The sequence below is a fragment of the Culex quinquefasciatus genome, chromosome 2, assembly GCF_015732765.1.
Source record: "Culex quinquefasciatus strain JHB chromosome 2, VPISU_Cqui_1.0_pri_paternal, whole genome shotgun sequence".
In the NCBI taxonomy this organism is placed as follows: Eukaryota; Metazoa; Arthropoda; class Insecta; order Diptera; family Culicidae; genus Culex; species Culex quinquefasciatus.
The window spans coordinates 184,566,073-184,710,251 of NC_051862.1; the positions used below are offsets into that span (position 1 = coordinate 184,566,073).

At 35.8% G+C, this 144,179-nt stretch overlaps 1 protein-coding gene across 4 annotated transcripts; it reads right to left on the reverse strand.

Annotated features, from left to right (window-relative positions):
* Nucleotides 1-8,404: 8,404 nt before the first annotated feature.
* Nucleotides 8,405-99,811, reverse strand: LOC6031277 (T-box protein H15). Of its 4 annotated transcripts, none has more exons than XM_038256559.1 (7): nucleotides 98,874-99,806; nucleotides 72,227-72,414; nucleotides 72,026-72,156; nucleotides 40,067-40,358; nucleotides 13,375-13,619; nucleotides 9,642-9,653; nucleotides 8,405-9,511 (listed from the first exon to the last, which is right to left on the reverse strand). In XM_038256559.1, the coding sequence occupies exons 1-7, from the start codon at nucleotides 99,166-99,168 to the stop codon at nucleotides 8,932-8,934; spliced, it is 1,743 nt and encodes a 580-aa protein (XP_038112487.1). In that variant the 5' UTR covers nucleotides 99,169-99,806; the 3' UTR covers nucleotides 8,405-8,931. The 4 variants fall into 4 exon arrangements, with proteins under 4 accessions (XP_038112487.1, XP_038112489.1, XP_038112490.1 ...); XM_038256561.1 differs by having other exon boundaries at nucleotides 40,073-40,358; nucleotides 98,874-99,805; XM_038256562.1 differs by lacking the exon at nucleotides 9,642-9,653 and having other exon boundaries at nucleotides 98,874-99,811.
* Between the last annotated feature and the right edge of the window lie 44,368 nt (nucleotides 99,812-144,179).

Genomic DNA, 144,179 nt, shown 5'->3' on the forward strand with positions numbered 1-144,179 from the left:
GTGCTACATTTTGAGCAACGACTCACTCATTTTTTTCAATTTTTCACACCTCATTACTTCTCGTTAGTTAATTATGCTTTGGGCAACAGCTCGCTACGGATTTGCCTCTGCTGACTTTATTGCGTACTCAACCCAATGACATAGAATATTATTTTAATTATGGCAAGAAATTTTATACATGCACGCTTCATTGTTTCCAGCATTTTACATTTTTTGGAGAGAAAAAACATGATAAATTCAATGTAAAAAAAAAAACTTAAAACTAAATCTTAACAAAATAGGCACGAAAAGTGAATTACTCTTTCCACTCACTTCTGTCCCAACAGCCATCAGGCCCCGTCCAATTGTTACGCCACATTTGCCCGTTACGTTGCTTGTTCGAAATTTCGTCGCGCCTTCGTCGTCTGAAATTTAAAACGTTCGCGTGCTGTGTCCTGCTGCTGCAAAGCATGTCACTCTCAGATGTTTGACTGCTGACTTTGCCTTGGCCGAGCTCCTTTCAAAATTTGAAATCCCTTTTTTCTCACCTCCGGAACCGTGAAATGAGCTTCACCAGCCACTCACTTGGATTGTCCACAGCGAAACCGCTCAGATATTTACCTTATTCAGTTTAAAACCAATATCAAATTTGAATTTATCTACAAAAATAAAGTCACCTCTCCCGTAGGGCAGCGAATGACCAAGAAGGTTAAAGCTGCCAGAAATAAATAAATTAACAACAACAACAACCTCTCCCGTACTCAACTGAATTTATTACAAAAAAAAAATAATTTAATTACACTGCAAGATACACCCAAAGGAAAAATATATCTCAAAATCTGCAACATTGGATTTGCTGCAGAAAATATCATATTTTATAACATTTTTTGCAGCAAGCCCGTAGATCATTTTTGCCCGCGTGTAAAAATTTCAGCGATCTGCAGTTCTCACCAACACATATAAAGCTGGCCCGTCCCCGAGCAACACTCCAAAGAGAAGCATATGTTGGTGCTCTTTCACTCACTTTTCATCAAGCGTCCATGGCGCGGTGGTAGCGTGTCGGATCAATAACCAAGAAGTTGGTGGTTCAATCCTCGTTCTGCTAAGTGTTTTTTGTGAAATACAACCAAAAGCCGTCGGTAATGTCGATAATTGTCGGTAACGGGCAAAAATGTCATACTCCTATATCGCAAAAAATGCATGAGGACAGATTTCATGCAGATTCTGATATACTTTCATGCCGCCATGCATCACAATCATGCGACTGCCAGTTGGGTGTACAGGCAACTTTGATTTTAAATCGTAAAATTAAGTCAAAACTTTTTTTTACAATTTTTTCACGTTTTTCAAAGATGCTGATTACTTGATAGATTGGCAATTTGCCAAATGTAATTTTTCCAACTTGTGCTATTTTTTGTCATCTGAAACATATTCATTTGCGTGGCTCACGGATATATGAAAAGGACAAAAGTGTTCAATTTTGAACGCCTCGACCGGAATTTTGTAGCAATACATAGCCCGATATTTTGAGCGCGGGAGCGGCCGTGGCTGACTGGTTACGGTGTTCGCTTTGTAAGCGAATGGTTCTGGGTTCGATACCCATCTGCTACCAACGAGAAAGTTAAGAACACATAAATTTGAAATGATGAATATGAACGAAAAATCAAAGTCGCTCGAGGCGGGGTTCAATCCCCTGTCCTTTGGATTGGTAAGCAAAAATGCTAACCACGAGGCCATGACGACTTGGTGAGCGTGGACTGGAATTAGTAATACTGTTACAGAGAGCGAGTTGTGGCGCTATAACCACGGCAAATAGTGTCCAGGGCATTCGTGGAAATACAATGTCCCATCCCAGAGGGTCCCGGAGTACCAAACCTTCTTAGCATGGTGCTCCCAACGAATACAACCAAAATATCGGAGCGTATGGTGGTGTGTCCCCACGCTTCTTCCTCCCCTGTCGATTCAGAATTGTGTTGTTGTTCGAACACTCAGTGCTCAAACTCAACCCAATTACGAGTCATCTCTGCGATACGGCTTTACGCAGTAGGCCTGGTCGGTTTGACGCTTGTGATGTTTCAATGCATTCTAATGCAATGGCGCACTACAAATGTTAATAAATGACAAGAAGAGTGCTAGGCGTCATCTAACCTAAGGCACTCTCCAGGATCCCTTCGAAAGATTGGCTGCGCTAGGGTAATTGTAATTGATTGTTTATTTGTGACGAGAGCCTGTTAGTTTACAACTTTTTATCAGGTTAAGGAGGTGTCTGATTAGATTAGATTAGATTAGATTAGAATACATAGCCCGATATTTTGAGCGCATTTGGTTAAGGTTAAGTACTTCGACCATTGACCTGAAGTTAGTATGGAACTTCTAAAAATTGTCTATGGGAAATTTTCACTTTTAACCTCTCCTTTGAGAAAGTTTCCCAAAATCCAATCAAATTTTCCTATTCTCAGGGTTCTTATAGTTTTTGATTCGGGGAACAACTTTGTAGAATATCGCAAAGCACTGGGAATTGATGCCGGAAAGATACAGGATATTTTTTGGAGTATGAAAATAAAAATATCACGTGCTCTAAAACTTTGCCTGTATATTTCCGGAAATTAATTCCTATCGCTTTGTGATGTTCTACAAAACTGTTCCACAAATAAAAACCTATAAGAATCTTATATTTTGAGAAAAAATCATAGGGAATAGGAAAATTTTCTCAAAAAAGAGTTGAAAAGTTGAAAATAAATAAATTAAATTTACTGAAATTTCTTTATAAATTAAGGACAAGAGTGGAAAAACTAAACATTAACCAAAAGTGCTCAGAATTTCAGGCTAGCTTCTGGGGCTATAATGCTACAAAATTCCGGTCGAGGCGTTTGAAATTGAACACTTTTGTCTTTCCAAAATGCTGCGCAATTCAATATTTTGCGTGAAATGCTGGATTTAAAAATAAAATCTAGAGTGTAGCATTTCCATTCTGTGAAGTACTAAGCAATATCTGCAACTTTGTAGCTTTGCCGAAGACACCAATCACAGTGGTTCAGATCGCAAAATTAGTGGTTAATAGATTTTCCAGAAAATCGTGATGCTTTGAAGCTTTGGTGTCTTCGGGAGAGTTGATGCAAATGGAAAGGAGCAGCTTTTGATTTGGTTGAAATTAGGGTGGTTCTCGATTAGGGTGATTTTCAAAATCTATCTTTTCAGGAATATTTTTGGGACTTTTTTTTGGTCTTCTGAGCAATTCTCTGAGAAACTTGTTTGGTGCCTTTAGTATGCCCAAAGAAGCCAATATTGAATGTTAAGTCATTTTGAAATGTTAGACTTCATAAAAAAATGAAAATATTGTTTTTGAAAAGGTCGGATCAATAGTTGCTGAGACATCGCAATTAGAAAATGGTGGGTTGTTTGGGTGAGACTTAGAAAACATCAATTTTCCTGTTTTGAAATCTTTGCACGGAATATCTCAGCAATTAAAGGTCGTATCAACAAAGTTCAAAAAAGCAAACTACAGCGAATTTTCTCAGCCTTTCAAAATATTTTTTTTGAAAAGTGGGCAAACATATGCACTTATTTAAAAAAAACTAAAAATTGCGACTATTTAAAAAAAAGTCACCTGAAACAGGCTATAACTTGAAAACGGTGAAATTTCACTGAAGTATTTTTTGATTGCAAATTCGATTTTACATCGAATAACGCAGTTTAAAAATTTTTTGCGACCAATATTTCGATTTTTTTAATCATTATTGATTCAAAAAATCATAACTCGGTCAAAGATTTTTTGCACATTCTGGAAAATTGTGAACAGATGGCATTTAATGTCCCCTTAAACTTATCAGAAAATAAAAAAAAACAGAGACAAAAAGTTAGATTATATTTTTCCACAAAAAATTACCTTTTATCATATTTTTTTTTCAGTGTAATCTATATTCATACCTACAACTTCGACGAAGACACCAAATCTATCGAAAAATTTCTTCTAAAGATACAGGTTTTTGAATTTTCATATATCATTTTTATATGGACAGCTGCCAAATTTGTATGGAAAATTATATGGACAAACTAATGATGCAAAATGGCTTCTTTGGCCTTACCAAAGCCACCAAAATAGTTTTAGCCGGATTAAAACATACAAAAAATTAAATTAAATAGACCAATTTCGTAGATAATTGCTCTAAAAGTTGTTGAACTTTTCAATCCAAGCAACTTTGTCGAAGACACCAACATTTTATCTCGCAATCTACGCCTTCTACGACCAAATTTAGAAAAAGCATGTGAGCGAACCTTCAAGAATCAGCAAAATTAGGGCAGATTCAGATTCAGCGGGCAAAATTACATAAAAAAACATATGTTGGACAATTTTAGAATTTCGTTAGGTTGGTCACAAACACTTTTCCCTTGAAAATTAAATATTTTCAAATCAAGATATCTCGAGGTTAAAGAAAAATCTCCCTGCGATTTCCAGCGTTTGTAATGCTAAATCTCTCCCTTCGAATGCATTTTTTCGAAATTTAAGTTTCAAAATTGCATAGTTTTACCTTAAAGTGACTGTATCTTTTAACAGTTAAGTTTAAATTGACTTGTCAAAAAATTAAAAATGTTTGTTTTTAGAGCTCTCAACATCACATTTTCTCTAAAACTTTACCCTGAGTTGCTACGTTGAAAAAAACTGATTTTTTAAAGGTTCTCTCAGATGCTTTCTCTAAATTTGGTCGTAGAAGGCGAAGATTGCGATTGCGATTTTGGTGTCTGGGAAAAAATACCTCCTTTCAACTAAAGTATTGTCATAAATCTATGGATAGTATTAATTTGTGAGGCTTATAAGATAGATTTAACGAAAGCAGAACATTGGTTAAAAACTGCTGAAATGTTCGTAATTTATATTAAATTATTAGAGTGTAATTTAAAAACATAATCAAATAGAAACAAATCTAACAATAATGGACAACCAACAACTCTCAGCACAACAACACATTTTCTCGCTCAACTTGTCATATAATTTTCTTTTTCTGCCGCTCAATCTTGTTAAAAGGGTGAATCCATAAACCACCCACCAATAACTGTTTTCTCACTTCGCATTGCCTGCGTTCTTGTGTGCATGATTTATGCTCCAGAGCTTTCAAACTTTTGCTCCTCAGAGGAGGTTTCCTTCCTTCGTTGAGCAACTTTCAGCACCCACCTGATATCTATTTCGTTTCTCTGGAGCTTTCAAGTATGATGAACAGCAAGCAAACTTGCCACCTTTGATTAGCAGATGCACTCAGCCTGATGGAACCACAAAATCAGAACCCTTGTGTGAGTCATCCTCACACCTTTCTCGACGAACTTTTTTTTCCAGATCCGTCGGCGAGATTTTCCACCCAGCAGAAATGGTGATTTATTGCCCCAAAAAAACACATCTAGACGAGCCTCGTGGAAATCAATCAGCAAATTGACCAGCTACTTTCGCCCGCCGGCCCGCCCGGTTGCATCTTTCATGAGGACGATCCTGTCAGTCAGTCAGTTGGGGCGTAGTCACGCCGTGCGGAATCAAAACTTAATTCCGGAGTTGATTCTAATGTGCTTGAAATGTGATTATCTGCCGTCGACGATAACGCAACGTAGTTTCGACCTTCGTCGGTTGGGCAAGTTAAATGACGCAAATCATTTCCGCCACGCGACCAATCTCTCAGCTAGTTAGTACCACCGACTGCAGAGAGGTGCGGCTAATTTTCACCGAGCTGAAAAATAGCATCGCCTGCTGCGAAGGCTGATCCGAGCCTATAAATTTCAATTCGATGGGCTTCATTCTCAACGGAGGCTTTGCGCTCGAGGAGGGAAATTGAATTTCCCAACAACTCTGTGCTCGGCTTGCTACGATCTGTTGGGAAATCCCTCGAGAGAGAGCGGAGTTGAATTGGCGCGGTGTCATCCTCGTTTAATTTGACAGTGAAATAGAGATCAAGCGTCGGTTGGCACACGCTGCAAATTGACCCTCAACCCGGGGTGGTGGTGGCGTGGCAGGTTCGAGGTGAGGATGCCACGTGGCGCACGGGGTGGATGATTTGAGGGTGCGTTTTGGAAGAAATAAATTCACTTTAAATTCACTCTTTTTGTATAATTGAACATATTACATATGTAGAAAGAAATTCCTAACTCAGCTATCTAGCAGAAAAAAAGATTGTTTTTGTTTATTTATATGTTGGACAAACTTGGCTGTTGCTGTTTTCTTATGAGTAATTCTCTACGAAATAGTTTTTTTTTTATTTTTGTTTTTTTCTAATTCAGCTGAAGCTGCCCAAGTAACATTTTTTTCCAGGAGTTCTACAAGAGCTCTTCAGTTTGGACCGCGGTAGGATAAAACTCTCTTCAAGTACTTTTCCAAACTCCTGAAGAAGTTTTGAAGAGAATTTTATCCTACCGCGGTCCGAACTGCTATGCTGTAGCTATCTTGAAGAGCTCTTGTAGAACTCCTGGAAAAAATGTTACTTGGGTGTTTTGGTACCTTCGATGCCCAAAGAAGCCATTTTGCATCATTAGTTTGTCCATATACTTTTCTATACAAATTTGGCAGCTGTCCATACAAAAATGATGTATAAAAATTAAAAAATCTGTATCTTTTGAAGGATTTTTTGATCAATTTAGTGTCTTCGGCAAAGTTGTAGGTATGGATACACTGAAAATAAAATGATACACGCTATAAAAATTGACGAGTCTTCATTTCACTTTTTGTCACTAAAACTTGATTTGCAAAAAAAAACACTATTTTTATTTTTTTTTAGGCTGGTACACATATTTTTAAAAGTTTTTGTCACCCCCACCCTTCAAAATTGGCCCGAAAAATCAGGGGGCAAAAAAATATTTTTACAATAAACTTCAAAATTTCAATGAAAATTCAAGTGCAACCAGCTGAAATCAAATTAAAATACATTCTTCTGCGTTTAAAATTATTTTTAGCATGTTTGGGTTTATTAAAAAATCTTTAAAAAAATTGAAAATTTTCGATGCAAATTTTTTTTTTTCGATACAATTTTTGTTTTTGTCAGATCTTAGATTTTTTGAAAACTAATGATTGCAAAACAACTGAACTAGTGTAAAATGCATTTTAAAACACTTTTTTGCAATTCCGTCGTGAAACTACTCACTTTTTCTGTCATTCTTGAACGACGAAATAGCCTACTTTTCTACACCAAAAAAAACAGAATCGAATAGCAACACTTTTCAGCACTTGTTTCGAAAAGTAACACTTTTCAACATTTTTTTTTTTTGATTTAGACGATTTATTGACAAAATACATGAAAATTTGACTTAAAATTTCACTCAGTGTGTGTTTTTTGGAATTGCAAAAAATGTTGTATGGAACTCGTTGCAAAACTTGATTTTTTTCAGCACTCTTCGTATTTATCCAACTCGGTGAACCTCGTTGTACGACTCGTGCTGAAAAAATCCTCTTTTAGCAACTTGTTGCATAAACTACTATTTTCATTTAAAAGTGAAGACTGTGGCTTGTTATTTGAATTTTTATAGTTTTTTTATTTTTTTGCCCCCTTTGACCTCGGCCAGGGCCGAGGACAAAATTTTTTTTAAATATTTGCATCGGCCTTATTTTCTGATATGTTTTAGGGGACATCAATGCCATCTTTTCAGAAATTTCCAGAATGGGCAAAAAATCTATGACCGAGTTATAATTTTTTTTAATCAATACAGGTTTTTTTCAAAAAAACCAAATATTGATCGCAAAAAAAATGTTCATTGTTCGAAATTTAATTTGCAATCAAAAAGTACTTTAGTAAAATTTTGATTAAGTTCACCGTTTTCAAGTTAAAGGCATTTTTGGGTAACTTTTTTGAAAATAGTTGCAGTTTTTAATTTTTTTAAATTAATACGCATGTTTGCCCACTATTAAAAAATATTTTAGGAAAGCTGAGTAAATTCTCTATATTTTTCTTTTTTGAGCTTTGTTGATACGACCCTTAGTTGGTGAAATATTGCCATGCAAAGGTTTAAACAGGAAAATTGATGTTTTCAAAGTCTCACCCAAACAACCCACAATTTTCTAATGTCGATGTCTCAGCAACTAATGGTCCGATTTTCAATTTAAAAATATGAATCATTTTTTTTTTTATTTGCATGGACATTTTTTTACGAGGGGGGGGGGGAGGAGGGGGTCTATAAATCCATTTTTTTGCGTTACTTAATAAAAGAACGCTCTCATTATCAAAATTTCACTAGAGTACTATCTGATTGCAAATTCGGTTTTATTTTGAAAAATGAAGTTGAATGCAAAATGGCTTCTTTGGGCATACCGAAGGCCAAAAAAAAAGTTTCAGCCGGATTGAAAAATACAAAAAAAAACTCGAATGCTCAAAATCTCAGAGAATTGCTCTTATGGGACATTAATGATTAATTTCAAGGAAGTTTCTTTCAAATTTAAATAAATACAAACACAACAAGCTTTCTTGGAACTCAATTCGTGTACGTGTATTTTATGTCATATTGTTTTATTTACAGATAAAAATTCGCTCAGTTTCACTTTCCACTTTTATAGCAACAATGGTCAAGAGATATTAATTTCAAATGTTCACTTACAATTTTGATCTTCTTTCTTATTGCTAATTAAGTAGCTGCAATATTTTGTTTTATTGCTTCCATCACGATATTTAGCTAACTTCTAGTTTAATGAAGTGTGTATGATTTTTTATCTTCTTTTTTCTGTGCTCGTGCACGTGTACGTGTGTGATTGTGTGATAAAAAATAAATTATACTTTGCAAGAACCTAGTAACAATGAACGCGCTTCGCTTCCAGCTTAGAAATGCACCAACGAACTAATTCAATTAATTAGTAATGATAAAAAGGAAGAAGAGAATAAATAACAGTGACGATTGAACTATTTACAGCGACGTTTAAAAGCATATTTTGATGTTTCTTTTTTACTCCTTCGAAGGATTCGGTGGATTTCCGCTTGACAACCCAACTTGGTCCTAGTTGGAAGGACTCCGCGGCGAGGGTGGCTGATGATGCTGCTGCTGGGGCGGTGGAATCTGGTACGGACTGAACCGGCTCATGTGTTTGGCCCGCAGCTCCGACGGTGACGGCGAGCCCGACCCGGAACTGGTGCCGGAACCGGGTGGGGTTGAAACCGTAGCAGCCCCCGGGGGAAGATGGACCGACGAGGCACCGGAAGTCGGTGGTGGGGTCGCCGATGATGAAGACGAAGCCGCCGACGAGGCAGCGGCCGCAGCCTGGAGGAACGCCGCCGACGGGATCTGCGGTGGCCACTGGGATTGCCAGAGGCCGGCCAGGTTCATCTGGTGGGCGTGCGGGTGCTGGGGAGGGGGTCGTTGGTGGGGGTGACCGTACATTTGGGACATCATAAGATCGCCGTATGGAGTGCCGCGGCCCCACATTTGCAGCTGCTGGCGGGCTTTCTCCAGAATGGCCAGCTGGGCCCCGTCCAGTTCCTGTCCGCCCATGGCGAACTGTGCGGCCAGAAGCGGGTCCGGGAAGAGACGCAGAGGGGCGCGCAGGTGCTGCTCGAACAGAAGGGCGTCCATGGGGTCTCTGAAAATGAAGTTTAATCGAAACAAAACAATAAACTTGCGATTTAAAGCCATATTTTTGAGCCACGGTCATCAAACTAGAATTAAGGTTAGAAAGGAACAAAAATAACTCAAAAATAAATTTTACTCACATGCTTGGGAAACTGAAAATAAAGAAACGAAAGAAAACTATCAGTATGAAAAAAAAAAAAATGTTTTGAATCATAATGATGAAACGCTAAATGTCAAAAAAAGTTTCAATTCAACTTTATTAAATCATAATAACTTAATAAACATGAATATTTATAAAAATATCAGTTTTGGTTAATAGTTTTATATATTAGTGCTTTGTTTATAACGTGTTATGGTTAATGCGTTGAAACAGTATTTTTATAAAATGTAACAAAATATAACTTGGTGTTAACTAACATTCACCATTTTTTTCCTTGTTTTGAGTAGTATACATTTAAATGAACATTAGTTTACCAATCATTGAAATCACAGTATTTTTCTAGATTCTATGCAATCAATGCTTTAGTTTATAATTTTTGATGCAGAATTTTTATTGTTATTTCAATAGTTTTTACACTAAATTATTCAACCCTTTACTTACACTTGCAAACAAATATTTAATTTAAATCTTTTTATTTTATTTGTTTATTTTTTAAATAAAATTTGTTTCAGTCTCTTTCAATGCACAATTATGAACAAAAATGTAGAAAAACGAAATTTAATCCGGAAAGAAAGGCTTGAAATCATGGCATTATATTGGTAGAAAATGTCCCAAGTAGATAAATTCATCAACTGTTAAATGAAAAAATTCAAAAGTTTGTAACATTTTATTTCGAAAATTCAGCAAAAAGAGTAATTTTAAAACAATAACATTCTTTTTACAAATAAGTTCAAATCTTTAATCAGTCTGTACTTCGGATTCTTAAAAAAATCCACTAAGATAAAAAAAACTTTTGTAATGAGAAGTTGATTAGAATGGACATCATTTTTATTGATAAGGGACATTTTGAATTTAAAAATTTGTTTTAGTTGCCAAAGAGCGATATATATTTCCAATACATACATCCAATTTAAACCTTTATTCAATTTCCTTTTTTTAATTGCATTACATAACATTTTTTTTAAATTTTTATAAGGTATTAATCTAAATATTCTAAAAACAAAATAAAAAGGTTTATTTTCAATTTGAAGTTGCATATTCAAATGTGGAAACAAATAATATTAATTAAAAAACAAATATTTCTCTTGGTTATCATGCCGATGCACACAATTTCATTGGCAAAACTGTAGTAAAATGCATTATTCACTAGTACAGTTTTTGAACAATCATTGGTATTCAGAAATTAAATTTTATTGATAAAAATAAATAACAGTTTTTTGCGAAAATTTTAAAATGATACTATTTGCGATGTTGTGCAACGAAATTTCACTAAAAAACTCAAAATATGTTTAAACAAATACGATCATGTTTAAGACGATTACCAACGCAGGAAAATGCATTTGTTTGCCCTCTCATTGGTATAAAACAAATTTTTCGTAATCATCAAATGAAATTGAGACAAAATTATGATGTTGTTCAATATTGGATTAAGTGCAATGTTATGTTTGATTTACATTTTCATTATTGAAAACGTGTCCTTCCAAATATTTAAAAAAAATTGTTGAATCCAATCAAGTAATCTCCAAAGTTGAGATCACACCAACAGGTCCAGATGAATCCCACAAATATCAAATCCAAAAAAGAAACACAAAATCCAACAATTAGAAAACCATTAATCACCGAGTCAACACCCGTTAATTAGAAGCCACGACGCCGGCACACCTTCACAGATTCAATCCGTGAAAGTGTTGATGATGATGGTGGTGGGGCGTGGAATCGTCGTCGTCACCACCGCCGCCGCCGCCGAACCACGTTCTCAAGCTCTATCGAACCAAATTAACTCTTCGATGAAAGCTGTGCCCAGCGATCATTCCCCGTCCGGAAAGGGTGAGTGTGTGTGAATCCCTTCTGGACTCACAACTAAGAGAAGGAAAAAAAGGCTAAATCGCTTTGTCGGCGCCGCTTTTGTTCCCAATCTTTTTTTTTTTGTTTCAACGCGGCAAAACTCCGAGAAAAAGGCATTATAAATTGCTAGTTTTAATGTAATTAAGTTAACATCTCAACGTGTCATAAATCATGTTTTGTTTTTACGTTTCGAGTTCGAGAAAGATGGTTTTATGCTCAACAAAAATTTCCATTTGTCCACATGATAAATATTCTCAAGGTGTTATTCCTTTTTGCTGATAGTCATGTCATCAAACGATAAAATTATTATTTTATTTTGTGAAATTGCAGTTATTCCTCTTGCAGTTGTATAGGATGACCATTACGGTGAAATGGATGTTTCGGTGAAATGACTATTTAAATGAAATGCTGGATACATTTCGATTAAATGATCATTTCGATAAAATGAGCATTTCGATGAAATGATCATTTCGATAAAATGACCATTTAGATGAAATGACCATTTCAATGAAACGCCCATATAGATGAAATGTCCATTTCGATGAAATGACCATCTCGATGAAATAACCATTTCGATAAAATGACGATTTTGATGCAATTACTATCGATTAAATGACCATTTCGATGAAATGACCATTTTGATGCAATTATAATCGACAAAATGACCATTTCGATGAAATGACCATCCCGATGAAATAACCATTTCGTTTAAATGACTTTTTCGATGAAGTTATCATTTCGATGAAGTTATTATCATTTCGATAAAATGACCATTTCGATGAAATAATCATTTCAAAGGAATTACCATTTCGATGAAATGACCATTTCGATGAAATGACCATTTCGATGAAATGACCATTTCGATAAAATGACAATTTCGATAAAATGACCATTTCGTTAAAATGTCCATTTCGATGAAATGACCATTTCGATGAAACGGCCATTTCAATTAAATGACAATTTCGATAAAATGATCATTACGATGAAATGACCATTTCGTTTAAATGACCTTTTTGATGAAATTATCATTTCGATAAAATGACCATTTCAACGAATTGACCATTTCGATGAAATGACCATTTCGATGAAATGACCATTTCGATGAAATTATCATTTCGGTGAAATAACCATTTCAATTAAATGACCATTGCGATGAAATGACTATTTCGATTAAATGACCATTTCGATGAAATTACCATTTCGATGAAATTACCATTTCGATGAAAAGACCATTTCGATGAAATGCCCATTTCGTTGAAATGACCATTTCGATGAAATTACCATTTCGATGAAATGACAATTTCGGTGAAATGACAATTTCGATGAAATGACCATTTCGATGAAATGACCATTTCGATAAAATGACCATTTAGATGAAATGACCATTACGATGAAATGACTATTTCGATGAAATGACCATTTCGATGAAATGACCATTTCATTTAAATGACCTTTTCGTTTAAATTACCTTTTCAATGAAGTTATCATTTCGATTAAATGACCATTTCAACGAATTGACCATTTCGACGAAGTGATCATTTCGATTAGATGACCATTTCGATGAAATAGTCATTTTGCTGAAATGACCATTTTGATGCAATTAATATCGATAAAATGACCATTTCGATTGAATGACCATTTCGATGAAATTACCATTTCAATGAAATGACAATTTCAATGAAATGACCATTTAAATGAAATGACCATCTCGATGAAATAACTATTTTGATTAAATCAGAATTTCGATGAAAAATTTAAAAAAATAAACATTTCGATGAAATGACCTTTATCTATGAAATAACCATTCCTAGCTGCTTCAATCATTTGACCCAATTTTTGTGACGATAATAAAATTCCCAAAAACTCACCTATCAAAATCGGTCAGCCGGGACGAATCCCGAAATCCCTTCGCGAACGGGTTCGAGTCGATCTTGAGCTTCGTGATGAGCTGGTTCTGGTAGGCCGTGACCGCCGTGAAGACCGTCTCCGGGAAGACGTACGTCTTGTGGTCGAACTCGGGCAGGTCCCGCGGGTTGGTGGGAGCGTGCTGGCCGGGACCCAGCCGCACCAGGTGGATCCGGGGCTGGTAGCGGTGCATCGAGTTCAGGACGATCTGGAATAAAATCAGAAGAAGGAGAGAGGATGAAATGGAGTTGATGATTTTGTGTTGAATTTTTTGAAACGTTAAATGGACTCATCAACACTTGGGTTTGAAATGAGCCGCTAATGGTCGCATAAAACGCACTTGTTGGCGCCTTTAGAAAAGCTTTTGGAAAGCAGAGATGGAATGTGATGAAATTATCGTTACAGATAATTAATCAAAGTCAGGAAGTTTAAGGTCATCCCCTTTTTAAAATAACTTTAAAACATATAAGCTCAAATTCACCAATCTAACGAGTCCAATCCCAAGGTCCATTCCACCAACCAAGGAGTAAACTTCTTCATCATCCCACATCTTCAAGTAAACAACTCAACTCTGCCCGTTGACGGCCAGCATATAAACCAACACCAACACCAGGCTGGGAAGCTCAGCAAATAGCAATAGATCCCGGTGAGCAGTTATGTACAGTGTTGCCAGCAGCATGACGTTGCCAAAAGGGACTCATCGTATTCTTCGTCGTTGTCGTCAGCGCGCCGCCGTTGGTGGTTGTAGTCGTTGACCAAAGACTAATAAATAATGCTTTTCCCCCCGTCCCACCCACTTCAACCTGAGCTTGAACCTGAGGGGTGTTAAGGTGGGTGGGAACCCGGGGGTGATGGCAATCTATAAATTATGATTTGATGAAATTGATACAATCGCGAGGACACACAAACACACACCCACAACCAGGAGCAGCCACTTTGTAGAAAGCCAATGTCGTCGTCTTGGTCGTCGACATGTTCTGGTGCTTTTGGCCAGGGGACGCAATCGAGGAGGTGTAACGAAATAACAAATATCAATAATAAAGATATAAATATCACGGCTGAGTGCAGGCAAAAAATCGATACGAGACGTTCTTCCCCGGGATGGCGGGGAGGTTTAGGTTCTTATGGCGGTGTACTCTTCGTTCTCTGGAAGTGGTATGTCATCGTTCTAGGGAGAAGTCTGAACGGGTTTGGTTCTCTGCTAGATGAGTTGTATGTAATTAGATGATGATTTAGAAATAGTTGAGTTAAGAACGCCATTTTTGCAGCTCTTAATGCCTCACTTTTCGACCTCAAAATTCGATTCCAATCCTAAGATATTCAATAAAGACCGAAAAAACTCCGTGCATCGTCGTCTTTCTTCACATGAAATAAATTTCAATTTTGTCGTGCTATCTTTGACACACCCAGAAAGTTGCTGTGCGACAACTGGTCAAAGGGATTTAAGGTCAGAACGCGTTTGACACACGTACTTGCCCAACTACTGTGAACATTTTCAATTGTAACTCGGGACTCCAGCAACCATATTCAAACAAAATTCGGGGCAATGCGCAAAACGGTCAGTCAACCAAAACGTGTTTGTAATCATTTAAATTGCGTGCTCTTTTTTTATTTAAGGCCAAACATTAACGCGTTTTTCTCGGAACGTCAAAAAGCGACAAGATCTGAGGAAAAATCCTTTTTTTTATTTTTGGAGAAATAAAATAAGCCCTAAATTTTTACATACACATTAACCATAAGTTTTATAATAGATTTGTCGATTTGCCAAGGATATCGTTTGAAATTAGAATTCGTGAATAAAATGTTTATATAAATCCTGACATGGTCAGAACGTCATTTGAAAGTTTTTCACTATCTTTTTGAAAACAAAGCTGAATATTTAAAGCTTCAATTTTTTCTCAAATCTAAAGGCAAATAAAGATACCCTAATACAGTCCAGACTCGATTATCTAAGCTTTGATTATCCGATGTTCAATTATATGGAGATTTGAATGGGACTTTGGATAATTGGATCATGAAATAAAACATTTTTTGTTTAGGTAATTTTCTTTCTTTTTACATCAAAGTTGAGTACTGTGAACTAGTTTTAGTATGTGTTGGTGATTGCCTCTTTAATTACAAAATATTTTTTATAAATGTTTCATCGTCGCGTTTTTTGCCACTATCTTGTATTTGAAAATTTTTATTCACTTAAGAGCAGTTTAGGGGACATACATAAACTCAAAAATAAAAATAAAATGCCAGATTGTTTTTTTTGTGATTCGATTATCTGGAAAATCGAGTCAGAACTGTTTATTTAACCAATAGTACGTACCATTTTTTCCCCAATTTTCGATTTTTGAAATGAGTATTTTAGTATTTTCTATACACTTATGGCCAAATATAAAAATAAGTGTCCAATTATTTGAGCCAAGGAACTTCCTGACAAATTTCGAGCCAGCTGTTTTTGTGATTTAAATTTCACATGGAATTGCTACAAATATTTTTTTTGTTTGATATTTAGTTTCGTTATCTTACAGATTTCTTTTAATTTCCAAAAATATAATAACTTTGCCTTTTAAAAATTACTTTCTTATAACAATTTTATCGAATAAAAACTGTTCAAAAATTTTCAATGGCATCTAGAGCGAAAATTTTAGTACATTTTAAATATTTTTAGAAAGTATATATTATTTTAACTCAAAAAATCTCATAAAAAATCTCCTAAAATCAGGGGGTTAAAAAATTATTATTGCTGAAATTAAAATTTTCAATAAAAAAACTTAAAATTTATTGTGATTTAATAAAAAGTGGCATTTCAAGACTTTATATTATTGCAAATTTTGATAATCGGGACCACAGATCGGTAAATGACATAACACTAGGAGAAAAATAATATTTTCATGAACATATTGATATTTTCAGTGTTAGATCAGTCTTTAAAGCATTTAGTAAACCTAAAGTATCAAAATGTTAAAAGTTTGGCTTGAAGTTTTTTGTCACACTCACGACCTTGACCAGAGCCAAGAGGAAAAAAAATACGTTAAAAATATTTATAATATTTGACAATTTCTGAATATGTTTTTTTTTTCGTTTGCATTATAACAACTTTTAATATGATAGATTTTTGTTGAAAACATGTTTTTTAAGACAAACGGTTTATTAACTTTAATAAAAAAAGTGGTACCGATTCATAAGCTTTACGAAGCATGTTTTATGCATTTTCATTAAATTTGGAAACTTTGTTAAATGTCTTGTATTTTCGAAAAATCTTTCTCCGGCTCATAGAATTAGAAAAAAAAATGGATAAATGTATAGATTTTTTCAAGAAGAGCTTCTCCAACATTCATTTTCGTTGAAGATTATGAGTACACTTTGGCTATTTCCACCAAAAGTGAGCGAAAATAATCGTAAGGTTTAGTCTGAGTTTGAAGTCTAATTCTTAAATTCAAAATAAATCCTGTTGGGGTAATTCTCTACCAACTCACACGAAATCGGGAAAAGTTGCCCCGAACCCTCTTCGATTTGCGTGAAACTTTGTCCTAAGGGGTAACTTTTATCTCTGATCACGAATCTGAGGTCCATTTTTTGATATCTCGTGACGGAGGGGCGGTACGACCCCTTCCATTTTTGAACATGCGAAAAAAGAGGTGTTTTTCAACAATTTGCAGCCTGAAACGGTGATGAGATAGAAATTTGGTGTCAAGGGGACTTTTATGTAAAATTAGACGCCCAATTTGATGGCGTACTCAGAATTCCGAATAAACGTATTTTTCATCGAAAAAAACACTAAAAAAGTTTTAAAAATTCTCCCATTTTCCGTTAAAATTTTGGAACATGTCATTTTATGGGAAATTTAATGTACTTTTCGAATCTACATTGTCCCAGAAGGGTCATTTTTTCTTTTAGAACAAAATTTTTCATTTTTAAATTTCGTGTTTTTTCTAACTTTGCAGGGTTATCTTTTAGAGTGTAACAATGTTCTACAAAGTTGTAGAGCAGACAATTACAAAAATTTTGATATACAGACATAAGGGGTTTGCTAACAAACATCACGAGTTATCGCGATTTTACGAAAAAAAGTTTTGAAAAAGTTACTTTTTGCGTTTCTCTTTGTTTGGTCGTCCGGGTCTGTCGCGGGTGACCATGAATGGCCATGATCGATGACGACCAACTTTTTCAAAACTTTTTTTCGTAAAATCGCGATAACTCGTGATGTTTATAAGCAAACCCCTTATGTCTATATATCAAAATTTTTGTTATTGTCTGTTCTACAACTTTGTAGAACATTGTTACACTCTAAAAAATAACCCTGCAAAGTTAGAAAAAACACGAAATTTAAAAATGAAAAATTTTGTTCTAAATGAAAAAATGACCCTTCTGGGTCAATGTAGATTCGAAAAGAAAATTAAATTTCCCATAAAATGACATGTTCCATTTTTTTTTACAGTCGAGTAACGGAAAATGGGAGAATTTTTAAAACTTTTTTAGTGTTTTTTTCGATGAATGAAAAAAAAATCAGGCGTCTAATTTTACATAAAAGTCCCTTTGACACCAAATTTCTATCTCATCACCGTTTCAGGCTGCAAATTATTGAAAAACACCTCTTTTTTCGCATGTTCAAAAATGGAAGGGGTCGTACCGCCCCTCCGTCACGAGATATCAAAAAATGGACCTCGGATTCGTGATCAGGGACAAAAGTCACCCCTTAGGACAAAGTTTCACGCACATCGAAGAGGGGTCGGGGCAACTGCTGTGTGAGTTGGCGGAGAATTACCCGTTGAAAAAATGCAGATTTCGATTATTTTTTTTTATATGGCCCTTCAAATGTTTGATTAAATGTCATTAATTGAATTTTGATACATTTAAACGATACATATTTTAAAGAGAAATATCTTTATTCAACTTAAATTTTTATTTAAGCCCTATTTAAATGATATTATATACTATTAAGTGTAACTTGGCCTCTTATACATAAACTTGTGGTCAAAGAAGGTTGGTTAAAATAATCTTTATATAAGAATTGAATATTCGTCTTTTTATTTTATCCATTACTTAAACAGGCAAAAAAGATGTCAACATTTTTTTTAAGTCAAATTAAGAACTTAAATTCCAAGGCTAAATTGTGTCCAGTTTGCTTTTTCCGCGACTCTGACTCGTCTTTGACTCACATATACACTTTTTAAAACAAGCTTCCGACTTTGCTAATTCCATTCGAATGAATATGACAATTTTCCCAATTACGTTCCACTTGAACCCCCCAAAAACCGCCAGCCAGTCCATTCAAGCTCAACCAAGTGTCAAAAAGTCTTTCTCTCTTCATTTTCAAAAGAGAAAAAAAAGTCTCCTCCAACAACGATTGCTTCATCAGCCACTTTCCAGCCACTCAACCTTTTCGTCGTCGTCGTCGTCGACGTCCGCCCCAAAAACTTGTGCCGTTGCTGTAATTAAAGAGGATGTTGAAAATGAACCGTTCTATATGCTGTCAATGTGTTGCTCTGCCCCAACCCCTTTTCAGCTGCAGCAGCATCCAAGGAGGATCTTCGCCCGTGAATGGCCGTGCCAACAGCAAAGAAAATGGGCTGCGAAAAAGTGCCACTTTGGCGAGAAAAGCTCTCCTGTGCTGGGTGGAGTTGCGGGGGGAGAGGAAGAATCGATTTGTCGTCAGCTATGCCAACCGAACGGGAGGACCAAGAAGTGTGTCCAGGGGCCCTTTTGGAGAGCAGCTTTAATCCTTGCCCGCGAAACGGAATATGGTGTGCAAACTGTGGGGAAGCTGCCGAGAAGGCGGCTGCCATGGTAACCGTGAGGGAGAGTACACGGGAAGAAATGATTCTTTTGTTGACTTGAAGTTACATATTTTTTGTTTTTTTTTTTTCATTGCTCTTCTGGTATTGATTAACCACTGACGATTTAGCGAGTTATTAAATTCTGTAACTATTACAGTCCAGAAATGGTTATCCAAAGTAAACGAAATTTCAAATAACTTAGGGTTCGAAAATCGAACATAAACAAAATTATAAACAAATTTATTCTTGGGTTTTTTCAGTTGGCATCCTCAACCATATTTATTTTTCAAAGCATTTTTTTACAGTTTTATCACATTAACATTTCCGTCTTTGGAGAAGTTTACCCTTTTCCGTGCAAATCTTTCCAGTTTTCTTCTTCCACTTTTTCAACACTCTGCTCCAAGCAGCAAGTTTTGCATTTTCCTCCTACTTTCAATGTGTTGGTGGAAAACTGCTCACCCTTTCCCTTCCCCCTATTGTGAAAGAGGATAAGAAAGGACTTCCAACCAACCCCCCCTTCCACCCCATTGGCAGTCGTTAGTCAGTGGCTGGCGGTGAAGCGCATGTCTTCACCAAGTTTACCAACCTTCTCCCCCCTGTACCCGTCTGTTCCCCCCTGCTAGGACGTGGTCTTTGTGAGTCCGCGTTTTAATTGGGTGGCGTGAGGTGGGTTTTGATAATGGCGTCACACTTGAGTGGGAGTTCTCGGCATGGTCTTGAGGAGGTTTTCCCGAACAAAGAAACCACCTTAAAACTTGAAAAGTCCTGTTCTTTCGAAAGGACTTACACAACGACACTCAAAGCGGGGGTTGACGACGAAGACGATAAAGTTTTCCTTTCCGCTTGTGGATGTGTTTGTGTGCTGGCAAAAGCCAGACATCTCCAGAGCAGAACCGTTTGTTATAGTGCCGATTTTTAGCATACAAATGGCTCCCAGCAAAGTGAGGTGTTAGGTTGATAAATTGGGTACGAAACATCAACCCAGGGCTCACACGTACAACTAGGCAGCAGCCTCCTTGGCTGGCACACATACAATACAGACACTAACACTCTTCAGCACAGGTAAACCTGCTTATGTACAGTACATCTTATGTAGCACTAAACGTCTAACTTAACCTATATTCTCGTGCGATGTGCGATGTAACACGGTTGTATGTGCTGTGCCAAAACGAACGAGCTGGTTGATGGCCGTGATGAGTTGGTGAATATAACTTGATCTCAGCAGCTGTTTCCAGACGGATTCACACTGTTGATTTTGTCAATTAGACGAGGCTGAACTTGAAAGAACTGATTGAAGACTTCATACTTTTTTTGTTGCCTAATTTATCATCAAATTAAAACAAACTAATGAAATCTTAACCACCAAAGGCCATGGGATAATCGAGTCTGGACTCTATGGGAAGCCTACTTTACCGATATGTCAAACTAATAGTTGGTAGGTACTCCAACGGATTCCGGAATAGGGACGTGGCGTTACATCGTGCTGCCATCTGGTTTTATTAAGCGCAAGAGTGGAAAAGTGCTGAGTCATCGTCTAAAAATAGACGGCGTCCTATCTCGCCCAGCAAAATGAAGTCGATAAAGTAGTCGGTTTCGATGAGAAAAAGTGGAAAACGTGGAAAAGTGGAAAACGTTTGGGTTGATCTTAAGATCAATTTCAAGTGTTTTCCTCATCACTTTGAATAGTTCAAGGCAGTGGGGAAAATGCATGAGCCAAACACTTGAAAAGTTTGAGCCACCCGAATGACAATAACGTGTCAAAAAAAAAACCAAAAAGTCAATCGCCCAAACACTTGCATTTGATAGTCGTTTGGATTGATGTTGAAACAAAATATGTATTTTATGATTTTCGAGATTTTTTGATATGTTTTAGGGGACAAAAACCCGCAAATTTTGAGCCATAGAGAAACATGGTCAAAAAATCTGCCGCCGAGTTATGAATTTTTGAAAGAATAGTGATTTTTGGAGACAAAAAAATCATGCAAAAACATTAAAGGGCTATGTTTTCAAGATATAGCCTCCAAAAGTTTAATTTTGGCGAAATATTTGCAGTTTTTTTTTTTATTTTTAAAAATAGTGGCCATGAATGACATACTTCTAATTTTGTTTTTAAAAGTTTTAATCAAGACTAACATTTTAAAAGGGCTAAACATTAAAGATTACGCCTATTTAAAATGCTAGTCTCTTCAAAATATTTTTTTCGAAGCGATCGGAAAATTTTACGAATGTAAACATTGAACACCGGACCATTAGTTGCTGAGATATCGACATTAGAAAATGGTGGGTTGTTTGGGTGAGACTTAGAAAACTTGAATTTTCCTGTTTCTTTTTCTTAAAGCCGCTGTATCTCAGCCACCAGAGGTCCAATCTTCAATGTTTCTTAGACAGTTTTATAGCAAATTTTCTGAACTTTACAAAAAATATTTATAGAAATGGTCATTTATGGTCACTATTTTTAAAAATCAAAAAAACTGCAAAGATTTCGCTATAATCAAACTTTCGCCCTTTATCAAAAGAGTTCTTTTCGATTGCAACATTCAATTTTAACATTAAAAAATAACGTCAAATTTGTTTATGCATGAAATTACATTTTTTCCAAAAATCACTATTTATTCAAAATTTCATAACTCGGCGGCAGATTTTTTGACCATCTATAGCTCAAAAGTTGCGGGTTTTTGTCCTCTAAAACAAATCAAAATGTCGCGAAAATAAAAAAATACGTGTTTTGGGGAGTTGAGTTTTTGTGAAAAAAAGTTTATTGAAAAATCAGCAAAAAAAAATCCGTGTGTCTATTTTATTCTCAAACCTAAAACATTGCCCAAGACACCAAATTGATCAGAAAATTCACTCAAAAGTTACAGCTGTTTGAATATTTACGTTCCATTTTTGTAAGGACAGCAGCCAAAATTGTATGGAGACTTGTATGGGTGAACCAATGACACAAAATAGCTTCTTTGGTCATAGGGAAGGCCCCAAAAAGTAAAAATAAAATCCATTTTCGGTTTTGGTAGAGAATTGCTCATTTCTAAAAATAAATCGACTATTTTGTTCAAACGCGAATCATTTCAATACGAAAAAATCAATCAAACAACCAACAAACGAAAAAATGACAAGACGAGTTTTTCGGGTTTTGCTTGAAATATTTTAAAAATTTGTGATAAATCAATGCCATAAAAATCATCCAACGTGTATTAAGATTTTAATAAATGTGATCTATTCTCAAATGGTTAACAAATAGTGATAGAAACATAATATTTATAAGATGAAAATAAAAATCTTTAGGATCTATAGAATTTTTTTTAAAAACCATCATTAAGACCTAAACAATGGCTCTAAAAAAACTTTTAAACCCGAAATATGAACGATTAGTAAGCAAATGTGAATTTTAAAATATTGTACATCCCAAGTAACCGCGAAGCACTAAATAGCAGCATTAAAACAGCATTATATTGGCATTTAATACCAGCAAATGATGCTTCAAAACATTTAATCAGCACTTTTCCCTTGAGAAATATTTCAAGTGGCGCACAGTGATGCCGATTTAATGCTTCGCCGAAAGCTCGAACAAAAACAAACTGCTTTATCGACGTCAAGGCTGGGGAAAAAAACAGCTGCTCCACTCACACACTTAGTGGTGGGCCTTCTTTGTTTTTTTTTTCTCCTGTTGCGTTTCATGTGTGAGTGTGACACTTTGATGTTATTCTTACATTTTTCTCGTCGATCTCCAGGATGCGCGCCAGCCAACTGATGTAGGGGAAATATGCCCTTTTTAATCACTCTAAGCCGTTCGACCAATTCTCATCACTTTTGCTGTTTTCCGCTATCAAATCAACATTTTCAGATGTATCAACAATTGAGAGTTGCTTGCTCACTTTTGTTTGAGCTATTTATAACTTTGAAACATTCAAAAACACTCTATGAAAGCTGTAATTCATGATCAAAATGCTGATAGGCCGATAATAGAAATAGGCTGAGAAAGGGTATAGTTCCCCTATTCGGAATTGAGTGCTTGTTTTGAAATTTTTAATCGATGTGGTTGATGCATCGAACATTAATTAAGACTTTCTTTCTGCTGTTTCGAGTTTCCGTTGTGATTTCGTTGGACGGAAATCATCGATTATCACTCAGCAAATTGCGGCCAGCCAGGCAAGTGCAGTACAATTAATTACGGTTTAAAAGGGACAAGCACTGGCTAACGGCTAACGGGAACTGCTTTTCCGAGGAGTGCTTGGTCCACGGTTGGCAAAATTTCACAAAGTGTATCAGACTTCCGGAAAGCAGCTTTTTGCTTGTGAGAAAAGTCATTCAATTTACCAGAGAACTTTTGATAATGTCCTTTGTGCTATGGGAATATATTTTGAAAAATTTGACTTAGTTACAGGCTGCGGTTTTGTACAAAAAAAAAACAAAAAAACACTTCAATCAGCGGGAATTGAACCCAGTTCACGCAAAAATGAAACTGATGCACACTGGGGGAACTTCGCCTTAGCCCGCACGCTTACTAGAACGGTATGACGGGAGAAGGATTAAAGTCAATAAGAGCGTGCCTGATTGAAATGTTTCCCGTATCGATGGGTTACTTTGTTGATAAACATCAAATGCTTTGAAGCACATTTTCATGGTCGTAAATGGTGATTTAATGCCAGTTGTAATGCTGCAAAGTTTTGGTACTTTAAAACATTCGCAAAGCTTATTTACTACTTCAAAACATTCCAGTGCTGATTTAGTACTGAATTAATACTTCAATTTAGTGCTTGTGGTTACTTGGGATGCTACTTCAATGGCAATGCAATTTTTTATCATCTCCAACCCAATTCGTTCTCCTATGCATAAAAAAACTCTTACTCCGTTTGAACTAGTAAGCTCTTGAAAGGAACCCGTCATCTTAGCTTAGGTCAATTACTGAACTGATGTTTTTTTCCAAAAAAAAAACTCAATAAATAAAATGAAATACAAATATTTTTACAAATTTTCAATTTTTTGACCACGGAATAGGAAAATTATCATTTTTCTACAATTTTCAAATCAATCATCCCCTCCAAATTTTTGATGTGTAGTATCGCAGAGAGTTTTTTTTTTTGCTAAAAGTTTTGTTTCCACAAATCATATATTTTTTCAAACCAATGATTGCAAAACAACTGAACTAGTGTAAAATGCATTCAAAAAACTTTTTGTATTCAAACTTTGAGACTATGGCTTGTTATCACAACCTTTTTTGCCCTCCGGCCAGAACCGAGGGACAAATAGTTGCATCGGACTTAAGTCGGTTTAACTGATGATTTAACCTTATTTTAATTTGTATGGATCTTTGAGCACATTTGTGACATGTATTACATTTTTCACTTTCACGACGCTCTTGTGACAAGTGCTTTTTATTTACATCATTACATCATCGATTAACACTCTACTGCCCATTTTTTTAAATTTTTAACGTGTTCAGGAGGTTATTTTGAGCAACTTTTGTTCTAAAAAAAACTTTTCTTCTATTGTTTTATGTTTTTCTTGTGTCATTTTTAGTATTTTAATTTGCATTTATCTTATTTAGTTTATGTTTGTTTTTTTTGTAGTATTTGGCCTATTTTATCACCTCCAAAAATCATGAAAATTTTAATTTGAAATTATATTTTTTTGCGTGTTTTTCACATTTTCTGCTTGAAAAAGGCTCCATTTTCATTTTAAATTGTATCAAAAAATGCGTAGAGGCATAGTCTGGGACAATAGCAAAAATTATTGCACACTTCTTTTTACTTAAAATATAGGAAATGATTGTAAAAAAAAACGTTTCTTAATCCACCTTTAGGTGGTTGGTGCCTTCCTCTCATATGTATAGTATTTTTTAAACAAATAACAGCTGGACAACTAACACAACACAGAAGAACACAACAGAAGCCAAAACAGCACACCCCCTTCTCATTTCATCTTGTCACTTAACATAATATTCCCACCCCTACCAACTCCGAGCAAGCCGCGTGTAGTCGGCTCCTCATGAGCTTTATCATTTTGAGCAATAATATCAGCCATTTAAACTTATTTTAGGACCCTATTCAAGTTTAATTTTAGGACCCAATTAACGGATTTTCATAAACTTTGATCCCTTCAGAAAATCTCACACGCATTGGAAACGAACCCTTCTCACCAAAGCCGGTTTGACAGCTTTGCTGTCACGCAAAAAGTCGGCTTGATTTCAAAATTTGTGGCTGCTCGAGCAGTTTTTGCTTTTTTCTACAATGTATTTCTTATGAAACGAACTGTCAAAAACTGCTCGAATGCGGGTACTCCATTCAAATAAAAACCTCCCAAAATGGTCAACAAAACCGACTCCAACGACCACGAGCCCACGGACAAGAAGCGCAAGAATTCGACCTCAGTGACGGAACCGTACTGACGAAGCTCCAAGGAGGAAATCTATACACGGTGAGTTTCAAACACATTTTGAAGAAGTTTATTTACATTCATGTCTTCCGGCAGAACACGGTCGCTTTCGAGGAGCAGGAAGCGGCCAAACGCAGTCCGGAGGCCGACTCGGAACTGTTTTACGCGACCTGCGATGAGCTGCGCAAAGTTTGACGAAATTGTGACGCAGAAGAAGGAGGAAGCGGCGTCGGAGGAGGTTCAGGGAAGATTGCGGAGAAGCGAATCGAGGGTTCGTTGGCGAGGAACCAACGGCGGCTGTGTTGAAAATGGCCCAGTGTGTGCACTTTTTGTACGAGAATTATAGGAGAAACCGGAAAAGGACATTTGTAACTGTAGGAAGTGAAAATTATGAATCAAAAATAAGATGCTGAGAAAAAAAATCAATTTAAAATAAAAATTGAAAAATGGGAAATTGGAAAAACTGTTTTACTGTATGGCCTATCGGCGTATATCTATTAATAGGGTTATCAGATCATCAATATAACAGCCTCATTTGAATGGTCTTTAAATTATCAGACTAATGCTTGTTCGGACGATGGATCCGGACATCATTTCATCAAAATATCAGAGATCCGGCCTCCAAAAAGTGTATACACAAAACTCAATGTTTTGGGCTCATTAGAAAGGTCTTTCAATTATCCAACTAACGACGGGTCGCATTATGGACCCGGCCAACAATTTCATCAAAATATTTGAGATGGCACTTAAATGCTCATAACTTTTGATAGGGTTATCAGATCTTCAATCTTTTGGGCTTGTTGGAAAGGTCTTTTGATTACGATGGGTCGCATGATAAATCCGGACAACTTTTTCATCAAAATATTTGAGATCCGGCCTCCGAAATGCGTACAAATGACACTTAAGTGCTCATAACTTTTGATAGGGCTATCAGATCTTCAATGTATTGGGCTCATTAGAAAGGTCTTTCAAATACCTTTCTAAAAATGTATGATCAAACGGGTTTTCTTTCAAAACCACCATTTTTACAATCTTTCAAACTTTAGCCGGAATCGTTTTTTTAGCATAACTTTTGAAGTACTTTACTAAACGTTATGATATTAACTAGGGTCTTATGGGACCCCAAGACGAATCGAATGTGACCAAAACGGTCCAAATCGGTTCAGCCAGTCCGGAGATAATCGAGTGCATATTTTTCGGTGCACGGACTCACATCCAGACACACGCACAGACATTTGTTCAGAATTTGATTCTGAGTCGATAGGTATACATGAAGGTGGGTCTACGCGGTCGAATTAAGAAGTTCATTTTTCGAGTGATTTTAAAGCCTTTCCTCAGTAAGGTGAGGAAGGCAAAAATCGGTATGTTAGAAGTTACATATTTTTTTCTGCATCCCGTTCTACAAATCCCCTCCAACCTGATTAACATCTCCGTCAGGTACATTTCAACCAAGTGTGTTAAGGTGTCAAAACAGCACCGCAACCGCGTGATCTTCCTCAAACCTCCTCCTTCTACTTCCCCTTCAGGTCATCCCAAACTCCGTGTCGTCATCCCACAACACCCCCACCTTCTAACCCGTGCAACACACATAATCCTTTAATGGAAGCCCAATCGGAACGAGTGGCAACACTTCTTTTTTTTTTCCTTCCACTTTGCCATTCCCGACACACCATAAATATTAATATATATGAGCAGCCCAACTCGGGAGAGACCAAAGGCAAATGGCCCTGGTTGTATGTATATGGCGCATTACCGGTACGTGTATTTGTGTGTGGGTGTGCAAGTTGCGCAGTAAAATTTGTTTCTTCGCACCCACTTTTGGGATTACCCGAATCGGGAAAATCCAAGAAAAAAAAAAAACGGCCAAACGCCACAGCATAAAAGTGCGACCACCAAGGTGCGAATGTGTTAGTTTGGTGAAATAAACATAAAATTAGGATTATGCTCGGCAGGTTCGGCCGGTATATGCAAATGTTTGACCAGGTGGCAACCGCGAGGAAAGAAGCAGCAGCGGAGCCATACATGACGAAAGGTGTCAAAGTGGCGAAAGTGGTCTCGCCGGAGATGATGATGATGTGGGTTGATGTGTGCGATATTGATATCACTTGTTCACATTTTCAAGTCTATGTCCTTACTGCAGAAGCAGCAAGTCAGTAGTCGGGCCTGCACGTGTGGCAAAACAGCCTCGACTAAAATTCCCTTGGGCAAAATATCGCACTTACAGGGTGGGTTAAAATAGCAGAGTTTCCACGAACACATGTTAACCCTTCACTGTCCCACCAAAGTTGGTAGTCTCTGTGCTACTTTTTCAACTAGTTTCACCACGGTCACATTTCGAGTGTGTGCGGTTTTCTTCGGTTACTCAGCCCCACGTGTTGAAACACTGTCCTCCACTCAAAAAAATGTTATTCGAGCATCGACGCACCATGTTGTGGTCACACTACCGCGACTTTCTGGACCGTGGTGGCCATGGCGCCACAGGCGGTCTCCGTTGGACACGAGGCACAAGATCTGTTTTTTTTTTCGAAATATGACTTTTTGGAGCATGCGATGGTTATCGGGAACGAAACTTATTCTTTTAGAAGCAGCTAAACTCCAATAACTTTTCCTCGGGTGACAGTGGCCGCCAGTCACTGTGTGTGGAAAATATCGGATGTCACCTGGCCACCACCGGCCGCCACACGTTTTGTGGTTTGGCCGTGTGGTCTCTGCTCCCGGGAAGAGTTCATAATTTCTGCTGTTTTACTGGACGATCATTTAATTGAGTGGATATTTTATTCGGAGTCGTGGCACACGACACAAGGGAAGGTGTCTTCTTCGATTTCTTCGTTTTTTGTGTGACAACTTTTACGGCGATGATGATGAAGACTTGGAAGCATCAATTAAACCTGTCGATAATGGTCGCTGCAAATTATGAGCCCGGTTCAGCTTGGACCAGTGGAGTTGAGTCAATTAAGACGGGGCCGGCGACGTAATTAATCTCTGTGCGCTCCCCCATCGTGGACCACCAGACAAGCCGTGCAAGTACTTCTAGGTCTAACGATGTCGTAATTTTTCCGCACAGGGCAGCTTTCGACAGGTCGAAGCGTTGACGTAATGGGTTTCGATGTGAGCGCTGCGTTGACTGACGTTTGTTGGAAGAAATAAGTTCATCTGGGTCTTCAACCATTTTAACAAAGCTTCAAGGAATTGTTGGGGCAATAACAGGCTTCATGGTTTAATGTTTGCTGCAGGAGTCTCAAAACGCACTTTTAGAGTGCTGTTCTAAGGCCCAAATCCATCGGCTATCTGAAGGCAAACACTCTGGAAATTATTTGGTCTGCAGTGATGAACCATGTAGTCTTCTCATATCAAATACGCTCCAATCACAGATCTGGACTTCAGCGACCATGCTATTGTTAGCAGCGCAAGGGCTACCACCATCAAATACCTGGAACTTAGATAAGTCTGATACAAAATTATACTTGCCCATAATGTCGCTGCCGGCCAGAAAGAACATTTCACAGGGATCGAAATTCCAAAGCAGCCAATATTAACATTCGATTAGAGTCTTCAATAAAATTTGAATTATCTCTTCCACTTTTCACCTTGATACTAACAGACAATCTTTTCATTTGTTTTGCTTTTTAAGACAAATAAAAATGTAGAAATGTTCAATAATTTTATTTAAAAAAAATATTTTTAAATAAACAATGATCAGTAAACAGTGTTTTTCATATTGCAATGCGTGCACAATTAATGTTGAATAAGAATAATAATTATTGCAATCTGAATAAAACAAAATAATGAACATGCAAATGCTTATTTTTATGCTTTTTTATTAAAAAATCCATTCATAAAGCTTATTTTTTCATAAGCAAGTGCCTCATTTTTTCATTCGTATGAGAACCATTCAGAAAAAGAGATTTTTCTGGTTTTTACATTTAGGCTTTTCCAAACATTTTGAAAATGCCATGTTTCTCGAAAAAATACTTAAAATTATTGTTGTGTAATATGGGTAACGAATGCTCCAGATTTTTCAAACATTTTGAAAGTAATAGCACACATTTTTGATAATGCTCAAAATTTTCACAAAAATACTCAATTTTATTTTTCAAATGATTGGGAATTTTACATGGGTAATTCTCCGCTAACTCACACAGCAGTTACCCCGACCCCTCTTCGATTTGCGTGAAACTTTGTCCTAAGGGCTTTTGTCCCTGATCACGAATCCGAGGTCCGTTTTTTGATATCTCGTGACAGAGGGGCGGTTCGACCCCTTCCATTTTTGAACATGCGAAAAAAGAGGTGTTTTTCAATAATTTGCAGCCTGAAACGGTGATGAGATAGAAATTTGGTGTCAAAGAGACTTTTATGTAAAATTAGACGCCCGATTTGATGGCGTACTCAGAATTCCGAAAAAACGTATTTTTCATCGAAAAAAACACTTAAAAAGTTTTAAAATTCTCTCGTTTTCCGTTACTCGACTGTAAAAAATTTTGGAACATGTCATTTTATGGGAAATTTAATGTACTTTTCGAATCTACATTGACCCAGAAGGTCATTTTTTCATTTAGAACAAAATTTTCATTTTAAAATTTCGTGTTTTTTCTAACTTTGCAGGGTTATTTTTTAGAGTGTAATAATGTTCTACAAAGTTATAGAGCAGACATTTACAAAAATTTTGATATAGAGACATAAGGGGTTTGCTTATAAACAACACGAGTAATCGATATCGAAAGTTGTTTTTTGAAAATAATTTTCACAAAGCTACGTATTTTGCAAAAAAAAAATCAAAATTTTTGTTTTTACACTTCAGGTCTCAAATGATCAAGGATTATTTTACAAAAAAAAAGTTTTGAAAAAGTTAGTCGTCATCGATCATGGCCGTTCATGGTTACCCGCGACAGACACGGACGACGAAACAAAGAGAAACGCAAAAAGTAACTTTTTCAAAACTTTTTTTCGTAAAATCGCGATAACTCTTGATGTTTATAAGCAAACCCCTTATGTCTATATATCAAAATGTTTGTAATTGTCTGTTCTACAACTTTGTACAACATTGTTACACTCTAAAAAATAACCCTGCAAAGTTAGAAAAAACACGAAATTTTAAAATGAAAATTTTGTTCTAAATGAAAAAATGACCCTTCTGTAGATTCGAAAAGTACATTAAATTTCCCATAAAATGACATGTTCCAAAATTTTTTACAGTCAAATAACGGAAAATGGGAGAATTTTTAAAAACTTTTAAGTGTTTTTTTCGATGAAAAATACGTTTTTTCGGAATTCTGAGTACGCCATAAAATCGGGCGTCTAATTTTACATAAAAGTCCCTTTGACGCCAAATTTCTATCTCATCATCGTTTCAGGCTGCAAATTATTGAAAAAAACAACTCTTTTTCGCATCTTCAAAAATGGAAGGGGTCGTACCGCCCCTCCGTCACGAGATAAAAAACGGACCTCGGATTCGTGATCAGCGACAAAAGTTACCCCGTAGGACAAAGTTTCACGCAAATCGAAGAGGGGTCGGGGCAGCTTTTCCCGATTTCGTGTGAGTTGGTAGAGAATTACCCACATACATTTCTATTTCAAAAAATCACAAAACTTAATATTATCGCAAAAAAAAAAACACTAAAAATTACAGTTATTTACAGCATGGGTATCGAACGAACGGGATGTTTTGTCAAAATTAATTAATTTCAAAAAAGTATCAAAGTCTTGAATATTTTTAAAAAATCCGATCGATTGATATTCATATTGCAATAACCCAAAAAAAATATTTTCGATACTACGTAGTTTTGCAAAGACTTCAAGAGCTCTCTAAAAAGTATTATAACTTTCAAAAGTTGTGCAAAATTTCCGATCATTTGATTCCCATACTGTAAAAACTTAAATTTAGAGTTTTTTTTTCAATGTTTTGAAATCTATGTATTTTTTTAAATTTTGTTGAATATTTTAATCAAAATTTTATTATTTATTGTAACTTACAAAGTAATGCTTAATCCTTGATCATTTGAGACCTGAAGTGTAAAAATAAAAATTTTGATTTTTTTTTCTTGCAAAATACGTAGCTTTGTGAAAATTATTTTCAAAAAACAACTTTCTGTCAAATGTTTGAGAAAATTCTCCAGAATTCAAAAACCTTATTGCAAAAACCAAAATTTCAGATATTTTTAATAAAAAAATATGCAGTTTTGTGAAAATTTGGAGTAATACAAAATAAATGAAATTATTATTTAAATGAATGCAAAATCACAATCATTTGATTCTCATATTGCGAAAAAAAAAAATTAAATTTTCAAAAGTAAGGCCAAATTCTCGACCATTTGATACCAACATTGAAAAAACTTAAAATTTGAGTTTTTTTTCTCATAAAAACATAGTTTGTGATTTTTTTGAGAATCAAAAAATCCCATCGAAATGTTTGAATAATTCTCGATCGTATTAAATTGTTTCAACCAAATTTGAAGTTTTTCCAAAAAAAAATCAGTAGTTTAATGAAAACTTTAGTTATTTTACAAAATATATTTTCAATATCGAAATGTATGATTAAATTCCAATCACTTTTATGATATAAATTAATTAATATATTTTTTTTTCTAACATTCGTAGTTTTGTGATTTTTTTTAAGCATTGTGCCTAAACTTTTGAAATGCATGTAAAATTTCCGACATTGAACTATCTTAAATTTTGAGTTCTTTTTCGAGGATTATTGCATTTTGAAAATACGCATTTTGTTAAATTTTAATTACTATGGATGGATAAATACTAAGTAAGATGATTTTTAATAGGATTATAGCAAATGTCTCCCACATAGCTCATATAAGCTTTGTGATTTAGTTATGCATTGGGCCGTGCTAAACCGCGGCATGACTGTACTGGAAAATATAAATAAAACATATTTCCAAGTTGTTTCCATATGTTCGGGCTAACAATTTTCGGGTTTGTTTACAAAAGGGCGTAAGAGCCATTGGTTAACAAAGCCTTTTTTTGCATCGGTATTCGACCAACTTACGAAAAAACAATTTCAAACATGCTTCAGATAGTTCATCTTCACGTCCTTCAAGGGCAATAAATTTGAATCAAATGAAATATTGTTTCAATTTAGAGAAAACCGAAAATTAGTGCTGAAGGTCACGGTGGCTCTTACGGTTTTTTGATAATTCACCCAAGAATTAGTCATTTAGAAAAACCTAAATTTAACTGATTGTCACGAAAAGTACCAAATTTCACGGTGTTGTCGCGTTCGCGTTTCGTGTTACTACAAATACATACACAACAGTAGTGCAATCCAAACCACATAAGACAAGTTTTATATTGATCACTAGAAATGGGTAAGGCTTGTACCTTGTTACAATATCTTGTTGTTTGAAGAAAATTCGGATTTCAAAAACATGTATACAAACAGCACTCAACATTGAGATAGTTTTTTGCAACCGTCTTTATGTTTTCATATTAAATCAATTATTTTCTTGTACGTCCATCAACCATCTTCCTAGTTTTATCACAATCCAGATGAAACCAATCGTTCCAACAATTGCAATTGAAAATAAAATAACGCGTTTGATTGAGCTACTCGATTTGGATCGATTCCGATATTTCATGGTTCCCATCACAGTCACCCGCATACTATGATCTCCCATATCAAAACCGGCATTTAGGTACTTCAGGACACAATTTTGATTTGAATTTGTGACGTCATCATCACTGCTGAGCAGACAATTTGAGCTGCCACTTTTTTCGCTAGGCAGTTTTACAGAAGGATCTAGCACCGAGAGCAGTTCAAGTCGCGTGTGGAATTGGGTCTCGTTGTTGGAAATGTGAAAAGTGTTTGGTTTTGCGTCCAGTTTTATGGTGTATTCCGGTGATCGGTTCAAATCATCTTTGGTTAAAATATTTCGCCACGCTCGAAGACATCCGGATCTGTCCTTCCAAATCCGGTAGACATCACAGTGCGTTCCATTTGGTTTATAACAAGAGAAAAGTATGGTGCCACTCGTGAAATTTTCATAGAAACTGATGACCGCAATTGAACCTCGATAGGTCGTTTCGGTAGTTTGTTCATCTATGATAAAGTACGCATCAGTTTTGCTGAAAGCACTGACGAATTTTTGAAATTTCAACGCATCACAAATAAAATCAACCTCTTCAGTAAACCAGTCAGATGTTTTCATTGAAAGCCAAAGTGCTATGCTTACAATCCCCAGTACGATTACTGTAACAAAACTGGCTTTAAGAAACTTCATGTCGATTCAACAAACAGTGTAAGACTGGAGTAAAACATACATAGTTTACTTGGTTTTATCGCTTTACTTAATCATTACATTTATATGATGGATGTTGCAAGAGAAACGTGACAATGCTAAATAAATGGTATAACTTTAAATGTCGACACTTTTGTTTTGACTAGACTCAAACACCACAGACTTCTTCTAAAACTATTAGAATTTCAAGTAAACTGGAACATTTTTTAAAACTTTTTTTATTGTTATTTCTGCTAGGAATATTTATTTCAAAGTTTGAAACTTTTTTAAATGGCGTGAATTGTCATAAACATTAAAATCAGAACATTTCAACGTGACCGTGCCATTTTGTAACACTTGTTTAAATGTTTGACCAAGAATTAACTAAAATAAGAGCACGCAATGTAAACAATAACAATGACAAATATACACATTGTGCCAACATTCTGATGAGCTACAACCATAAATGTATACAGTAGTCGGGTATAATCAAGTGACAAAAAGTACTTTGACTAAATTCCCTTTGGCCAGTTGTCGCAACTGCAGGGTGTGACAAGATACAGTATGTAAAAAAAGTATTTACACCCCTTGGGCACTATGCACATTTTGTGATGAAACATGTAAACAATTCAATGTTGACATAAACCTAGTACTACGTTTTGTTCAGAAACTCATGACGAACATTTTGCTACAAAAAGCTCATGAAAATATGTTTTCTATAAAAAGTTATATAACAAATACTATTACAAAAATAAAAAAGGTGCAAAAAAAGTTTGTACACCTTTCGAAAAATTAACATAATTAAAGTTATTTGTTGACAAATCACCATAAATCCAGTCTCCCAACTCCAAATATGCATCCTTGACTGATTTAAAAAATAATTTGGATTGAATATAAAGTTTACTAATTACTTAGTATAAAAGTTTATATAACTCTGGAAATTCTATATAAAACTTATCTAAACTTAATTTTGCAAACTTTTAATTTAACTAAATGTCAATATATTACCATAGAATTGCTAAATAAACATTTTGGAGTGGGTATAACACCGTTTTGGGGGTCTTTGTATCGCTAGAATAGATTTTTCGTTGGAATTTCGTACCAACCCAGAATTACGTCGTCGAAAAATCCGCCGGCATCCAAACCGGTCCACAATTCACAAGTCAACCTATATGGCATCGGAAAGGGCATAAAATTTCCGATCTTTTGATACCCATACATCTAGGTTTTCTATAAAACCTACGTTTTTAAATACCTGGGCAAAAAGTAAGTTTGATCCACGAGAACAAAAATTACGAAATTCCATACATTTTTGGCAGATTGCTCACGTACGGACGTACAGATCGCATCTACTTTTTTTATGAAGGGTGAAAACATTGGCCGGGATTTTTTGATCAAATTTTGGGGTTCTGTGAAGGTCAAAATGCACAAAATAGCATTCCTAACTCAATTTGGCCCACAATGCACGTGTGACAAAATAGCACTAGCGCACATTACTTTTAAGTTAATATTAAGTACAAGTAATCAAAATAAAAATTTCGTCAACTCTACCTGTAGACCCGGCACAGATTTCGGACTGTTTTATTAAAATAGTGCATCTGTTGATAACTCTGAGTAGAATAATTTTATAATTTATTGCGATTCCGGCGTCCTGTTGATCCATTTAGCGAGCTTTTTTGTGATTATAGCGAATCCAACTACCGCTGCTAGTACTCCGGGCAAAAGTAGCAATCGTTTCGTCGAGTGTTTGGACTCGTGCAACTGAAATGGTTTGATATCTTCCAAACGAACTCCATTGAATGTTATTGCTCGTAATCTCGTTTCTAGAACATCATATCTTTCCTTAATGTACATTGAGCTGCAATCATTTAATGGGGTGACAAAGTAATCACCGTACAGCGCAGAGCAAAACATACCCTCCCGTAAATGTACTTCTGATTGCTGGACTTCAGCAAACGGTAACAACGAACCATTGTTGCATATGAACAACTTCTTATCTTTTTCGTTGATGCTTATTTTGCCCTTATACGAACTTTTGTACTCTTTATGTCTTGAAACTAGAATTTTTAGCCCTTCAGTCGTATCATTTTCCATTTTGTACTCAACACAAGGTGACGGTTTGAATTTTGGTGTGCACTTGAAAAACAAATAGCCTCTTTGGGTATGGTTCGAGAAAAACCTTACAACTGAATTCTGAAATGCTGATCGTTGTGTGTGCTTAAACTTAGTTGCAACTGTATCGTTAATTGTACGAGTGAAATTTTCGTACTCTTTTGCACTACACTCTTGTAATATCTTGGAACTATTTGAAGTCACGCAGAATGCCCCGGAGACTAGACATTCCACCAGAAAAATGATTCCAGAAATTTTCATGGCTATTTCCACCGAGCGTTGTCTATTGGCCAAAACATTCATACTGGAAGAGTAGTCAGCAAACTGCTGCCCATTTCCAGACGATACTAATCAGGACCACTTATGACTTCAGAGACTGTATTCGCAGCCAAAAGTCTGCTCGTGCTTGGAAAGTTTTTCGATGTTGTCATCATTGTTCAATAAAAGGTGCCGTAACTTAGTTTTCAGTCACCGTCTACACACTAAAAAATCAGAGAAAAATACAAATCTCCAAATACAAGAATCAGACATGGCAAAATCTTGTTAAATAATAATGTTTCGTTCAAATCAGCATAATCATTGTTTTTATATACATTATAATTAAATGAAAAGAATAGTGAATTTTAATCAAATTACTAATAATATTTTTCTCTACACGTTTTCATACAATCTTGAGGCTCAAATAAGTATACAAGTTCATCATCCCGGTACGAGAATCGAACTCACGACCTCTGAATTGGAAACCCAGCACGCCGCTAGTCGAAACCCATCCCCTACCGGCTCTTTTGAACGGCTCTTTCGCTCTTTTTCAAAATATGAATGAAAATGATATTTTGTAAGAAGATTGTGATTTTTGAAGCTATTTCACATTTGAATTACATAAATTATTTGGAAAAAATAACTAAAAACCAGAAGATGCCCTTGAAAACCATTCGTCTTAGCGGTCTCTATGTCAACATTTCTGCTCGAACTTAAACGTTCGAACAATTGAATGTCATCATGGCAATAACTCTGCCAAAATTGAACTTTTGCTGATATTTAAATATTTATTTTTACTAGAACTTAGCAGTTCTGTTCCAGGATGTTACAATTTCAATCCACAGATTTGGAGAACCTTTCAACTGAGATGCATTGATAAGCTTGTGCAGGGAGGGTACAGATTTCTATAATGCTGATATTTTATTTAGATAAAATATACTGTTAACTCTTTCCTGCATTCTGATTCGATCGATTAAGTCAATAAACGCTGAAGTTTGTTCAGGCAAGAGGATTTAATTTATTTCCAAAATCTCTAAGCTGTTTAGTACAGTGAGAGTCTTCAAATATTTATTGATGATAAAGTTGCTATAGACACCCCTATAAAATATGACGATTTAGCTCTAAAAATGTAGGGAAATAGACCCTCTTTAACCTGCCGTTTTTTCTCTCAAAGTACTCGAAAAAGTACAACTAGGGACAATGTTGGAATAATTTTTTTTATTAGCATTACAATATTTAAACCGGATTTTCAAATTCAATCAATTCTATTAACAACAAAATTTAAATTATTCTATCTTGGATCGGTTATTTCACAAGACCGGTGTTTAAAAAAGAATCACGGTTAATTTTTTGTGAGCCATGGTTTGTTCGCTCTTTAAATGAACCGGCTCTTTGAGCGGATCGCTTTTTTTGCACATCTCTTAAATGAATTGATTTATGTTTAGGAAAAAGAAAATAAATAATTGGCGCTAGAGTACTGTGCAAAATTTGTTAGAGTTGAAAGTCCTCGGATTTTATTTGAATTCGGATTTTATTTAATTAAAATATAAAAAATCAAATTTTCAAATCAAATTTTCAAATCAAATTTTCAAATCATCAAATCAATAAGATTTTTTATTGGCTCATTTTGGGAAATCAATGCTTCTGATGATCGCGTCCGAACTGTACACCGAAAACATAGTCACATTAAAGTTAAAACTCAATTTTCAATCAACATGACTTCACTTCAGTTTTGAGCACATTTAGGTCAAAGCTTTCGTACAATGTTTAATTTGAAAATATCATCAACATTATTTTCAAAAGCGGATGATATATCTTGCCTATAAAAAATAATTTCAAAAATTGAAAATAAAGCTAAATTTCAAAAGTACAGAAACAATTACATAATTCAGAAATCTAATGTGATATAATGTAGGATTTTCAAATAGTTTATAGAAAACTAAAAAAAAACCAAAATAGTTTCATTTTTATGCATTAAAAATTGAACCAATCGTTAAAAAAATCCAATGGTAACAATTGTAAAAAAAGTAATTTAAAAAATTAGGAACTAGAAAATCTAACTTTTCACAAAATTAATTAAAAGAGGCTAAGCTCTGTTCTGTCCGATAAACAAAGTTTAAAAAATCAAGTGCCTAAATTTCATGTTTATTAAACAAACTCAAAAAAAGTTTCATTTTTTTATCAAACTGAGTTTGTATTACCTGAACTGTTCTCATCATCATATTTTTTTGGATTTTAATGTTTTTTTATAAATCTGTAGCTCAAACCGTAGAACTTTTAAAGATCTCGAATATTTTTTTTTTAATTTTGCAAAGAAGACAAAGATTTTTAATTGTCGTAGAATTATATGTTTAGCTCTTTTGAAATATTATTCTCGATTAATATTTTTAAATTGTGAAATACAAAACTCAAAAAAAACATGGATATTTTTTTTCGGTGAGTTTTTTTTTATGAATTGAGCTTATCTTTATTTTTTATGTTTTTCACGATTTTATTTTTATTTGCAGCTCTTCACTGTAAAAAACTTGAAGCTTGTTATGGATTTTTTCGAAATAAATATTCTAAAAATTTTAGAACCAAGACTGAAATTTCAAATTGGAGTTATTTTGAATTTAAGCCCTTTAAAAATATTTGTCTTCATTCCAAAAATTTCAAAATATATATTTTTTTTTTCAAAATACCATATAATTTAATGAATGTTTCATTCATCAACATTGCAAATTGGATCATAAGTTGCTGAGAAATTGGCATTAGAAAATGTGGAAATATTTGGATGAGACTTGAAAAACTTCAACTTTCCAGTTTCTTCTTTTAGCTTAGTTTCAGCTACCAGAGGTTCAAAAAAGTGACATTTTCTGAACTTAAAGAAATTTTTTTTTTCGGGAATCGGGAATTTTATAGTTAAAATTAAACTGTATCTTGAAAATGGTGCACTTTATCAAAAAATCGGTTAAGTACTTTTCGTTTGCAAATTCGATTTAATTAAAATTTCAATTTTTCCAAAAACCGCCCTTTTTCAAATCACAAATCAGCGGCAAAACTTTTGTCCATACTTGACTCAACCAGTTGCGGTTTTTTGTCCATAAAACATATAAAAAATCAAAAGTTAAAAAATACGGAATTTGCAAAATAAAGTAAAGTCAAAAATTGGCAAAAACCGAGTACCTACGTTTTCGGAATAGTCCTCATCAATGCCTACATTTTTGCACAAGACACCAAATCGATCAGAAAATTCCTTCAAAATTTACACATTTTCTACCTATTAAAGTACCATTTTTGTATGGACAGCTTCCAAAATTGTATGAAGGCTTGTATGGGTGAACCAATGACACAACATAGCTTTTTTGGTCATGAGAAAGGCACCCACAAAGTTTAAACTAATTAAAATGAAGAGATTTCTCAAATCCGCCAAAAAATATATTTTTCGGAAAGCTCATCAAATTTAGCATAAGAATGATCAAATGTCACAATTTTCCATCTTCTGGTAAAAAATCCTAAAACTGTGAACATCGAGTGGCGATATAAAGCTCTATGTTCACGTGATTGATGGCCGTCCGCCTCCGAATCGACCACCCTAGGCGCCGCAAGTTACGATTATTGCGACATTATGGAAATCGGTTCCTGCGCTAGCGAAGGAATGAGTTATTAAAATATTGTTTTCCTTGATTAGCATCCAAATGGAGAAAAGTGTCGCACTTCATTTGAGAGGGGGGGGGGGGGGGTGAGGGATGATTGACCACCTTTGAGTTTATTTATTGTTTTTTTTGTTGTCTTGGGAATGGAAAGCAACATTTGGTCACGGAATGTTCTACGACAGTTGGTCAACAGGTGCAAACACAGTTGTTTGTGCTGGACTGAATATTTTTTTCAAAAGAACTGAATTATTGAATATTAAAGAAACCAACTTCTTCAATACGTACACTTACTTGGCCGTTCTTGTCCATCTCGTTGTTGGTGAGTTTGACCTTCTCGAACGAGATGACCTGTTTGCGGAGGGCGTCCGCCCCGAGCGGCGTGTCCGGGTGGGCGTACAGCCGGCCCGGTGGGGGTGGGTCCGCCTTGCCGGCGACCAGCCACGAGGACCGGTGGTACGCGTACCGGTAGCGCCGGTTATCCATGGGCACGACGTCCAGCAGGACCACGTACCGGTCGGCGGCCGTTACGGGACGGATTGGCCCCGAGAAAGAGACCCGGACCGTGGGGAACATCCGGCTGGAATGGGAAGGAAAGAAGGTTGATTAAATAATTATCAAAAAAATAAACTCATTTTGTAACTTTTGTTTAATTAGTTGTGTAAAAATTATCTCAATTGAAAATGTTCACAGAATACAAATCTTCTGCATATTCCGCATAGCGTCTGCGTCTACCAGCGAAAACAATCATAATTTTCCAAATTAATGATGCTTGAAAACATCGTCGGAGGCCACTCGTTTTTTTCATTAGCCCTAGCAGTTGCTGTTGTACAACTGTTTAACGATGAACAAATCGGCGACAGGCCACCACTGCCGTTCGAATTGCCCTTAAACCAACGAATATATGTAAAGAGCGAACAACATATTACGCGACTCGAATCGCTCTCCAGTGTTCAATTTCAATTTCAACGCGTCATTATGGAAACGCCAATGATGAGGATGGAAAAAAAGTGTGGAAAATTTGAACGAGGGCACAGTTTGAAATGGTGTCAGAACAGCAGGTTGAGCTACTATGAGTTAAGAAATTAACATTTTTCACCGTGTAAAAACTTCAGTTACAGTCAGTTACTGGTAATTGGGCAGCTTGGGCGAGTCACACCGGAACTGCCGATCGTTCGTCACTTTTTGAACGACTCTGATTGAAACAAAGTACATCCGCCGTGGCGTGTTTTTTTGTTCAGGTCTTTGAGTAATAAATTTCCCGTTCCGAGAAGTGGGTTATTGGGAACATGGCGTAATGAAGCGTTCAGCTTCCTAATAACTGCTTGATTAGCGGAACCAACGCGCAGAAGTGGCAGTTGCTTGGCGACTGTCTGAAACTCAGTTGAGTTCAAAATTGGTTCCTGAATAACCTCCCACGTTTAGCAGCCACCCTCAACCCTAGTCGAGCCCAGATCCAGATCTTCAATCAATTCCGATGCAAATTACTAGTGCTAACTATGTGCTGAATAGGGTCCGATTCACCTCAGCAGGTCCTACCTACCTGGGAGCGGTTGTTTGGTTCGAGGAAATTCACAATTTCAGCACCTATTCAACGGAATCGTGTGCGGAGAACGAAAAAAAAACTGCGAAGAAGAAGAGGGTTCCACTAAAACCTCGGACTAAAGTTATGCCCATTGAAGAAACGGATCAGAAAAAAGAGGCAAAACCAACCTTTCAAGGTGCAGAGCTACAAGGGATGGAATTAGCTTATCTTATCCCTTGGTTGGCCGTTTACTCGAATCGTTTCGAATTTACACGGGTAAAACACGCTCCGGAACCAGTTTTTTTCCTTCCAATATTGCTGCCGCCGGGTAGTGCTGTCCAACATGTTTTGTAAGTTTGCGATCAATTATGTTGCTTTGCGGTTGTAAACAAAGCATATTTTGAAGGGTTTCGAATGTGTTTTACTTCTTTTTAAACAAATTGTTCAATTACAAGGAGGTAAGCGGAGTGATGGATCCTCAAAGATAAGCAAGTTTTCAATCATTAAGAATTTTTTTATGTTTGGTATTACATATTTTCATAGGTTTTAGGTGCATCGGCATTAGAGGATAATGAGCATGGTTCGGTAGTAAAATGGTACTGTGAACGGACGGAGAGGATAAATCTCAAAATTACTCGTGGGTTCATTTTCCAAAATGTCCAAAAGAGTGTCGATACCGAAACTCGAATCCAAGACCTTCGACACATTGAACCGCGCCTTTGCCGTATCGGCCACCATGGCCATATAAGCCACTCAATGGGATGAACTGTTTTAATGAACGAATAAACACGAGTTGTTGTTGATGTAAGCGTGTGAGGTCTATACTCTTTAAGTTTGGATGTAGAAAAAATACTTATCTAATGTTGTACAAAAAAAAATCCTTCCTGGTCATCAGAACTTAAAAAAAACTACAATATTGAAAAAAAAATTTGTTTAAGTTAATTTTTCATATTCAATATTTTCAATTTGTTTAATATTTTTTAAGAACAAATAGTGCAACAATAATATTTAAAAAAAAGCTTACTCAAAAAATATGAAAAAAATATTCATTTGAAAAACAATGTTCTCCACAATTTATTTATAAAATGCATCGCATTCGTGATAAATCCACAAAAAAAGTTTGGAGTAAACTAGATTAAAACATAATATTTAAGTTCGTTCGATAACCATGACTTATTCTTAAATAAACAAATCATATGATTTAAAAAAATAAGACATTATAATAACGACTATCTTTTCAAAATGCCATACTCACAAAATGGACAGATGCATAATCGAAAATCTGTACTTACAAAAGGAATTTTCTGATCGATTTGGTGTCTTGGTCAAAGTTATGATTAGGACTTTTCATAGAAAGTAATTACAAAACCTTTATATTTGATTGACTTTCTTCGACTATGAGTTTCTTAAATACATACTTTTTATCCTTGATTTCTTTTTAAAATAATTTACAAGGACTTAAAACAGCATTTTTTTGCGCTAGACAGAAAAAGGCGCGAAATATCCTGGACGCTAGACCTTGGAATGTTGCTGCGAAAAAATGATTCTTTTCAAAAATCTTAATCTTTTTCAAACAAAATTAAGAAATTTTCGAGAATTTCGCAAAACGACTTTTCTTTGTATTTTTTATTTGTAAGAAACTTTGTCCATCGATTCCTTTTGCCCAAATAAGCCTGCAGACAAATATGGGGGCTATCCATAAAAAAATCCAATTAACATATTCGAAAATCTGAAACTCGGGAAGGTTTTGATTGGGAATAAAATAGTAATATTTTTTCAAATACAAATTTTCTAAATGTTTTTAAACAGAAAAACTCGATTCTGAAAAGCCTCGATTTTTTTTTTCATTTTTTGATATGTTTCAGCAGACTAAAAGTAGCAACCTTTGCGTTATAGGGTATGAAGAACGTTTTGTTTTCGGCTATGTTATGTTCTTATTAAAACAAAAAAAATTGAAAGTATAAAAAAATTACAAAAAAAAAACAATGCAAAAAAATGTATTATTGACTTTTAACATTGAGAAACTCGGTCAAAAACTAAACATAACATTATTTAAAAAAAAGACCCTAAACCAAGTCGAATGCAACAGGTTCGGGCCAAATCGGTTCAGCCAGTGCCGAGAAACATTAGCTAGTTTGTTGGTCACATACATACATACACACACACATACACACAGACATTTGTTCAGTTTTCGATTCTGAGTCGATATGTATACATGAAGGTGGGTCTACGACATTTTTATACAAAGTTCATTTTTAGAGCAGGATTATAGCCTCAAATGTAAATGTGTAATTGTGACTCGGAACTCTAGCAACCAACTTTAACCAAACTTCAGGACACATCGCGTGCTTTCGGTTTTGTTTATTCAAGGTCAAACATTAAAACGCGTTTTTTCTAGGAACGTCGAAATAGCGGGTGCGACAAGATAGCACGACGACGTCGATTAGTTAAAAAAAAACGTGAGCTTTTCCGAACACTCTGAGAAAACTATTTTTTCACAAAAATTAAACTTTATGAGGCTGTATTTTAGAAACTAGTCAACTAGTTTCAATAATTTTTATACAAAGATTTTTATCATTTTTATTTACATTGATTGAACATTGATAAAGCTTATTTATTTTTGAAATTGCAGTTTAAAAATAAAACAATTTTTGAACCAATTAAATTGCTATCAAACATATTTTTGAAGGATGGCGATTACAATCTTACCTCTTTTCAACTTGTTTTTACCTTATTTTAATAAGACTTGATAAAAAGTATTAAAAACAGCTTCTACAGTCCTAACATTTCTGGCCACATTTCAATCATCCTACAATCATTCTTTCTACGAGTCGATCAAACATTCAACAGTTTTGACAAACCTACCCCAGCCCATAATGGCTCAATTCAGAATGTCACTAAAAGTGGGCAACAAGAAGTGAGGCAACAGTTATCCTAATCCTCGTCAATCGCCCAAGGGAACTTCCCCGTAGTACATCGCGTACCATTAAAGAAAACCACACTTCCTGCACTTGAAGCACAGTCCAAGTGCTTCTTTTTCTTTCTTTTTCTCTTGACAGGAATAAAACCCTGGAAAAAGAAAATAAATTGGACCCAATTACACTCCGATTGAAATGTTTCACAATGTCCGGAGCTCCCAGCCCCCTTCATTTGTGATGACTGCTCGTCCAGTTAGTCAGTCATTCGATGGTAGTTGGACACTCCTAAAGAGCGGTGATTTGAGGGTGGTACCATTCATTCATAAATTTCAATCGGTAGCCCGCCGGGAAGTACACGATTGGACAAAGAAGTAGCCCGAGCAACAAAAAAAGTGTTCAAGTGTTGTAACAAAAAAACATGAAATCATCGCACAACAAGACTGACTCTGAAACGAGATCAATAATTTATTGTAATAACTGTCATTAAACTATTCATTTAAGTAGATGACTGTTTGCATAAAGATGTATGTGTGTGTGTGTGCCGGTTTTTACCTCGCCATTTGCGATTGATGGCCCCGGAGGGTGATTACGGTGCAAAACGATGAGAACAAGACATTAGCTGGACTTGTAGCATGGTCTCTGAGGAAGAAAAACTGGAAATGGGAAATTGCTACCGACTTGGAGCCATCTGGTCACCTTGAAATTAACCTCTCACGCGAACAGGGTACCGTTTTCCACCACGCCGGAAATGAAGTGCGATTGGGGTGAGCGGGAAGTTGGTGGACTCATTTCTATGTCATTTTAGAAAATAATTTCCGAATTCAAAAATCAACTAACTTTTAATCCAAACGACATGAGCGATAACTGGCAAAATTGCCCTACAATTTTTAAAAGAACTTATTTAAGCCCAATAACATTAAAGATGTGTAAAAATATTTATGCATATAAAATACTGATCAGATCTGATCATTCGACTGTGCGCACTCAACACTACCCATTATTTGGCTTAATTCATATTCAACCCCGTGAAGGCAAGATGAGCTGGCTGCTTTTTTATGACCTTTTATCCTATGGAGCACTGGCCACTTTGGCTGTTGGTGAAACTATGTAATTTTTGAATTTAAATTAACAAAACGGTCAAATAGTTGTCGACTCACTTTGCGCTCAGCGCCTTTTCCAGGTGTGTGGTGCCATTAGCGGAGTGGAAGTAGTTTTTCAATGAGTGGAAAATAATTTATACAATTTTGTATAGTTGGCTATAAATGAAAATAATTGAACTTTTATAACCTGGAAAAAAAAAACAAATTTACTTTATACAGGCAATGAATTGAAAAAAAAAAATATTCGCATAATTGCACATTTGAACTAAGCTAAAATTCAAAATATACCAGCATAAACTATATCAAAGCAACTTGAAGAAAATTATGTTAAACCTTGGTTCAAAATAATCGTATTTATCAGAAAATATTATGTTAATTGGCACTGTCAAAGGTCTACTACTTCTCAAATTTTTTGGTGAAGACTATTTAAAAAGGGCCCGTGAACATGACGAAAGCCGAATTTCAAAGAAAAATATTTAAAAACAAGAGAGATTTTTTAAATGTTTATCATAACAAAATCATAAGTCTTGACTTCAGTAGGTTTGAGATTTTTCCGCAAAAACTTAGAAGAAGTTTCATAAAATTTTGAAAAGTTTAAAAAGTGAGTTAACTATAATTAAGAAAATGTTGATAAATAGCATTATTTTAATATTCTGAAAGTGTCATGATTTTCTCAATGAACAATCGGAAAATGGAATGCATTTCCGGATTTTTTGGACAATTTTCCACTAGGAGAAAATAAATTAAGTTTGTAAGTAATCGATATTATGTGTTTTTGAAATATAATATAAAAAATCTCCAAATTTAAAGACATTTTCAGATGAACAAATGTCATTTAAAATGTGATTTTTTTTTATTCTTGCTTAGATTTTGGTTTAGAGTTGAACATGATTCGATAATTTTAAAATCAAAACGAATTTTAAACAAATTTTTATTTTTTTTTAACTTTTTAGCAATTTTACCTAAAATTTATATGTATTTTGCTAAAAAGCTTAGAAAATTAGTTTACTATTTATAAACATTGATTTTTTTCTTAAAAGCTGTATCAGACACTTTAGCGATGGTAAATTTAACTAATTTTTACAAGAATAACTATTACTTTCAAAGTCACCCCGGGAATCAAAATAAGAATTTTCAATGCAACTATTTTTTAACCACTATTGAAAAAAAAATATCAAAAATAGTGCATGCACCTTGCGTGGCCTACCCTAGCACGTGTTTTAAAAATAGTTATCTGAAGACAAACCTTACCAGTTGGAAAATATTTCATAAATAAATTGAAATTCTAGCAATATCACCCCGGTTTACGGTAACTGAATTTTGATTTTCTTTTTCAACATACTTTGGACTTCGTACTTAAATCAGTACGGTGTGTCGAGAAAAACTGCGATTAGCAACATTTCATGCTTAAATCATTTGTGAGTATAACGAAAAAATATAACCTTTGTGAAAAAAAAAACTTTCAGCGGTACAGCACGTTGAAATTTCATTTAAATTTCAAATATGTATGTATATAATTATAATTGAACTGGTTCAGTCATGCTCAAAATAATAATCAACAAAGAAAAATGCATTTTAAATTGTTAACAGTTAGTTGTATGACTATTTCCATTCAAATGTTGAAGTATTAGAAATAGATTTCGAACAAAATAAACGGAGACAGCCACTGATTTTCCTCGGTCCTAACCTGATCGTAGCACCTAAAAACACCTAATAAAAATAAATTATGAATTTAAAAAAACACTGATTCTACGGGCCGATTTGAAGAGATAAGGTGACATTATCAAGAAAAAATTAATTTTATTGCTTAAGAGTTAGTGGCTATTTATATATTGAAATTACAAAAAAAAATCGTTAAAAAACTTAAGTGTATTTTTGATATTTGATTTTTTACGATGCAGAATGATTTCAATCCTTGGACATCAATTTGAAAAGGGTCAGGAGTACATTGAAAACCGAACATTTTTTGACAATTTATTGAGAAAAAAAATGTTTAAGGTTGATCATGTCAAAAGTTTACATCAATTTCTTCATATTTTAGAAGACAGCTTTGTACGCAAATTTTAACATATTAGAATATTACCATTTTTATTTTGAAGCTAACGTCATGATTCGAAATCCGGACACTTAGTAGCATATCATTTTTGTTATAGCTTGCAAAAAATCATGTAATATGTTAGAAATGTAGAAATATCATCAGGTTGTAGTATAAACAGTCAATTTAAAGAGAATGCATGCAAAATATGTCTTTTCTAACCATTTTTCCTCAGAATTTCCAAATCAAAACGACTTGTTGTGCTTCGAATCCCGGACACTGATAAAAGTTGATTCGAAATCCGGACACTTTTGATTCGAATTCCGGACACTCGATTTTACTTATGAATCGGACAAATTTGGGCCGAAATATAAGTGAGTGTCATTCTTTAGGTCTCAAATAAGATGTTAAGACCAGGGGTGCCCAACCTTTTGGCCCTGCGGGCCAGATCTTATTTTTCTAAAGCATGGGCGGGCCGGAACTAATGTTGGTATAAGTTAAAGAAAGTAAACATTTTCCTCATGTTTTTTTTAAAAGATTAATTCAAGTAATCAAATTTATAAACTAGTGTCTCGAATAAGATTCAAATATCTTGATTTTAAGAAAGAAAAACAAAGACTACTTTAGAAATTGTGTTTATTAGATTTATTTTTATTTTATTTTGGACAAAACAATATTGTTATTGTTTTTGTCAATTTAAATTGAATTCCCTAATATCATTAACTTTAAAAACATTAAAATTTCGTCGCTGCAAGTTTTTTTCAAGTCTGAACGAGGCAAGATAAAATTGATTGAAACGAAATTTGGATTCAAATCTTCTCTACGAAAAAAACAATTTCAAAATAATTTTCAAGACACGAAATAAAAAAAAGTGTATAAAAAAATATCAGATAGTTTTTAATTCGTTATTCTTCAAATTTCTTAGAATTATTGAAGATTATGAAAAAAAGCTTACTGATTTGTTGACTCATTTAAAAATATTTTTTATTTTTTTAATATTAGCAGCGATCTTTATTTTCAATATGATTCATTTGCTTTTTAAAGCTTTTTTCTAGCAAAACTTTATCATTGAAAAATTGCTCTCTTGCTATTTTTGCTTACTCATTTATGAAAAATCAATTAAAATCAAAATCCTCAAAAAAAAAAACAATTCAATTAGAAGTAAAGCAGCCAGAACTTTGAGTAATTTGAATTCAGTGTCTTTTGCAATCTTTTTTGCACATTTTTTAAGTTTAAGAATTGATTCTAATAACATCAATAAAGCAAAAATAAAAAATAAATTCAAACATAAAGAATGTTTCTAATTAAGCGTTGAATTAGCAACATTTTATGTCAAAAGCAAAAAAAAACACAAATAAATATTTTGTTATAATATCATAAAAATATGTTCTCAAGATTTTTTTTATTTTGACGCTAAATTAATTTATTGAGTATTTTATGAACAGCCTTTAGGGCTGGTCATAAAATTATTTTGAAAAGCCGTCGCGGGCCGGATGAGATGGCTTCACGGGCCAGATCCGGCCCGCGGGCCGGACGTTGGGCAGGCCTGTGTTAAGATCAAAACAATCGATATTTTGTATAAAAAATTGCTAAAATTTAAGAAAATCAGAACCAAAAATTTTTGCTTTGCCTTCCCGGTGCTTCGGACGCCTATGAAATATTTCAGCAGAAATGTTTCACAGTTTTGGTAATCACATAATTTAATTTAATTTAATTGTTTTAGCATTGGCCACAGCGTCCAAACATATTTGAAATGAAAGTTGATGTTAGAATTCATCAATTAACACAGTTTAGACAGTAATTATGCGAACTTATATCCAAATAATTGATAAAACAAGATGAAGTGTTCGGGTTTCGGAGCGTCCGGGAATTCGAATCATGACGTTATTGAGCGCTTTTAAAATTTATCTTTGGTTGGTGCAAATGTTCACCTTTATTAGAAACTTCATTTTATGTAGTTTTTAATATACTGTAAAACGGTGGGACCTTGATAGACTGACGGTTTTTTCTTGCATATTAAAGTTTTTAATTAAATAAAAAAATGGTTAAGAGGTAGTATTTGTAGATTCTGCTCGGTTTTTTCTAGAGGTCGTATCGAGGTGCTCCGATTTGGATGAAACTTGCAGCGTTTGCTTGTCTATGCATGAGATGAACTCATGTCAAATATGAGCCCTCTACGACAAAGGGAAGTGGGGTAAAACGGGCATTGAAGTTTGAGGTCCAAAACACATGAAATTTTTTAAAATTGCTCGCATTTCCGTAAAACTTCATCAATTCCAACTCTCTTAGATGCATTCGAAAGGTCTTTTAAAGCCCTTCAAAATGTGCTATAGACATCCAGGATTGGTTAAACTTTTTCTCATAGCTTTTGCAAATTACTGTTAAAAATTGATTTTTTTAAAACCTTAATAACTTTTTGCAACAGCCTCCAACACCCATACTCCCATAGGTCAAAAGTTAGGGAATTTCATGGACTATAAGCCTACAGTATTAACTTTTGGCCAATCGCAGTTTTTCTCATAGTTTTACGATTTTTCTAGAACAAACATTTTACAACGTTAGTTTTTGCCCTGTAGGCCTCCATAGCGGCACTTTTTGGTCTAAATTTTGTCATATTCGGAATCCTCGGTCAATTGCACGTAAGTTAGAAGTATTGGAGTTGTAATTTTGATTTAAAAAATAATTAAATAAAACATTTTTGAAAAAAGAAATAGATCTTATTTACCCTAAGATCAATACGTCAAATGCTGTATCAAGTAGGCGAAAACTTGTTTTACCCTTAATCCGACAAAATTCTAAATAATATTTTAATTAATTCTAAATGGCATTTTTTCCAATCAAATTCAAAACTCCAACACCTCAATCTAATGTAAAATTTTCTGAGGATTCCGAATATGACAAAATTGAGACCAAAAAGTGCCGCTATGGCGGCCTACAGGGCAAAAACTAACGTTGTAAAATGTTTGTTCTAGAAAAATCGTAAAACTATGAGAAAAAATGCGATTGGCCAAAAAGCTAATACCGTAGGCTTATAGTCCATGAAATTCCCTAACTTTTGACCCATGGGAGTATGGGTGTTGAAGACTGTTGCCAAAAGTTATTAAGGTTTTAAAAAAATCAATTTTTAACAGTAATTTGCAAAAGCTATGAGAAAAAGTCAAACCAATCCTGGATGTCTATAGCACATTTTGAAGGGCTTCAAAAGACCTTTCGAATGCAGTTTCATCCAAATCGGAGCACCTCGATACGACCTGTTTCACATCGGTGAAAAACTCGCTCTTAACAATTATAATGAATTTAATAAAGAAATGATTAAAGTATCTCGGCGGAATTATTTTTCAGTGAAATGAACAAAATGATGATGAAGTTGATAATAATGACGATAAATTTTGCAAACTACTTTCACAATACTTTTTGATTGTCTTTATTTTCTCAAACAGAATCAAATTGAATCAGAAAATGGATTTTCTCAGACTATTTGGAAATTTTCCACCAGTTTGTCGCCGTCGTGCTAATTTGTCGTAGGTACATTTTTGGCCAAATTCAGTTAAGAACGCCATTTTGTGCACCTCACAATGCCACACCTTTTGACCTTCACAGATCCTCAAAATACGATTTCAATCCTGAGATATTCAACGTAATCCGAAAAAAAACTCCGCGCATTTTTTCACTTTACATATATGAAAGTTGTTTCAATCTTGTCGTATTATCTTGGTACTCCCTGAAAATTGATGTAAGTGCGACAAATGGCAAAAGGGATTTCAGGTCAGAACGCGTTTGACGCACGTACAAGTTAGACTACCGTAAACATTTGTAATTATAAATCGGGACTCCAGCAACCAAATTCAACCAAACTTCGGGACAATGCACAGAATGGTCAGCCAAACAAAACGTGTTTGTTTTTGTTTACATTGCGTGCTATTGGTCACGGTGTTTGATTTTTTTCTGAGATGAATTTGGAACAAGATTCCTTTTTTCATTCACTTCACCTGCAATTTATTAACATTAAATTAACTTTACTTTTCTCATACTATTTCAAAGGTTATTTTGTATTTTTCATTTGGTTGATTTACTCAATTTTTTAGGCAACCGCTGTTCCCAACTCAAATTAATCAGCTGTTGAAAGATTACCTTATCTGAGCTTAGGTCAATTACTGCACTGGTGGTTTTTTTCCAAAACACTTGAATAAATGAAATAAATTGACAATGGAATCAACTTTAGTTTATTTATTTTCAAATTGAACAATGAAAGGCGATCTCGGTTAAAGTTTATTTGACGCAAATAATTCATTTTGAAAACTTTTAGTCTAAAAGTTTTAAGTCAACCCGGAATATAAAAAAAACTCTTCAATAAACTTAAAAAAGAATCGTGCAGTCTATCCCAGAAAAGGTTATGAAAATATAAATCAAGCGAAATAACTTACCATTGAAAACTGAAATCCTATCAATGTCACCCCATTCTATAGTAAGTGATTTAAAACATCGTTTTTAGTATAATATCATACCATTTTGCCTTCCTCACTGAGGTAAGGCTATAATCCTGCTCTAAAAATGAACTTTCTATTAAAAGCTCCTAGACCCACCTTCATGTATACATATCTACTCAGAATCGAAAACTGAACAAATGTCTGTGTGTGTGTATGTGTGTGTGTATGTGTGTGTGTATGTGTGTGTGTATGTGTGTGTGTATGTATGTATGTGACCAAAATTCTCACTGAGTTTTCTCAGCACTGGCTGAACCGATTTTGATCGAACCAGTTGCATTCGACTTGGTTTAGGGTCCCATACATCGCTATTGAATTGTTTGAAGTTTCGATAAGTAGTTCAAAAGTTATGTATAAAAATGTGTTTTCACAAATACCCGGATCTCAATTATATGCATGTAAACGATGTCCGGATCCATCATCCGACCCATCGTTGATTAGGTAATTGAAAGGCCTTTCCAATGAGTCCAAGACATGGAAGATCTGGCAACCCTGTCTCGAGTTATGACCACTTAAGTGATATTTATGTACATTTTTGAAGCCGGATCTCACTTAAATGTATGTAAACTGTGTCCGGATCCATCATCCGACCCATCGTTGGTTAGGTAATTGAAAGGCCTTTCCAATGAGTCCAAAACATTGAAGATCTGGCATCCCTGTCTCGAGTTATGACCACTTAAGTGATATTTATGTACTTTTTTGAAGCCGGATCTCACTTAAATGTATGTAAACTATGTCTGGATCCATCATCCGACCCATCGTTGGTTAGGTAATTGAAAGGCCTTTCCAATGAGTACAAAACATTGAAGATCTGGCAACCCTGTCTCGAGTTATGACCACTTAAGTGATATTTATGTACTTTTTTGAAGCCGGATCTCACTTAAATGTAAAACTATGTCCGGATCCATCAACCGACCCATCGTTGGTTAGGTAATTGAAAGGCCTTTCCAATGAGTCCAAAACATTGAAGATCTGGCAACCCTGTCTCGAGTTATGACCACTTGAGTGATATTTATGTACTTTTTTGAAGCCGGATCTCACTTAAATGTATGTAAACTATGTCTGGATCCATTATCCGACCCATCGTTGGTTAGGTAATTGAAAGGCCTTTCCAAAGAGTACAAAACATTGAAGATCTGGCAACCCTGTCTCGAGTTATGACCACTTAAGTGATATTTATGTACTTTTTTGAAGCCGGATCTCACTTAAATGTATGTAAACTGTGTCCGGATCCATCATCCGACCCATCGTTGGTTAGGTAATTGAAAGGCCTTTCCAATGAGTACAAAACATTGAAGATCTGGCAACCCTGTCTCGAGTTATGACCACTTAAGTGATATTTATGTACTTTTTTGAAGCCGGATCTCACTTAAATGTATGTAAACTATGTCCGGATCCATCATCCGACCCATCGTTGGTTAGGTAATTGAAAGGCCTTTCCAATGAGTCCAAAACATTGAAGATCTGGCAACCCTGTCTCGAGTTATGACCACTTGAGTGATATTTATGTACTTTTTTGAAGCCGGATCTCACTTAAATGTATGTAAACTATGTCTGGATCCATTATCCGACCCATCGTTGGTTAGGTAATTGAAAGGCCTTTCCAATGAGTACAAAACATTGAAGATCTGGCAACCCTGTCTCGAGTTATGACCACTTAAGTGATATTTATGTACATTTTTGAAGCCGGATCTCACTTAAATGTATGTAAACTGTGTCCGGATCCATCATCCGACCCATCGTTGGTTAGGTAATTGAAAGGCCTTTCCAATGAGTCCAAAACATTGAAGATCTGGCATCCCTGTCTCGAGTTATGACCACTTAAGTGATATTTATGTACTTTTTTGAAGCCGGATCTCACTTAAATGTATGTAAACTATGTCTGGATCCATCATCCGACCCATCGTTGGTTAGGTAATTGAAAGGCCTTTCCAATGAGTACAAAACATTGAAGATCTGGCAACCCTGTCTCGAGTTATGACCACTTAAGTGATATTTATGTACTTTTTTGAAGCCGGATCTCACTTAAATGTAAAACTATGTCCGGATCCATCAACCGACCCATCGTTGGTTAGGTAATTGAAAGGCCTTTCCAATGAGTCCAAAACATTGAAGATCTGGCAACCCTGTCTCGAGTTATGACCACTTGAGTGATATTTATGTACTTTTTTGAAGCCGGATCTCACTTAAATGTATGTAAACTATGTCTGGATCCATTATCCGACCCATCGTTGGTTAGGTAATTGAAAGGCCTTTCCAATGAGTACAAAACATTGAAGATCTGGCAACCCTGTCTCGAGTTATGACCACTTAAGTGATATTTATGTACTTTTTTGAAGCCGGATCTCACTTAAATGTATGTAAACTGTGTCCGGATCCATCATCCGACCCATCGTTGGTTAGGTAATTGAAAGGCCTTTCCAATGAGTCCAAAACATTGAAGATCTGGCAACCCTGTCTCGAGTTATGACCACATATGTTATACATTGTGTTCTTTTTTTCTGGATCTAAAAAAGATGATGAAACCACTCATATACCCATTTTTGGTAAAAAGTGAGGAAGGCATCAACCATATAGGTGGATTAAGTTAGTTTTTTGTATTTATCTTGATGAAGCACAAGTGGCGTTATTCGGCATGTTGTCTCAAAAGTGTAAAGTTTTGACACTTCCAACAGTGTCAGCGCAGCTGATCGCGTGACATCACCCCTTGATGAACCCCAAAATTATCAGATATCACCCGAAATCCGTACACCATTATTGAATTAATGATTTCCGAAGGCGATTTTCGATCTCTGCCGCCTTCCAATTATTTCGCCGCAACCGTCAATTTATCCAAACGCCCCGAAAAATCAACGCGCCGATCTGCGCGGCGTTGAAGTCGCCTGTCCGGATGCGTGACCAAGCCGTCGAGAAGTTTCCCGTTGTGTGGTCCGAATGACTGACGCGTCGTGGATGCTGACAAAAGTGTGTAATTGCCGAGATTCGTTTCTCGAATTGACACCAAAAATTAAGTGGCACATCTAAAAAGGAAGCTGGATTTCCCACCGTGACGAACCAACCAACAAAAAAAAAACTTGGTGTCAGATCTTCCCAATTAAGGCGTCAGTTGACAGTCGGTGCCCGCGCGGAAACATTAGAGAGGTGGGAAAATTCGCACCCCTCATGAATAATTTCGCACCCGTCACGGAAAATGTGCGGAAGTTTTGTTGCTGTTGTTGTTGTTGGTTTTCCCCCACCCCAAAACCCGCAGTGCCATTCATCTCGTCGCTCCCTGCGTTTAATCCGACGTCGGAAAGTGATACAATCGTTGGAAGTCATCCCAACAGCAACCGGGAAAAAAAAGCGAAAAGAAGAAAAAATCCAAACTGACATGACAGCATCCGTAAAACAAGCCCAAACACAATCGGGAGCGCAAGAAGAGAGCTCGCAGCATGTCACCGGGCCGGGGACCGAACCCAGGTCGAGCGCAACCGCTAATCTGTCAATCAAAATCTACTCACGGCGCGTTGGGGACCAGAACCAAATGAATATCCAGCTCTCATCTGCGTCAATTAAATTCCAATCAAAAACCATGAAATTTGTCTCTATTTTCCACCGGGATACCGGTTTCGGATTTTGTTTCCTTTTTTTTTTCGGATAAAGGGTGCGCTTTTTGGTTTTTTTTTAACTGGTGATGTTGAGAGCTGAGAAGTGATAAAGTTTGGCTACTCGTATCGAGTTCGGTTGTAAATTAAGGGCTCTATTCAGCAATGTATCAACAATATTTGAAACAGATAGCAGAAAATCTGATATTGCTTATAAAATAATACCAAATTTGGATTATTGTTTTATAGAGTGACTTCATAAGAATTTCAAAAAAACTGCTGTTTAGTCCCAAAGTCCCGGCTCAATCAAAAATCAACAATTTCAGATTTTGCTCTCAATTCGCCTCAAACATCCAGTAGAATCGGTTCTTCCAGGTCACCTCCTCACACAGCACAAGATCCGTATCGACCACCCTTTTTTACGACCCAAAACACGACACGCTCAGAAGACACCCAACTATCATCATCACCATCAGCGGGCGCATCTTCTGGGCCCGACCCCGATAATGCTGCGCCGAACATAACACTCACACAACCCATAAAACATTCAAAACTCCAAAAGCTGTTGGTGCTGCACTTCGGTTGGCGGTCGTCCATCGACAACAAATCGAATTGGGTCTCCCCCTCAGAAATGGTTCGAGCTCACTGGTGGTGATTTATCGACCCCATTTGGGCAGTTTTATCTTGTTTTAATTAATTGAGATTATTTCCAGCCCGCCCTTCCGTTTGCCACCACCCCGAAACAAAAACCGGTGTGTTAACCGACGATTGGCTTTTGCGCCATTTGTACGTACCAACATAACGGAATTCCGTGGGACGCGAGTCTGGCGCATAGCTGTGTGCGTGTGTGATAGTGATAGTGTGTCGTGTTTGGAGCCAGCCAGTCTTTTGTGTGCGTCGATGATGGTGTGGTGATGGATTTGATAAATTCGCTGAGTTTTGGAAGTGTGAGTCCCTCCCCACTTCTGTCTGGGAAGTGAGGTTCGAGAAGGGAAGGGGAGGGGTATTGGTTTTCAATTTCATCGGGAAATAAAAATTATGTTAATTGAATTGTTTTTGGAAAGATTTATGCTCCACGCGGAAGAATATCTCAGCCCATGATGCTGCAACAGCAGTGACGAGAAGTGGGAAAGATTGATTTCAAAGTTTGTCAAACTATAGGGTAATGTGATTTGACGGCTAACAGCGAAGGAATGGCCATAAAGTTGGATGTCGTGAGCCTCAACGTATGCAAACAAAAAAAAACACGAAAATAAGTCAAAAGTGTAAAGAAAACACAATGAAAAATTATTTAAAAAAGCATCTGGTTGGCATTCAAAAGAATTAGAAAAAAGTGTTTCAACGTTACTAAATATTTCTTAGCCATGCATCGAAGACCCATATTCACTTATACCTTTCGACTAATATTATTAGAATCTTTATTTTAAAGGACTTTCTCGAAAAAAAACCTGGACCTCGGCCAAATATGAAGTTTTTCGATAGATATCTGATACACTTTTCTAATTAGTAAAAATATATTGTATGTAACAACCCTGTTCAGGACACTTAACTGGCATTTTTCAAAAAAAAAATCAATGCAAAGTGTTTTATTGCCTTAAATATAAATTTTCATAAAAAAAAAACTTTTATATTTTATTGTAAGCAATTCCAAAAAACATGGCATTACATTTATATAAATATATATGAATATAAAAAACAAATATAAATATATTTGTATTTTCTATAATCAAATAGTGCAATTTTATACTTTTTCCAAACTTAATTTTGGACCAAAGATCGGAAAAAAAGCTTGAAACTTTCAAGTTGAAGGGCCTGAAGTTTTTTTTTATGTTTGCCATGGCCTAATGTCAATACGGAACTTTTAAATGTTTTTTACAGGTATAATTATTTCAAAATAAACATTATTGTTTGATTATTTAAAAAAAAAAAAACAATCCAATGCTTTTAAAAACTGAACTAGAGTGTCAAAACAGCAAATGACTTTCTTACCGAGACAAAAGTTGGACCAAAATTTGAAAATTTCAAACCATTCTGAACCAGAACCAGGATTTGATTTTTGTAATTTTTTTTAAAGTGAATTAATTTTAAAATCGTTGGATTGGTATTTTAAAGACAAATATCCAGAAATAGAAAATGCTAAAATTATAGACTTTTGGTATCAAATTATATTTTCGCCAATTAGAATCTGTCATTCCTATTTTTTTATATCGTCTGTGAAAAGTTTGTTCAAATAGTCTCTTATAGTTTCAATTTTGTGAAATGTGAGTTTTTCTAATGTCACCAATTTTCAATTTTTTATTGAATTGCATTCAAATTATATCTTTAAACAAAACAATTTCAAATTCAAAATGACATATTTAAAATTTAAATTTAACTATGTTTAGCCCTTTGAAAATACTGGACATGATAAACAAATTATATTTGTTTGATACAAAAGACAAGTTCGCTAAAGTTTCTCATTCAATAGAACCAATAGTTTCAGAGATAAAGTCAGTTGAAAAATGTGAACATGTTTGGTAACACTGGGAAAAAATCAATTTCACAAAATTTATTTTTTTTAAGCTACGGCTCTGCCATCAGCAATCCACTAATCAAAGTCTGAAAAGGAAAATTTTACGAAATTTTCTAAGGAATGCAAAATTCCATATCATTAGCATATTACGGAAATTTCTACCTTAATTTTTATATAACTTAAAAACAGTGAACTTTATCAAAAAAAAATATTTTTGATTGTTAGTTAATTTTCCATTTAAAATTTGTAAAATATAAAAAAAATCCAAAAATGTCAAGGAGTACATTTTTATTTTATTCTTAAAAAAAATCTTGATTTTATAAAAAAAAATCACCGAAATAATCATTTAAAAAAAATTAATTGATATAACGTTTAATATTACTTGTGTATTAAAAAAAGATTTTCATGATTATTGTAACTTTTCACGTTCCGTGAAATTTCTGTAAAATTTAATGGTATCAAATTATAGTTCCGTGAAAAATATTTTTTTTAGTGTGAAAAATCAGTAGGTCTTTTATATTAATTCCAAAAATAACTTTTTTAATTTTTTAAATGTGTTTTTTAAAGTCTCTTCAAAACATACAAAAAATAATATAATATATATGTATGCAGCAATTCCCCACGAAAACAGCACGATTTAAAAAAAAAGCTGTCCGATTCCTAACGTCATGATTCGAAATCCGGACACTTAGTAGCATATCATTTTTGTTATAACTGGCAAAAAATCATGTAATAAGTTGGAATTGAAGAAGTATCATCAGGACGTAGTATAAACAGTCAGTTTCAAGAAAATGCAAGCAAATTATGTCTTTTCTAACAATCATTTGTTGTGCTTCGACTCTGATAAAAGTTGATTTGAAATTCGGACACTTTTGCTTCGAATTCCGGACACTCGATTTTACTTATGAATCACACAAATTTGGACTGAAATGTTAGTGAATGGCATTCTTTAGGTCTCAGATAAGCTGTTAACATTAAAACAATCGATAGTTTATATAAAAATTTACTAGAATTTAAGGAAATCGAAACCATAAATTTCTGCTTTGCCTTCCCGGTGCATAGAACGCATATGAAATATTTCAAGTGAAATGTTTCACATTTTTGGTAAACTTATAATTTTATTGTATTTAATTGTTTTGGCATTAACTACAGCGTTTAAATAAATTTTAAATGAATGTTAATGTTAGAATTCATCAAATAAAACAGTTTTGACATGCATAATGCAAACTTATATCCAAATAATTGATAAAACAACATTAAGTGTCCGGGTTTCGAAGCGTCCGGGAATTCAAATCATGACGTTATAACACATTTAAAATTTTCGAGTTACGGCTCTGCTACCAGCAATCCGCTAATCAAATTCTAAAAGGAAAATTGTACGAAATTTTCTAAGGTGTTTAAAATTCCAAATTATGAACATTTTTCGAAAATTTCAACCATAATTATCAAATAACTTGAAATCAGTGAACATTATTAAAAAGTGTTAATTCATTTTTGATTGCAGGTTAAATTAACCATTTAAAATTTGTGATACTGATATAACCATGCATTAACATAAAACAAAATCTAACAATGTCAAGAAATAAATTAAAATTTATTTCTTGAAAACCCTGATTTTATACAATAATCATCATATTCATCAATTTAAAAAAAAATCTATTGAAATCATGGTTAACATTACTTGTTGTATTTTTTAAATAAGATTTTCAAGATAATTGAAAAAAAAAATCACGTTCAGTGAAATTTCTGTGAAATATGGTGATATAAAATTATGATCCTCGTGAAAAATACATTTTTAGTAAGAAAAACAAAGTAAATCTAAAATGCATTACGTCTAAATTAAAATACCTTTTTTTTAAGTCTAATTAAAACACATTAGAAATTTAATATAGTATATATGTCTGCAGCAATTCCCCACGAAAACAGCAAAATTTAAAAAAGCTAACCGATTGCTTGGCCATATTAATTCGACCCATATGCTTATTTTGTTTGTCCATTTTGGTGCCCAAAAAACTTTAAAAGAGGACTTAAAAATTGTAATTTTTGTCGATTTTCGTAAAAAATCACATTTTTCATAACTCAACGCCATTTCAACCGGTTTATTTATGCTTTTAAGGAAATATAGTTAAAAGTTTCAAAAATGTAGCCTAACATTTGAAAAGCACGTTCGACTTTTACATGACAAACCAAAAAATTGTGGAGTATCATTAACAGGATTCCGATGATTTTTAGAAAATCAAAAATGGGTTTTAGACGCTCCATGCGCATTAACGAAAAATGGTGAAAATGGAAAAAAAACAATTGAAATACACAACTGAAAACCTGCATGTATGTGTTTTTTTGGTTAATTAGTTTAGTTTATTAGTTTATTTATGATTTTTTATAGACATTTTATTAGAAAAAATAGTAATAAACTTCAAAAACGGTAAAGTTAAAAAAACTGTTTTATTTTTTTTCTTTTTCAAGTAGAAACATTTAAATAGAAAGTAAGTAAACAACACCTCCCTTAACTCTGTTCTATTCAGACGTTGTTTGAAGATTTTCGCAATTTGTGTTTGAAAAATTATGCTACACATAAGACAACTTTTAATCCGGTATTATTATTTTTTAAATTGTTTTTTTTTTTTTTGTTTAATAGGGGAAAAACATTGATTAATCAAACGAAGAAAATGGCTAATCTAAAAGAAAAGACAATCTAGTCATGGATTAACCACCCCAACTCATGAAAACATCTAACGGCATCTAATCACTGATCGCTTCCTCAACCCAGTTTCCACGCTCGGCACCTTAACGAATTGCGTCAAACCTTCTGCGCGAAAGAAAAATCAATTTTCCACTTCATTACCCGCGTGCAATTTATTTCAGTTAAGAGATCATTACCGCTTGATGGTGGCGGCCCAAGAGTGATCGATTTATCGATCACCGATCATAGTTGAAGGCGATCCGCTGTGTTTTTTTTTTGTGATGTAAGGAAGCCCACGATTATTAAGTGAAAAACGGCTCCGGCTGCCGATCACACGCGGAAATTTGTAAATTTCCATAAAATGTTTATCCCATCGGAAAGGCATTAAAAAAAAACGCTGAGCTGGCTTTATTACAATGTAGTGACAGATGGTATTAATTTGTGTTCTCACTTTATTGACCGGGTTTTCGAGGAATTGTACGGATGGCCGAGTTTCTTGCCCCCGCCTTGGCGGCGTGTAACGGCGAGGCACTCCGAAAGGGCACTTAAATATTATGATATTGCTCAATTTCCTTCCGCGGCAGAAGCGTTTACAGAACTGCACTTGTTGCAACGACTTGTCGCTTTGTGAAGACTCGCCGAGAAGAGTCGAGACTGAGCAGTGAACATCGCAACATAGGGGTGAGTACCGTGAGTAGCAATCTGTGAGAAGCGAACAGTGAGTAGCGATCAGTGAATAGCGAACAGTTAGTAGCGAACCGTGAATAGCGAACAGTGAGTAGGGAACAGAGAGTAGCGAGCAGTGAGTAGTGAACAGTAAAAGTGAACATTGAGTAGCGAACAGTGAGTAGCGAACAGTGAGTAGCGAACAGTGAGTAGAGAACAGTGAGTAGTGAACAGTGAGTAGCGAACAATGAGTTGAGTAATGAGTCATAACTAGTGAAAATGAAAAATATTCTGTTTGAATTTGCCTTTAGCAATAAATAACAATCAAGCTATCAAACTTCATTTTTCATTTATTAACTACCTGAAACCAAAAACCGCTGACAAAATCTGGCAACATTTTCACCAGTGCAAAGACTGCTAATTAACATAGCCCACCAGTGGCGCTCGGATCGAGGTGTTTAACAATTTGTCCCATTCCAGAAAGCCAGTTGATCAGGGTATCACGATAACAAGTCACTCCGATAGAGGAAAAAAAAACTCCAAAAGATCGTTTTTGTGTAACTTTCCTTCCCTCACCCCGAGCTCTCTCACACCTGGGCACAGGTGGCGAAGCCCCGAGAAAAATTAAACCCATCGTAAAATTAACAAGAAACAACGACTAAAGCTGTCAACGCACTGATTACCGAAGAGGAGGTCTCTTCACGGCTCGGGCTCTTCCTTATTGCTCGCTCTCACCCCACGAGAGCTTGTCGAAGATCAGGAGATGAAAAAAAAGGTAAAAAAAAGTGGAGAAGCTCAGCTTTTATTATCTTGTTTTGTCACATTTAAGAGCGCTTCATGTCCATCCAGGGAGATTCCACACCAGCGATAATCTGCCGTGTTTTATAGTAATTTGATACATAAATTTAATTTTAATTGCATTGAACGGCCTCGTTCAGCCGATGAGCAGCAGCCCGGCACTGATCAAGATCGGTCCAATTTGAACGGGCGCGCACGCTCGCGAGGCGATCGCCGGATCGATTCCAGCTTGGGACTGAGCACCACCACCGTTTGTCAAGATTAGAGGCTCGGCGAGAAATGTCCGGAATTTTCGGACACACGATCGCAGCTCGTAAAACGCGTGGAATTAGTGTGTTCGTTTGAGGCTGATTGTGCTGAGGACCCTTTGGTAATTTTATAGATTTATTGGTGACGTTGAAGCCAAGTTTCAGATTGAAAAATTGAAGAATTTTTACAACACCCAAAACTTCCACCGATTAACCAACATGCTTCGTTACCGGTTTCGGGACAAACAAAAAACTTCTGAATTTCCAACCAACCGCACTGTGATTGTAAAATTTTAATCACTTTATTGCACCCCGAAACCAGCCCTGGAGCAATCTAAATTTTAACACATTTTCACACCCGTGACGATCTCCGACAAGTTGATGGGGCGGGTTTCGGGCTTGAGCAAACAATCGAAAACCGTTGCGATCGTCAAACCGGGTGAGGCCAAAGCTTCTCAGTAATGTGCAATAAAACGGTAAAAAGTTGTCGAAAATCGTGTCAAAGTCATCGGGAGTTTTTGAATCGGTGACGATTGGTGGTCCCTGGTTAAAATTGTTTTTAAACCTTTCAGACCTTAATCCTGAAAAAAAACATATTGTTTAGGTTTAAGAAAATTTAGAAGTTTGGGGGACCTTAAAGGGTTAAGATCAATTCTAGTTTTTTGAATGAAATAATCAAATTTTTACAAAATACCGTTTTTCTATAAAATACTCAAATTTTTATGATTCGCAATATGATTATCAAACGATTTGAAATTTTGCATAAGGGTAATTCTCCACCAACTCACACGAAATCGGAAAAAGTTGCCCTGACCCTCTTCGCTTTGCGTGAAACTTTGCTCTAAGGGGTTATTTTGGTCCCTGATCATGAATCCAAGGTCCATTTTTCGAAATCTCGTGACGGTGGGGCGGTACGACCCCTTTCATTTTTCTGGTTTTTTACTAAGACACGTTTTTTAGTGATTTGTAGCTCGCAACCGTGAAGAGATAGAAATTTGGTGTTAAAATGACTTTTGTGAAAATTAGACGCCCGATTTGATGGCGTACTCAAAATTCCAAAAAAAAAACGTATTTTTCATCAAAAAAAAAATAGTTTTAAAATCGCTGCCATTTCCCGTTACTTAACTGTCAAAAATCGTGAAACGTGTCATTTTATGGGAAATTTAATGTACTTTTTGAATCTGAAATAACCCAGAAGGGTATTTTTTTTTTCATTTAGAACAAAATTTTTAATGTTAAAATTACGTGTTTTTTCTAACTTTGCAGGGTTACATTTAAGCGTGTAACAATGTTAAATAAATATAGACATGAGAGGTTTGCATGTACTCTCCACGAGTTATCAGAATTTTACATAAAAGTTTTTTGAAAAAAGTTATGATTTTGACCATTTTTGACCAGTTTTTTTTTTAATTTTTAACCTCGAAACTCAATCGTGTGCTTTTGAAAGTTTTTTTTTAGAATATTCAGCTAATTTTGCATAATAATGACCCCTTGGACGATTGTTGTGGCTTGTGCACTGCTTGTATGTGGGGATTTTTCGAAAATAAAAAAAAACAAACCGGATACACTCACTCATCACACAAATATTTTTTTTGAAAAAAAAATCTGATTCTCGCAATGCACGAGTCACAACAATCGTCCAAGTGGTCATTATAATGCAAAATTAGCTGAACATTCCGAAAAAAAAACTTTCAAAGGCACACCATTGAGGGTTTAACCCTTAAGGGTTAAAAATTCGGAAAACTGGTCAAAAATGGTCAAAATCATAACTTTTACAACAAACATTTTTGTAAAATTCTGATAACTTGTGAAGAATACTTGCAAAACCCGTATGTCAATATATCAAAATTTTTGTTTTTGTCTGCTCTACAACTTTGAACAACATTGTTACATTCTAAAATGCAACCCTGCAAAGTTAGAAAAAACACGTAATTTTAAAATGAAAAATTTTGTTCTAAATGAAAAAATGACCATTTAGGGTTATTTCAGATTCAAAAAGTACACTAAATTTCCCATAAAATGACATGTCTCACGATTTTTGACAGTTGAGTAACGGAAAATGGCAGTACCGCCCCACCGTCACGAAATATCGAAAAATGGAAGAGGAGTCGGGGTAACTGCTGGGTGAGTTTTTTTTTATGAACTGTTCTAGAGTTTTTTAAATGAAAAAGCAAATAAAATTTCACTTCATTTGATATATATTGCAAATCATGAAAATTTGAGTACTTTCAAAAAACGGTATTTTGAGAAAATTGAAGTATTTGATTCAATAAGCTATAAAACATTAAAAATGCGTGCCAAATTTCGAATCGTTTGATATTCATAATTCGAATTATAATTTTTTTAGTATTTTCGAGTAAATACGATATTTTGTGAATATTTTATTCATTAAAAAATACTCTTAAATAGCTAAAATACATAGCAAATTATAAACAAAATAGTTTTTTCGAGAAAATACGGTATTTTGTCAAAATTTGACTGAAAAAAAATGAGTACTTTCAAAAAATACGGTATTTTGTGAAAATTTTAGTATAATAAGTAATAAGTATAATAAAGCTTTAAAACATTCTACATTATCAAAAAAATTTAATATGATTGATGATTGATGTATTAAGTCAATTTAAGAAAGATTTTAAAAATGAGTTTTCGTCCGTTATCGGCGATAAGATTATTGCCGATAGAATTATCGAAATAACGATAACGATAGATTATCGTTATCGTCCCGAGGATAATATTATCGACGATAATTTTATCGATAAACAACCTTGATAAAAATGTCTCAAAAAAATTTGCGATGTTTTCAGATAAATTATGTAATTCATAAAGTAGATATCAACAATCTTTTGCTAACAAATATCGTTAAAAACTCGATCACGAAACGACCAGTCAACAGCTCATACAAAGTATCTTAACGATCGCTTTGCATGTTTTCCAACTTTTGAAACTTATTGTTCTTATTTTGCCAAAAAAAAATACCCGTTTTAGTGGCCTTCTGTCTGTTTATTGCCCCTTGTGCCCATTATTGCCCTCTGCTCTGGTCTGCTCAGCCTCGAATTGACTCATTATGAGCCACACTTTGTCACACTTTTATTTACAACCCTGGCCTCGACCAAAGTCCTGCCTGCCCCGATCATCGTCGTGTGTCATCCGGAGACCTCCCGCGTGACTCGTTCTCTCTATGACCCTGGCCATTAACGAGGTTCTAATTTGCAAAAAAAAGCGAGGCGAAAAACCTTGAGCTTCTATTAATTTCGCTTCCTCCAAAATATCGTCGAAAAAAAACCGAAAAACGTGTGACCTTTCGACAACAGCAGGTGCCTGCCTGCTTCCACGTGTTTTATTTATGAATTCTGATATTGTTACTCGAGAAGTTGAGAAGAGCCGGGTAGCAGGCAGGAAACGGCCAGGACCATAAATTCCCGAAACGCACATGCCATCACTCTCAGCACGTGGTAGAAAAAGTGCTTAATTAGCAGCAGCACACCTCGACGGAACACACGGAATCTTGGATTGGCCTTAAGGAGGTTCTCCGGCAAACCCTTGACTTCCTAAACAACTTTTCAAATAACATTTTACTAAGATAAGAAAATAAAATGATTTGCCAAGGGATATCTCGCTCGCAAAGCCTCTCCAGCTAGCCCCCGAAGACTTTGGGTGTCCCAGCGGGCGTCAACGGATTTTTTCGGGTCCTCGCCGGAGTTGCTTGCCCCGATCACGTCATGCTGCCGGTTTTGGAGCTGCTGCTGCTGCTGCCACCAACACCACTCATAATCGCGTTATTTATGGCCGATCAAAACATAAATCGCTCTTCGCGGCCGATCGGCAGAACTCGAACAAGAACGTACAGTCTCTGCGGAGAAGGAAGCTGTGAAGAGAGAGAGGCTGGACCACAAAGCAGAAGAGTAATGTGACGTTCCAACATAAATATCAACACTTTAAAGTGGTGTAAAACAAAAGATTTAGGACCCGATCGTTTACGAGTCGTCGCTTTATGCTGTGCTCGTTTTGAGCTGGATTCTTGTGGTTCTGAGTTCGAACTAGTTGATCTTATTGGAGTGGCCGAACGAGCTCATTCGTCATTTGTTGAAGAATTGCTCTTTTGGGTAGTTTAGTTGATCAGTATCAGTAGATTTAAAAGCTATGAGTCAACTTCGGTTGTGATTCGAAACATCATCTGATAGAAAATAATCTCAAATGATTGGCTTTAATTTTTTCCAGATTATTAATTTTCCGGGTGAAATTTATTTTTATAATATCGGGAATTACCAGAAAACTGAGATATTTTTGAAAAGGTCATAAAAACGATTTGTCTAAACATTTCTTAAGTTTTTAAAGCTTGATACTGAGCAATTTCAGCCCAAAACAGATTTTTTTAAAGGTATTTTTTACTCGACCCTCTCCGATTTCAATGAAACTTTGTAGACATGTTATGCTACGCTATGCAAGCCAATTTTATGATTGAGGAGCCAGTTTCACTCGATAACGACATTTGGGAAGGGCGTGAATTTTTAAATATTTTTGTTTTTCGTAATTTAAATATAACTGTATCTCAAAGCCGTTTCATCATATCAAAAAGTTGTTAAAAACAAATCCGATAAAAATAGACTGCAAGAAAAAAACACGTGTCTTTTATGGGATTTCTTGATGTTTATGTTCAAATGACAAATTTGAAGATAAGCCCACGATTTTTTTTCGTTCAAAATTTTTGTGAAAGTAGCCTAAGATGTTACAAAAAGACTCACTTTAAAAAAAATCTAAAATACTGAAACTGTTTTTGTGGAAAGGTGCACTAAACGTCAAAATTTTGATAAACCGAATAAGGCAATACCGAATACGCCAATTTTACATAAAAGTCTTTATATTGACCACTATCCTTAGTTCAATTCTTTTGAAGTTACAGTGGTTTTAAAAATAAAAATGTTAGAAAAAATTTTATTTTTCAGTCCCGTGATTATTTTTACCGGAAAGCTTGTCCAATTTCCCATAAGATTGTCTTTGACCACTTTGACCAAAATAACTCGTTTTTTTTACGATTTAATCTAATCTAATCTAATCTAATCGAACACAAGCGCAGCCAGTCCGAAGAAAGCATCCTGGAAGAACTTGTGGTAAGATTACGCCTCAAGTCCTTTCTTGTCAATATTAATGATTACAGTACATCCGAGTTACCCCAAAAATGTATAGCAAAAATTAAAGCGGCCAGGCCTACTGCGTTGCATTAACCGCAGAGACAGATTCTGTGAACGGATCACATTTCATAGAATCATCAGGGAGGAAGGATGCGTGGACATACCGTACCAAACGCTCCGAAACAGTTGTGGTGTGGTGTGTAAGTGTAAATTTGGCAGATAATAATATTTAGGGGCATGGGGGGGGGGGAGGGGAGGGGGAGGAAATGTGGATAGGAGAAAAGGAAGGTGGGAATGGGATAATATGGATATGATCAATAGAATATTATATAAAACAAGGGAATAAAATCATCTATCAAATAGTGATAGATAAAATGGATAGATCTCACCAAGTCATTCAACAGCTCCAGGCAGCTGGCAACCGTTTCCGTATTTTTATATTCTCCGTCACATCCAGATGGGCGAAAAACTCTTCCACGATGACGATGGTCATCGAAATCATGTGCGCCACTAAACCAACCTTGGGCTTGTTCCTTGTTCAGCTTCTGGTCGCGGGTCCACCGTCCGGATCTTTGGCCACGAGCAGCAGCTTGCAACGCGCACCCTTGAAGCAATCTCTTGCACCGGTTTGTAGTTCGGACAATTCCGGTACATAACCCATCGTAGCCTTCATGGCGTTCATCGTGCCAGTGCTTCTTCCAGGATCCAAAATCGAGCTTCTTATAAATCCACAGGAACCACCGTCGCAACTGCCGAAACCACTGGCTTAATCCAAAAATCCGTGTGATTTAAATACTTCTGAAAACTTTTTTCTAAAAACTGATCGTAGAGAAAAAAAAAACGACAGCAGAAAAAAAACACGTCTGCCTGCACGCCCGGCTTACTGCGATCTCTCCACTCGTTTTTTTAACGATTTAAGCTTACTTACTATCCAGGTTACTACCATCCACTGAACTACATTGAAATTGTTTTCCGTTTTTTCAGTTATGAGCAATGTAATAAGTTTATATCTGTAAGCCAATACTCCCAATTGCAATGTGGTCAAAGACAATCTTATAGGAAATTGTATGAGCTTTCTGGTAAAAATATTCATGAGACTGAAAAATCAAATCTGTGATACAGAAATTTTCAAAAATCAAAAAATATATATATATATTTTTTCAAAAAAAAAGACACTTTTAGTAATTGATTTTTGTAATGTTTTATGTGAGTTGTTCCAACCTGCGCTTTTCATGAGTCATTTTGTAACATCTCAGGCTATTTTCACAAAAGTTTTGAACAAAAAAAATCGAGGGCTCACCTTCGCATTTGAATTTTAAACTTAAAAATTGAAAAAAAAAATGTCATAAAAGTCGTTCTGCCGAGCTTAGGTGACCCAATTTCTACGCTGGTTAGCCGAGTGCGAGGTACCTCAGCTTTATCGACAAGCCCCGCCCTGAAGAACGTTTGCATCAATCGGATTCAAACGTTATTAAGAACTTCCGAACGCTTGTCAAATGGACAAAAACCCAGCGCGTATTTAGTTGATGTTGAAAGTAGTAACAGTATTCCTGATTCCAGTCATAGCTCAACAAGCATTTTTGCTTACCAATCCAAAGGATGGGGGATCGAATCCCGAATCGAGTGACTTTGATTTTTCGTTCATGTTCAGAGTTTCAAGATTTTTATTTCCTATATTTTCTCGTTGGGAGCTGATGGGAATCGAACCCAGGACCATTCGCTTACAAAGCGAACACCGTTACCGGTCAGCCACGGCCGCTCCATTGGCGTCATCCTTAAAGTATGTCCCGCAAAAATCGGCCAAAATTGCTGAGCATAAGATCATCACAATATATTTAAAAAAATGCCAGACTGCCGATAAATTGTGACAGACCAGAGTGTCTCCCAAACTAAACTTCATCAAAAAGATTGCTTCAAAACACCATCCAACTCATTACCCGACGCAAACACCCCGAAAAAAAGTCAAATCCATTAATTGACCCTCCGGACAAAGTGCTCATCATCACCCATTAGGAGCACTGGTCCAGGGGCAGCCTCCCCCTTAATTGACGGCATCATCAGCAGCATCCCCCTCAGCACGGAAACCCATTAGAATTAGGAGGTAACAACTCCGGACCAATCTCCGGGAGTGTGGCGGTCGGAACCCTGCCCGGAAGGGTCACACTTTTGACAGGGTATAGTTTGGTCTCTTCCGGAGATCGTCAACGTGTCATGTGATGTGTCACTTGCCACTGCTGCGCGCGCTTTTGGGTTAATTAGTAAATTAGCTTCCCTCCTTCGGCAATGCTGCCAGGGTTGAGGGGGTGTCACTTGGCCTGGCGAGGGTGTCAGTCAGTTGTCTGATTAGATCCGTTATTGGCGGAGGTGTGGGAACGCAACTGAAAATGACTAACCCCGCACAGAAAGAAGTGACAGTTAAAAGTTTTTTTGCTAAAATCGTGTTACCCAAAGTTAAAGGTCTTGAGAAAAAATGTCAACCGTCAAGAAAGCGATGTAATCCTCCAGCCAGTGGGACATTTCACCGAAAATGAAATCAAAACCTGCCATCAAGAAACGAATCCAGAAATTTTCGTGCACGAAATTACTCGTTTTATCGCCCCTCACTCTATGAGCCTTTTATTGAATTAGTTTTTATGGTTCATGTGCGGAGCATAGTTTTACCCCGTATAACCTTAAAAATAAAAGGACCCAGCTCTTTTGGCGCGTGAGTTCCTCGTCACCATAAACACAAACGCCAAGTGACATCAGGGAGGTCCTGGGGGTATGAATTTCACTTGCGTGACCCTCGAATGCCCGTCAACGCCAGATTCCGGATCGAGATTGTTATGTTCTGATAAACAATAGAAGTTTTTTTTGGTTTTTCCATACATTCCAACCTTAGGGAAGGGGGTAGGTGTGGCTCCAAAATGGCGCGCGCTAGGACCGTCAGAACTGGGAGGTCGTAAAAGGTGTCGTCTGCGAGGAATGTTTGTTTATGACTTGAGCAAGTTGTGTGCTTTACTTTTTTTTCGGGGGAAAATGAGTGCTACGTCGTAAAAGCAGTGCGTGAAGTGTCGATTTACTGGATTTTTGTTTTGTTTACGTGTTTTTATGGGCAGCGAAGCTTTGACACTGGATTTACGGCAAGATTGATGGAGCTAGTTGGAATTGAATGTCTTACTTGTTTAAGATTTTTAGTAGATTATTTCTTTTTTATCAAAATCAAGCAGAAAAAATATGGAAAATCAACAGTTGATTTTTTTTTTAAATCAATTAATCCTGATTTTTCATCGTGATCGTGAAATGCGATCCTCAAAACCCAAAATTTAACGTTCTCGGAAAAAAATCAATTCTCGAAATCGTGAATTGTGTTCATGAATTTGAGAATCACGAAGAAATATATTAACGTTTATAATGCAAATGCGCCAAACTCATCAATAAATTCTTCGTGGTTCTAAAATTCATGAACACAATTCAATGTGTATCATATCTTATTTCATCGATTTCTGTCCAACGAAATCGAATTCTTACTCTTCTCAAACCGTCCTACCTCGCCCAAATTCAAACGTGCGTGAATACAGCTCCCAATTATGATGTCAGATCGTAACTGAATTATTTGTTGACACTGCTTCATCCGAGGGCCAATTTTACAAAGCTTGATTAATGGGAGGAGGTGAAGGCTTTCCGCGCCCAGAAACCCAGACCGCGTTGATCACAGCTCTGATTCTCAGCCGACAAATCCCATATGAATAATTTATCGCTGGAACCCCATCAAAAATCGAAAGGGCGTGTCTCCAAGCCTCTTTTTTCCGGATGAACCGGAATATTTTGTGAGCCCTTACTTCGTTTGTTCGTTACAAAAGACAGTGAATGCAACCGTTTTGAATTCAATTGCTACCGAGGTCAGCGTTGCCACATGTACAGATATTTTTGGCACATACCAAACACTCAAACTAATTATTTTTACAGTTAAAATACACTTGAGTAGTTTTTGTAAACTGCACTAAAAAGATAAACATTTTTTGCATCTTTTTACTTGTTTAGTTTTTGATAAAAATGTTTTTCTTTAAAGTTATACTTGATTGAGTGTTTGGTCTGTGCCAAAAATATCTGTACGTGTGGCAAGCCTGATCGAGGTCGCTTCTTCATGAGGTTTCATCTTTTGCGTTCCTTCAAAACTGGTCGGTATCAAGTCACGCAACGCATGAACAATTCTCAAATAAGCGTCGCTCCGTGATAACAGGTTGCACCGTTCGATCGCGAGTCGTTAAAATTAATCTACTCAAGCTATTAGGCCTTAATACGCCGGGAAAAGATCAATAATTACGGCAGTTATTCGTGGTGCTGCGACTTTAAAATAGCTTTTCCGTGTGCCCGGTATGGTGACACTTTAGCGTTACCGCGCGTAATTGCGCTCGGGTGATAAATATGGCGACAAGCATCGATTAAAAGAGCCTAATCGCCCAAGTCGACTCAGTGTGACTACGTCAAAATGACTGTGGAAAATTGAAATATTTCATATTCAAATCTGCGTGTCAACGTGCAGGTTATGCATACCTGATCAAATTGAACGTAATCAAACTTACCGTCCCGTCTTGGTGATGATCATTTCGGTGCCCAGATCGTGGAACTTGTCCCACAACTCCTTAGTCTCCAGGTGGCACTGCACCGGCCGCAGGTCGTCCGAGTTGCAACTACCTTTTATGGTGTTCTTGGTCTGCAATCAAAATGAAACAAATCCCTAATTAGAACCACTTTCCAAATAGTTACAACATTTAAAACCATACCGTGGCAGGTTCCGGCGTAAGGCGCTCCTCGTCCGACGGTGTTCCCGGGGTGGCCCTGTTCGAGTGGTGGCTCTTGCGGGAGCTGGATCCGTGGCGGGACGATGGAGTGGTCTCCGAGTCCGAGCACTGCTCGACGTCCACGTCGCCCTCGTCGTCCACCTCCGGAAACCGGTCGACCGAGATGGGACCTGTAAAAAAAAGAAAGAATAAAGATGTTATTTTTTTTGCGATTTAAACGTTTCTTCTTAACTGTTGGAGAAACAAAACTTTGATTTTGAAGGAAATATTGAAATTTTGTTGAAATTCTAATATTTTGCAAATATTTTGGAAAAAGTATTTTAGATTGTTTTCAGTTAATTATACTTATATTTTCATAAAAAGTTTTAAGTTTAAAAAAAATATGTTTTGCCTTTGATTTTTTGGACCAATTTTGAAAAAATTATGGCGAAGGCAAATTTAAGGGTTTTCAAACCAAGGATTTTTTGAAATTTCTCATCTTTCTTGTCGCCCTAATGATTATTGATTTTAAATTCATTAAAATGTTGCAAAGTTTTCCGTTATTCCGTTATTTACTTATTTTCGAATTTGAGGTAAGAGTTTAGCTTTTTAAATGTTTCATTACCTTTAAGTTGTACACAAATGCGCTGAAACATAGTTTTGGATGGATGTTCAATAGCCTGTCCCATTTGGAGGTAATGTCGACGAATTATAAGTGCTCACTTCTTCAACTATAGATTAGGACAGTTATTCTCAATCTTTGTCGTTCCATTCCTCCTTGTATAATGTTCTAGAGCTAGAGAACCCCCCCCCCCCCTCTACCTTACATTTTCCACCAGTCTGTCATATCATAGTTTATTTGAAAAAAAGTTAGATCAAACAAAACAATTTAAATAGTGTAGTTTAAAAGAATTTAATGTAGATATAAATTATTCATTTTGCTAAAAATCTATCTGTTCAACTGATATGGAATGTAACCCCTCACAAAACACAACTATTTTAGAAAAAATGGTCGAACCAAAAAATTTCCTATAGAAATAAAAAAAAAATGTAGTATCTCTTGACCTAATATAATGTATTCCGCAAAATCTCACAAAACATCTCAATGCTTTAAAAAACAAAGGGAGAAAAATGGTTTCTAAACGAATGCATAAGCAGATTAGCAGAACCTAGAAATTCAAAAAGCTGACTTGCAAGATAGTCAGCGAAAATGTTAGTGGAATTTCAGTTATCTAGTTTCACCTACTACTCTTCAAATTTCAGGATAAGCTTTTTAGGCGCTTGGAAAAAAAACTAACTTAATCCACCTATGTGGTTGGAGCCTTCCTCACTATTCATCTATTTTTTAGAACCGGAATAAAAAAGTACATAAATATCACTTAAGTGGCCATACTTCGAGACAGGGTGGCCAGATCTTCAATGTTTTGGACTCGTTTGAAAGGTTTTTTGATAATCTTACCAACGATAGGTCGGATAGTGGATCCGGACATAGTTTACATACATTTAAGTGAGATCCGGCTTCCAAAAAGTATATCAATATCACTTAAGTGGCCATATCTCGAGACAGGGTTGCCAGATCGTCAATGTTGTGGACTCGTTGGAAAGGTCTTTTAATAACCTAACCAACGATGGGTGGGATGATGGACCAAGACATAGTTTACATACATTTATGTGAGATCCGGGTATATGTGAAAACCCATTTTTATACATAACTTTTGAACTACTTATCGAAACTTAAATCTGTATAAAACTCGATCTATGAGACCCGGTTCAGCCAGTGCCGAGAAACATGAGCTAGTTTGTTGGTCACATACATACATACACACACACATACACACACACATACACACACACATACACACACACATACACACAGACATTTATTCAGTTTTCGATTCTAAGTCGATATGTATACATGAAGGTGGGTCTACGACGTTTTTATACAAAGTTCATTTTTAGAGCAGGATTATAGCCTTACCTTTTTTTTATTTATATTTATTCAAATTTCTTTTCCATGTACATTCATTCAGTTAAAATATTATTGAGTGTCCAATCACAAACGATGACTTTTCACCTCAATTTTAAATACCAGCAACTTTCATTTATTCATGAAATATTGTAGCTTTCGCTATTCAGTGATTTCAAATGTAGGAGGTCCTACATGTACAAAAGGGAAAAGGGATACCTTAAAACTAACTTATAAACTATATAAAGAGCGGATCAATGCAGCTGAAGACTGCAATGATTTTTGTCGAAATGCATCAATTATCTTATTGGACATAACATCCAAAGTGTCAACTTCGGCTAATTGATGAAGTTCACTGGTGCTGAACCAGGAGGAAGTTTCAGAATCATTTTCAGAATTTTGTTCTGAATCCTCTGAAGTTTTTTCTTCCTGGTTAAGCAACAGTTTGTCCAGATCGGCACAGCATAAAGCATGGCAGGTCTGAAAATTTGTTTATAAATTAACAAAGTCTAGAATTTCTGTTTATAAGTGGATACAAACATTTAATATATTTGTTACATTTAACCTGGATACTTTCAATGTGATCCTTGTAAGTAAGGTTTTTGTCAAAAGCAAGTCCAAGATATTTCACTTGATCCTCCCACTTTAAATTTACCTCATTCATCTTTATAATGTGATGACTTTTTGGTTTAAGCAAATCAGCCCTTGGTTTGTGAGGGAAAATAATAAGTTGAGTTTTTGCAGCATTTGGAGTAATTTTCCATTCTTTCAAATAAGAATTGAAAATATCCAAGCTTTTTTGTAATCTTCTTGTGATGACACGAAGGCTTCTGCCTTTGGCGGAGATGCTTGTGTCATCAGCAAAAAGTGATTTCTGACATCCTGGGGGCAAATCAGGCAAGTCAGAAGTAAAAATATTGTATAAAATTGGACCCAAAATGCTTCCTTGAGGGACGCCAGCACGTACAGGTAGTTGATCAGATTTGCTATTCTGATAACATACCTGCAGTGTACGATCCGTCAAATAATTTTGAATAATTTTCACGATATAAATCGGAAAATTAAACCTTTTCAATTTCGCAATCAATCCTTTATGCCAAACACTGTCAAATGCTTTTTCTATGTCTAGAAGAGCAGCGCCAGTAGAATAGCCCTCAGATTTGTTGCTTCGAATTAAATTTGAAACTCTCAACAACTGATGAGTAGTTGAATGCCCAAGGCGAAATCCAAACTGCTCATCAGCGAAAATTGAATTTTCATTAATGTTCGTCATCATTCTATTAAGAATTATTCTTTCGAATAATTTACTAATAGATGAAAGCAAACTAATGGGCCGATAGCTTGAGACTTCAGCAGGATTTTTATCCGGTTTCAAAATCGGAATTACTTTGGCATTTTTCCAACTACTGGGAAAATATGCCAAATCAAAACATTTGTTGAAAATTTTGACCAAGCTACTTAAAGTTGCTTCAGGTAATTTTTTAATTAAAATGTAAAAAATGCCATCCTCACCAGGGGCTTTCATATTTTTAAATTTTTTGATAATAGATTTTATTTCATTCAGATCCGTATTAAAAACTTCATCTGATGAAAATTCTTGTTCAACAATATTCTGAAATTCTATTGAAATTTGATTTTCAATAGGACTCAAAACATTCAAGTTGAAATTAATTATAGCCTTACCTCAGTGAGGAAGGCAAAAGACACAGAAAAAAATTGGAATTTTGAAAGGTTGATAATTTGTTGAAAATGTTTGAATATTACCTATTTTTTATGTTATATTACGTCAAAAATGTGAACATGCTGAATATTCATCAAAAACTGACGAAAATTCACCATTTTCAGAGGAAATATTATACTACTTTGTTACACAAAATCTGTCCTCATTTCCTGATGAATATAACCTTCATTTTTTTCTGTGTAGTAAATTCAAACATTATTCAAATATATATCGAAGTTATTTATTGAGCGAAAATATTGGTGGAACTTAAGCAAATCTAGAAATTAATTCTTAATATTGTTATAGAATGAAAAAACTGCGCATTTCTTTTGAGTTAAAAAAGGAATATCAGTAAAAAATAAAGCCAAAGTTGAATCCTGTGAAATTCAAAAAAATGACAAGGTAAATCATGATGCAATATAAATTTCACAATCTTTCAAGAGAGATTCTTCCGAGTGTTTTTTTTTTAGAACAAAAAATTGGTTGAAAAGAATCCCTAGCTTTTGCGAGCTTCATGCTCGGCTATAGTACGGTCAACCAAGCTAAGCTAAGCTAAAAATTTATTGATTTTTTTTTCAATTCTTTCGAAAATTTCAAACTTGAACAGTTTTCAATCTTTAAAAAAATAAATATAAAAAATCGTTTTCATCAATTTTGATATTGATGCTATTCAGTGCATTTCTTGATTCATCATTGGTACCGTAAACCGGGGTTTCTTTGATAGGATTTCAATTTGTTTTTAGAATATTTTCCAACAGGTAAGGTTTTTCTCACGATTATTATTTTTAAAACATGTACTGGGGTAGGCCACACAAAGTCCATGCACTATTTTGGAAAAAAAGTTTTTTCAATAGTGTTTAGAAAAATAGTTACGTTAAAAATTCTTGGTTTTAATTCCGGGGTGACTTTGATAGTCATAGTTTTTCTTGTTAAAATCATATTTAAGATGTTCAAACTTTATTTGTACGTTAAATGTACCATCACTAAAGTAGCTGATATAGTTTGTAAGAAAAAAATCAATGTTTATATTAAGTAAACTAAGTTTATAAGCTTTTTAACAAAATACATATAAATTTTAGGTAAAATTGTTAAAAAGTCGGAATTTTGCCTGAAATTTGTTAAAAATAGTTTTGTTTATAAAATTATCGATTTATATTGCATTTTAAACTGAATTCGAAGCACGAATCACAAGTTTTCACATTTTACATGAAATTTGTTCAACTGATTTTGCCTATAAATTTGGAGATTTTTTTAAATTGTGTTTCAAAAACACATATTATTTATTATTTACAAACTTATTTAATCTTCTCCTAGGGGAAAATTGTCCAAAGAATCCGAAAATGCATTCCGTTTTCCGATTAAAAATCATGTTCATTGAGAAAATCATGACACTTTGAGAAGTTTAAAATAATGACTTTCATCCACATTTTCTTAACTATAGTTAACTAACTTTATAAACTTTTCAAAAATTTATGAAAAGTTCTTCATGAGGTACTTTGAACACTTCTCTACCACGGTCAGTATGTTTCTGAACCATTCCTTACGTATTTTAATTGTACTCTTCATTTTGCGGAAAAATCGCAAACCTATCAAAGTCACCCCGGCTATCAAAGTCACCCCGTTTTACGGTATATTATATATTAATTATTTCAAAAGCAAAATGTATGTATTTATAGGAATGTTAAAAAAAACTGCCAGTGATTTATACAAACCATTCCCGTCTTTATTTGGTCTTAAGGGTGCACATCAACCAAGGAAGTTGTCTTCTTATTCCAAAATAGTCAAACTTACGAACCCAATCCTGCAACAATCTGATTATAAAAATAGCAAATCTTTGTTGTAAACTAATGTGCAGACTGTACTTTAGGGGATGAATACAAATCATGTTGATAGTTCCCGTATTTTTGAAGCTACTAAATTGTCTGTTATAAAAATCTTGGTGCAAAAGCTCTGGTTGATGTGCTCCGTATAATTTAAAAATTATCCAATATTGATTTTTCATCCAATTTAGCTTTTTAAAAAGGATTAGAAAGAGGTGCCTAGTTTTAAATATTATGAAATTGTGATTTAACTTCTTGCATGTGAACGCAAAATTTAGGGAAATGCTTCATAGTGAACTCATTGAAATCCTTTATTGTGGACGAATCACTTCGCAATGTTCGACAAAGTTTTTCTCTGAATCACAAACAATAAGCTCGTAAAAAAATTAAAAAATCGTAAAAAGACTCCAAAATTGCCAACACCAATAGCTTCGATTTTACGGCTTAAATCCTATTTACATTTAAATCCTGAGGGCCAGGTCCTGATCCAACCAATTTAGTTCATATTTGGAGTTCAAGCTCAGTACATCGAAGAGATCATGCCCTGGAAAACCCGCAAGATTAATCTGTTTTGTTACATCCCAATTTAGATATGCTATAAGATGACCAATGGATAGCTTCACTCAATTTTTCTAATGCAACGCAAAACTGCTTTAACTGTAGTTTTTGGCCAAGACTTAAAAAAAATTACCGATGATTTAGCAAAGTTCCTAATTTTCGACAAAATTCAACCGAAGATCGGCAAAAAAATCCTAGTAGGGGAACAGCATCTAATTCCAGCGTGCCTCTAATGTTGGCAGGACAGAACTTTGACATTCAATTAAAGCCAATTAAAGCGTTTTCAACTGAACTCGAGTGATAAATAGCTCAATAAGAAGTGAGCAAGCAAGTTTCTATCAAAAGTTTTGCAACATTAGTTGTTTAAATAGTGAAAATCAGCAAATTGGATGGAATTAGGAGCAAGTTCCTAACCTGCCAAACATACGAGAATTTCCCCTAAGCACCCTTTGTTGGTTTTCTTAGCCACACCGTGTTGATTTATTCTAATCTTTGTTTTCTCCCAAGCCAACTTCTCCACCAAATTAGGTCTAAATTCACCTCGCCAACCGACGATGATTTACGATCGCTCGCAACGACCATCAGCTGTCGTCCACCGGCCAAAGTCACAACTCAACACGGCGCCCCCAAATGTATCCCTCCGAAAAACAACAACAACAACAACCGCAACAACGGGCCTCTAATCAGGCCCGGGCGACGACGCCTAGTTACGCCTCGGAATAAATTAAGAAATTTGAATAATTTTCCACCACTCACTCGTCGTCGTCCCGGCTTCGGCTGATTTGGCTGATTTCCATACCTCTGGTCCAAAACCCGAAACCGCCCCCAACTCCGCCATCCCAAGTCACGTTTGGCGGGTCTTATCAAACGTGGTGGAGCTGCTCTGTTTTTGTTGCCTACCTGCTTACACTTTTAATTGTTTCACGGCTAATTTACATGCTAATTTAATTAGTTCATATTTATAAGCTAAACTTTTGTTCCTCAGGGGCGAGTCGAGCTACGCGAGGAGTCGTTTACTCGCGATTCAGGCGTAACAATCGGGGCTGTTGTTTTGCACAAACCTGCGTTCGGCATCGATTTGCCTAGCTTTTAATCGCGCGCACTTTAGTACACATATTAGCTGCACCGACGCGCGCTTGGTCCCACAGGGTAGCAATTTCACGCGATAAACGGAATCACTTTTCGTTGCATTTTCTAGGTGGGCGTTACGCGAGCTTCGACGTTATCTGAGCTGTTCAATCGGAGCATGTTCTAGGAAAATGGAGGGCTTACTCTTTCAACGATGCCAGTATCGATAAACAATTTGCGTTTCGCTAGATTATGAAATAGCCGAGACCGGTGGTGTAGTTGTGAGCGTGGTTGCCTTTCACCCCAGATGAATTGGGTTCGATCCCAGACGGTTCCGGGGCATTTTTCGAGACGAGATTTGTCTGATCACGCCTTCCATCGGTCGTCCAGGAACAGGTCGTCTACCTGGGTCCTGTCTCGGTAGGGTCGCCGGTAGGCAGTTGGACTCACAATCCAAAGGTCGTCAGTTCGAATCCCGGGGTGGATGGAAGCTTAGGTGTAAAAAGAGGTTTGCAACTGCTTCTACAATCAAGCCTTGCAAAACCTAGTTTCGAGTTGGAATCTCGTAATTGAGAACGCCAAGGCAATGCTGTAGAGCAGGCCTGCCCAACGTCCGGCCCGCGACGGGTTTTTAAAATAGTTCACCCAGAACTGGGCATCGGCACACGAGAGGATAAAGACACTATATTTAAAATGCTTTCAGTTTTAACTGTGTTTTGTTCAAATAAAAGTTTTTTTTTCTATTTTTGTAAATAAACTAATGTGGATAATTCTCCGCCAACTCACACAGCAGTTGCCCCGACCCCTCTTCGATTTGCGTGAAACTTTGTCTTAGGAGTAACTTTTGATATCTCGTGACGGAGGGGCGGTACGACCCCTTCCATTTTTGAACATGCGAATAAAGAGGTGTTTTTCAATAATTTGCAGCCCGAAACGGTGATGAGATAGAAATTTGGTGTCAATGGGACTTTTATGTAAAATTAGACGCCTGATTTGATAGCGTACTCAGAATTCCGAATAAACGTATTTTTCATCGAAAAAAAAAACACTAAAAAAGTTTTAAAAATTCTCCCATTTTCCGTTACTTGACTGTAAAAATTTCGGAACATGTCATTTTATGGGAAATTTAATGTACTTTTCGAATTTACATTGACCCAGAAGGTTTATTTTTTCATTTAGAACAAAATTTTTCATTTTAAAATTTCTTGTTTTTTCAACTTTGCAAAGTTATTTTTAAGAGTGTGTGTCCTACAAAGTTGTAGAGCAGACAATTACAAAAATTTGGATGTATAGACATAAGGGGTTTGCTTATAAACATCACGAGTTATCGCGATTTTACGAAAAAAAAGTTTTGAAAAAGTTGGTCGTCATCGATCATGGCCGTTCATGGTCTTCCGCGACAGACACGGACGACGAAACAAAGAGAAACGCAAAAAGTAACTTTTTCAAAACTTATTTTTCGTAAAATCGCGATAACTCGTGATGTTTATAAGCAAACCCCTTATGTCTATGCATCAACATTTTTGTTATTGTCTGCTCTACAACTTTGTAGAACATTGTTTTACTCTAAAAAATAAGCCTGCAAAGTTAGAAAAAACATGAAATTTTAAAATGAAAAATTTTGTTCTAAATGAAAAAATGACCCTTCTGGGTCAATGTAGATTCGAAAAGTACATTAAATTTCCCATAAAATGACATGTTCCGAAATTTTATACAGTCGAGTAACGGAAAATGGGAGAATTTTTAAAACTTTTTTAGTGTTTTTTTCGATGAAAAATAGGTTTTTTCGGAATTCTGAGTACACCATTCAAACGAGCGTCTAATTTTACATAAAAGTCCCTTTGACACCAAATTTCTATCTCATCGCCGTTTCGGGCTGCAAATTATTGAAAAACACCTCTTTTTTCGCATGTTCAAAAATGGAAGGGGTCGTACCGCAAATCGAAGAGGGGTCGGGGCAACTTTTCCCGATTTCGTGTGAGTTGGTAAAGAATTACCCATGTATTTTTCAAGAAAACCTTTTCAGTGATAATGTTTTTTTGAAATAAAGCTAAAAATGGCAAATTATTCATATTAAGAATAGATCGCTGCAAATATTTCATAAAAATTTAAAAATGTCTCAAAATGAGTCAAGAAATAAGCGAGCAGAATATTTTTTCATAAACATTGAATTTAGAAGAAAAACGAATTGAAAATGATTTAATATGTATATTATTTACACATTTTTAATTAAGCGTGTGTTTATAATCATTTAAAAATATTTTTTTATATTTGAATAAAGGTGCACAACAACGCAATTTTTTTAAATTTATTTGTAAAGGATATTCGAATCCAAATTTCGTTTGAATAAATTTTATTATGTCTCATTGCATTTTTTATATCGTAGTGTTGACGAAAAAATTTCAACGACCATTGAAATTTTATTGTATTTTTTTTTTTATTTGCAATCGTCAAAATCAATAACTATACAATTTAAAACAAACAAAAATTAAAATAAGTCAAATAAACACAATTTTTAATGTTATCTTTGTTATTCATTCTTAAAATCAAGATTTATGAATCTTATTTGCAATACTAGTTCTTTTATTTATTTACTTAAAAAGAACCCATCATAAAAAATGAAAAAAATGTGTTTAATTTTGAACATTTATTTTATATTAGTTCCGGCCCGCCACTGCTTCCGAAAAATCAGATCTGGCCCGCAGGGCCAAAAGGTTGGGCACCCCTGCTGTAGAGAGAACAATTTAGCTTGGGAATACCCGTTGACGTGTCTTCCTAGCTTCTATGCTATGTAGTGAAACTGATTTATCTTAAAACTTTCTTTATTCAACGCGTCAAAATATAAATTTCTCTAACCATCCGTTTGTGGTAAAACATTTAGGCAGAAGATAATTTCCTGTAATTCAATTCCTTTGTAATCATTGTTAAAAGCATGATTGGTACCAGCTTAATAGTTAACCTCATCGCTGTCATCTTCGATTCCGAACGAAGACTTCCCACTCTCCATAATTTTATGATAAATTGTATAATTATCTCGACAGTGTCGTTTTTCAACCACCGGGAGTCCCATTTCTGGGAGTCCATTTAAATCATGTAACCCTGCTGCTATCAAAGGCTGTGAAAAAAGGGTTACACCGCCATATGGCGATAAATGCGGTCACTAACCGTCCTCTTAGTCCCATGTTTAAGGCCTTTTGTGTGCTGGCTGGAGTTTTCAATTAACTTCTTCCCAGGGCCAAACGAATAATCTCCCCGGCTGACGCTCTGCTAGTCTATCTAAAGGTGATTATAGGCCTCTCTGATCCGTAGCTCGTCATCGTAAGGAAACTGTCTTGAGAGACTCACGCGATCTTCCTCCACCAGCGCACCCGGAAAACGGTCTGGAAGTGCTAACAAGTGTTTGTTTTCGGAAAGTGCTTGGATTTGGGTCAGCTACACCAGCAAACTCCCACCGTATCACCCTAACCGAGAAGATATCAACGGTGTTTGCTAATACCTACGGAACGCTGAAAGTCACATGATTAATGGCCGACCGGCGTAATGATTTGCGCGCGGTGGGTGACGGTTGCTACTGTGGCTAAAGTTGAAACGACTAAGGCGACGACGAGGGTGAGCTGCGCTACTGAAGTTGACATGGTCAGCATTGGTAACGAATTAACTGTACACAATGTCCAGTACTTGCTTCGAGATTTCAGGGGAGATTGGGGAAATGTTTGGAATTCGAATTGGGATCTCTGTGAAAAGATTCAAAACATTTTGCAACATTCTAAGATTATTGTTTACAAGTTGGCTTGATCAACTACCGTCCAACCCCTGATGATCTCTACTTGAGCAGTCAATATTGCACCTTCCCGAGAGATTTTCATTTCATTTAGAAATGAATTAAAAAACTGTTTTGTTCAAGTTTCCCTTACCAAGCATCAACTCTGAGACTCAAGAGTGCCCCTGCTGTTCGTAATGACCATTACTGCAGTTTCGAATAACACTTTCGCGTTAAGTACTATGAAATACGTTTAAACTCAGTACTATTTACAGCTAGCTACTGAACATCGACTAGGGCGTAAGCCACTCCTAGCTGAGCCCGATTCGGCTTGAATTGATTACCAACATTTTTTCCACCAACAGCCCTTTTCCATTTGTTCCACTCTTTAAACATTTCAACATTTCGCGAAACCGATTGGCTGCCGTTAGTCCTCGCGGCAAAGCAAACATCATAAACCTGGTCAACAGTTATACCTGGTGCATTGGTGATTGTGTTTTCTGCGTGTGTTTGTGTGTATATATTTAATATAATTGCACCGCTTACGCCCTCTAATGGCGGTGATAATCTGTTTAAAATTAATTTATGCGTTTGGCACACAAACACTTCAACGCCAGCCCGTGTGAGCCGGCGCAGAGACGTGGTGAAGCGTTATGTGCCTCCCACCCGCACACAACACAAACACACACACATTGACATTCACAAATTGAGAGACTGGGTGTCCTCGGGGTCCGTCCCCATGGGGGACTGAATGGTGATGAAGAGGGACAAAGGCTCATCAGAATGGGGTTTTTTTATTCGTCTCCTTCATGAAAGAGCAGACTGTTGCTAGAAAAATGTAACACCCACGCTTGGTCTGGCGGAGAGATGACCGGCCCGAACGTAGTCAACACACAAATTATGACAGAAATGAGAATTTATGATTGGAAAGGATGAGACGCGACGGTTCTGTTGTAACGTCTTCGGTGAAACGTGAATCATCGTCGCACAGATGATTAAGTGATTCAAGCAGTAAAATAGGAATATTGAGTAACACATATTTTAACAACATGAAAAAAAAAACTTCAAAATGCGTAATTTTAATTATATTTTCATTTTTCAGGATATTAAATTTAAACATCCAATGTTAAACAGTGCTCAAACATAAAAAAACATGTTTTTTGGCAAACCTTAGGTTGAAACACAACTGTAGGGGAGAGTGGGGAGACTTGATCCCCTTTTTTGTATCGCACATAACTTTGTCAATTTCTCACAAAACTATGATCTTTTTGCATGAATTGAAATCTTAAACAATCAACTATGTTTGGCTGATAAGGGTATTTCATCAGATAAACTCTTCGAATCATGCCAAGCGTTTTAAAAAATTATTTTAAACCGGCATTTTCAAAATGTTGGGGATAATTTGATCCCCCTTTCAACATTTTGAAGAAATCGTATGAAAAATGTTTCTTATCCATCCAAACTTTTAATTTTCTATAAGTTACAGCAATTTCACATTAAACCTGTACGTTTGTGTTCAAAATATAACAAGTTTAGCATGCAAAAAATTTAAAAACCTAAAATTTTCATTTTTTAGACCAAAATTGAGCATGTTAACAAAAGCTGCTAATTTTTGTTTACAAAACTATTGAAAAATGGTTCAAACTGCAGTAAGTTATGTACAACTATACTAAAGGAAACTATGTACGAAACCCCAGCCCAATTATTTAATCTTGAGGCTGATTCCAGTGACTGTAAAAATGCAGGGATCAAGTCTCCCTAAAAGCACTTTTTTAAACAATTGATTGTAAAAATAGTATGACGATAAATTTAACGTCAAATTCGTAAGGGTTTTGGAGTTGATACGTTTATCAAACAATTCATGTATACAAATTTTTTTTTGAATAATTTCTGAGTGTTTTCTATACTTATCAAAACAAAGAAAAAAGATCTCTTCGAAGTTTTTTGCAGCACTTCATAGAAAAATGTGTGTAACTCAATCTAAACATTTTTTAATTTTTTTCTTTGTTTTCTACAATGAATTTTAGTCAATTTCGCACAACTTTCTAGAACAAAGCTAATTGTTTTACCCACATGCTGACGAGATACAGGCTTGGGATCAAGTGTCCCCGGGGATCAAGTCTCCCCACTCTCCCCTAACCGTACGTAATTAATGTAACGAAGATTTTTTTTTTCTGAAGTTATTGAATTATGACTTGATATTTGTATGTATTCACATGCGCAGAATCCACAAATTCAATTCGAATTTAAATCTTTGTACACATAAAAAAAAATCGACGAGCAGAATTCGAAAAAAAACATAAGACAATTATTGGAAACGAAACGAAAACGAAACTATTGGCACTACGCCCCCCGGGGCATGGCCTTCCTCTAACGTGGGATTTCTGCTCCAGCGCCTCTGTCGAGACAGGAGAAACCGGGACCGACGTTTTACTTCACCATCCGATAGAAGCTCAGTGGATAAGGCGGGAATCGAACCCGCGTCTCATAGCATCATCGGGATCGGCAGCCGAAGCCGCTACCCCTGCGCCACGAGACCCACGCCAATTATTGGAATCTTGAGATATATTTTATCGAAGCAAATGTAAAGCCACTGTCTTTCTATTTGAATATAATAATTCTAAAAGCTACACAGTAATCATGATAATATTACATCTGGGAATGGTGACAGAATTAGTGTTGAAACATGTAAAACTTTACATTAAAAAAATAAAATTTTACCTCAGAATCTTGTGTTTTTTTATCAGTTTCGATTAATTTTCACATTTTTACTTATCTTTTGAGAAAAAATTACTCAAATTAAACTTTAAACCTTCCAAAATTAAACTTTTTTTATGGTGTACACAAAATTCCATCCATAAATCGATGCCTCTGTGCTCTCTCACACTAACTAGATATGAAAACTAGCAAGCTTAGCACAAGATGCATTAAAATACCAGTTTATTCCGAAAAATTAGTGATCGTACTATCGAAAAAAAATTTAATTCACCAGGAACTGAAGAAAAATTCACAAGTTCTTGGTGAGGGCCTCGTGGCGCGGTAGCGATCCTTAAGATGCTATGGGGCGCGGGTTCGATTCTCGCCTTATTCTCCTGGCCTTCTATCCGATGGGGTAGTAAAACGTCGGTCCATTTGCGTAAAAGAGGTTTTGGGTGACTCACCACACATAACCTTCGGATGCTTAGAAATGAGCAGAAACTTGCAACAGAGCCCACAAAAGACCCGGGGGTTGTTAAAGTGGATTGCTTTGATTTTTTTTGTGTAAAACTACGTTTTTTTTCGGTGCAACCACTTTCATTTGTCTTGAAAAAAAATTAAACCAAATAATAAAGCAGATGAAATCATTACAAATACAATTATGTCAATAAACAAAAAAGGCTGATGCACAGATCATTATCTATTTTTTATTTATTTTTCATTTAAAGATAAAAATGTACATGAGAGTTTCTGAACAACCCAGTTTTATTTTTATCAAAATTCATAATTTCTACCTTTTTTTGAGTTGATATCTGGATGGAACACTTTTTTATTTATGATTAAAACATGTGCTATTTTTCCTCAAAAATGCCAATGCCTTTAAATTTAAGCTATTGAGATGCTTCATCCCGCATTTTATTGCATTTTTCAAGCACTTTTAGATACATTTTTAATTTTGAAATTCAATTCAAGTTTGCTTAAGTAACAGCATTTTAAAGATTTTTGATGATTTTGAACCAAAAAATTTTGTGTCCCTTTTTGACTCACTTCCCGTTGACCTAGAGTGCTCATATTGGGCCCAAATGCTAGTTTTAAAACTACAAACAATCCCTGAAAATTGCAGGTAGATTCGTTAAGTAGATGCGTGATAGGTATGCTTTGCTCGTGGACTCGCTCTTAAGAACAAAAATGTTTTTTTTTTTAATTCCAGAACAAAATTTCATATTACATTATGTTACCTTATGAACCAGCTTTTGGCCGAATCAGGAAAAAAGAAATGATAAGAAACAGTTGTTTTTCACAATGTTTTGATATTTTGATTGATTGATTTTGAACTGATGATAAGTTCAGCATTTCCTGGTGTAAAATTATACTTTTTTGACACACAATCTGTCTTTCCCTTATCTGGAGTTTTTTAAAAGGTCCTAATAATATTAGCTTTTTTGCTTGTTTTTGAATTACTCTGACTCAAGGCAGTTTTGAAAACATCCAAAAAGCAAAAATTGAAAATTTTGTTTATAGGACCTTTTTAAAAAACAGAACTCTAGATATGTTTCAGAAGCGATTTTTCACGATTTCGCGAAACCCGTCTAATCCGTGAAATTTGGTAAATTTGGTAAATACCGTGAAAAGCCGCGAAATCAGAAAAAAACGTTCAGAAATCCACCTTTAGGTGGTTGATGCCTTCCTCTCATTTCAAGTAATTACAACCCCCATTAAGTGTCCACATGTTTATAAATCTCCCCTAACGTTCGCAGCACCTACCCAGTTAACTCAATCGGAATTATGAAACGGAATTCAATTCGAATCGTTTACGTATTCCGTTTCAAACGCAACAACCGATTTCGTGTACGTACCGGTTGTTGCGTTTGAAACGGAATACGTAAACGATTCTAATTGGATTCTGTTTCAGAATTTCGATTGAGTTGACTGGGTAAGAGGTCCTTATAAAAATAAGTGATGAGTAGAGGTGGGCAAAAAAAGAGCGAACCGCTCAAAGAGCCGGTTCACTGAAAAGAGCGAACGAACCGTGGCTCACAAAAAAAAAGAACCGCGGTTCTTTTTTAAACTCCGCTCTTTTGATAGAACTGTTTCAATATGGCATGATTTTTGTTATAAATATAATTTATTGAATTTCCAAAAATTGTAGTATTAAATTTGTTTTTGAGAATTGAAAATGCAATTTCAAAAATTGCAATGCTTATAAAAATTTATCCCAAAAGTAAACGATTTTCTAAACGAAATGAAATAAACTTTTCAGTGTGCAACTGATTGTTCATTAAAGTAAAAAACTTTCAAATTTTAATGAAAATAGAAGTCTTATCCACTGAAAACAATTAAAAACCATATTGAGATCGAACAAAAATATTTTGATTTTTGGTGAAATTCCGTTGCACAGTACCTAACGCAAAAGTTTTTTTCGGTTTAAAAAAAGTTCATCGATACTTCGATAATTTGAAAACTGATGACTGCAAAACAACTGGGGATGTGTAAAATGCATTTTTAAACTCTTTTTATCATTATAATGTCTTACTTTTATTTTTTGTGACTTTGGCCAGAGTTGGGGGACATAATCTTCAAAAAATATTTGGTATGGCCAAATTTATAAAAGTCCAATGTGAAATAACTTATAAAATCACACGATTCTTGAAAAAACCCTATTCATTCAAATTTTGAAAAAAAGAGCGAAAGAGCCGTTCAAAAGAGCGGCTCTTTTTAAAGAGCGAACGAAAATGAGCGGCTCCTAAAAAAGAGAGGTTTTGCCCACCTCTAGTGATGAGTAAAAAACAGACTACCTACAGACTTTTTGTCAATATTATACAGACATGGCCTTTGAGGAAAATGGCATCCCTCTACACGGCTTTTTACTGGCGATCAGACCCGACCAGTTGCGGTTATGTGAATTCAGACCATTTTTTAAAACGCTTATAATTTAAGATAGGTAAGTCCGATCTTGAAATATCTTACACCACCTAAAAGGTCTTCTTATATGCTTTCTAAAAATATATAACATGTGAGGGTTTCATGATAAAACCACCCTTTTTTCCATAATTTTAATTTAATAAGAAACAGTTTTTTTTAACATAACTTTTTACAATATGTAAAAAAAGTATTTACACCCCTTGGGCACTATGCACATTTTGTGATGAAACATGTAAAAAATTTAAAGTTTGACAGGAACATAGTACTACGTTTTGTTCAGAAACTCATGCCAAACATTTTGCTACAAAAAGCTCATGAAAAGATGATTTCTATAAAAAGTTATATAACAAATACTATTACGAAAATAAAAAAGGTGCAAAAAAAGTTTGTACACCTTTCGAAAAATTAACATAAATAATGTTATTTATTGAAAAATCACCATAAATCCAGTCTCCCAACTCCAAATAGGCATTCTTGTCTGATTAAAAAAATAATTTGGATTGAATATAAAGTTTACTAACTACTTAGTATAAAAGTTTATATAACTCTGGAAATTCTATATAAAACTTATCTAAACTCAATTTTGCAAACTTTTAATTCAACTAAATGTCAATATATTACCATAGAATTGCTAAATAAACATTTTGGAGTGGGTATAACACCGTTTTGGGGGTATTAGTATTGATAGAAAAGATTTTTCGTTGGAATTTCGTACCAACCCGGAATTACGTCGTAGGAAAATCCGCCGGCATCCGAACCGGTACACGATTCACAAGTCAACCTATGTGGAATCGGAAAGGGCATAAAATTTCCGATCTTTTGATCCCCAAACATCTAGGTTTTCTATAAAACCCACGTTTTTAAATACCGAGTAGTGCGGTGCCTGTGTGGACGCGCAGTCCTGTTTTTTCGTGTTATTTTCCGTCTCTTTTGTGTCGCTGTTCGAGTGCATGGGGTGATTGGTCATTATAATTAAATAATGGCATCAGTAGTGCGGTGCCTGTGTGGACGCGCAGTCCTGTTTTTTCGTGTTATTTTCCGTCTCTTTTGTGTCGCTGTTCGAGTGCATGGGGTGATTGGTCATTATAATTAAATAATGGCATCAGTAGTGCGGTGCCTGTGTGGACGCGCAGTCCTGTTTTTTCGTGTTATTTTCCGTCTCTTTTGTGTCGCTGTTCGAGTGCATGGGGTGATTGGTCATTATAATTAAATAATGGCATCAGTAGTGCGGTGCCTGTGTGGACGCGCAGTCCTGTTTTTTCGTGTTATTTTCCGTCTCTTTTGTGTCGCTGTTCGAGTGCATGGGGTGATTGGTCATTATAATTAAATAATGGCATCAGTAGTGCGGTGCCTGTGTGGACGCGCAGTCCTGTTTTTTCGTGTTATTTTCCGTCTCTTTTGTGTCGCTGTTCGAGTGCATGGGGTGATTGGTCATTATAATTAAATAATGGCATCAGTAGTGCGGTGCCTGTGTGGACGCGCAGTCCTGTTTTTTCGTGTTATTTTCCGTCTCTTTTATGTCGCTGTTCGAGTGCATGGGGTGATTGGTCATTATAATTAAATAATGGCATCAGTAGTGCGGTGCCTGTGTGGACGCGCAGTCCTGTTTTTTCGTGTTATTTTCCGTCTCTTTTGTGTCGCTGTTCGAGTGCATGGGGTGATTGGTCATTATAATTAAATAATGGCATCAGTAGTGCGGTGCCTGTGTGGACGCGCAGTCCTGTTTTTTTCGTGTTATTTTCCGTCTCTTTTGTGTCGCTGTTCGAGTGCATGGGGTGATTGGTCATTATAATTAAATAATGGCATCAGTAGTGCGGTGCCTGTGTGGACGCGCAGTCCTGTTTTTTCGTGTTATTTTCCGTCTCTTTTGTGTCGCTGTTCGAGTGCATGGGGTGATTGGTCATTATAATTAAATAATGGCATCAGTAGTGCGGTGCCTGTGTGGACGCGCAGTCCTGTTTTTTTCATGTTATTTTCCGTCTCTTTTATGTCGCTGTTCGAGTGCATGGGGTGATTGGTCATTATAATTAAATAATGGCATCAGTAGTGCGGTGCCTGTGTGGACGCGCAGTCCTGTTTTTTCGTGTTATTTTCCGTCTCTTTTGTGTCGATGTTCGAGTGCATGGGGTGATTGGTCATTATAATTAAATAATGGCATCAGTAGTGCGGTGCTTGTGTGGACGCGCAGTCCTGTTTTTTCGTGTTATTTTCCGTCTCTTTTATGTCGCTGTTCGAGTGCATGGGGTGATTGGTCATTATAATTAAATAATGGCATCAGTAGTGCGGTGCTTGTGTGGACGCGCAGTCCTGTTTTTTCGTGTTATTTTCCGTCTCTTTTATGTCGCTGTTCGAGTGCATGGGGTGATTGGTCATTATAATTAAATAATGGCATCAGTAGTGCGGTGCCTGTGTGGACGCGCAGTCCTGTTTTTTCGTGTTATTTTCCGTCTCTTTTATGTCGCTGTTCGAGTGCATGGGGTGATTGGTCATTATAATTAAATAATGGCATCAGTAGTGCGGTGCCTGTGTGGACGCGCAGTCCTGCTTTTTTTTTTCCTTTGCGGTGTCAGTTGACGTCTAAGACCGTTTGTGATCCATCTCGACGCGCAGTCCTGCTTTTTCGTGTTATTTTCATATCTTTTGTGTTGCTATTTGTGTACATGGGGTGATTGGATTTCTTCTTCTTCTTTTTTCATTCTTTTTAGTTCACGCGTTCGTTGGCCGATGAATTTTATTTTTGTTCTCTTTATATAGTTTTCGATAGAAACGATCCGATTTTTGTTTTTTGAGACAAGCAAGTCGTATTGCTGAATTAAGTCCTTTCCATATCATCGAGGATCGGAAGGCACGCCGACGAATATGTTTTAAGGCTTATGATATAAAATAATTTTAATGAATGAAGCCCTTCCTACATCACCGTTGATCGGAAGGCACGCCGACGGAGAATTTTTGGAGAATCGCGGTCGAATTAATACTATATTTAAATCCCTAGATAAGTATCTTTCCGCAGCCGGCTGCCTAAGATTTTTAAAATTTCAACCGATAAACAAATTGCTTATGGTCGCATCACCTACCACAGTGAATCCTGACCTCATACCCATCTTACTAACCCCTCAAAACTCATGTGATACTTTGTCGGAGACGCAGTCGATTTGGCGGTCCCATCACTCAAGTATCGGCTAACATTCCCATCCACTTCCCCGTGTCTTACCACTGGTCGTGGCCGGCGTCGGTATTGATCAGCACGATAGGGACCTTTGAAAATTGCGAAGGGGTGATGATTGGTTCCTACTTTTCATCTGTGGTCCACGGAGCAATGTTTGGGGGTCCTGGTCAATAACGAAGTAGCAGCTACGGGTAGACACCAATGCTATGCTATGCTAAACCCACGTTTTTAAATACCTAGGCAAAAACGTTGTTATGGTTTCGTTTGAGCAACCTACCAAAAATGTATGGAATTTCGTAATTTTTGTTCTCGTGGGTCAAACTTACTTTTTGCCCAGGTATTTAAAAACGTAGGTTTTAAAAAAAACCTAGATGTTTGGGTATCAAAAGATCGGAAATTTTATGCCCTTTCCGATTCCACATAGGTTGACTTGTGAATCGTGTACCGGTTCGGATGCCGGCGGATTTTCCTACGACGTAATTCCGGGTTGGTACGAAATTCCAACGAAAAATCTTTTCTATCGATACTAATACCCCCAAAACGGTGTTATACCCACTCCAAAATGTTTATTTAGCAATTCTATGGTAATATATTGACATTTAGTTGAATTAAATGTTTGCAAAATTGAGTTTAGATAAGTTTTATATAGAATTTCTAGATTTTTATAAACTTTTATTCTAAGTAATAAGTAAACTTTATATTTAATCCAAATTATTTTTTTAATCAGTCGAGGATGCCTATTTGGAGTTGGGAGACTGGATTTATGGTGATTTGTCAACAAATAACTTTACTTATTTTAATTTTTCGAAAGGTGTACAAACTTTTTTGCACCTTTTTTATTTTCGTAATAGTATTTGTTATATAACTTTTTATAGAAATCATCTTTTCATGAGCTTTTTGTAGCAAAATGTTTGGCATGAGTTTCTGAACAAAATGTAGTACTAGGTTCCTGTCAAACTTTAATTTTTTTACATGTTTCATCACAAAATGTGCATAGTGCCCAAGGGGTGTAAATACTTTTTTTACATACTGTAAATTCATGATAAAACTGCATGGATTTAAATAGCAACTTAGGGGACGTTAAGACGGATCGATTAAAACCATTCCGGCCAAAACCGGTTGAGCCTGTGACGAGATATTCCAGTGACATTGATTTGGTACACATGTCTACATACAGCCAAACACACAGACATTTGCTCAGCTGGTGATTCTGAGTCGATATGTACAAATGAAGGTAGACCTAGGAGGTCTGATTAAAAAGTTCATTTTCCGAGTGATTTTATAGCCTTTCCTCAGTAAGGTGAGGAAGGCAAAACTGTTGTCGAACTACTCCTCAGTGTATTTAAACAATGATTTTTAATAATTAATACAAACACTTTACAAAATTACAAACCGGCATTTTGAAGCAGTAGTAAAAAAAAAATCATGGCCAAGTCTAAACGATTTTTTAAACACATTGTTCATCACTTTTTAGAAAGCAGACAATTTTGTGTTTAAATACATTACATTACATAACATACAATGTGAACTTTAAAGAATCACAGGAATAATTTACTTTATTCAACAAAATAACATAAAGAATGGGAAATAACGTTATTCCTAGACACAAAAAATATGCCATGTTACATAATTTATGATGTAACATTTTTGCTCATCATTAAACATTTAAATTTAAATGCAATTTGATGTAAATTTGCTGCAAATTATACCTAAAAAACGATTTAACGTGTGATTCGTCCGTTTACGTCGAATCTCAAGTTTACAAAAACTGAGTTTACTGAGTTTAGGGGGTGACATAAACTTTGAAAAATGTTTGCAACGGCTTTGTCCTGTACTAAAAATATCATATTTTTGCGTTAATGTTGAGCAATTTTTTGAGAACCGTGAAATTGCCGTGAAATTCCAATGATTTGTAATTGACATGCCACAATATTAATTTTTGCCGTGAAAATTCACTAGCTCTAAATATTATCATCAATTTGTTAACTAAGCAGTAATAGAACAACAAAATTAGTACACTGATTTTTAAATTCATTGCTGTAAAATTTACTGTCTCTAATCAAAATTAAGTCATGATTTGCCACAGTTGGTGAAAGTGATTTAAATGGAGGCAAAACATAATTTGCAAAATGATTAAAAAAGAACATGAAATTCAGCATTGCTTTGGTGTATTTTTTTTTATTTCCGTATCTATTAAATTTTTTGTTCATTTTGAGACTTTATGAAAGATTTATATTTGTTGTTTGAGAGCTTTTTAATTTAATAATAAATACACAAAAAACATTTTTGCTGAAGATATCATTTCATGTTAATCACATTTAATTTTCATTTCAAAAATAAACCAGGATTTCAAAAATATACCAGGAACCACGGGTTAGAAATTTAATTTCATCTTAAAGATATTTAATTGCGATTTCCAGTTGTGTTGTTTCATTGAGAATGAAATTTTTTTGAAGAAAATTTTGAAAGTTAGAAAAAGCTTTTCCAAATGAACTGTTAAATTGGACATCTCAAATAAAAAAATGGCTCTCTGCAACTTCGCAGAATATTCCTACACTCTTAAAAAATAACCCTGAAAAGTTATGAAAAATACCAAATTTCAAATGAAAATTTTTGTTCTGAATGACCATTTTGCAAATTATTGCACAGTCGACCCTTAGTTACGAAATATAAAATAAACGGATTTGTTATCAGGGACTAAAACTACCTCTTATGACAAAGTTTCACGCAAATCGAAGTAGGGGCAACCGATGTATGAGTTGGCGGAAAATGCGTTTTTAGAAACAGATTTTTGACATTCCATGTTTGGAAAAAAAAACTTCAGAGCATTTCCCACAAAATTCAGAAAATGAATAACCCGAAGTCGAAAAAAATCTGGATTAATAAATAAAAAAAACGGAGATCAACAGTGGATTCCCGAACAAAACAATAGGGGGCATATAAAGTCCAAAAGAAAACTAGATCTCCATTCAAAATCAGAGCAATTCCACTCAAAACGTCGAACTGTTCTCCCTTTACATTCCGGAAGTTTTCAAAAGCCCTTCAATCGCCCTACCATTTGCTCCACAAAGAACTTCAACAAACACCACACAACCTCTCCGCATCAGTTTCACCCACCCCTACAACCCCACCAAAAGGCATGCGAAAGAGAACTCGCGCTCGCGTATCGTTGGCAAAGAAACACGCGATGATTTGATGATTTGTGTAGACTCACAGCTGCAGCCAGTTGGGTGGGGGTTTGCAATTGTGTGCAATTGCAATGAGAGAAGAAAAAACCCAGTGAAAAAATGCGAAGCATATCGATTTGCAACTCACAGAGCATCCAACAAACAAACGGAATGATTTCTCTGCTCCGCAATACGCACACAACACAACATTGGTTTTAATTAATGGGCTTGCGGAATCTGACGACGGTGAGATGCAATTTGGATGCAATTTCTCTCGAGTTTAATTCAATGAGCGTTAAAAATGTTTTCTCAGCCATTAAAGACAACATTCATGAGCTGCGAACATTTTCGCCGCTGTCCGGTTTAGGGTGACGATTTGCATAATAATGAGCCAGATGAGAGCTCACAGACTTTAGTATGTTGATTTAGATCCCGGCGATACACGCCCGACAACTGAGATTAGCACGTCATTGAGGCCCGGACTAGTTCGATTAATCTGGCTCTAATTTCCGTAGCTCATTTTTTATTCCCACAAGTGCTAAACTTTTAATTCAAGCAGCTAAATTGCTTCCAAGAAGCAAACAGGCAAGCTTTTCGAAAAATGTATTCTCATCACACCGAGCAATCGCTTATTAGAGAAAACACCCCCCTGGAAAAAAAAGCAAATAAACCAATTTTCCCAGCGGAAACATCCCGGAAGAAAACTAGCGAAAAGTTTCGATACACAAACTCGAAATATAACAACTCCCCCCGGACGGGGAACGGGGAAGAAAAGTTGAGGGGATGGCAAACACATACCATCAGCAGCCCAAAACATAGAAAAATTGTTCCACTTTTGTAGCTTATTTTTTCCTCCCACCCTCGGGAGATGGAGAGCCAACCCAACGACGCTGTCTTCGAGACGATAAAAGACAAAGAAAAACGACTTGCAAAGTTTATGCTGCTCCGCCGGGATGACCAGGTCGGGAACGGGGTGAGTCAGGAAGTGGGGGGGGGGGGGGGGTGGAATATCGATATTCTGTGAACATCTTCCCACTTCGGGGTTCTGGGGTTTAGTAAAAGTTTTCCTGCTTTTTTATATGTACATATTTTTTGTGTATATTGGTTCGATTGAGAGGGCATTTTCTTTGGACGGGACAGTCTCCAAGGGGGGTGTTTTTTTTATTTCCCAACGAGGGAGCTTTTCTTTTCGAATCTTGAGGTATGGATAAAAGGCAAAGACACGGTACAAGTGTTTTGAAAACAGTTTTTTAACTGTTTTGGATTAAATTGCGACAGCAAAAAATATTAGTTTTTCTTTGTTTAAAAAAAAATCAAAACACTGGAATGAATTTAAAAAAAAAGAAGTAAAATAATGTAATATCCTGGGTCAGAGTTTAAAGAATATTGTGTGTGCAGGCAAAGAAATGCAAGAATTCTTTGAATGTACTTCTAGATCGGAACAAAATAAGAATCAAAAGAAAATGATTTTTTTTTTCAAACGGAGATCGCAAACCACTAAAAAAAACAAAAATAGAAATTAATTCGAACCATAAAACTGGGGTGACATTTAACACAAGACTTTATTTGATTTCAAACAAAATTTAGCCAGAAAGATTAGTTTGAAAATTTTCATTAATTTACTACACTGTAATAAAAAAAAGTACAAGATTCTCAAATTCTAGAAATTTTGCCTCCTGGGTAGTAATTGGGTTTTTTGGATTACTTAATCCAAACAACCCAATCACTATTGTAATTAAATTAAATAAGGAAAGGAGCCAAAATTCCTAAACTTAGGAATTTAATATTTTTTTTTTATTTCAGTGAAGGGTAGGCTACACAATGTCCATGTACGCTTTTAATAAAAAATATTATATTTACGTTTGACGTTTATTTTGAAAAAAAAAATCATGTTTGTTGAACTAAAATATTTAACATTTAATAAAATATATACTAACACTTTAACATACTCAAAAGTAATTCAAAATCAACTTATTTCATAAAAACAACTTTATATAGTTAACAAACTCTAAAAAAAAACATATTTTTTTCGATATCTACTTTTTGAGATACTCTAAACACTTCTCTACCAAGCTCAGTTTGATTCAATATTGTTTAAAATTTGGGAACAGAGGATTGAGAAACAACTTTTGATTTGCTACAGGACGAAAAATAAGTAAAAGATTTTTTGTATGAATTTATTTATGATTCGATACGTTTTCAATTTAATATTTTTAAATGTTTCATAAATGTAAAAAATCTCATAAATTCATATTTCCGATTATTTATTAAATCATTTCAAAGGATGATTTCCAATCACTCCTGTGAGTTTTAAAAAGATATTTCATGATTCAAATGAGTCGATGACGATTTAAATTTAAAGTTTTGCCATGCGCAAAGCGAACCGGCAAACTTTGTGAGCGTTTTTTCTCAAAACACCGAGTTGATTTGCGTGTGCCACGATATCTCGAGATGGGATGGACCAAATTGGCTGAAATTTGAAGTGAGGACTCTCATGACATATCCCGTGTGCATAACGAAGCCCAAATTCGAAATTTCGGTTTTTAAAAAATTACAAAAATCCAAAACTGTTGATTTTTATATGATGAAACAAAAAATAGTTTCATCTCTTTTTTAAATTATCTTTTTGATAATCGGCCTTCGTCATGCAAACGGGACCCGTTTAATGAGTCTTCACTAAAATTTTGAGCCGATTTGGTCAACGCAGTGTTGAGATATCGTGGCACCCGTGTTTTGAAACTTAAAATAGTTATATTTTGGCAATGGTACATCCAAATATTTATTTTGTCAATGGATGAAAATGTATTTTTTATTGTCCTGAAAACTGAAATTAAAAAAAAAATATATTTAGTGTGTGCTCATACCAACCCTGGACTTTTTTTGCCAATTTACATGTATTTAACCCTTAAAGGAAAAACCTCATTGTAACAGAATTTTTCTTCTATTTAAAAAGCATAGTTTGTGAGCAAAAGTTAAAATCAATTCTAAAAATAGTTTTTAAATTCTTCAAATGTGGTAAAAAAATGTTGAGACGTAATTAAACAGTTAACAATCAATTTATTTTTAACAACTATATGAAAACTATAACCAAACATGTTATACTGATGAAAAACAAATTTTAAATGGTTGATTGTTACTATTTTTTCCATTAATACTTATAGAACAGACTATTACAAAGTTATTTTGAAATACATTGGGTATTTTTTGTGAGTAGGTAATTACAAATAATATCTAAAGAAGTTTTCTTCGTTTCTTATTGGAGTTAAATCAATAATCATAATTTGTAAAATAGGATTTGCTCCAAAATAATTAACCCCGTTTATATTCTTATGACCAAATTGGTTGCTTGCAGTTGTACAAGATCCATATTTGTCTTTTTTTAACTGAGATGCTTCAGAGTTGGTTTACATTATGAATCTAATGATACTTATCTAATTTTTCAAACCGTCTAACAAGAAGCAACTTGAAGTTGAAACAAATATGTCTTTTATGCAGTCTAAACTAGATAATCCAAAATTTGAATTAAAATACTAATAAAAACAATATTATTGTTCTCTCTTTAAATTATGCTTAAATTTGACTTCAAAATCGAGTCCAACTGGTTAATTTGATTTCCTAATTGTAATCAAATTTATAAGTCATTCACATTTTGTTTTTTTTTTGCGTATCGGTTAATTTGATTTTTCGAGGACTTCGGAATATCAGGACTGGACTGTACCCAAAAAAAACTTTTATTTTTTAATTTCAATTGTTTCAATTCTTGCATCCCTCCGTTCAACCAACCCTCCCGTCCAAACTCCACTTACTTATACTCCTCTCGGATGGCTCCCTGCTGGAACTCCCTCCCGCGCCGGATCCACCTCCACTACTTCCGTTCACTCTGTGCCCACCATGCGACGACACGGCAGCCGCGGCGGAAGCTGCCGCCGCCGCTGCTCCCCGCGCCATAATGGCCGCTATCGAGAAATCCGTTGCACCTCCCGAACCACCACTTCCCGTCCCACCCGAGCCACTACCGTTCGAACCGGACTTGGCGAGCGCTGCAGCCGCTGCGGCAGCGGCCGCCGCCATTGCCGACGGGTTTTGCGTTCCGAGCAGCATCGCCGTGGCCGCCAACCGTCGACGGAACAGTTCCGACGAGCCGACACTTCCACTGACACTAGTGCTCCCACCACCACCACCACTGCTGACGACCACCCGGAAGGGCGAGTTTGAGGTATCAATTTTGGGACTGTTTTTGGGGGGCGCCGAACTTGACACTCGGTTAGGTCATAACCAAAAAATGGTTGATTCTGGTGGTTGAACACAAAACTATCGCGCGCGCGAGAACGAAATCAATTTAGACCGCGATAGAGAAACTCCGGCAAGAGTGCGTCGTCGTCCCAGTAGTCCGCGGAAACGTCAGTAGCACCGAACGACTGCACCGGAATGTATATGGCCGCCGACGCGCGCGCTCGACCGCTTGCTACAAAAAACATCAACAGACAACTACCGATGCGGTCAAACCCTAGCAGGCCATGCCGTAGACACTGGAGATTCGGAGTGTCAGAGCGGGAGCGCGGAAGCTGCGAAGACGCGGCACACACCACACACAGTAGGCCCCGTGAAATCCACTGCTTCGCCTACTCCGTTTCGTTTTCTTGGCGGCGAGGTTATGTTTCGCGAAACTCACGTACACGTCCCCGGCCGTCAACGTGTGTGCGAGCCTTAAGGCGAACCAGTGCAAACTAAAGCTCCGGTCCTGTGCGGCCAGAACCAGTCTTTCCGGCACCGCCACCTCCACCTCCGCCAACCCTGTAACGACCATGGAGACCATAAGACGGGACAGCGCTTTGTCGGCTGCGGCGGCCACTTGAAGCATGCTACCGAACCGCTGCCCGTCGCAACGCATTCTGCAGACACCTTAGCGCCTGCCACTGCACAAACGCCCTCCTCGGGTGTGTGCGTGCGAGCGAGCGAGAGGACGGCAAACAGCTAGAGCAACGCCCCTTCGCACCACTACAAGCGCGCACGCTTTAAACACTCTCCCGCGAACGGTGTGCCATGAGAGAATACGCGTGAAAGGTTCACGCTCTCATCCGCTTTGCTTCGAGTCGCTCACGAAGGGGCGTTCGCTCAGCGGAACTCACCTTCCAGGCTGGGGAACACACACGCTTCCATCGTCACATAATCAAGGGCGCGCTCGCCACTGCTAATCCCACTTTTATGTGTTTTGCTCCTCATTTTGATGCTTTCATCGGGTTACCACCCTCCTTCGTCCCTCTCACATCCACAAACCAACATAAATCAGCAATGATTTTGTGAGAACTGTGAGATTCTCACTCGTAGGAGAGTGAGGCAATGACGGTGATGATGACGATGATGATGGTGTTGTGGTTGTGGTTTGCTCATTTGCACCGCACCGTTGAAATGTTGAGACTGCTCTGATTGTGGCGCTGTCTCGCTCTTTGGTGATTGGGATTTGAGGGCGAGTAAGGGAGAGAGGATGGCTTCTTGTGATTTTTTTCTTCGATGATCAATTTAGCATAAAGTGAGCGGCAGTCAAGTTTGAGTGGGGTGGGAAGTGGCATCGAATGGGATTCTAAATTGATGGAAAATTATGGATTTCCAGGGTGTTTTTTTTTCTTTGTTCACTTGAAAAGCGACCGTAATTAAAAGAAAAGCAATTTGAAAAAAAAATCAACAAAAATTTTAAAAGAAATTATTTATATATAAAAAAATAAAACTTTTGCAATGTTTTTGTTTTTTTGGTTTTTGCGGTACGGCAGAGGATTTTATACTCTTAAAAGATTTTTTATTTTCAAAAGAAACATGAAATACTGTATCTGCTATAAATTTAAAAAAAATTAAACTTCAATTTAATTGTTGTAAAAAAAATTATGTTAAGTTTATTTTAGGCCGTTGCAAATACTTTTCAAAGTTTATGTCGAAATATTTGCAACGGCCTTATTCCATTAAAAAAAATTAATTAAAGGTAAATATGTCTATGTCATCCCTCGCTTCAAAATTAGCCCGAAAATCAAGAAGCAAAATAAATTCAAAAAGCATCAAATTTTAAATGCAAATAGGACATGCAATTGTCTTAAAACTATTTCCATTTGCATTTTTCCGTTGATAATCGTTTTAAAGCAAACCACCTTAAGGCTCTGAAACCATGATTGATTTTCCATTTCAATTTACTATTTCTGGACCCTGAATTTAGAACCATCATTGAACATTATTGCCCCAAGAGCGATTGACACCATCTACGACCTTAAAAATATGTTTATTTTTTGTAAAAGTTTGAAAACAAATGAATTATTGCGAAACGCAACTTTACTGGTGTGAATTGCATGTTAAAACAGTTTTTCATCAAAATGTTGATTCCAAGACTTGCAATTTCATTGTTTTGTTTCCCCGCTTCAAAAAATTTTTCATTGAAAATTTAAATTTACATAAATAATTATGATAAATGTTAAGAGGCAGTATTTGTAGATTCTGCTCGGTTTGTTCTAGAGGTCGTATCGAGGTGCTCCGATTTGGATGAAACTTTCAGGGTTTGTTTGTCAATGCATGAGATGAACTCATGTCAAATATGAGCCCTCTACGACAAAGGGAAGTGGGGTAAAACGGGCATTGAATTTTGAGGTCCAAAACACATGAAATATCTTAAAATTGCTCGCATTTCCGTAAAACTTCATCAATTCCAACTCTCTTAGATGCATTCGAATGGTCTTTCGAAGCCCTTCAAAATGCGCTATAGACATCCAGGATTGGTTTAACTTTTTCTCATAGCTTTTGCAAATTACTGTTAAAAATGGTTTTTTTGAAAACCTTAATAACTTTTGGCAACAGCTTCCAACACCCATACTCCCATAGGTCAAAAGATAGGTAATTTCATGGACTATAAGCTTACGGTATTAACTTTTTGGCCAATCGCAGTTTTTCTCATAGTTTTACGATTTTTCTAGATCAAGCATTTTACATCGTTAGTTTTTGCCCTGTAGGCCAAGAAGACGGCACTTTTTGGTCTCAATTTTGTCAAATTCGGAATCCTCGGTCAATTTCACGTAAGTTAGAAGTATTGGAGTTGTAATTTTGATTTAAAAAAATAATTAAATAAAACATTTTTGAAAAAAGAAATAGATCTTATTTACCATATGATCAATACGTCAAATGCTGTATCAAGTAGGCGAAAACTTGTTAATCCCCTAATCCGACAAAATTCTAAATAATATTTTAATTAATTCTAAATAGCATTTTTTCCAGTCAAATTCAAAATTCCAACACCTCAATCTAATGTAAAATTTTCTGAGGATTCCGAATTTGACAAAATTGAGACCAAAAAGTGCCGTCTTCTTGGCCTACAGGGCAAAAACTAACGATGTAAAATGCTTGATCTAGAAAAATCGTAAAACTATGAGAAAAACTGCGATTGGCCAAAAAGTTAATACCGTAAGCTTATAGTCCATGAAATTACCTATCTTTTGACCTATGGGAGTATGGGTGTTGGAAGCTGTTGCCAAAAATATTAAGGTTTTAAAAAAATCCATTTTTAACAGTAATTTGCAAAAACTATGAGAAAAAGTTAAACCAATCCTGGATGTCTATAGCACATTTTGAAGGGCTTCGAAAGACCATTCGAATGCATCTAAGAGAGTTGGAATTGATGAAGTTTTACGGAAATGCGAGCAATTTTAAGATTTTTCATGTGTTTTGGACCTCAAAATTCAATGCCCGTTTTACCCCACTTCCCTTTGTCGTAGAGGGCTCATATTTGGCATGAGTTCATCTCATGTATAGACAAACAAACCCTGAAAGTTTCATCCAAATCGGAGCACCTCGATACGACCTGTTTCACATCGGTGAAAAACTCGCTCTTAAGCTAACTGATTTTAACTTGTTTATAAAAAATTGCAAAGACTAAAGTTATAAAATAAAAAAATCATTTCTGTTCATCAAAAAATGATTTTTTTTTATTTTAAATAACTAAGAGAACTTAGGGAAATGCATTTAAAAAAAAAAATGAGTTAATTATTTTGAAATTTTCATAGACATTTTCAAGTTTTTTAAATGATATTTTTCCTTTCTGATTTTTCGTAACAATTTTGAAGGGGGGTAAAAAAACTTTGAAAAATATTTGCAACAGCCTTTTTTGATTTTGTTAAGTTTATTTCATGTAACATGTTTATTTTTCAATAAATTTGGAAGAAATAAAAAAAGATTTGAAAATTTAAAAAGAAGGAATAATTTTCAGAAAATAAAACAATTAAAATCATTGGACTCACCGTTCCTTTTAGAAGACTTGAAGATTTCAACAGAATGGGTTTTTTTTAACAATTCTCTTATTTTATGAAAAATGGAAGAAAAGTTAGAATAACTCATAAAAATTTGCCCTTCTTTTATTACTTCTTTAGGAAAAACATCAACACCAAACATTTCTGGGGAATCGTTCATTCTGAATAGGGCTCATGTAGGGCTTTTGATTTTTCGCGATTTCACAGAAACTGCGTAATCCGTGAAATTTGGCCAATAGCGTGAAGGCTGTGAAATTTGAACTATTCATTCATAAATCACTTCTCAGTGCAATTAAACTTTATTTTTTTTTATTCAAACACGTATCAAAATTTTGAGCAAACGTTTTGGAAAAAATGCATGTGTCAGATTTACAGCTTTTTTGAGGATATTGTTTTTAATAATATTGTACGAATTGATAAAAATTCTGCCAAAACTTTAATAACATACTAAAATATACCTGCTGCAAAAAAGTAGGAAAACAAACAAAATGTTACTAAACTTATTTTACTAATTCTACTTTTTATGAATATGGCGTTTAGGATTGTGCTTCTTTTTGGAGATATTCAAGCAAATGTTATTTTTAAAATCTCAATAAAATCAAAATAGCTCATAAGTTCAACTTACGTTCAAATTTTCTTTAATTAATCCTTAACAACTTTTTAAAAAAACATAATTTGTGTCAGGGGTATTTATTTTGCATCTTGAACTACTGCTAACTTTTAAGATACTTTTCTGTTCATAGTTATGCCATAAGAACACATTTTGACACATATTTTGATCAATTTTTACTCTAAGAACCGTGAAATTGCCGGGAAATGCCAATGTTTTGTAAAAGGCATGCCGCAAAATTTCTTTTTTTTTGCCGTAAAAAATCACTAGCCCTAATTCTGCGGAATGCGCCGTCTTGGCGAATGAATATCTGAGGAATGGCATTCTGTGCAATAGGATAAATGTAAATGTTAATATATTGGAGTAAAAAACCGTTTGAAAACCTCATGTACATTCATTTCCAAATTTAAAACCATTGAAATGCTCTAAACACTACTGTCCCTATTCAGATTAAAGTCCCGATTTGTCCCAGCTGACAGTACTAAAGAATATATTTTTTTGCGAAACAAAACCTTTTGCGGTACAGTACATAAAAAATCATCAAAATGTTTAACATGATTATCAACGCAGGATGCAATAATTTTAAAATGTGTTCAGCTTACTACAAGCATTTAAAAAATAATAATAAAAATAATACAAATATACAGGAAATTTTGAATTCTTTTGAAAACATTTTTTTTTTGCCCCATTTTTTTTTTGCTGATTTTGAAGGGGAGTGGAGTATTAAGTTTGACAAATATTTGCAACAGCCTTAAGGATTTTTGAAAAAGACAATTTTAACCCATAATTTAAGAAATAAAACAATCCTCCACCAACTCAAAATTGTGTTCAAACAGTTCAACCCCTTGCAGGAAACGGCTGAGCCATCAATAATTTACCACCATTTCGCTGTTTGCTGTCATTTCATAATTTATTGGGAAGCGTTAAGGCAAGGAACCTCGGCCACCAGCAGACGGTAACTGTCCTGAGAAGACTGCACTTTTTTTGCCGGTAGAAGGCTGACGACGACGTTGGACAACTCTATACACCAATAGGGTACGCCGATTCCCTGCGTGATTTAGACCTTGAAGTTGGTTTCTGTGGGGTAAGAAATAAGTGCAGCCAATTGGTAAAATGTACACAGTTTGATTTTGTGTGCTTCGTTTAAATTATGTTTATTCGATTTGCGGTTCTTGAGTTGAGGAAATATTTCGTGGAACGGCTGATTGAGAAATAAATATTAGTTTAGCTGGTTTTTTGCTGACTTGGGTGAGCTGAAGTAAACTTGTGCCAATAGTTCAGCTTAAAACGATTATAATTTACATTTTTCAGTATTTTGCTACCGATTTTAGTAAAAAAAAACGAATGGAATGTTTGACAGTTTGAAAAATTTGTTTGTAATAGCTTTGACAGAAGTTTAACTGTTTACGTAACTTTATTTACACACAATAAATCGACGCGCGTAAACTTTATGCAAATGAGCTTCCTGCTGCAGATAATGATATGCACCGTTTGATTCATAATTTTATAAACAGTAAATTGCGCCGGCTAACCATAATGATCTGAAATCTATGTCGTCTCAACTTTCAACCCTAAAATGGTGAACAAATTCTAGAAGAAAATAGTTTTGACTGAATTGCTAACTAAATTTTAGACGGATCCAAAAAATACATAGTTTTGAACCACCCTAATCCACACCTTTTAAACCGGGTGTCGACTTGTGACTGTCCTCTCTTCGTCGGGTGACTGACTGCTGCCGCTGTTGACTCCTGACTGCCACAACCAAAGTGCGTATATTTGCGAAACGATGGGCTAATTTGCATTAAATTTGAATAAATTCACGCTTCGCGTCCCGCGTGGTGTCAGAGATGAAATATTTGCCATCCGCGAAATATGATCCTCCGGGAGATGCACTTTTTGGCTGCCGTTGCAGATTTCTGATTGATTAAAAGTTGAAGCTCTGTACCTCTACCCGCTTTTGGCAGACTAACGAGATTAGGTGGGATTTTTCGTGGTCAAACAATCAACGGATTTCTGCCACCGTGTCAACTCCGGGGTCCAGACAAAACAACACGAAATTTGAAGTTCGGAAAAAAATCTCCATGTGAATAACCAAACACCACGTATGTAAATGAGGATCATTAATCAACGATACCGCGGGGGGAGACCCCTCTGCAGACTCGACACTCTGGCTGCTGGTTGGTGGTCAGCGACGTGGCCAAATATGGCGAAACCGGGTCTGTCCGCTGGACCCCGGTCGGTGGCATTCTCCTGGGCGCCCACCCATTAAGACATTAATCTTACGATTGATTTCTACACGCGGACCCCGGACCAACCTCCGTCGATGACTTCTCGTTACCTGGAAAATAGACAAATTTATTAAACAATAAACCTTTACCACCGTGGAGTCTGTGAACAGCTCTGAAGCTGAAAATATTCGAGACTTTTTAAAGATTTTGAGCAAGGACACCAACCAACCTATCTAGAATTCGTCAAATTTTGACAACTTCAAACACCCTCGTCAATTTCCAGCCCAAAAAAAAATCTTCATCGCTGCGGGTCTTCGCACAGGTCTCTCCTGAACTACGCGCGCTGGTGTTCAATCACTGTTCGAAAACCAAGGTGGCAAAAGAACTTTGGGGATCACTTCCACGACGACGATTTGGTGGACGCGGCGCAGAATAATAGATTCGTTTTTGATTTCTGAGCATTTTTATTGCTGGAAAATTGAATAAGGTGTATTGTATCGATCATCGATCATCGCCCGGGATCAGCAGCTCTTGGAGATTGGAACCGATTTCCTGTGAATTTTGAAACTTGGCTTCTTCATCGTTTGCTTCCTTTTCTTTGAGCTGATTTGTTAACGATGGTGAAGTTTTGTTGATTCAAGATTTTGGCTTCTTTTTTTGATTTCCTATTGGTTTTGTCGATGATGATGAATTTGGGTCTTTTATGGCAGCGAATGGATTGGGTCGCCTTTTAGGGATTTGTAGTGTGCTGCCGTTTGAGGCCGTGGGTGTCAATAAAAGTAAAGAACGTGTTACTTCCCCAATCGTTCGGTTATGATCGGCGAAGGTAACTTTAAAAATGTTTCAAACTCAAAAAGCGTTGAATTCCCAAAACTAAATCAATAATGCAAACTCACACGTGCCGTGACGATTAACTCTTCGTGGGCTTTTCTCTTAATTGCATTTATGATTTCTCGTGTGCCATGACTATCAAAACCCTGTCCCGATATGGGGCGCCACACTCAAAAACAAACTTCTCCAATTACTACAAGGGCGCTAATTTCGAGTAACGTACTTTTTTCCGAGGTATCTTCAATTTAAAGATATGATGCGGTTCAGGGAATATCGCAGCTCCCAGAGCTGGAGGCCGGGCGATAGTTTTTAATTAACTTGAGCAAACAGGGCCGGTTGCTGCTGTCGATCGGCTGACGCCCTGGATGGGCAAAATTAAAGAATTACACGGTAAGTGGTTTTATTGCTGCTGGCAGTTGATTTTTTCCGATCGGACTAAAGCAGAGCAGTAATGTGTTCGGAGAACTAGGCGCGGAGCAAGTTCTTGAAAATGGGCCAACTATTGACAAATATTTTTTTCTGGACAGAAATTCAAAACTAGATTAGTTTAAAGCTAAATATTTTCATTGGTTATTACCATGGAGCCTTAGTTTTTTCTTCAGTCTAGACTCGATTATTCGAAGTTTCGAATATCCGAAGAGCGACATTCCGAAGGTGTGTATGGGACTTCGGATAATCGATCCAAGAACTTAAAAAGTATTATTTTTCGTATTTTCATGCTTTCATCGCCAAATTCGAGTTCTGCGACCCCATTAAAATGGGTTATTGCCTTAAAATGACAAAATGCGTTTTCTCAACATTACATCTCCGCCATTTTTGGCCACCATCTCGGATTTAACATTCTAAATCACTTTAGAGTAGATTAGAGGTCCTACTTAAGGGGTTACATACATGTAAATTGTCTAAAACGTTCGAGGCTGGTTTGAGCACAAATTTAAACTTTTTCTTAATTCAGGGCATTAAAATATATTAAAATATACATTTATATAAATATGAAGACATTTGGTTGTACCATTGCCGAAATATAGTTATTTTAAGTTAGCAGTTTCAAAAAACGGGTGCCACGATATCTCAACACTGCTTTGACCAAATCGGCTCAAAATTTTAGTGTAGACTCGTTTAACCGGTCTTATGTGCATGTCGAAGGCCGATTTTCAATAACCTAACAAAAAAAAGATAAACATATTTTTATGTTTTTCATAAAAAAAATCGTCAGCTTTTGATTGCTGTATTAAAAAAACAAGATTCTAAAATCAGGCATCATTATGCACACGTGATATGTCTTGGGAGTCTTCAACCCAAATTTCAGCCAATTTGGTCCATCCCCTGTCGAGATATCGTGGCACCCGTAAATCAACTCGGTGTTTAGAGAAAAACGGTCAGAAAGTTTGACAGTTCGCTTTGCGCAAGGCAAAATTGTGAACTTTAATCGTCTCTTTCATTCACGAAATATCTTCATGAAAATTTCAGGAGTGATTGAAAATCATCTTTTTTTGCGATTTCAGTGAATTTAAAGTAATATGAAATTTTGTTATTTTCTACATGTATGTAACCCGTTAAGCTCGTCATCAAGATTGTTAACGATAAAATCATCGAGGCTCGTTTTCATCGGGACGATTTTTCACTTTATTAAAGTTTTTTTTTATTAAAAACTATATTTTTTACAGAATATTGTATTTTTGAAAACACAAAATTTTTCAAAATTTGCAATATTTATATCAAACGAAGTGAAATTTTGTTTGCATTGTCACATTCAGAGAATTTTTTTTTGAAAATACTAAAATTTTCACAAACTACCGCATTTATTTCGAAAATACTCAAATTTTAAATATTTTCAATACGGGTTTCAAACAAAGCAAAATTAAGCATGCTTTTTCACTTTAGTAAAGTTTTTTTGGAAAATACTTATTTTTTTTTCGATAACATTAAATTTTCTAAATATGCTGTATTTGTATCAAGCGAAGTGAAATTTTGTTGGCTTTTTCACATTAAGAGAGTTTTTTTCGAAAATTTCGAAAAAAAAAATCACAAAATAGCGTATTTTTTCCAAATTACTTAAATTTGCATAATTTGCAATATTAGTATAAAAATTTTGCATGCTTTTTCACTTTATAAGAGTTTTGTTATGAAAATACAAAATTTTCATAAACTACCGTGTTTTTTTTTTTAAATACTCAAATTTTCAAAACATACAATATGGGTATCAAACGACGCAAAAGGAGAATGGGCAAATTTGTATGGGAGCTGGTCCAAGGATGTACACGAACGGGACCAACTTTTTTCGAAAGATCTCGCCGAGACATGAAAAAAAGTCTTCTGGACCAACTCTCTAAACCCCGGGGTTCAAAAGTTACAAGTTGTTGAAGTTTGAGCATTTTGGGTTAAAATGTACAAAAAATCGTATTTTTGCTATTTCTAAAATCATTCATAAAATCTCTGTTTCATTATGGATTTCGATTTTCTCGACTTCATTCGACGCGTATCAGCAAAAACTATGAGTTCTGATATGTCTTAGCATGATTGAAACATGATTTCTCTTGTTTTTATCCGTTTGAACCGTTTGTGCAAGAGGCATCCCATAGAAACAAGTCGAAACTTCAAGGTTTTGAAACCGGATCCTACTCAGACTGCTTCAGTGAGTATGGAAGGCTTCAGTGCAATGTTGTAACAACTTATTGGGATGGTCTGAGTCATCCGAGAACTCCTTGGAGTTAAGACCGGTGAGTCTACCGCCATAACAAGCAAGATGTCGGCGGTTTTGACCACGGATCATACCCGCATGGCTTCAGTGAGTATGGTAGACTACTATGCTGATGTGTTGGAGTGTCCTGGGTTCTCCTAGGACTCCCTGGAGTTAAGATCTGTGGGTCTACTACCGTAACAATCCAAATGTCGACCGATTTTGACAACGGAACATACCCGCATAGCTTCAGTGAGTGTGGTAGACTGCTTTGCTAATGTGTTAGGATGTCTTGGGTCATCCAAGGACTCCCTGGAGTTATGATCTGTAGATCTACGGCTGTTACAAGGACTCCCTGGAATGGTCCAGAACATCCCAACATAACAACAATACAGTCTGCTATACTCACTGAATCTTTGCGGTTCCAACCTTGTAAAAAAAAAAGGTAGTAGACCCACAGATCTTAACTCCAGGGAGTCCTAGGAGAACCTAGGACACTCCAATACATCAGCATAGTAGTCTACCATACTCACTGAAGCCATGCGGGTATGATCCGTGGTCAAAAACCGCCGACATCTTGCTTGTTACGGCGGTAGACTCACCGGTCTTAACTCCAAGGAGTTCTCGGATGACTCAGACCATCCCAATAAGTTGTTACAACATTGCACTGAAGCCTTCCATACTCACTGAAGCAGTCTAAGTCGGATCCGGTTTCAAAACCTTGAAGTTTCGACTTGTTTCTATGGGATGCCTCTTGCACAAACGGTTCAAACGGATAAAAACAAGAGAAATCATGTTTCAATCATGCTAAGACATATCAGAACTCATAGTTTTTGCTGATACGCGTCGAATGAAGTCAAGAAAATCGAAATCCATAATGAAACAGAGATTTTATGAATGATTTTAGAAATAGCAAAAATTGGATTTTTTGTACATTTTAACCCAAAATGCTCAAACTTCAACAACTTGTAACTTTTGAACCCCGGGGTTTAGAGAGTTGGTCCAGAAGACTTTTTTTCATGTCTCGGCGAGATCTTTCGAAAAAAGTTGGTCCCGTTCGTGTACATCCTTGGACCAAATTTGCCCATTCTCCTTTTGTATGATATGAAGCATACAAAATTTAAATGCATGTATGAAGCATTAGGGTGGAATCTAGTTATATGAAACAATTTAAAATGATAAAATTCCACTCAGCAACACATTTTTTGGGTCCCTTTTAGGGTCCCAAACAATCATCCAAACTCTGGGAGCGATTGGTTAAGCCCACGATTGGCGCAAAGCGAATGAAATTTGTATGGAAATTACTATGGGGAAACATGCATTTTCACATTTTTGAATTTAAAATATTCATGTTTTATTATTTTATGAAACTAACATCGTAGAAGTATAGCCCTGAATGCCATTCGCTTTGTGCCAATCGTGGGTTTAGCCAATCTCTCCCAAAGTTTGGGTGGTTGTTGGGGACCCTAAAAGGGACCCAAAAAATGTGTTGCTGAAGAAACCAATTTTCGATTCCACCCTAATGAAGCATGCAAAATTTCGCTTCGTTTAATACCCATATTGCATACTTTGAAAATTTAAGTATTTACTAAAAAATGCGGTTATTTGTATTTTTTTTTGTATTTTTTCAAAAAATGCTCTGAAAAAGAACACGGAATTTTGAATTCGTATTTTTGAAAAAATACGGGTTTTGTGAAAATTTTAGTTTTTAACAAAACAATACTCAAATAAAGTGAAGAAAGCTTAACAAAATTCGCTTTCTTCATTGAATATTAGTATTTTTGGAAAAAAAAATCAGAGCTTTGTGAAAATTTTAGTATTTTCGAAAATTCTTTGTAAAAGTAGTATTTCCAAAAAACTCTAATAAAATGAAACCCATATTGCATTTTTTTTTAAATTTGGGTGTTTTCAAAAAAAATCCGATATGTTGTGAATATTTTAGTCATTAACAACAAAAAAAATCTTATGAAATGAAAAAAGTATAAAAAACCTCTTCGTTTGATACCCATATTGCCAATTATAAAAATTTGGGTATTTAAAAAAAATACGGTATTCTGTGAACTATTTTGAGTATATACGTATACTTTGAAACTAACTAGATTTTCAAGCAATATATTTTTAGTGAAAGTATTGAATATTCAACATTATACGGTTGAATTAATCGATTTTAGAAAGATTTATCGTCTCGACGATAACGATAACCATTATCAATATCGTCAGACGATAATATTATCGATGGTAACTTTATCGATTGACAACCCTGCTCGTCATATTAAATAATACAGCCATATAAAATAATACAGCGAAAAAAACTCAAAAAAACTAATTTATAAATATAACGGCTTAAAAAAACTATTACAAATTTTCATGAATGAAATAACAAAAATAAACAGTCTAATTTTCAGTCAACTTGTCAAATTCATGGCTAAAACTACGCCATGACAGTATGCTTGATGCTTTTTAACATCCGTTCGGATAATTACATGATGGTTATTATACGTTGTCATAAAAACCAAGCTCTTTACTAATTACTGCAATATCTCCTCAACCAGCCAATTCCATACCTGCAGTGAACGTGAGCAACTGTTAAGTTATCGACTTGTTTGCGTTAACAGTGTTGCCAGATCATTTTCTAATTTAACATTTGAGATTGTAATTTTCTGTTTCTCATTTACAAATATTAAAAAATTATATCAAAAATAGCCATGTCCAAAAAAAAATACATTAGAAAAACCTTTCTGAACTGGCAACACTGCCAGCCTTGTTTGTCCATCAAACAAGTGGGTGTCACCGCGCTGGGCTGTCGGAAAATGGCTCCGGGTGGGCCATTATCGACTTCCATTGTTTGTGCGCCAAGATCCGCGTCTGGCGAGCCAAAATGGCAAGTAATCACGCAGCAAAACTACCTCCTACAATTACAGGCCGCCCCGGGAAAAGGCAATTAGTGGTGAAATTCGATTGCCAACGGGGAAACCTAACTCGTTTGTGAGAGAGTAATTGCGCTGTGTCACACTGTTGATTTGCTGCGGAAAATTGAACGCACACACATAAGAGTAGACGATGGTGACGACGAGTCAACAGTGATAATTTCCGGTTGAATTGGCACACCAGTGCGGGCAACACTGCCGTTTGTTTGCACAAGTTTTCCTCACGTGGACTTGAGCGCTTGGGAGGAAAAACTGCTCCGCCAGGCTGTAATTATCAACTGCTGCATTGACTTATCTTGTCCCAAAGCTATCTTTAGAGGAAGGTTTCCACGGAAATCATGCGAGCATATCAATAATTTATTTAGGTTCCAATAACAAAGCAATTAAGAGTATTGCCTTGTAAACCAAAAGTTCTCTAAAATTAAAAATAGGTTTATAAGTTTTAGATTATTTTGTAGAACTTGTAGAACAATGTGACGGTTTCAAAATTGCTGCTTCATCAACAGACAGTTAATGAAGCAACAATTTTAAAACCATCACATTGTTTCACACCAATTTCGCGTACACGTGTGTGGTCCCGTACTTTCCCACAAGGACCACCAAGTGTTGCCACCAAAACATGTCATGTTTACACCCGCCGCACCCACTTTGGCTCGAGTTTCAAACACTTTTCCTTTAGCTCAAGGATGCTCGTACTTGAGCTCGTGTTACCCAACATAAATTATGCACCACAACAAGGACGGGAGGATCCTTGCGCCGATCTTTCTTTAAAGGAAGTTCAAAATTGCTCAAATTACAGATGTTTTGAAGAAATTTCGGATCTTTTCTAGGATTACATGTTCGGCAAACCGCAAAAACCAAATTTTGAGTCCCATTTCTTAAATTCCGTTTGAACAATTCGGCCAGTGAAACAAATTCATTTAATTCGGTCACAAGTCGGCTTTCCGGGGGCCTGTTATTATGAGCTTAATTTCAAAGAAAAACAAACCGACATCACTCACCTGAGGTTCTTTGTCGGTTGGTGGCCGCACCGACACCTTTTCTGAGCCCAGTAAACCTCGGCCAAGCCGGAAGCGCCAAGTGTTCAAAATGATGGGTCTAACGGCACAGTCAGAAAAAAAAACCTGTGAAAGTGAGCCAAATGATGACCATGTGTCACTTTCGGAAGTTTTGTCTTTCTTCGGACCCAAAATAATGTTATTATCTCGGAGCGTCATAATGGGCAGCGTCGAAACAGAACGGAAATCGACTCCCGGGTGGTCCCGCGGTCTGAGGAAGTTGCTTCCGAAAGTGGTTTTTGGTAGCGCAAGAAGAAAGTGCGAACCTCTCTTGTGAGGAAAAAAGAAACCATCGGGATGAGGGTAATTGAAGTGTTCTTTCAGGACAGGAAGTAATTTGAGACTTTTCGTTTCATTCAGCTGTGAAAGAAGGTCACAATTGCACGAAACGTTTTCGTCGTGACTTTAACGGGGGTCATGGCCAGGTTGGCGCGAACTTTTTAATTTGAGCGTTGCTGCAATTGTGGCAATTGTTTTGCGTGACCTTATTGCAGTTGAATTGAAGCAATGGTTCTGTTTCTTTAATTGCCAATCAAAAACTTGGCCCGGAGGCTATTGTGTCAATTTCGCTGAAGGAATGATTGAATAAAAAAAGGATCTTTTTCTTTTTGAAAAGGTACGACAGTTGTGATGACTTGAGGAGCACAAGGTAGAAAAGTTTTTGAATTGGGTTAATTATTTTAATGAAATGGGTACAAATTTGTCAGAGAGTTTAAATGTTCTTCAAAGTAAATTAACAGTTCGACCGTTATTAATGTTTAAACTTCATTTTCTTTGGAGTTGTGATGGCTAATGAAACAAAGACGTCTTGAGCTTTTTAATAGGCCCTATAAACCAAATTTTAATTTTTTTTGCTTTTTGGGTATTTCTAAAACCGTCGGTATTTCTAAAACCGCCTTGAAGGATATCCAAAACACAAAAAATGGAAATTTTGTTTGTAGGACCTTTTAAAAAAATCTCCAAATATTATCTCAGCATGAAATTTAGATATTTTTTTGTTAACATTGATCGCATCATTTGTTAGACTTAAGTTTAGGGTTTTTTCACGCATGTTTATTTTATGTTTGTATGCTTTACTTTCTATTATTATTTAATTTACTTAAAATTTCTACTATTTATTTTTAACGTTATTTCATAAACTCAGTCCCTTCTGATAGCATACTTTAAAAAATATTTTTTAATCCTGATCGCTTCCTCAAAACACGGTCCTTTTATATCGACTCAAAGAAAGTTGGCTGTAAAAAAGTCGATCAATAATTTTTGTATTATTTAATTCGGCTGAAACTTTTATGGTGCTTTCGGTATGCCCAAAGAAGCCATTTTGCATCATTAGTTTGTCCATATAATTTTCTACACAAATTTGGCAGCTGTCCATATAAAAATGATGTATGAAAATTCAAATAACTGTATCTTTTGAATGAATTTTTTGATCGATTTGGTGTCTTGGGCAAAGTTGTAGGTATGGATACAGACTACAGTGAAAAAAAAATGTTACACGGTAAAATTTTTTTTGGAGATTTTTTATTTAACATTTTGTCACTAAAACTTGATTTGCAAAAAACACTATTTTTGTTTTTTTTTCATTTTTGATATGTTTTAGAGGACATCAAATGCCAACTTTTCAAAAATTTCCAGGTTGTGCAAAAAATCTTTGACCGAGTTATGAATTTTTGAATCAATACTGAATTTTTCAAAAATCGAAATATTGGTCGCTAAAATTTTTTAACTCCATTTTTCGATGCAAAATCAAATTTGCAATCAAAAAGTACTTAAGTGAAATTTTGATAAGGCGTCATCCATAAAGTACGTCACGCTCTAGGAGAGTAGGGGGGTGGTCGCAACGTGACAAAGTGAGACAAGGGGAGAGAGGGGGTCCGTGAGACCGTGACGTCACGCTAGACTTTTTCTTGAATATTGAAAATTCAGTCAAAATCTATATCTGAAAAAAGTTTTTATTTTTTTTTTCTTTATATAAAAAAACTAAACACGACACAAGGCTTAAGAAACAGAGTTTTCGATGATAGATTTTAATATACTTGAATCATTAGAATTTCAAAAAAACTCTTGATGGTGATTTTCATCACTACAACATTCAACAAAATAAAAATCTAAACACAAACTATAAAATTGAAAACATTTTGGATTGAACTTCGAATTTATGAATAATCCATCAATATGTGGTGGGAGGGGGTTTGTATCAACAGAATGTGACGTACTTTTTGAAGGGGGGTTGAAGCGAGCGTGAAAAAGTGCGCCGTTTGTGCAGCGTTTTCAAGTTATAGACATTCATAAAATTTTCCGATCTTTTCGAAAACAATAATTTCAAAACTTTCAAATCAAGACTAACATTTCAAAAGGGCCAAACAATCAATATTACGCCCTTTTAAAATGTTAGTCTCGATTTGAAAATTCTGAAAATTAAGTTTTCGAAAAGATCGGAAAATTTCACGAATGTTTCATACTTTAACATTGTAAATCGAACCATTAGTTGCTAAGAAATCGACGTTAGAAAATGGTGGGTGGTTTGGGTGAGACTTAGAAAACATCAATTTCCTGTTTTTAAACCTTATCATGGCAACATCTCAGCAACTGAAGGTCGTATAAACAAAATCCAAAAAAGCAAAATATAGAAAATTTTCTCAGGTTTTTTAAAAAATATCTTTTTTTCAAAATTGGGCAAACATGTGCACTGATTTAAAAAAATAAAAACTTCGACTATTTTTAACAATGTTACCTAAAGATGGTCTTAACTTGAAAACGGTGCACAAATTTCACTAAATTACATTTTAATTTCAAATTTGATTTTACATCGAAAAATCGAAAAAAAATGCGCCAATCAAATCAAGTTTTAGTGACAAAAACTGTAGTTAAAAATCACCAATTTTTTTACCGTGTATCATTTTTTCCAGTGTAGTCCTTATCGATACCTACAACTTTGCCGAAGACACCAAATCGATCAAAAAAATTCCATCAAAAGATACAGATTTTTGAATATTCATGCATCATTTTTGTATGGACAGCTGCCAAATTTGTATAGAAAATCATATGGACCAACTAATGATGCAAAATGGCTTTTTTGGGCATACCGAAGGCACCAAAAAGGTTTCAGCCTGATTAAAAAAAAATCGAATGATTGAAATCTGAGAGAATTGCTCTCATCTTAGATTTTTGTTTAGTAATTTCAAATATTTGTAAAGACTTTGTCTCCACCCCTTTCCCTCCCCCTGTGTGTGTGCGTGTGTGTGTGCAACCAACCAAACGGGACCACGCGGTCGCTTCTTACAAATTGAGTTGTTTCCATGTATTTTCAGATCTACATTCTATACATGCAAATAACTCGCATAGGCATTTGGAAGGTGTTAGCTCTGCCGAGCTTCGGTGACCCATTTCTACGCTGGCTAGCCGAGCGCGAGGTACTTCAGCTTTATCGACAAGCCCCGCCCTGAAGAACGTTTGGACCAATCGGATTCAAACGTTATTTAGAACTTCCGAACCCTTGTCAAATGGACAAGGACCCAGCGCGTATATAGTTGATAGTAACAGTATTCCTAATTCCAGTCATAGCTCTCCAAGTCGCGATGGCCTAGTGGTTAGCATTTTTGCTTACCAATCCAAAGGACGGGGGATCGAACCCCGACTCGGGCGACTTTGATTTTTCGTTCATGTTCAGAGTTTCAAGATTAATATCTCCTTTACTTTCTCGTTTGGGAGCATATGGGAATCGAACCCAGAACCATTCGCTTACAAAGCGAACACCGTAACCAGTCAGCCACGGCCGCTCCTTTCCACCCCTTTCCCTCCCCCTACCTTAAAAATTGGCCAAGGGGCAAAAAAATAAAAATAAAAACTGTGTAATTTTAATGTAAATTTAAGTGGAATCAGATTAAATCAATTTAAAATGCATTCCCCGGCGTTCAGAATTATTTTTCAACATGTTTGGGTTTATTCCAAAATCTGTTGAATTTAAGATTAGTACATTAGTTTCCAAATTTGAAGCTTTTAAGTGCTCTAAAACTAGTAGTCCCGATTCGACCTAGTTGACGTTACTTATTAATTGCAATTTCAATTTGAAATCTATCATGAAATTTTGCATGAAAAAAATATTTTAGGATTCAATTTAAAAGTAACTTCAAACTTTTTTATTAAAGTGATCGTAAATTTGACAAAGTCCGTCTAATTAACAATCTTGATCAAAAATGGCAGAGGTTCTTCAAAAATAAATAGATAAAGTTTGCTTTAATCTTGATTTTGTGTACAAAAGTCAATTAAAAAAAATGATTTTTAATAAGATTTCAGTCACATTACCGAATGTTTCTAACCAAATATTTTCCTGAGGACACCATATTATCAGAAAATCCATTCTCAAGGTACAGATTTTCCCATATCAGGTTTATAAATAAACTGATAAACATATTCAACATGCATGTGGCGTAGAAACTTGATCATAACAACAACTTTTCCACACAGCTGAATGAATATCAATGCCAGCCCAAGAGTGATTCCAAGAAGTCTCAAGTCCATGAACAACAACTCCAATCAAGACATCACAATCTAGCGTTGACGAACAGAACTACTATTTTTTGTTGTACCCTCCCTTTCCTCAGCAGAAGACTTAGCGAACAAAGTGAGAAGACGCTAATTAGACAAGATTTTCCACCAGCGAACCATACATTAGCTAGTCATTCAGCTTTAGTAGAATAACTAAGTATAGTTTGTGACTGTGCAGCGCAGTGTGTGTGTGTGTGACTGTATCACCAACAAAGAGAATAACTCAACACGACTCGCGGAGCTGCGGGGAAAAACTCTAGCTTTCCATTGGCGGTGGCAGGCATTATTTATTTACAACCATATTTCACTGCACTTTTCACGACACACGCGGGCTTCCCCAGAGCTGTCGAGGCTGAAAACGATGACGACGTCGCCCGCACCCTTAATGAGCTGGTAACGAATAAAAAAAGTGAGCTCACTTTTTCAACCAATCAGCGGGAAGAGTCTAAGGATCCAGTGCTGCTAGATTTTTGGTTTTGAGCTGTGGAGTTGGTTTGCTTTTCAGTTGACTTCAGCCCCGATTCCGATTACAACTTTAGTCTTCAGAATGTATTGACTCCGAATCCAAATTTGACTGAGTTTGTCAATGAACTTCAAAATTAGATTTATTTACTGGCAACACTGTGGCCATCCTCGAACCCCTTTCGAACCGTGGAAAGTAATCGCAAATAGCATAATTAGAGTGGCAATCGCTGGGGAGAAACCTTCAGCGAGTAAGACACTATAAATTTAACCCTTTTCCCAACTCCCCGAAAAGGGGTACGTGGTACCTTAAACACATAGGGGACCACTGGAACCGATGTGCAGGAGCAGAGTGCATTCGTCCGGAGTGTGTTTCTTGCATGGCGTTTTTTTTCCTCCCTGTAATGTCCGCCCCGGTTGCCAGTAGTGCCACCCCGGTTTGAACCAAACAAAAAAAAAGTATAAATAATGCTCGCTAAGCTATTAATTACGGATAATTATATGAAATTAGCTGGCTCGACTCAGCTATATGGCGCTGTCCCTGTCTTTCCGCAGCTGGGGTCGTCCACATGATTGAAGGATCAAGCTGACATTGCTGGCAACTTGGCGGCGGGTCGGAGGGTGTTATGCTCCGGCCAAGTGGTCCTCGTTTGTACCTCTCTGACATCGTCGTCGTTACACAAGACAGCCCAGCCAGCTAACCAACCAACTCAACGATGAGGGCTTCTTGCAGCCATTTTGTGGTGCGCAGTAATGCACTTTGCGGCACTAATTGAAGGTAACTTTCGAGAGCTTTTTGCGCTGCATTAAGGCGCAAATGGGTTCACGTGATGCACGCGACGCAGATTTTGGGGTACCGCCGATTGAGAGCGTTGAGGGACGAAGATTCTGGGCAAGTCTGAAAGGTAACTTCGTTAAGTAGTGATTGTCACGGAACGATGGTTTTGTTTCATGTAAGGATGTTGCAAATATTTTTTGAAAGGACTTACCTTAAACTTTAAAAAAAATTAAAGACTACCGTCAGTGGGGGTGACCATGGGTCAAAAAACGATACACCTTTCGTAATTTCTTTATAACAAAAACAATTTAAATAACATCGAAAATCTTTCAACGTAATTTTGTTCTTAGATAGTTTACTAACATTTTCCCAAAATATGGTGGATTTTAATGAACACTACCTTAAATGCCAATAGTTTGGCAATTGACCCAATCACACCCCTTTGAGAGGGTGACATTGGGTCAAATGAAACTAAAATGATGCTCAAATACAACGATATGGTAAAAACAAGTCATCCAACAGTGTTTTTTGTTCGAGGGAATCGTATTGACATGCTACAATGTTTGAAGTGGAGATTTTCAAACATTTGGGTAGTTTTCGAGCAATTCTAACAAAAATATTAGAAAAATGATTTTTTGAGCGGTAAATTTGGCCAAAAACGTACCTTTACTTTAAACAGCTGCCAAAATAACAGGATTTGTTCTAGCAACGCGATTTTTTCAGCGAAGTCATCTTAAGATGTCCTCTACACAATTCTTTTAACAAAATTCAGTTTCATTGAGAAGAACCTGAGAAATTCGTAAAAAATCGCTTTGACCCAATATCACCCCCACTGACGGTACAAAAAATATAAAAAGATAAAAACCAAGCCATGATTACAACAATTGCATAAAAATTATGTTTATTGCTCTTTACACCTTCAAAAAATTTAAGTATTGACGAATTTTGTTTTTGTTAAACATAATATTTTTTGGGGTACAACTTTTCATGAAGAAATAAATTTCAAGAAAATTGGACGAGCTTTCCGGTAAAAATATTTTTGAGACAGAAAAATCAAGTTTAACAAGTAAAAATGGCCATTACCTCTGTTTTCAAACCCTCAAATTTGGAATATACAAAAATTGCAAAAGATAAACTTTCTACTAAATTTTCTCTATTTGGCATGGAATTGCTCACTATTGTTATTTTTAGGAAATTGCCACACACCAAAATCTACCTGCTCATGTTTAATGTTAATCTTTTTATTTTGTTACACCTTAAAAAAATCAACTCATTTTTCCAATTGGACTTAATAAACGAAAAATGGGAATGCGCAAAACAATCATTTTAATTGACAAAGAATGAACTATGACTCAAGGTGGTCATAATTCATGTGACCGTGTTGCCTAATTCAAAAAAATATGATTTTTGAAAAAAAACAAACATGAAAAAAATCTAAACTCATGTGACAGTGTTGCCAATTTTAAAAAAAACATGACGAAAATCTTAATTCATTTGGCAGTGTTGCCTGTAAAAACAAATCATGATTAAAAAAAAACTAAATTCATGTGGCAGTGTAGCCAATTAAAAACAATCATGATTTAAAAAAACTCATTTTTGAATATGTTTTAATTAACAATGGCAAAAGTTGGTCAAAATTAATGTGGCCGTGTTGCCAATTTAAAAAAAATGATTTTTGAAATAAACTTGAAAAAAATCTAAATCCACGTGACAGTGTTGCCAATTTAAAAAAAACATGATTTAAAAAAACATGACAAAAATCTTAATTCTTTTGTCAGTATTGCCTGTTAAAACAAATCATGATTTTAAAACAAAAATCTTAATTCATGTGGCAGTGTAGCCAATTGAAAACAATCATGATTTAAAAAAAACATGAAAAAAATCTCATTTTTGAATGTTTTAATTTACAAAGAAAAAAGTTGGTCAAAATTCATTTGGCCAATTTAAAAAAAAAAAACATGATTTTTGAAAAAAAGCTTGAAAAATTCTGAATTCACGTGGCAGTGTTTCCAATTCAAAAAAATAAAATGATTTCTGAAAAACATGAAAAAAAACCTAAATTCATGTGGTCGTGTTGCTAATTTAAAAACAATCACGATTTTTTTTAAACATGTAAAAATCCGATTATTGTTTTTCAGTTGTCAATAATACTCAATAGATTGCTGTTCATTACATTTTTTTATATTGAGCACTGTTTTCGAGTTATCCTGATATCTACTCAGGGATGGAAAATTCGCAAAAAAAAAATCTGTTTCGCTTGCGTACGTTCTGCACCCGCGAAAGAAATAGGAAGTGAATCACGCACAAGAAAATCGCTATCGAACATTTCTAAAAAAAATCAATCAGTAGAAGACGTTTCGCAAATCTCCTTGTTAGCCCCAATCGAATTAATTTTTTTCGTCTTGTTTACACACATTGCCCATCTGCAAAAAGTGACAGTGACAGGTAATTTTTCGACATGCCGGCGAATTATCAAGATGATGATATTTCAGATTCCTTTACCCGATTTTTCCTACGCAAGAGAGGAGAGTCATGTTGCTTTCAATTTGTTCTCTCTTGATGAGCGTTAAAAGATATTCTCTCGATGATGATTATTCCATCGCTGCTTCTGCTGGTAAATATAGTCAAGTTTTTGATAACAAATGAATTTTAGGTGGTTTTAACTTGAAAACGATGCATGATATTTGAAATTTCATGAAGTTTTTTAAATTTTGGTTTTCAATATGATTTTACACCTAAAAAAATATTTTTTTGACCTTTTTCCCACGCATTTAAAAAATATATGATTTTTTTTGGGGGGAAACAATATAAACTTTAACCAGCTTGGGCAATAGCTCAAAGGATGGATTTTTTGTTGCATTTTGTATCGACAGCTACCAAATTTGGTTAGAGACTTGTATGAACGAACTAATGATGCAAAATGGTTTCTTTGTTAGTAAAAAAGGTACACTCAAAGTTTCACCCAATTAAAAAAAATTATAATAATAATTGTTGTCCGAAATATGAGCAAAGGACCCAATCTTCAAGCAATTTTGCGGCTGGTCGTACAACATTAATACGTGAATATTTGAAATTCTGCATCTTGAGATCGATTTCTAATTGCTCCAGTGTCTGAGGCAAAGCTGTATGTTATGATCAAGACTTTGCTAATCTAATCTAATCTAATCTAATCGAACACAAGCGCAGCCAGTCCGAAGAAAGCATCCTGGAAAAACTTGGTGTTAGATTACGCCCCAAGTTCTTTCTTGTCAATATTAATTATTGCAGTACACTTGAGTAACCCCGAAGATGTATTGAATAATTTAATGCGGCCAGGCCTACTGCGTTGCATTAACCGCAGAGACAGATTCTGTGAACGGAGCACATTTCACAAAATCTACAGGCGAGGAAGGATGCGTGGACATACCGTACCAAACGCTCCTGTTTACAGTTTCATATGTGTTTTGTATAATGTGTTAAGTGTAAAATATAGTGTGGTTATATAATCAATTAAATATAATAATGCAATATAATGATCATTTAATAAAATCCCTTCACCTATATATAATAACCACGCACCCAAGCACAAAACCAGCGACACAAAAGAAACGAAAATGAGCATGCAAAAACAAGACAGCGCGTCCCCGTGGTCAGCGCACTAATCGTATGTTATGATCAAGACTTTGCAGAAAAAAAATGATACATGAATATTTTCAATTCCAAAAAATGTTTTTTTTTTAATTTTTGAATTATTTGTGTTCAAGTGCATCGTTTTCACTTGAATTTAGAATTGACACGATTCTATATCAAGGACATTTTAGAAAAAAAAAAGATTTTCATCAAATATGGCAATTGGTCCTAATTTTTTTTTAAATTATTTACCTTCTTTTTCTGTTGATAGGGTGCAGGACCCAGAAATCGCCCACTTTATAGTAAGATTCTAAGAAATGGGACTAGAGTTCAATGAAAATTTATAATTTTTGGTTCTAATAGTTATAGAACGTTGATAACCTATTGGGTTTTCCACAAGGTTTTTACCACATGCAAATTCATTTTGGTTGGAATTTTGCATTTTATTAAAGTGCTCTGAAGTGTCTAATTTCGCCCCCCTAAAACCAATTTTCACCTACCCGTAGATCTAGTTTTCACCCTCGATAAAAATCAAGAAATCAAAAGAAATTATTTATTTCAATTATTTTCGGACAAAATGAGTTGTTTTCCTACATTACCATTTTAACCCGCTGTGTAGTCTAAATTGACAAAAATATGGCGGCTGCAATGAGGCTAACAATAGAAATACAGTAGTTAAGTTTCAATTAGTGTTAGAAATGACTATACAGCAATTCCATTTGAAAAGAGCCTAAACCAAAAAAAAAGTTCTCCGATCGGGCTCAAAATTTTTCTGGGGGTTCCTTGGCCAAAATAATTAGACCCGTATTTTTGTTTGGCCATTAGGTGGCCTACATCGTGCTAGGTGGTTCAAAAATGGCAATTTTCGTCATTTTCGCAAAAACCACTTTTTCTAAAATCATATCTCGCGCCATTTCATCCGATTTTAGCTGTCTTAGACGCAAAGAAAGGTGATGAGTTTGGCTATTTGGGAAAAATAGTAAAGTTCCAAAATCTAGCTTAACTATTGAAAAGTCGTATGAAAACTTAAAATGGCGTTTTGACCGTGTCTGGACCAAAGAGCCTATGTCTGAAAATATTTTATCGGATTCCTCGGAAAATTTCACATGACATTTAAAATTGGCGATGTCGAACCGTACGTTTCGAGATATGATTTTGAAAAAACTGCGTTTTCGACGCGCCACGCGCAAAAACGGGAAAATGACGAAATCGGCAAAAATCAACTTTTTCCACTAAAACTGCGATAACTTTAAAATTTCAGCGATGACCTATAGATGTTATGGTACCAAAAGTTGCGTCTCTCAATTACGAAAATTTTGGTACCCAGACATGTATAGGTCATCGCTGAAATTTTAAAGTTATCGCAGTTTTAGTGAAAAAGTTGATTTTTGCCGATTTCGTCATTTTCCCGTTTTTGCGCGTGGCGCGTCGAAAACGCAGTTTTATTTTCAAAAATCGTATCTCCAAAACGTACGGTTCGACATCGCCAATTTTGATATGTTATGTGAAATTTTCCGAGGAATCCGATAAAATATTTTCAGACATAGGCTCTTTGGTCCAGACACGGTCAAAACGCCATTTTAAGTTTTCATACGACTTTTCAATAGTTAAGCTAGATTTTTGAACTTTACTATTTTTCCCAAATAGCCAAACTCATCACCTTTCTTTGCGTCTAAGACAGCTAAAATCGGATGAAATGGCGCGGAGATATGATTTTAGAAAAAGTGGTTTTTGCGAAAATGACGAAAATTGCCATTTTTTGAACCACCCTAGCACGATGTAGGCCACCCTAATGGCCAAACAAAAAAATACGGGTCTAATTATTTTGGCCAAGGAACCCCCAGAAAAATTTTGAGCCCGATCGGAGAACTTTTTTTTTGGTTTAGGCTCTTTTCAAATGGAATTGCTGTATATATGTATACTTGCATAATCGATTCAACCAATCCAGAAGGTGGGCGAAAACTGGGTCCTCTACCATATAGTGCTCCTTTTTGAAGAAACAGATATTTTAAGGTTGAATTTTCAAAAATAGGTTCAAGATTTTGCTATTTCATTTTTTTTTGTAGAAAGAATAGCACCTCTGTGTAAAACATGCTCAAAAAGCTGGGAAAATTGTTTGAAGAAAAAATATTTGAAATTTGGGAAACATGAATTTGTTTGCATTCATTTTTCGACTGACGATACCTTAAAAAACATTTGGTTAAAAAGAACTCAAAACACTTACTTCGGGCTTGATTTGAAATTTTAAAAAATAAAAGAACAGAAAATATGAAATATATGAAATCAATTTAAAGCTTCTAAGTTGAAAAATAAGAGCTTTTTTTTTAGCAACACTGAGTAAACCTTATTTTTCTCAACTCTAATGAAGTTTCCTGATTTAGTTTATTGTGTAGCAACACTCTATTTTTTAATAAAGTCAATAAACTTAAATGTTTTTTATGTTCGAATAAAAATGTATAGCGCAAAATGTTGGTTGGAAACTTTTCTTGATGATTTTTATACGACGAGACAAACATATTTTTTGGTGTTAAAAACCCCCTGCAAACCCCTTCCGCAGGTCGTTGTTTGGTGACCACTGACATTACTAAAGCCCGAAGCCACCCATAAATTGCATCCCAAACGTCACCGAAAATTCGTTAACAAACAATCGCCCTTAGGGCGCGGCCCATTACCTTCAATTCTAATGAAATATAAGAGAAAAGGAGAGGTTAAAACACACAATCATATGTCGTCTTTAGCGTTTCGGAACTTAAAATTAAACACAGGCCATCAGCTGAGGGATTGCGGCGATGTGCTCGCGTTTTATTTACTTATGCTAATTGGCCCCTTTTTCGATGAATGCATCCTTCAATTTTCCAGCTGTTACTCACGGCTGCCACCGCTGCCTCCGGTCTTTATCAGAGTGGGATGGCATAATTATGATGACTCTGAGTGAATGAATTAGGTTTTGTTTTTCAATCAATAAAAAACGACTTGAAGTGAAATTTTTCAACCTGCATTTTTTAAATAATTTTAATAAGCAAATTTTTAAAATTGAATAAATTTTGCAAGTTAAAATTTGCAAACTTTCTTTTGCGTAACATGGTCCCTTTTGTGTGAAACGACAAACCCTCTGAACCTCGATTACGCCCGGATGACGACTGACCGGATGAAAGGCTTAAAATTAACGCCCAAAGGTGTATGGCTTAAGGGATCAAACTAATTGAAAGAACGTACGTTGCACAGCCTGCCGTTCGCTTCTTTTTATCACCGAGCGGCTTCTGGTCTTGGTCTGGCCACATCCAGCCGCTCTGGTTCGCCGCCCCTCAGGGAACACGCCGGCCACAAACCTCAACCTCCCAAGGGGGCTCTCTTTCTAAGCCCCAAAAGTGCTTCCAGATTACGAAACCGAGAAAAACCACACCGGACACGCACGTTCCGTTGGTTCCGCTGGAGAGAATGAATATCTTGGGAGTCAGTTCTTTTGAGCCTGGGACACGCCATCTATGCGGCTGGCGGGCTCTTGGTGACCGATTGGAAGCTCCAAATATCGAGGGGAAAGGGGATCGAGGAAGTTCCACTTATTTACGCTTACGAACAATTTCATTAAATTAATTTGATAATTCTTTAGACTCTGGTCCCCAGGTTGCGTGTATCGGACCGTAAGTCTTCCGGGGGTTTTCTTTTGCGGTCACCGTGGCTTGTGGCAGAATGCCACCGTTAGTCAGTTGAATGTTCTTTAGCTTCTTCTCCTTCCCTGGGGGACAGTGATAGGAGCACCAAAGTGGTCTCTTTGGAAAATTAGTTCTTTGCATATTAATCATAATAATTGTGCGATAAAGTGAAGCGTCTTTAGCCCTGGCAGTTCCAAGTAAGGTAGAAGCAAATTCATTGGAAATATTTAGTAGAATCTGAAGCAATTGACTAAAAACAACTTCTGGATTTGCAAACTTCGTCTTGCAAATTTTCATTAAAAATTACAAAATCGAAATCAATCAAGTATTTTGTTTTTAGAAAATTATATGAACCTGATTTTATAGTTTTGCTTAAGTTATCATTATTATTGTTCCTGGTGGCCACTGTGGTCAGACTAGTTTCTTCTTTGGCTTCAGAAAAATAACGTTTTGATATTTCATTTGAACCTAGAGAACGAAGCTTGGTCAAAATCAGATTTTTTAGGTTTGGGGAAAAAAAGATCTGAATTCCTTAAAGCAACCGCTTTAATTGAGGCTCTCCTTTGGGTCACCAAAGGTGCACTTGTGGTTTATTCATGCTACAAATTTATAGTCAGAAATTCAAGCGATTTCAATTTTCAAAAATGGACGAAAATGGCATCTATTCTTTGAAGGTTGAACTGAAAAAAAACGTCGAAATCGACAAAGTACCAAAAATAAATATTCTTAAGGATTTATTAATATGTAATGTAAGGACCAAATAAATAGAATACCTTTAAAAATACTGTTGAATTCCATTCTTATTCTAAATTTCAAATTGTTGCTCCATTAGTCCCACGCTCAAACAAACATATTTCAATTAACAAGTCAAATTATTATTTTTTTGAATAAAAAATATCAATAAAAAATAAATAAATATTTATCAAAACATAAAAACTTCTGTCACATAAAAACTAATATCTGAATATTCATAAACTATTTTTTTTTCTAAGCGGTAGTGTACATTACACAGAGAGGATTTGAAACTGAAACTGTTTTCCAAATGTTTCCAATAATGTATTGAAGTAAAAGAAACAATTTGGTTTTGTTAACTGATTTTCTAAGGTAAATTAAAAAAAATCCAAACAAAAAAGTGCAGAACAAATTTGTAAAGGCAAAATTGCAGAGGTTTGTTAAGGTTTTTTGCTAAATTGTAGGTTATGAACAGAACTTTATAGAAAAAAATAGTTACAGCACAGAAAATCCCATTTTTACTGACTTTCTATCACTAAAAATAAAAATTTTCCATTTTTTTTAATATGTTTTCAGGGACTAAAAGATGCCTCGGTTAGTGCTTAAGATGGTGCGAAATATGGTACCAAAGATATAAATTAAAAAAATGATTTTATGAAAAATCGTTAAATTTTACCAAACTTATTTTCAAAAAATATTTAAATAATCATTATCAAATTTGCAATTGAAATGAAATTCAATTACTAATGGTTGCAAAGGTACAGAATGTTAAAACTTTTCGTGTGAAAATTTGGTTTATCCCAGTATCATCTAATAAGCTCTCATTGGTTCAATTTTCCTTAAATTTTAAAATTTGTAAATCCAGCCCAACATTCAAAATTATCCAAAATTACTATATATATTTTAAAACGGTGTACTCTATCAGAAAAAAAACGCGCAATATTTTTATCGATAAAAATTTCGATATTGCATCTAGAAATATTTTGTGAAATTTTTGCTTAGTAACACTGTAGATTTTTTTCCAAAATCTTTTTTTTTTCTTTTCAAAAAATCGTATTTTTTGTACCAGATTTTGCATAATCATAAACTCTAACGCAAATGAGTCCTTTTTAATTCTGTTTAAAATATTAAAACAGAATTAATTAAATTGGCGCCCGTGTGGATCAATCGGACCGCGCACTGGACTCACAATCCAGAGGTTGCCTGTTCAAATCCCGCGGCGGGCGCTCTAATTTTTTTTTGTGTAAATATGGGTATTTGGCGCCGTCGCTCCGTGTCATACTTTGATACACTTTGGAGCCCAGGGTGGTGAACCTTGTAGATAAAAGAAAGACACTTGTGGTTGGTACTAGCAATGGTGGCCGACAGCTTTAAAGTCAACTTCTTTTTTTTTTAATATTAAAAAGAATAGAAATTTTTACTATTAGTTTTTTTTGAATTCATTTTTTTCGTGATAAAATGCCAAATACAATTGCTTTTTGAGTGAACCTTTTTTTCTGACTTATAACTTTGGGAATGCAGACTAAGACTAAGGACTAAGTTTCGTTAAAATAAAAATTACAAAAACTCTAGAAAAAATGTGTCTTGTTCAAAATAATTTCTTTTATAGTAAAAATAATAATGTTTTTATATTTCACTGCAGATATATTTAATGAAATATTCATACCATACGTCCACACATCTTTTCTCCCCTGTAGAATCTGTGAAATGTGATACACACTCGGAATTATCTCTGCGGTAAACACAACGCAGTAGGGCTGGCTGCTTTAATATTCATAACACATTTTCGGGTGTTCTGGGATGTGCTGCAATCTTTATTAATGATTAGAAAAATGTTAGATTGGATTGGATTGGATTGGATTGGATTGGATTGGATTGGATTGGATTGGATTGGATTGGATTGGATTGGATTGGAATGGATTGGATTGGATTGGATTGGATTGGATTGGATTGGATTGGATTGGATTGGAATGGATTGGATTGGATTGGATTGGATTGGATTGGATTGGATTGGATTGGATTGGATTGGATTGGATTGGATTGGATTGGATTGGATTGGATTGGATTGGATTGGATTGGATTGGATTGGATTGGATTGGATTGGATTGGATTGGATTGGATTGGATTGGATTGGATTGGATTGGATTGGATTGGATTGGATTGGATTGGATTGGATTGGATTGGATTGGATTGGATTGGATTGGATTGGATTGGATTGGATTGGATTGGATTGGATTGGATTGGATTGGATTGGATTGGATTGGATTGGATTGGATTGGATTGGATTGGATTGGATTGGATTGGATTGGATTGGATTGGATTGGATTGGATTGGATTGGATTGGATTGGATTGGATTGGATTGGATTGGATTGGATTGGATTGGATTGGATTGGATTGGATTGGATTGGATTGGATTGGATTGGATTGGATTGGATTGGATTGGATTGGATTGGATTGGATTGGATTGGATTGGATTGGATTGGATTGGATTGGATTGGATTGGATTGGATTGGATTGGATTGGATTGGATTGGATTGGATTGGATTGGATTGGATTGGATTGGATTGGATTGGATTGGATTGGATTGGATTGGATTGGATTGGATTGGATTGGATTGGATTGGATTGGATTGGATTGGATTGGATTGGATTGGATTGGATTGGATTGGATTGGATTGGATTGGATTGGATTGGATTGGATTGGATTAGACTTTACAGCAGACTGGCTGCGTTTGTGTTTGATTATATTAGATTAGTGGCATGTTTTTTTATTGGCAATCAATAATACCAACTTATACAAAATGGAACCCATGTCCTTCACAGGGTTATTGTCGCCAGATCAAAGAGACAGCATGGAGGTACCTCGTGACCACGATCCCAGCACAGGACACGAAGCTTGCCCAGCTCTGAACAACAACGACATGTGACGCATGAGGAACTCCCGGTTGACGTCCTACCGTGGATATCGACCCAGAGCAGGAGTGTCGCCAATTATTGACAGCTTGTACGAATCGAGGCGATGCGCTTCAAGTGTTTTTCTTTATTTCTTCCTGCATTTCGTGACTATAATGTTGTGGTTTTTCTGCAACACACACACACACAGGATGGCCACAAATAACCACAAAAAGTGATGACGGTTTTGGTCACAAAGTCACGCTTGCAAGGGTTTTTGGAAGTGACAAAAATGGCGCGCTTGAAGTGAGGCTCGTCACTTTTTTTAAAATCGATTCTCATTCGATCAAATTTCAAATGCATTTCTTAAAAACATCAAGACTGAACAAGAAAGTCTCAGCGTTCGTGAGCAGGAAATCGATAGTTTTCACACTGGAAATGATTTATAGTGGCGTGAGAAGTGCTAATTAAATTATAAAACTAAAACCCATCGCAGACTGGTCAACAAGCGACACTGAAAGACACTGCGTGGTACAACCTTAAAGGTGGGCTTAGGGATGTTGAAGATTATTAATATTTCTTTACGAATTTATGCTATGACAATTTATTAATATTTTTAACTGCCATCCCCAACTCCACCAGTCTCCCACCAGCTTGTTCGAAAAGAGAGTCATCCGAGGCTTGTCCTCAGCGTTCAAAAACACGAACAACATTCGACCAACATCCAAGGAAAATAATCACAGGGTGTCTCGTGTGTTGGCCGTTTAGTGAGATATGTGGCCACGTGGTGATTTATGCCACCAGACACTGCTCCAACAGCGATGTAGTTGAGCTGAGGGGTTGTGTTTCGCGGTTGTGTGGTCTCCGGTTGTGTGGACCTCCGAGAGGTTGAGAGAGGCTAAGCCTTCAACTGGTTGACGATGACCACACAGCGAAGTATGAGTTATGGGGCGAAAATTGCCCACCCCCGAAGGGGCGACATGTGAGTGAATATAAAACATGAGCAAAATCCATTTTATTTCGTGGAATATTAAGGGACGGTAAACAAACCACGTTAAAATAAGTTTTTTATTTCATTAGAGATGAAATAGCATTACCAATTATAACCTTGCTGAAAATGTCAAATACACTAATTTGAGTGCTGCAAAGGTTAACTTTTTAGCACTTGTATCGAAATGTTACTTTTGAGTTTTAATCTAAATTTGAATTGGAATTATAAGTGTGCAACTCGTTTCTTTGACATGATTTTTTTGTTAAAAATTTACAAATAAACAGTGAGTTTTCTTGAAAAATTGATTTTGTCTGCTTGCACAAATGAAATTTGATCAGCTAGTTGTCCTTTCCCTTTCTAAACCCATACCCTTAAAACGATCCATCTGCTAATCTACTCCACGTCACACCGGATAATTGATATCAATCAAGGTGTCCAATTTAGCTCAGGGCTGCCAGCCACACGATGCCCAATTTGTCCGTAACGGCTTAATCAGACGAGCTCATCTAACTTTTTTTTGTTGCTGGGAAATTTTATTGTCAAATCGACGTCAGAAGTCTAATTAGTGGATCGGAAAAGTGCTAACTTAATCCAATTGAGCCTGCTGCTGCTGCTCCTGCAACTAAACTGCATAGCCCGCAAGAGTTGCACCAAGTTCTGGGGGCCTCATCCGGTCCGGCAACTGTCCGCTTCTTTTGGCCCCAGCTTTTTGCAGCTCTTCTGCTCTCTTCTGAAGAAGTTTCCCAGTCAATCGCACACATGTTGCTCTGCTTCCGAGAGACAATACGTCTGGTAAGTATCTCTCGTTAGTTAGCCATCCTAAATACATCCCATTTGCGTTCCGCTCTGCAATTTGCGTACAAAGTCTCTCTCCTCCTCTGGAAATGCCAGGTCTTGCATTGTTGAAGAAGGTCGGAGATCGTCTTCTATTAGAGGGAACGCCAGTTGTTGCCATTTGCCGCCAACAATGGGAATTTCGTGCCAAATGGTTTCCCCCCCGAAAAAAAAAAATGCACCAAATCTGCTCATCTGTTCCGAATCTTGCGTAAAAGTCGTGCAAAATCGTTTTATTTTTGGCCCCCTACCCCTCCCAGAACCAGAAAAGAGGAATAAAACGGCAGCAGTCTGCGGAAGAAGCGTTTTGGCGTTCGTTCCTGGCCAGGAATCGAAGCCGCCATGCAGCCATGCTAATAAAAGTGGAATTCATCTTGATAATGAGGGTAATCAACGCGCGGACCTGTTATTAGGAGGCCGACTTTGAAGATTTGCCGCGGCGCGGCACACCGGCGGAACCGGAGTTTGCGAGTTGCGAAAAACAAAAAATTTGGTTTGTTGGGGTTTAGATGTACCGACACGATCGGAAGGATTTTCTTGGGGGAGTTTTCCGATGTTTTGAATCTTGCGTATCTATTCTTTTGATTGAGGTTTTCGAAGCAAATCAAAGATAAAAGAAAGTATTTACATAATTTTAATATCATCAAAATTTTAATTTTCATGAATAATAAAAAAATGTATGAGCTCCCAATATCGATTAACATTTAAACAAATATAACATTGTTCAGAAATCTTATTTTATATTTTTAAATAACTTTAATTCCTCCAAAAATCATGACTAGGGCATCCAATTTTCCCGGGTTTTGAATTTCCCAAGAAACAAGAATTTCCGGAATCCCAGGATTTTTTTTTAAACAGTTATAAAATCTATATTTTTAATATATTTGTAATGTTTTCAAACTTAAAATCATAAAATCAGCTCAATTATATTAATTGGTGATAATCTACACTTCAATCTAAACATAGACGACAGCTTTTAAATAGCTTAAGGGGTTACATAAATGTAAATCGGAATAAATGTCAGAGGATGGTATGAGAACACATTTAAACTTTTTTAAATATATTTTCAAGCCATTAAAAATATATTTTCATCTATCAACAAAATAAATTTGAAAACTTTTGGTTGTACCGTTGCCGAGGTATAACAATTTGATGTTGGCAGTTTCAAAAAATGGGTGCCACGATATCTCAACACTGATTTGACCAAATCGGCTCATAATGTTGGTGAACACCCGTTAAACTGGTTCCGTGTGCCTGAGGAAGGCTGATATTCAAAAAAGTTTATTTTTAAATAAGATAAAAATAGTTTTATGTTTTTAATATAAAAGCTAGAGAGCTTTTGATTGTTGCATTTTTCAAATATGCAAAATTAAAAAATCGCGCATCGTCATGCACACGGAAGGTCTTGTAAGTCTTCTCCCCAATTTTAGTCAATTTGGTCCATCCTATCTTGAGAAAAAAAAAATGTTCACTAAGTTTGACAGTTTGCTTTACGCATGGCAAAATTTTGTGCCTAAATCGTCTCTTACTCAGTATAATAATGAAATATCTTCATGAAACTTTCAGGAGTAATTATCTTTCAGGTGGATTTAATAAATTTTCTGTAATAAGTTTATTTGCATTTTCTACATGTATGCAACCCCTTAAAAGAATGTTTAATATAATTTTTCCATTTTTTTAAATTATTTTTATTCAAAAATGTAATAACCAGTCTTTTAACAATATAGAGAGATAAATAAAAAAATATTTAAAGCACTAGGAATTTTGTGCATCTGAAAACTCAAATTTCAACAATTTTCACTAATAAGCCACATTAATGCTGATATATGCCGAATAAAAATTTTTATTCTTTTAAATTCTTATTGATTTTTATGTACTGTATTCAACAATTACTGTATTTCTACAAAAAAATATATTTTCGGGCCAATTTTTTTTTTATTTCAATTTCGGGAATTCACGGTCGGGAATTCTTGGTTTTGGAAAAAAAACCCGGGATTTTTGTCCCGGGAATTCCCGGGATGGTTCATGTTCATGTTCATGTTCATGTTCATGTTCATGTTCATGTTCATGTTCATGTTCATGTTCATGTTCATGTTCATGTTCATGTTCATGTTCATGTTCATGTTCATGTTCATGTTCATGTTCATGTTCATGTTCATGTTCATGTTCATGTTCATGTTCATGTTCATGTTCATGTTCATGTTCATGTTCATGTTCATGTTCATGTTCATGTTCATGTTCATGTTCATGTTCATGTTCATGTTCATGTTCATGTTCATGTTCATGTTCATGTTCATGTTCATGTTCATGTTCATGTTCATGTTCATGTTCATGTTCATGTTCATGTTCATGTTCATGTTCATGTTCATGTTCATGTTCATGTTCATGTTCATGTTCATGTTCATGTTCATGTTCATGTTCATGTTCATGTTCATGTTCATGTTCATGTTCATGTTCATGTTCATGTTCATGTTCATGTTCATGTTCATGTTCATGTTCATGTTCATGTTCATGTTCATGTTCATGTTCATGTTCATGTTCATGTTCATGTTCATGTTCATGTTCATGTTCATGTTCATGTTCATGTTCATGTTCATGTTACACTATAAAAAAAACCCTGCAAAGTTAGAAAAAACACGAAATTTTAAAATGAAAAATGTTGTTCTAAATGAAAAAATGACCCTTCTGGGTCAATGTAGATTCGAAAAGAACATTAATTTTCTCTTAAAATGACATTTTCCAAAATTTTTTACAGTCGAGTAACGGAAAATGGGAGACCTTTTAAAACTTTTTTAGTGTTTTTTTCGATAAAAATACGTTTTCCGAAATCTGAGTACGTCATCAAATCGGGCGTCTAATTTTACATAAAAGTCCCTTTGACACCAATTTTCTATCTCATCACCGTTTCAGGCTGAAAATTATTGAAAACACCTCTTTTTTCGCAAGTTAAAAAATGGAAGGGGTCGTACCGCCCCTCCGTCACGAGATATCAAAAACGGATCCCGGATTCGTGATCAGGGACGAAAGTTACCCCTTAGGACAAAGTTTCACGCAAATCGAAGAGGGGTCGGGGCAACTTTTCCCGATTTGGTAGAGAATTACCCAAATATAATTCAGTTATATTTTTCTTTGCATCAGATACTGAAAAAAAACATCTTAAATAACAAAGGCCAATTATTTCTGCGGATAACATTCAATCAAACCCCTTCAAGTCTTTGAACAAATGTCATCACAGAAAGAATGAAAAAAAGTCTTCTCCCATTGCTCGCCCGGTAATGACGAATAAACTCGTAAACATGATAAATTACAATTAACTGACGCACTCACCGGAATCGTCGTCTTGGCCAGGGCACACGCAGCATGGTCCCTTCGCTTCCCGGCCAATAGGCCAGGTTGCGAACGCTGATTGTCGAGCTTGATTCGCACTCTTGACGTGGTAATTTCTTCTGCTGCTGCTGCCGCCACTGCTCACATCCCATCAGGGCTCAATCATTTCTTGTAAATCGTTATTATCGTCATCTTCAGCAGCCCTTTGCGATAATTAGTGTCCTTTGGAAAGTGGGCACCAGTGAGTGGTGCCTCGGAAGCCTTTCGCCGCCGATATTGACTCGAGCCTCATTAATCGATTTCGGCGTCGTCGGTGAACAAACTGATCGCGCTCACCTCGCTGCATTAATTTCCAATCGTATAATGATCTGTCGACTGGCCGGCGAAAAGAAAAACAAAGGAAAACCCTTCACCATTTTTATTTTTCACAGCCCATCATTTGTTCCGGCTAGGGGCCCCGTATCTGGGACCCCAAAGGCGGCGAAGGACCTTATCAACGCCTTTCATCTACAACTCTTTACGTAAACTACCCCGGCAAACCCAACGCAAGTCGTCGGCCAAGTTCAAAGGGATCCCGTGGCCGACGGACAAACCCTACAGGACATGGAGGCCGCAAAAGGGCCGCCGCCGCCAAAGATCCGCAGAGTTGTTCTCCGGTCGAGGAAGCTGGATCCGCTGCGCGTACTGCTGGTGAGCAAATTTACGCCACCATGTTTGGCCAGTGCCAATCATTGAGGGCTGTTGGTTATGCCGCGGAAGGGTCGACAATCAAGATTCCAGATTCATGGGAATCAGGGTTGGGAAATTCTACTTTTTTGGAGTCCGATTTTGAAATTTTGTTGCTGCTCATTATTCAACATTTATAGTAAAATTAAGTTTTATACATAATTTGTAATCAAAAAAATTTCATTATAATTTTCCAACAACAATTGATTCTCTCAGCCTAGCACCACAGCTCTCATTATATTCCTTCTAAGCTACTCAGGAAACCCGACCAAGTGTGCGCGCAATTTTTCAGCCAATCAAATAAAAGCAATATTATTAGCAAATTTATTTATGTATCGATAAGGAAAATAACCACCACCACCATCGTTTGAGCATATCCTTAGCTTGAAGCATGAAGTTGAAGGAAAAGCGTAGTCGGACTAAAAGTGGAGGAAAAAATTCGCAACGATTGAACACACAAACTAATGCTAGCAGCTGAGATGGTTTTATGATTGGCTAGTAAGAATTAGTGTTTTAACCCTCAACTGGCCACATTTTTTTAATTGTTATTTTTTCATTGTTTGGAAGGTATTCCCCACGAAATCGACCTATTTCATGCCATTTTTTTGCTTTACCTTAAATTTCCAGACGGCTTTCTAATGACCTGTGGAGCCATTTTGTTTTTTTGTTTTTTTTTGTTCTGTTCCTGTTTTAACCGAAGTCATTCAAAACATTATGCAAAAAATGGCTTCAATAGCTGTCTGAATTCATTAAATTCATTCATTCATTCCTGAATTCCCAGATTCCGGTATTTGATGAAAAATTTAATTAATAGGATATTTTTTTAAGTCCTAAATAAACGTAAAAATTATACCCAGGCATTAGAAAAACATATAAAATTAAATAGCAAATATTTAAAGCGCTAAGAAATTTGTGGAACGGTACATTAAGTTAAAAAATCGTATCGATGGCTATGTATTCAACTGTTTATTTTTTCTACAACCAAACCTGAATCTTCAGCCAAAATTTGTTTTTTTTTTTTAATTTTGGGACAAATTATAAAAAATCCTGGGATTCGGGAATTCTCGATTTTAGAATTTTAGTTTGGACTGGGGGGTCTCTTGTCCCTTCGACAGAAATTTGTTCTGAATTCGTCCGAGGGGTCATTTACAAACACCGTATTCAAAATATTTCCTATGCGTGTGCCCTCCCCCCCCCCCTCCTGTCAGAGCCTTTTACTGCTACTGATATTATCATTATTACAGCATTACAAATATCAAAACATTAATTAATAAAATAGTTATAATGATTAAATCTCATTTTTCAAAAATAATGTCGTTTTGTGTTAAAATGAAGGAAAAATCATTATCATCATAACCATCTGATTAATAATTTCCTAAAAACAGAAGTGCAATTAGCTAAAACTAATCCAAACATTATCTTTTACGTTTTGTTTCTTATATTCAATACATTTGGGATCATTGCAAAAAATTATAATCGAAATTTTCTAAACTCCCTTTGATCTTTCGGAGACAAAATATCAATGCTGAAAATGAAACTTATGAAAATTTTGATATGATTCGAATACAATTTTATAAATTTTAAATCAAACCAGACATTACAAAATATCTTATAGTTAAAAAAAAAACTAAAATTTTGCAAATATTTTTTAACCTCCAAGTCCGCAGTTAAAATCGTCAAATATTCAGAAGCTAAAATTAAAATCAGACTCAATATCGCATTATTTTATCACTCGTTGACTTTTTAGATTTTTTTAAAAGTTTTTAGATTTATATATTTTTTACAGGTTCACGGAAAAAAATCACCGAAAATTGAATTAACTAAATATCTTTTACCAAAATTATGAAGTTTCGAAAAATAAAATTTTAAAAAGAAAACAAACAAAAATATTGTTAAAAAAAACATTGAAAATCATTTCTGATGTAATATCAAAATTGGAATCGAAAAAAACACTTTTTAAAATTAGGCCGTTGCGAATATTTTTTCAATGTTTGGAATTAAACTTGCAATAACCTGGAAACAATATAAAATTCAAAACACTGCAGCCTGCCCATGTTCGCATAAATGTCCCATATGCAAAAACAGCAAGCTGAGAAAAACGCATTTGAAGTTTGTCCCACACATAAGGCTACGTGTTAAATTTTCGCGAAAAAACTGGATTCCCTCCTGATTTCTAGAACAAAGTACTGGATGTTATAGGCTATTTTGAAAAAGCACACGATTTTGGACCAAACTGCATCAAAAACTCGAAATCGGTGAAAATGCATATGGGACATTTATGCGATCAGGGGCAGTGCATTAACCCTCTACCGCCCAAATTTTTTTTCGAAACATTTTTTTTCACGTTTTAAGGAGGTCATTTTGAGTAATTTTTGTTCAACAAAAACTTTACTTTTCTTGTTTTATGTTTTTCTTGTTTTATTTTTAGTTTTTCAATTTGCATTTATCTTGTTTAGTTTACGTTTGTTTTTGACAGTATTTGGCCTATTGTACCAATTCCTATCATTTTATTTTGCCTATCTAATTTTTTCATGGTTTTACAGTCAGTTTTTTTCAATTTTTAGCTTTTTCACATTTTCTGCTATAAAATGGCACCATTATCATTTAAATTGTAAAAAAATGCGAAGAGGAATAGGGCATTTGTCCCTATTTTGGGCCTAGTACCTGTTTTGGGTCTACTAAACTTAATTCAACAAAAATGAGCATTTCACCAAATTTGGCAGGAATCTGCCTCTTGATAATGATACGTGCAGTCATTATCTTCATTTTGGTGGGCAAGAATAATTTACTTTTTCCTTCTAAATTAGAAATAAAGCAACAAAAATGGCACTCTTCACTTTTTTCTTGGCAAATCGCTAGTTGCCCATTAGGGCGAAAATTTTCACCACTTTTGCTTACCGCTTGTTGACACTCAGCGTCAGGGCTTTCATCGCTCAGCACACGAATGAGAGCCGTCCCTCGAATCTCCAACCACCGGCAATATGTTTTTTTGGTGGGTTGCATAATTCCGTAGAAAAAACAATCTTCAAACTGCCACCAAATCACTAAAATAACTGATTAATAACTTCGTCCATTTCGGAGAGAATGGCTCTATATTCAGTCCATTTGACACTTCTACAAATTGCGACAGTGTTTGTGCGGTTTTCACAAGTTACAGTCTTTCTTGCAAATTACGGGCTTGTTGTTTGGCTACGCAACAAATGTTTAATTATGTTCAAAACTCGTAAAGAATGATATAAATCATGTCCAAGCTAATTATGCACGTAATGCAAGTGAAATCAATCGTTCCAATGTTGATTTGTGGCTTGAAACATGAATGATTTAGCATATTTGTCGACCAAATTTGTGCGGCTGTACTGTACGAGCTTTGGCTGAACCTTATCAAAAAAGTTCCCCACGTGCTTCGAGATTTCAACCAATCAGAAGGTAGGCCGAAAATATGTACAAAGAAGGTCGTATGCTAGAAGCAATATCCCCAAAATAGGGACAAAAAATGTTTCAGTTTCTCGGGCTTATACAGAAATATAAAGTATTTTCGTCAAAAATGTGTTTAAGTAAGAGCATTAGCATTAAAAAACCAACTTATTCATGTAATAAAAGCAAGGCGGCCTATAGCAGCCTTTAAGAAAACATCAAATAAACAGTGCACTCGGCTTAGTAGGCCCAAAATAGGGACAAATACCCTAGTCTGGGACACTTCAAAAATAACTGCATTCTTATTTTTACTTAAAATATAGGAAATGTTGTGTTTTTTACACAGTCAAAGTTGACCCCTGAAAAAGAAGATATTTTTAAAAACATTGGCGAAGTCACATGAAACAAGTAAAGCTTTCAACCCGAAAATTTCCTAAATTTTTAAGAGTTCTTCTTTCCAATGCTTTTTAAGGATCAAAAATTGGCTGAAATAGTAGTTTATGCAACATGTTGCAAAAATAGGATTTTTTCAGCACGAGTCGTACATTTATCCAACGAGGTTCACCGAGTTGGATAAATACGAAGAGTGCTGAAAAAATCAAGTTTTGCAACGAGTTCCATACAACATTTTTTGCAATTCCGGAAAACACCCATTGAGTGAAATTTTAAGTCAAATTTTCATGTATTTTGTCAATAAATCGTTAAAATCAAAAAAAATTTGAAAAGTGATACTTTTTGATACAAGTGCTGAAAAGTTCAACTTTTCAGCACCCATTTCAGTGCTGAAAAGTGTTACTTTTCAGCATTTATCTTGAAAAGTGTTGCTATTCGATTCTGTTATTTTTGGTACAGAAAAGTAGGCTATTTCGTCGTTCAAGAATGACAGGAAAAGTAAGTAATTTCACGACGGAATTGCAAAAAATGGATTTTTGACGATTTTTTAAATCGAAGCTCGTCTAAAGGTGGAGTTGGGTTGTAGAGGGTTAAACCAGTTAAGGGTACACATCAACGAAGAAAGCGATTGTCTCCTAGTTCCATAATTGTCAAACTTACCCAATCCTGCAACAACGGGATTGTAAAATTAGTCAAACTTTGTTGTAAATTGGTTTGTAAACAGTACTTTTAGGGATGAATAAAAAAATATATCGATAGTACCAGTAGTTTTGTAAGTTTAAAAGTTGGTAAATACGTTAATTAGTCTTCATTTTTTTACTCAAGATATATCAGAATCTATTCGTTCAAGCATCAATGTATTAACTTCAAACTTTTGTGAAATCTTCTGTGTTGTTTTTAAAGATGATTTTTTAAATCATTCTTGAGTAGAACCCAAACTGACAATCTCAGATAAAAGTAACGAGAGACGTTTACTCAAATCAAAGTTTCACCTGTTGACAAACGACCACCAACCCGAGCAGACGGAAATAACTTGGGAAGGTCAGTTTTTGATATTGTGAGAAGATCGAAATATGTTATTGGGATGATCGGATTAGTTGTTAAAATAACAAAAATCAATAACAAAGATTTGTTCGAAGAATAACTTAAACTGTTATTATGTTGTTATTGCAATAACAAACCAATAACACAGAAGGAATCATGAAGGAATAACAAAATTTGTTATTTTGTGTGGAGAGGTGGAGCAGCATAATAACAAAAAATGTTATTGAACTGGTATGTCTCCATAACAAAAAAAGTTATTGTTTTGGTATTTTGTAATTTGCAAATAAACCTGCAGTTGCCATAACTCCTCTGTACTAGTCATGGCTGCAGAGTCGGGTACCTCCAAGCGACTTTGAATCCATACATTGAAGACAACTCCGACTCTTGATGCAGGATATGACGTCAACGACGACTTCAGCTCTCTAAAAATACCCGACTTCACAGATTCCGACTCCAAGTAAAAGTTGCTGAAAATTTGCTGAATCCGATGCAGTCTCCGAGGTCTCACTCCAGCTCGAACTTCAACGTCAGCTCTGACTTCCTGGCTCTGTGAAAATAATAACAGTTTTTGTTATTCACACTTCAAAAATTCTCAATAAATTAATCAATTCCGTTAGGGAATATAACACAATTTAAAAAAAATGAACGCTCAAAAGTTAATTTTATCGGATTAATTTTAGCTTGAAACCCAATTTCAAGGTGAAATAAATGACCCCGATAAAATTGGTCAACATTATTTCATAGTTCTAGCCAATTTTAGTAATATCCCTTAGGGGGTATATCAAATAATTAAAAAAAAATCAACTTTCAAAATACCAACTTTTTAGAATAATTTTAGCTTAAGGACACCATTTCATGGCCAAAATAATGACCCCGACGAAATTGGTCAAAATTATCCTATAGTTCTAACCATTTTAAACAAAGTCCCTTAGGGGGTATATCAAATAATTAAAAAAATCAACTTTCAAAATTTCAACTTTTTAGAATAATTTTAGCTTAAGGACACCATTTCATGGCCAAAATAATGACCCCGACGAAATTGGTCAAAATTATCCCATAGTTCTAGCCAATTTAAGCAAAGTCCCTTAGGGGGTATATCAAATAATTAAAAAAATCAACTTTCAAAATACCAACTTTTAAGAATAATTTTAGCTTAAGGACCACATTTCATGGCCAAAATAATGACCCTGACGAAATTGGTCAAAATTATCCCATAGTTCTAGCCAATTTTAGCAAAGTCCCTTAGGAGGTATATCAAATAATTAAAAAAATCAACTCTCAAAATTTCAATTTTTTAGAATAATTTTAGCTTAAGGACCCCATTTCATGGCCAAAATAATGACCCCGACGAAATTAGACAAAATTATCCCAAAGATTTAAACATATTTAACAGAAGAAAAAATAATAACAGATTGTGTTATGGACACTTAGAAACTTTTCCATTTGTGCGATGTATGGTAATTTTATTCCTAAGTCAGTATACCGAACGAATAACAAATTTTGTTATTAGGAGAGTTTTTGAAATGTATAACATTTCCTCTTATTGGCGTGTTATTAAACATTTTCAATATAATATCACTTCAATACCAAATTTTGTTATTTTATCAGAAACTGTTATTATTTTTTCTTCTTGAAGTTGAACTTCAGGATAAAATAATAACACTTTTTGTTATTTTAACAGGATTTGTTATTGAAATATTATTAATTTTGTTATTACCGTCTGCCCGGGAATCGTTCTATTCCTTAAGGGGGTCCCACCACTCACCGTCTACCGTCCAGTTCAACCAACCCATTAACAGCAAACTTTCCGATAAAAACTCATTCGATTAACAAGCCAGACGTAATCCACTAGAACAAATCTCCCACGATTTATCAGTGCGTTTTGAGAGAATCCAAGCCTGGGAAGTCTGCTTCAGTGCTGGTGATACTAAAAGAAAAGTTTCTCGAACAAGCAAAGCCACTCGTCCCGATGGGAATCGTACCGAGATAATGGTTGTCAATTAATCAACACGAGTCGAGTCATTTAAGGGACCGGACTTTGCAGTCCCGGTAGTACGTACCATTAGAAGATTACAATCTCCGTCGGTGTCGCAGGTGCAGACTGCCGTATTGTCCGGAGGTAATTGTTTCGTAGGATTTACCGAATCTACCGGGGCGAGAAAAAAATTGCTTCGCGAGACTTGAAGTCACCACAAGCCAGCTCATCATTTTCTTTTTCGAGAAGACGAGATCCCTTGGGTGGCACCATGTGGTGAGACTCATTTTCGGTTTGCCTCGACGTTAATGTGCTGTGTCCCGTCGTCGCCGTCGTCTATTCCTGGTGGTGGATTTGCCAGGGTCCTCAAACCCAAACTTGCTAAGCAGTTGGCTTTCTTTCCTTGCGGGCTCTATCCTTCCCCCGGGACATGACTCCGGACAATGTAAATAGATGTAAATATTTTCCCCGTCACCTCGTCCGGGTCTCTGCTTCGTTCCAAATCGAGAAGACCACATACACAGGTGTGAAATCGGAATCCTTGAAATCCCGGCTCGACACGCCTCAGACCATTGTCCGGGATCCCTGCCGGGAGATTCAGGGAGTCCTTTTTCGTCGAAGAATTACAACAGAGAGTGGAGAAGAAAAAAAAAGTCAAAACCAATGGCACTTGGGATATGGTGTCGCTAGGGTACGATTTATGAGTTCTGACTGCAGATAATCCCCCGGGCTGCAACGAATCCGGCCGAGGCCAAAGTGTCTGTGGGTCTGGGTGGAATGTTTGTTTTGATTTGGGACCCTGTCGACTTGGTCGTGTTGCACCAATCGATTGACATTGGGATTAGCCACAGGAGGACGGACCTTGGTGATGGGATTGTCGAGGTGTTTTGGGAAAACAGTCGGTTTTAAGTTATTTTGACTCTGACCGACCTTGTTCTGAGTGAAAAACATACTCATTAAAATCAGGAAAATAAACACTTTTTATGAAGGACGCGTGCGTTCTAGACGTGTTTTTTCAAGGTCGTAATCAGCAGTTTTATACACAGCAATCTGACATCCAAAACATCTGAATAAATTTACACAAATTTCAACATAAAAAAAAAAATATGTTTATAAAAAAATAC

Coding starts and splice junctions, on each gene's coding strand:
- LOC6031277 (XM_038256559.1), bottom strand. CDS start 99,168: ATGCTGCTCGGAACGCAAAACCCGTCGGCAATGGCGGCGGCCGCTGCC. Junction 72,157..72,226: donor TTACGCCGGAACCTGCCACG/GTATGGTTTTAA, acceptor TTTTGATTGCAG/ACCAAGAACACCATAAAAGG. Junction 40,359..72,025: donor ATCATCACCAAGACGGGACG/GTAAGTTTGATT, acceptor TTCCCATTCCAG/CCGGATGTTCCCCACGGTCC.